General features: G+C 42.5%; 1 protein-coding gene and 1 pseudogene across 2 annotated transcripts; one reads left to right on the forward strand and one right to left on the reverse strand.

Annotated features, from left to right (window-relative positions):
• Positions 1-4,466: 4,466 nt before the first annotated feature.
• On the forward strand, positions 4,467-91,460 carry STK31 (serine/threonine kinase 31). 2 transcript variants are annotated; one of them, XM_062178932.1, is made up of 24 exons: positions 4,467-4,516; positions 6,422-6,468; positions 6,550-6,602; positions 11,455-11,553; positions 13,901-13,975; positions 15,810-15,968; positions 21,986-22,344; positions 24,282-24,456; positions 29,443-29,558; positions 31,957-32,116; positions 42,060-42,182; positions 43,584-43,763; positions 44,221-44,337; positions 46,250-46,369; positions 53,751-53,882; positions 55,846-55,947; positions 57,959-58,039; positions 64,338-64,463; positions 65,070-65,195; positions 65,375-65,461; positions 66,268-66,417; positions 71,777-71,899; positions 76,833-76,901; positions 91,233-91,460. In XM_062178932.1, the coding sequence occupies exons 1-24, from the start codon at positions 4,467-4,469 to the stop codon at positions 91,458-91,460; spliced, it is 3,057 nt and encodes a 1,018-aa protein (XP_062034916.1). The 2 variants fall into 2 exon arrangements, with proteins under 2 accessions (XP_062034916.1, XP_062034917.1); XM_062178933.1 differs by lacking the exon at positions 76,833-76,901.
• LOC133749943 (S-adenosylmethionine decarboxylase proenzyme 2-like) lies at positions 60,401-62,743 on the reverse strand (annotated as a pseudogene).
• Positions 91,461-144,179: the final 52,719 nt, after the last annotated feature.

Below are 144,179 nucleotides of genomic sequence, written 5' to 3' on the forward strand. Positions count from 1 at the left end.
GGTTGGCTGTAGGATTTTCCAGATTCTCTTTAACAGATTGAAGAAGCTACCTTCTGTCCCCAATCTGATGAGAATTTTCATGATAAACATGTGTTGAACTTTGGGCCAGCGCCGTGGCTCAATAGGCTAATCCTCCGCCTTGCGGCGCCAGCACACCGAGTTCTAGTCCCGGTCGGGGTGCTAGATTCTGTCCCGGCTTCCCCTCTTCCAGGCCAGCTCTCTGCTGTGGCCAGGGAGTGCAGTGGAGGATGGCCCATGTGCTTGGGCCCTGCACTCCATGGGAGACCAGGAGAAGCACCTGGCTCCTGCCTTCGGATCAGTGGCGGCCATTGGAGGGTGAACCAACGGCAAAAGGAAGACCTTTCTCTCTCTCTCTCTCTCTCTCTCTCTCTCTCTCTCTCTCTCACTGTCCACTCTGCCTGTCAAAAAACAAAAAACAAACAAAAAAAAAAACAAAACAAAAAAACAAAAAAACTTTGACAAATACTTATTTTATATCCATTGGTTATGGTCATGTGTTTGTTTTTTAGTTTGTTGTTAGGATGAATTATGTTGATTAACTTTCAACTGTTGAATCAACCTTGAATTCCAGGGATGAAACATACTTCATCATGATTGCCTAAGCTTTGTATATACACTTGTATTAAATTTGCTAAAATTGGTAAAAATTTTTGTATGTATGTTCAAGAGGCTATTGCTCTGAAATTTTCTTTCCCTGTAATGTCTGTGGTTTTGTTGTCAGAACAATGCCACATATAGTAAGTGGAAAGAATTCCCAACATCAATTTTCTGGAATCATCTGTAGAGAACTGATACTTTTTGGTAGCATTTTCAATGTAGCCACCTGCACCTGAAATTTTCTTTGTGGGAAATTTTTCACTACAAATTTAACTTCTTTAATAGGTAGAGGTCAATTAAATTATCTTTATTACTGACTAAGCTTGGCAGTTTATATTGTCAATTTTTTAAAAAGAATTATTTTATTTATTTGAAAGAGTTGAGAGAGAGGTAGAACCAGAGAGAGGGAGGTCTTCCATTCCACTGGTTCACTCCCCAAATGATTGCAATGTCTGAAGCCAGGAGCCAGGATGCTTCTTCCAGGTCTCCCATATGGGTTCAGGGGCCCAAGGACTTAGGCCATCTTCTATTGCTTTCCCAGGCCATAGCAGAGCTGGATCAGAAGAGGAGCAGCTGGGCTTTGAACCAACACCCATCTGGGATGCCAGCACTGCAGGCTGGGGCTTTAACCTACTGCGCCACAGCACTGGCTCCCGTTAAATTTTTTTTTTTAAGATTTTATTTATTTATTTGAGAGGTAGAGTTATAGATAGTGAGAGGGAGAGACAGAGAGAAAGGTCTTCCTTCTGCTGGTTTACTTCCCAGATGGCCGCTATGGCCGGAGCTACACCGATCCGAAGCCAGGAGCCAGGTGCTTCCTCCTGGTTTCCCATGCGGGTGCAGGGCCCAAGGACTTGGGCCATCCTCCACTGCACTCCCTGGCCACAGCAGAGAGCTGGCCTGGAAGAGGGGAAGCCGGGACAGAATCCAGTGCCCCGACCGGGACTAGAACCTGGTGTGCTGGCGCCGCAGGCAGAGGATTAACCTATTGCGCCACAGTGCCGGCCTATATATGTATTTTCTATTCATATGTCTTCTTAGGTGAAGTGTTCACACTTTTTCTCTCTTTTTTTTTTTAATTTAACAGGCAGAGTTAGACAGTGAGAGAGAGAGACAGAGAGAAAGGTCTTCCCTCCGCTGGTTCACCTCCCAAATGGCTGTTACAGCCAGCGTGCTGCACGAATCCAAAGCCAGGAGCCAAGTGCCTCCTCCTGGTCTCTCATGCAGGTGCAGGGCCCAAGGACTTGGGCCATCCTCCACTGCACTCCCGGGCCACAGCAGAGAGCTGGACAGGAAGAGGAGCAACCGGGACTAGAACCTGGCGCCCATATGGGATGCTGGTGCTGCAGGTGGAGGATTAACCAAGTGAGCCACAGCACCGGCATGTTGGGCATTGCCTAAAACCTCCATTACAATATGGCACCTGGGAGATGTTTGAGGGGCTTGTCTGTGGCTGCTGCGGTTAACTATGTAAGATCAGAACACCGGCAGGGATAGGTCCACTTTAGTTCCAGACCCGTAGACAGTGCATGATCCCTATACTTTCCTTAAGATGCCCCTGTGCGTGGTCCACCCACGCCTGCATGACCTTTTTGCTGATTGGCTCCCCTACTGCGCATGTCTTTCCTAAGCTTTATAAGCCTGTACACTTCCTCAATAAAGTAGTTCCTGCTTCGACAGAACTCACGGGTGCTTGCTGCGGTGTGCTCGACCTTACCTCTCCGGTGTGCTCGACCTTACCTCTCCCGTTCGCCTTATTGGGGAGTGCTTGTACTTTCCCCTGCTGGTCAGGGGCCAGCCTCAGGCTTAAGACCCCAACACCGGCCCCTACTTTTTCTCATTTTTTAACCAAATTGTTTCATTATTGCTTTGACAGTTCTTTATATACTATGGATAAAACTTCTGATTCACAGTTATTTTCTCCCAATGTATGGATGTATTTTTGTTCTCTTAAAGGAGTATTTCAAAGAGCAAAAGTTTAACAGTTTTGTCTAATGGATCATACTTCTGTGTTTTACCCAAATCTCTGGCTAGCACCATTCACAAAGGATGCCTTTTTTTTTTTTTCTAAAAGTTGTACTTGTTAAGCTTTACATTTAGACCTATAGTCCTTTCCATATTTATAAGATGCAAATACAGGGGCCCAAGCACTTGCGTCATCTTCCACTGCTTTCCCAGGCCATAACAGAGAGCTGGACCGGAAGAGAAGCAGCCAGGACTAGAAATGGGGCCATATGGGATGCCGGTGCTGCAGGTGGAGGATTAACCTACTGCACCACGGAATCCGCCCTGGGTCCTTTCTTAAACACACACAGTGCTCAAAGACTGTCATTCCACTACTGGGTATTAACCAAAGAGAAATTAAAACATATGTTCACACATAGACTTTCACATGATAGCAGCTTTTTGTGAAACAATCCCAAGCCAGAAACAATCAAAATGTCCATGACAAAGTGTGTCATATTCAGGCAATGGAATAGTATCCAGCAACAAAAAGCAACCAAGCATTGATGGATAGGAGCAAATGGATGAATCTCAAAATAATCATGCTATTGGAAAGGAGCCAGATTAAACACACATGTATGATTTCATAAATACCAAATTGTAGAAAATGCAAACAATGTATGATGACAAAAAGCAGAAAGTTAGGTGTAGGAAGCCAATACGATGAAGTGGCACGAGGAAACTTCTGGGTGTGATGGAAACGTTTGTCATCTTCGTTGTGGGAGTGATTTCCAGTGCACGTGTTTGCTCTTGAATTGTAACTTTTGTATCTTCAGTTTTTTTGTGTATGGTACTTATACTACAAAGACTTAGAGATTAACTGGAGATAATTTTCAATTGTTGGGAAGGTTTGCCACAAAATGTAGTATTTCCATCTAGCCGGACAGCTAAGCTACACTTTTTTCCTTCATGTCACGAAAAACAGCTGCAGTGCTAGAGAGACTTGATTTCTAAATCTGGGTTCAGAAATGTAGTTAACACTACTGATCTGAAAAACACATTTTCCAAAATTATTTTTTCCTTTCCATCTTGTAAAAAGAGTACTAATGTGCGAAATAAGCCAGCACCCGAAAGTCAAACACCATGTTTTTCCTGATCTGTAGGAAATAACAGAGTACCTAAAATGTCATGTATTGGAGTGAAACGGATATTTGGAGATTCAATGATTGTTTACAGCCCTCGTCTCTTCCGTTGAGGGAGAGTTTTTTTTTTTTCTTCTATTTTTTTTTCTTCTATTTGCTGAACTCTTGCTTAGTGTGGGGCTAACCTTAGATCATGAAGTAAACTGCAAGTAGATCTGTAACAATTAAGAATGCGACGGAGCGTGGCTGGACGGGAGGATGGGGTGGGAGATCTGTATATATGAAATACATGAAACTTGTATAACAAATTAAATCAAAAACAAACAAAGGAGTACTAACATCTCTTCTAACTTGGGGCTTCGAACATTTAAATCCGCCGGACTAGATTACGGAAAGACTGCGAAATCCCACGTCACCACCCGACGTAACTGACGCCCGCTGGACGGAGCAGGCCATTGGCTGGCAGGGACGGAAGCCCCGGGCGGGCTCGCGTACCCCTGGTGCGTGGCGTCAGCGCCCCGCAGTCGGTGCGGGTCGGCAGCGGCGGGCGGGAGACCTTGCTTGGCCCTGGGCGCTCCAGGCCCGAGCCCTGCGTAGCCACGTGACTCCGCCGCGGCTCCCGCCAACCCCGGATGATGGCGCAATACTGTGCGCGCAGGCGCAGTGCGGGGCCGCATGCGCGGTAAGCCCTTGCACGTGTGCGGCGGCTGCGGCAGGCCTAGGGCTTTGGCCGCGGTGGTGGGCGGAGGGCCGATATCCGGCATGTGGGGCCAGGGTCCCTTTTCTAGAGCGGCGGTGGCGGAGAGTGTGAGGTCAGTAGTAGCCCGTGCGGTGGGTACGGCGGTGGCCCCTGCGCGGGATGTGTTCGCGCCGCTCGTTGTGAGGCCGCAGACCTGGGCCCAGGCCCACATCCCGGCCTCCTGCCCGCCGCCGCCCCGGGGACGCGGTGCGCAGAGGCCATTCCGGCGTGCAGGCAACGCGGGCCCCCCGCGCTTCGCGGTGACGAGGAGTTGTTCACTCCGCTTCCGGCAGGCGCGGCGGGCTGGGACCCGCACCGCCCCTCGCACGGTCGAGGCGCCCAGGACCCGCGTTCCCGCCGCGCGGAGGTGCTGGTGCCGCTGGGTAGGACCTGGGGGTCGGGGAGGCGCCTCCGCGTCATCGCCCGTGGGGTCAGCCTTGGAAACCCAAACTTGATACTGTTCTAGGAACGGCTTCCTAGATTTCCGAAGTAGGGGGTGTGTGTGTATAATATGTACATGTGTTATATGGAGAAAGCCTTCCGGCCACATTTGATACCCTGAATTTGAAAACCACATTTTGAGTAATTTTAATCCTCGTTTTGAAGACTTCGGCTGCCTCTTGGCGTGTTTGGAAGCAAAGAAGGGGCTGGAGCTGTGGCGTAGTGGGTAGAGCCGCCTCCTGCAGCACCAGCGTCCCGTGCGGGCCTAGGTTTGACGCCCGGCCGCTCCAGCGCCTATTCGGCTCCCTGCTAACGCACCTGGGAAGGTAGTAGAAGATGGCCCACTGCTTGGGCCCCTGCGCCCAGGTGGGCGACCCGGAAGGAGCTCCTGGTTTGGGGCTCACTCAGCCCCGCCCCAGCTGTTTGCAGCCATTTGGGGAGTGAACCAGCAGATGGAAAATGTGCCTGTCTGTAACTATGCCTTGCAAATAAATAAATACATCTTAAGAAAAATTCACCCAAAAAAGTAACGAAACTCAGAGGGTTTAAGTTTAAAATGTTATAAAAGTTTTGAGAGGATTTGAGACCTGCATGGTTGTGTTCTTAGGTAACTTGTAAAACTGTGAAAGTCTACATTTTCCTCATTTATGAATGGAAAGGACAACTTCTAGTGTGCTAAGGATAAAATTATAAAGTAGTAGACTTTTTGGGAAATATTTTGAGTTAATAAAGCCTATTATATCAAAATTAGGAAAATTTGATTTGTCTTGCAGTCTTTAATTCCAGGTTACTTCAAAAGTAGTAATTACTGTGCCTTTTAAATACCAGTCTGAAGCATTTGTCGTAGCACATTGTTTCTCTATTTTATATTATGTGAATTCTAATCTTCTTTTGTGGGGGGTCATTTTTTAGACAGAAATGTCAAGATGTGCATGCAATATTTACTTTGAGGTAAATTTATAAGGGTTTGTTTGGCTAGAGAGGTAATTTGAGGGTTGAGATTATATAATGAGCTATGCATTCTGTTTTTTTTTTTTTTTAAACTTATTTATTTGAAAGGCAGAGTTACAGAGTGAGAGACCTTCCATCCACTGGTTCACTTCCCAAGTAGCTGCAATGGCAGGGCTGGGCCAGGCCAAAGCCAGGGGTCCAGAACTTCTTCCAGGTCTCTCATGTTGGTGCAGGGACCATCTGCTGCTGCTTTCCCAGGCACATTAGTAGGGAGCTGGATTGGAAGCAGAGCAGTGGGGACACGAACTGGTGCAGATATGGGTTGCTAGCATTGTAGGCAGAGGCTTAGCCTACTTTGCCACAACACTGGCCCTGAGATTATGTAATAGAATTATATACTCTAATACACTGAAAACAAAAAATTCTAATTATTGAAGAAAATATCTTTGAGATCATTTGTAATGTAGAGTTTGATTTTAATAACTTCGTTTACGACAAAACATAGTTGTGAAGATTTGAACATTATGTGGCTTAGTCTTTATTCATTGTTAATGGACGACTATAACCTGTTATTGAATTATTTTAGTTTTCCAGGAATTGTCCAAATGGATGAAGACACACATTACAATAAAGGTACTGACACTAAAAATTATTTTGGGGTGTAAGAGCTAGATGATATTGATTAATTTCTAATTCTTTGCATTCTGATTTTAGTTGAAGATGTGGTTGGAAGTCATGTGGAAGATGCGGTAACATTTTGGGCCCAGGTAAACAGCAGACTGATTTTTTCTCCTCTTTCCCCCTTGCCTGACCTACTTCCACCCCAACAAATAAAAAAATTATTCACTGCTTAATTTTTATTAGTTTATTTAGCACAGGGCATTATTAGAAGGCAGAGTTACAGATGGAAATTTATCTGCTACAAGTAGTATACTTACATAAAGTTGAAACAATATCAGCAAGATTGTGGAAACAGGATTATACTCAGTATCAACATTCTAGGCTACTTGAGTTTTATAATTCTGAGCTGTTGTATTTGTGAAGTGATAGCCCCATCTAGGGGTCTTTTCTAAAATTGTTGAATATTATTAGTGGTGAATTAAGCCTGTGAATGTAGAGTGTATTAAAATTATGTCTATGCAGAAACTGACGAAGAGCGGGGAGGAAGGAAGGGGGATGGGGAGAGCAGGAGAGTGAGGGAGGTGTGGTTGTTGTCTTGGAACTGTACCTACGGAATGCATAAAATCTGTTCTCTTTGTATTAAAGATATTTAAATAAAGATAAGTTTTACAGTCTCAGTCATATTTTGTAATGGCTTAAGTTTGAATTTGAGATACAATATTTTTCTCATCATAAAGTTAGGTATTTTCTCTTGGCAGGCGAAAGTCAGATAAGTTTACTTAGTCTTAAATACAAAGCAAGGAGGCTGGCACTGTGGCGCAGCAGGTTAAAGCCCTGGCCTGCAGGGTGCTGCATGGGTGCTGGTTCTAGTCCCAGCTGCTCCTCTTCTGATTCAGCTCTCTGCTGTGGCCTGGGAAAGCAATGAGGATGGCCCAAGTCCTTGGTCCCCTGCAACCATGTGGGAGACCCAGAAGAAGCTCTGGCTTTGGATCGGTGCAGCTCCGGCTGTTGCGGCCATCTGGGGAGTGAACCAGCGGATGGAAGATCTCTCCCTCTCTCTCTCTCTCTCTCTCTCTCTCTCTCTCTCCCCCTCTCCCTCTCCCTCTCCCTCTCCCTCTCCCTTTCTCTCTCTGCCTCTCTGTAACTCTGTCTTTCAAATAAATAAAATAAATCTTTTAAAAAAATACAAAGCAAAGCACTAGAGTGCTCGTGTTGATAATTTGCCTTCTAATGCAAACGATTACCCACTAGTTTTTGGTTTTGTGAGCTATATGTGACATGGGGAAGAAGGAAACTGTATTTTTCTGTGCTTCTTTTTTAAAAAGGTTTATTTGAAAGGCAGAATTAGAGAGAGAGGGACAAAGATCTTCCATCTGTTGATTCATTCCCAAAATGGCCTCATCTGTGGGCTGGGCCAGGATGAAGCCAGGAGCAGGAGCTTCATCTAGGTTTTCCATGTGGGTACAGGGTCTCAAGGACTTGGGTCATCTGCTGCTGCTTTCCCAGGTGCATAAGCAGGATTGGAAGTGGAGTGGCCAGGATGTGAACTGGTGTCCATATGTGATGCCGGCACTGCACGCAGCAGTTTGACTTGCTGTGTCGCAGAACTGTCCTCTATAATTTTTAAGAATTGATTAATTTATTTGAAAGGCAAAGTTTCATAGAGAGTGAGAGGGAAAGACAGAGATCTTCCATCCGTTGGTTCATTTCTCAGGTGGCCATAACAGCTGGAGCTGGGAGGATCTGAAGCCAGGGCCTTCTTTTGGGTCTCCCTTCTGGGTGTAGGGGCCCAAGGACTTGGGCCAGCTTCCTTTACTTTCCCAGGTGCATCAGCAGGGAGCTGGATGGGATGTGGAGCAGCTGGGACTCAGATGCCTATATGGGATGCCGGTGCTGCGGGCAGCAGCCTTATCTTTTGCTACACCATAGTGCCATCTCCTCCTTCGGTTCTTAAGTGTGGAAATTCCTTTTTGTTACGGTAGAGGTGAATTGGTAATGTGGAAATAGGAGTTTATGAGAAAAAAATTATAGAAGACTATGATTAACCAGGAATCATTAAATTCATATAGAAAACATATTGAAGGATGCTATTCATAGGAAACTGGTGACAAATATATGTGTCTGCTTATGGAGCATTCTCTAAAGGGTATGGTGCATGTTCTCGTTCTGTGCCCCTGGTGTGTGTACTGATAGCACCTGTGTTGGTCAGCAGTGCCCAAGATTAAATGATAAATTGTATGTTTAAGTTCATTATTTAATAACATCATTTGTTAGCTTAAATAAGATTTTTAGACCAGCGCCGTCTAGTAGAAAGTTGAGTCAGAAAAGTAATTAATAGGCCGGCGCCGTGACTTAGCAGGCTAATCCTCCACCTTGCGGTGCCGGCACACCGGGTTCTAGTCCCGGTTGGGGCGCCGGATTCTATCCCAGTTGCCCCTCTTCCAGGCCAGCTCTCTGCTATGGCCCAGGAAGGCAGTGGAGGATGGCCCAAGAGCTTGGGCCCTGCACCCGCATGGGAGACCAGGAGTAGCACCTGGCTCCTGGCTTCGGATCAGTGAGATGCACCATCCTCAGCGGCCATTGGAGGGTGAACCAATGGCAAAAAGGAAGACCTTCCTCTCTGTCTCTCTCTCTCACTGTCCACTCTGCCTGTCAAAAAAAAAAAAAAAAAGTAATTAATAAAAATGTTTATGAGGCCGTTGCCGTGGTGCAGCAGGTTAACGCCCTGGCCTGCAGCGCCGGCATCCCATATGGACACGGGTTCTAGTCTCAGCTGCTCCTCTTCTGACCCAGCTCTCTGCTATGGCCTGGGAAAGCAGTGGAAGATGGCCCAAGTCCTTGGGCCCCTGTACCCACATGGGAGTCCCGGAAGAAGCTCCTGTCTCCTGGCTTCAGATCGGCGCAGCTCCGGCTGTTGTGGGGAGTGAACCATTGGGTGGAAGACCTCTCTCTCTCTGCCTCTCCTCTCTCTGTGTAACCCTGACTTTCAAATAAATAAATAAATCTTTAAAACAATGTTTGGCAGCTCCATTGAAAAAATAAAAAGGAACATGAAATTAACTTTAGTATTTTTACTTAGTATATCCACTATTGTTTCAAAATATATTTCACAAGCTTTTGAAATCTAGTGTGTATTTTAGACTTAAAGCACATATCAAATCAGCCTAGTCCATGTCCAGTGAGTATTGACTGTTGTGTTGGTTAGTGTCAGGCTAGATTGATTTTGACTGATCTTATTTGTGAACCTGCTAATTGAATTTGAAGCTCTGATTTAAAACAAGAGTCAACAAGCTTTTTCTGCAAAGAATCAGATAGTGAATACCTTACGCTTGTGGGCCAGTCTCTTGCAGCTGCGGTAGTGCAGAAGCAGCCATAGGCGGTAAATGAATAGATGTAGCTGTGACTCAAGCAACTTCATCAAGACGGGTGTCTGTAAATTGCCAGTTTCTGACTTACCCATAAAGTAGAAGCCTGTGGGGAAATTTATGCACATTTCCACAAGTTAGGAAACATACCTTGAATGGATGAAAAGATAAAAAGTAAATACTAATGACATCCGAATGAATATAATAATTGTTTCAAGAAGTAAATTATAAAATGTGATTAGAGTGGGAGTGTGACGTTGGCAAGGAGAAGAGTTAACTACAGATTTAGAAAATAAAGTGGCGGGTCCAGATCAGGATCTGCTCACATGTATTCTCTGTTTTTCTATTATGATTTTCTGTTGAATAAACCATTTACGAGAGAACACTCCAGAATTACTGGCATGCCTACTTGGATGAGTGGCAACAGAAGGCATCTTAAATATTTGACCTCTACATGTTTTTTGGGAAAGGAAGAGCTTCTGTTTATTTTAGTCCATATGTGACAAAATATAATTATGTGGAATATTTTGATGTATTCTGAATGTAGAGAACTAATTCCAAGAGTTTTATTCACAAAGGCTGCTTCTGATGTTTCTTGGGATCTGTTTAAATTCAGTTTTTTTTTTTTTTTTAAGATTTACTTATTTATTTAAAAGGCAGAGTTACGGAGAGGGAGAGGCAGAGGCAGAGAGAGAAGTCTTCCATCTGATTCACTGCCCCAATGGCCGCAACAGCCAGAGCTGTGCCAGTGCAAAGCCAGGAGCTTCTGGGTCTGCCACGTGGGTGCAGGGGCCCAACTACTTGGCCCATCTTCTGTTGCTTTCCCAGGCGCATTAGCAGGGAGCTAGTTGGGAAGTGGAGCAGCCAGGACTTGAACCAGTGCTAGTATTGGCAGCTTTACCTGCTATACCACAGCTCTGGGCCCTACATTCAGTTTCTGTTTTTGTAAGGTGTCATTGATAGTCGTAATGATGTCCTTGGAACCACTATTTTTTTTTTTAAAGATTTATTTATTCAAAAGACAGAGAGGTAGAGACAGAGGTCTTCCATCCGCTAGTTCACTCCCCAATTGGCCTCAGTGGCCAGAGCTTCTCTGATATGAAGCCAGGAGCTAGGAGCTTCCTCTGGATCTTCCCATGAGGGTGCAGACCCAAGGACTTGGGCCATCTTGTACTGCTTTCCTAGGCCATAGTAGAGAGCTGGATTGGAAGTGGAGCAGCTGCGACTCGAACCAGTGCCTATATGGGATGCCTGCACTGCAGGCGGCAGCTCTACCCCTATGCCACTGTGCTGGACCCTGGGCATTTCTTTACTTATAGCACTGCCAGATGTCCAGAGTCCTTTCATTTCCATGTCCTAGCCCAGAAATCAACCAGTCTGCAGAGACCATCTCCATATGATTAAATATTTGGTACCTTTTTTGAATTCCAAATAATTTGAACTCTCGGCAAGTAAACTTTTTCTATAACCTAATCTCATTTCTTATAAATAAATCAGTGAATTCTGAAAAAATGTGAATATAAAAATTTGTCTTTCTTTCTAATACTCCATAATCTTTTTAGTAGCATTCTCATTTGTATGGCACTGTCAAATAATATTTTGTTGAATCCTGTGCTGTATCTGTTCTTCCTAGAGTATTGATCGAAATAAGGATATTGTGAAGATTGGTTTTTCACTGTCTGAAGCTTGTCCACATGCTAATTCAGTTTTTGGGAATCTTGACCCAAAGAAGGTGAGCCATATTTTTGGATATAATTCTGCCTTCCTTCCTGTAGGCTTTCCTGTGTCTGACATTTTACAGCTTTTGGAATTTTTGGTACATTTGAAAGGAAGGGACAGATTTTTAGAATTTGTATAAACTACAGTCATTACATTTATTCACTCAGAAATACTATGGACTGCATATTTTTCAATCTTAAAAAGGAAAATAATTTTGACAGACTACAATATGGATGAATCTTGAGGATAGTATGCTAAATAAAATAAGACAAATACTGCGTGATTCCACTTAGATTAGGTAATTAGAGAGTGGTCAGAATCATAGAAAATAGAATGGTTAGGATGTAGCTGTATTCCTGAATATAAGTTAACCCAGCCCTGCCTCAACTGCATTGCAGTAATGTGCCATTTCTTTTTTCTTCTTTTGAAGGAAGATTTACTTATTTGAAAGGCAGAGTGACAGAGAGGGAGAGACAGAGATCTGCATGCATTGGTTCATTCCCCAAATACCTATAACAGTAGAGTTGGGTCAGACCAAAGCTGGGATCCGGGAACTCCATCCATGTGGCAGAGGCCCAAGTACTTGAGCCATCATTTTCTGTCTTCTGAGGTACATTAACAGGGAGCTGGACCAGAAGCAGAGAAGATGGGGCTAGGACCATTTGATATGGCATGCTGGCATCTCTAGTTGTGGCTTAATCTGTTGTTGTAACACAACTCCCACCCTAATGTGCCATTTTTGTTAACTGCCTTTTGCCAAATCATGATTGGCACATTATTGAAAAAGTTTAATTAAAGATAATGTGACCTTTTATATTTGAAATTAGAATAGGACTGTTGACCAAATGCCATTTTTTCTACTAAACCTGTTTGCTTATTTAAAAATGATTTAACTGCACTGATGTGGTGTAGGCAAGTAAGTCACCACCTGGATCACCATCAACCCATAGGGTGCCGGATTATGTCCTGGCGGCTCCACTTCTGATCCAGTTCCCTGCTAATGACCTGGGAAAAGGAACCAAAGATGGCCTGAGTGTGTGGCCCCTTGCTACCCATGTGGGAGACCCAAATGAACTCTTGGCTCTTAGCTGTTGCAGCCATATGGGGAATGAACCAGTGGATGGAAGATCCTTCTCTGTGTGTCTGTCTCTCCCTCTGTAACTTTCAGATAAATAAATAAACAAATCTTTGAAAAAAATGAAGTAAGATGGTCAGAGAAGGTCCTGTGCCACTTGTGCTTTTTTCCTTCCCGTTGTCGAATGTTAGCTGAGGAAACAGGCTTACGTGCTAATTGGACACTCATATCTTTTGTAGCATTTGATTTGTTAGATACCCATTTGTGTGTCTGAATTAGCTGGTACTCTGAACCTTTTCCCTCCAAGATACTTTAACAGCATAGATATTCTGTAAATGTATTTATGTTGTTAGTGGGGCTGGACTCTACAAACCACAGGACATCTAAGATTTCCCTTCCCCGCCATCCCTCAAGGGAACAGTATTGTTCCAGTGTGATTCAAAGTAGTTACCAGCCTGGAGTGAGTTTTTATCCTCTGTCTCTCACACAGGAGACATTTGGCAATGTTTCGAGACCTTTTTGGTTGTCACAAACGGATTTGGTGCTGCTGGCATCCGGTGGGTGGGGGCCAGGGGAGATGCTGGGAGGTATCCTGCCATACACAACACAGAGGACAGGCAGCCCCCTCTGCTCGGTAGTCATCCAGTCCCAGCTGTCAGCACTGCTGAGGTTGAGAAAATGCTGAAAGGGTTAACATTTTCTCCTCACTTTTATTAAACATCATTAAACTAAAATATGAATTTTAAATAAATGAAAGTTCAGTATTAAGGACATTGTCTAATTTTATCTACTTAATAACACCAATATCTTTATAGAGAAGGTAAAATAGAAGCTTTTTTCTTGGTTGGTAGGTAACAGGGATTCTGCCATGGTTGAGAATTAGACTTAAGTGGCCTGTATGGGGATGTTTATGTTTGAGAACAATTGAACTAGTTGTCTTCCAGCATTAAAATTGTATGGTTTTAACTCTTGCATGCATGTTCATCTTTTAAAAAATATTCTGATTTTTAAAAATCCTCCCCTGCCCCCTTTTTGGAGATGCAGAATAGCATAATGCACTCTGAGGTCAGAAGTCTGAATCTTAGTTCTCCTGCTTGGACTTTGGGTACGTTAATGGTGAGAAGTACTTGCCTCAGAGGTTGTTGTGAGAATGAAACCAATTACTGTATATAAAGTGCTCTTGACTCATAGTGCTTAGCACATGCTAACTTTTATTCTTAGCTACTGTGCCTGCTTTGTTTCATTGAGATACCAGACTAACTTTGCTTTCTTTTTCTCTTTGTAGATTTATGGTGGATTATTTTCAGAAGATAAGTGTTGGTACAGATGCAAAGTACTGAAAGTCATCAGTGATGAAAAGGCAGGAAATAAGTGTTCCTTTTTTTTACTTTAAGTAATATTTATTCTAGTTGACTAGAATGACTTCCAAAATTTGATGCTTATTTAGCCCTTCATTACTTTTTCATATTAGTAATAAGATCTGGTTCAGTGAATTTATAATTTTATTTTTTAAAAAGATTTTATTTATTTGTTTGCAAGGTAGAGTTACAGAGAGACGGAGAAACTGAGAGAAAGATCTTCCATCTATTGTTTCACTCCCGAAATGGCCAAAATTGCTAGAGCTGAGCTGACCTGAAGCCAGGAGCCAGGGAATGCTTTGATTTCTCCTTCATGGGTGCAGTGGCCAAAGCACTTGGGCCATCTTCTGCTTTTCCAGGCCATAGAAAAGGAGCAGCTGGGACACGAACTGGTGCCCATACGGGATGCCGGCACCACAGACGGAGGCTTAGCCTACACTGCCATAATACCAGCCCCAAATTTATAATTCTATTTAAACATACTTTTTCTCAAGTGAACACCAGAAAGTTAATAGCTTGAAAACAGTTAAGATTCAGGAATATTCTTCAGAATTTTGTTAGGTAATCACCACAGATTATCTAATAATAAGTTATAGAACGTTTGGATTTTTTAAGTGACTATTTGTTGCTTCAGTTCTTAATAATTATGTTTGACTCTTGCTAATGAATAACTTTTTGATGAGTAGGAAAGGATATTTGATTAATACTGAAGTTGCGAATAGCTTTTACTTACTTGTGAGTATTAAAGATTGACTTGCTGCTTTCCCATGTCTGTGTTAACTGTGATGAGTTTCTTTGTGTTATGCTATTTTATTTTTTTTTATTAAACTTTTATTTAATGAATATAAATTTCCAAAGTACAGCTCATGGGTTACAATGGCTTCCCCCTCCCAAAACTTCCCTCCCACCCACAACCCTCCCCTTTCCCGCTATTTTATTTTTTACATGGAGAATTTGCGAGACATTTTCCAGGGAGATGGGACACTGAGTAGCTGTGGCATTTGTATCTTATAGGCTGTATAGAAGGGTTGCCCTAGTCTTTCTTTTAGTGCAATTTTTACATCTACTTTCTGCACTTGAAGTGTATTTTCTAATCTGTATGTTTCGTAAATATTTTTGGTGGAATAAGATGAAATAACATGATAGATGCTCTTATTAGTTTGTTTAAAAGTACCCATTATTTATTCTTGTCATAGATAATAGTTTGTGTTAGTGAAGTGAACCTTTCTTATTGTTAGACCTTTGCTCATAATTTGATAACAGGAGATCATATTTTACAATAGCTTTTCGATCAGCTTTAACTTTTTAAATTAAAGAGCAAAAATCAACTTTGTTAGAAATTATCTTTTTTTTTTTACTTTTTAAATGGATACAGAGCTGGAGGTAAAGGTCAGTTTTTCAGTTAGTTTCAGAGACTAGCTAGGGTAGATTTAATTTTATCACAGGAAATTTGATAACTTTGCCTTTTCAGATTTTGTTTGTAATTTGAACTTAAGAATGTTGATTGATTTTAACATTAGGAGAAATAGAGGAGGGCCATAAGTTTATAAATTCCTGTTTATTTAAGATACCAGTTGTTGGAGGCGGGGTGGGGGGGAGTGAAGATGAGAAGTGTTACTGTTGGAATTTAGTGCCAAATATATAAACCACTGTGACTTTATGGGTTTTCTGTATTGTGAGAATATTATAGATCTCTATTTCTGAATTCATTTTCTCAATTTGAGATAAAATACAGTCTTGACAGATAATCAACAGAAAGCAACAAATCGGTTTGGCTCTTGGTGGAGATATTTAATCTGGGTTCAGTATTACTGTTTGTCTCCTGTTTTTTTGCAGTGTCTGGTGAGGTACATTGATTATGGAAACACTGAAATACTGAATAGATCTGATATAGTTGAGATTCCTTCAGAGCTGCAGTTTTCTAGTGTTGCCAAAAAGTATAGACTTTGGGGACTACAGATTCCTTCTGGCCAAGAAGTTACCCAGTTTGATCAGGCAAGTCATAGAGTTTAAGTATTTTTGTTAGTATAAGTACAACTGCTTGAAACAAAATAAAAATGTTGTTAAATCTTACTTTGTTTAATATAAAAACTTGTATAAATGAGTGAAAAATGCAAATTATAAAACAATGCAAAAGTGGCTCTATGTTTGTGTTCATTTTTGCTAAGTAAATTTTCTTGTGTAAGAGTGATATATAATAAATGTAAATAGTTTCTTCTAAATTCAGAGTTCAAAGATATCAGCTCTTATTTATGGATGGCACTATACACAAACACTGCACTGGGATGGTTAGTTCAATGAAAAGGTTGTTGATTAGAGTTGAATTAATGTGCAAACTGGGTGGCATGTATGATGAATACAGTTAACCTGTTTTGGCTAAGATCAAGTGTGGAGAAAGTATATAAAAGTGATAAATATCACAAAATGGAAATTTGTGAGGCTGTAGTTTATCATAGTTTATCATTTTGGCACAGGTTCACACTGTTTGATGTAATCATTGGCAGTAATGGTCTGCTAATGTAGATTCTAGTTTACATTCTTTCCATTGAGTTTTGGGTTAGTAAATCTGATCATTATCAGATCAGGGGTAGTTTTATACGAGGCCTGTCTCCTTTTAAATCTTGTATGCAAAAGGTTCTTGTGGTGAGTGGTAGTGCTGGTGAGGGACATTTCATTGCAAATAATCAGACTTGTAAATGTTATTTAGCAGCTCAACTAACTTAGGTGAAAAATGGTTTAATCAGTGTTATGAGGAGGAGTGATTAAAATTTGGGAACTTTGTATTTGCCCCTTTTTTTGTTTATTTTGAGAATTTTACAGATATGTTGGCTGTTATTTTGTCTGCACTATAGTTATTTACAAGCGACATTTCTGTATGTAGAATCAGACTTTCACACATGAACAAAAATGTAGATACTGTTGTAATGTTATGCCCTAAGTTTTGGCTTGAAGTCTAAAGTTTATTATTATTATTATTATTGTTTTTAAAGATTTATTTATTTACTATAAAGTCAGAGTTACATGGAGAGGAGAGGCAGAGAGAGAGAGAAAGAGAGAGAGAGGTCTTCCATCTGATAATTCACTCCCCAATTGGCCGCAATGGCTGGAGCTGCGCTGATCCGAAGCCAGAAGCCAGGAGCTTCTTCTGGGTCTCCCACATGGGTGCAGGGGCCCAAGGACTTGGGCCATCTTCTACTGCTTTCCTAGACCGTAGCAGAGAGCTGGATTGGAAGTGGAGCAGCCGGGGCTCGAACCGGCACCCATATGGGATGCTGGCGCTTCAGACCAGGGTGTTAATCCTCTGCGGCACAGCACTGGCCCCTAAAGTATATTATTTCCTTCTTTGATATAAAGGTATTGACCAAGATAGTGGCTTAATTTGGATTTCCTGGATGCCTAGAACTGTACAGTTTTAAATTGATCTGCTCCTACGTTATTTACAGATGAGAAATTCTTCTGGTCTAGAAGTATTAAATGGTATATTTCGAGTCATATAGCTAAAGGGCAGAGCCAGGGCTAAAACTCAAGTCCATTGCTATTTTCATAATGAGATGATGTACATATTCATGTTTATGGAAACAAACACAAATTAAAGACATGTTTAGAAGTTAAGTTTTACTCTGTTTTGGCCTGGGAAAGCAGTGGAGAATGGCCCAGCTCCAGCAATTGTGGCCATTTGGGGAGTTAACCAGTGGAAGGAAGACCTTTCTCTTTGTCTCTCCCTCTCACTGTCTGAAACTCTACCTTTCCAATAAATAAATATAAACTTTAAAAAGAAAAATTAAAAAAGTTAAGTTTTGCAACTGAACTAGTAAACATCAGGTAAGAATGTTTTCAAATACTTCATGGCTTCTTTCTAGGTGGCACTGTATACAAACATTGTATTTAGATGCTTAAAAAGATCTTTGATTAGAGTTGAGCCAATTGGCAAACTGAATGTTTTCTAGAAAAAGAAAAAAAAGTTATTCTTGAATATCTCTGATTAGAATGGCATGTTTAGTCATTAATTCTCAGTCTAAGGCTCAGATGTGATCTCTATGACGTCTGTCCCCTTGCAGTTTCAGCCACTCACTGTAAAAGTTGTTAACTTTTCCTTTCCCCACAAGATAGGGAGTTCAGTGGAGTTAAGTATTTTATCTGTTTTTTTTTTTTTTTTTCTCCTATACCCGGTCTCCCTGCTTATTAGGAGTTAGATGAGCATCCATCGTGTCTAGCATTGGAGTACAGTCAGGATTCAGTCAAAGCAAACCGTTAGCACACTTTTTAGCTTTGACATTCATGTTACAGCGCAGTTGAAATTGATATTCAGGATGATCAGTTTAAATTACTGGGGATCAGATGAAGGTTAAAGTGTTCCTAAATTCCATTCTTTAAAAATTATTTGTAGAATCAGAGAATGAGAGAGGTTAGAATTTAGACTTAACAGTTTAGTGGCCTTTTAGTCTATTTTCTAGGCTTTGAATAAAGCTTACCAGTTTGGGAACAGGATGAAATGTATCTTGGAGGGGTGACAGTAATTTTTTAATGAACATTGAAAGCTTTCATGTTCTAAATCAATGAGCAGATTTATTTAAAAGGTAAATTTTATGTTTTAAATTTTATTTTGTAACTTCTAAATTTCTAAGTTATGTTTAAAAGTACATGTATATGTATCTCCAGCTCAAGGTATTCAATGGAAAATATATTTCTTATGATAAAAGTTAAAATTTTGACATTTATAAAAGAATACATGGCATATATGTTAATGGTAAAGTGTAGTATTAAAATACCCATGTGTCATCTATCTTTTCATCAATTTTGTTAGAAATGAGAACTAAGTTTTTATAGAAAGCTTTTATTTAATAAATTAAAATTTCATTAGTACAACTTTTGGATTATAGCAGTTCTTCCCCCATACCCACCCTCCCACCTCCAAACCATCCTACCTCCTACTCCCTCTCTCATCCCATTCTTCATTAAAATTCATTTTTAATTATCTTTATATACAGAAGATCAACTCTATACTAAGTAAAGATTACAACAGGAGAACTCATTTATTTATTTATTTGAAAGATAGAGTTACACAGAGGCAGAAAGACAGAGAGGTCTTCCATCTGCTGGTTTGCTTCCCAGATGGCTGCAATGGCCAGAGCTGGGCTGATCTAAAGCCAGGTGCCAGGAGCTTCTTCCGGCCTCCTATGTGGGTGCAGAGGCTCAAAGACTTGGGCTATCTTCTACTGCTTTCCCAGGCCATAGCAGAGAGCTGGATCAGAAGTGGAGCAGCCAGGACTCGAACCGGTGCCCATGTGGCATACTGGCACTGCAGGTGGCGGCTTTACCTGCTACGCCACAGCGCTGACCCCGAGAACTCATTTTGAGTTTTCTGTTCTGTATTTATGGTTATATTATTTGGGGGAGAATCTGGTTGAAAACTTTGTGCTAATTGTTTTTAGTTACCATAACCAAAAGAAATTTGACTTCAAAGAGAAACCTAAAGCTTAGACTTCTTCATTTACAATTCCTTTAAATAAATAGAGAGTAAGTGAGCCAACTCAAGCTGTCTCATACCCTCGTTCACTTCCCAAATGCCCTTGTCAGTCAGGAGTAGGCTAGGCCAAAGCCATAACATGGGAACTCAATTGAGTTTCTCATGTGTGGTGGAAGGGACACAAATTCTTGAGCCATCATCTACTGTTCCTTTGGGTACCCATTAACAGGAAACTGGAATTGGGAGTGGAATAGGGAATTGAACCCAAGCCCTCCAATATGGGATGTGGATGCCTGAGTAGCATTTCAACCACTTGGCCAAACTCCGACGCTCATTTCTGTAAAGAACAGTGAAACTTTATAACATTTAACTTGAGATAATTGGAATTTTTGTAGAAAGTAGATTTTTTCTATTTGTTGCTTGAAAACAGTTTCTTGAAATACTAATTCCATAAGGCAAACAGTTGTGCGTGAATTTTATCTTAGATAGACCTTCAACAATAATGGTTGAAACCAAGGATTTTATGTGGAAGAAGTTAAGCAGAAAAGTACATCTGCCTGTTGTCTTCATGTGACAAGTGCAGTGGGTCACAGTCTGAGTTTGTTGGCTTTGTCTGCTTGATCCAGTTTGGTTGGTGATACATTCTGAAACACATTTAGTGTTGGTGTTCTGGTGAATTCAAGCCTCTTGATATAATGTGTATTTCTAAGTTTTATTTTCAAAATTTATGAAGGTCATGTTTTGTGAACCTGAAATACATTGTTATTTTGGCTAGTAGATTAAAAAAACTATTTTTTCTGATTTCTTTGTTTTTAGTAGTGATGTCCAGTGATCTTTGAGGATATATGAGGGGGTTTCATAACGCCCATGGAAATTGGAGTTAAAAGATAATGCTTGGGGGTGGGGACATTTGTCTTAGTGGTTCTGAGAGTAGATAAGGCAGCTATGTCGCACATCAGAGTACTTGGGTTACACACTTAGCTCTGGCTCCTGACTCCAGCTTCCTGCTCAGGACCCTGGGAGACAGCAGTAATTGATCAAGTAACTGGGTTCCTGCTACCTACGTGGGCAGCTTGGATTGTGTTCCCAACTCCGAACTTTGACCTGCCTGATCTTGGCCATTGTGAACATTTGGGAAGTGAGCTAGTTGGTGGGAGCTCTCTCTCTCTGACTCTCAAATAAATGAATTAATAATAAAAACAAGATAATGAGAGTTTTCCATGAACTTTTTAGAGCCCCCATAGAATTTGAATCTCCTCCTGTACCCCACCGGATGTATCCTTCTAGGCCCAGTGGTTCTTTTTTTTTTTTTTTAAATTCTTTTAAGATTTTTTAAAAAATTTACTTGAAAGGTAAAGTTACAGAGAGAGGAGAAGAGGCAGAGAGAGAGAGAGAGAGAGATTGATCGATCAATCAATCGATCGATCTTCCATCCACTAGTCTGCTCCCACAATGGCTGCAACGGCCGGGGCTAGGCCAGGCTGAAGCCAGGAGCCTGGAGCTCCTGTGCAGGGCCCAAGCACTTGGACTGCCTGCTGCTTTCCCGGGCCGTTAGCAGGGAGCTGGATCTGAAGCGGAGCAGCTGGGACTCGAACCAGCGCTGACATGGGATGCTGGCCTCACAGACAGAGGCTTAACCCACTCACGACTCCACAATGCTATAGGCCCAGTGGTTCTTAACCTACTGTTAGATTGTATCATAATAAAATAATTTTCTTTGCAATTCTGTGAATCTTATGCATTTAAAAACATTAATTTGAGATGGCATCCAAAACATCAGGTTGGTGAAAGGGCCATAGCGCAAAAATGTTAAGAACTATGTAGCTGTCATTTCTACCCTCTGTACTGCCATATAATAATGAATGAATAGAAATAGTATCATTTGGTTTCTTGGATCTTGAAAGTTTTTCAAACTTTTTCCTTTTTTTAAGAATGTGGCCACCTTATAGTTTCTAGTTTTTAGTTGGGTCCTTACACTCTTGTTTTTCTGATTATTAGTGGTATGATTTGCTTTATTTGCAAAATTTTTTTCATATTTATCAATTGGTTATATAGGTAAAAATAGAGTTACTTTTTCTGAGAGATATGATCCATGGGTTTAATCAAGGAAACGTGGATCAGTAAATCTGAACAGTACCTATCCATTTTGTGTTTTAAGTTTATGTTTTATATATTCTGAAAAAGTAGTTTCCTTTATATTACAGAGTGAAAATCAGGACAGGAACTTTGAGAGATTTAGGAAGTAAAGAGTAATTAGAGTGTATCAAGGTAATTTTAGGAATTACAGCTTATGGAGGAATAGACGTGTTCTTACTCAAATTGAGTCTCAAGATATCTTCTATTTTTTTAGGTACTCAATTCAAAAGTTAGCCAGCACCTCATTTAGTAAGCACATTTGCATGTAGCCAACAAGAAGGTAAGATCAGTGATGCAAGGATGTTAGAATGAAGAGATAAGATGCTTGGGAAAAATGGGTAGAAACAAAATAAACAAAGAGAAGCATGTTGTTGTCCCTGGCTTATGTCTTCTTTCCTATCTTTCTTAGGGAAGAACCTTTTTGGGGAGCTTGATTTTTGAAAAAGAAATTAAAATGAGGATCAAAGCAACCTCTCAGGATGGAACGGTCATTGCTCAGGCTGAGTATGGCAGCGTGGATATAGGGGAAGAGGTGGCTAAGAAGGGATTTGCAGAAAAATGCAAACTCACCTCCAGCACTAACATCTGTGAAGAAAAAAAGTCAGATCCTGCTCAGCTTGCACTAAGGAACCTCAAAAGCCCCATTCCGTTATGGGGGCATAGATCAAACCAGTCAAACTTCAGCAGGCCAAAGCCACGCTTAAGTGGGAGGCTGACAGTTGACTTGAAGAATGAAAGTGATGCGGGAAACCACGTGACATTTCCAAAGTAAGACTGTGGTTTTCAGTTTTAGGTAATGTTAATTCATAGTTGGGATCTTTTTAAAGGTAGAACAGAAGTTAAGGCGTGTGCTTTGTCAGTGATTTTGAGAGAAGGTTCAGATTATTTTTTTTTCAAACATATAGACCTCTTCTTTAGCAGGAATATTTTTGTTAAAAGCCATTTTAAAAGAAAAAACATCATTCCTGAATTGTTTGAAGTTCACATTAATATTTTTATGCTCTTTTGAATACATTTATAAAAAATCTAGCCCTTAATCTAAATTATTCTGGCAATACCAGAATTTTAAATAAGATCTGAACATTTTCTTGTGGTTTTTGGATATTTTAACAAATTTCAGGGAATCGTCTTTTAACAAAAGGGAGGCTTTTTGCTTTTCTTATAAAAACTTGATCTTGATAGAATTTTATGATTTCAAGGGTGGCCCACTTCTTAGATAATTACAAAACTTATTTACTTATTATTTATTTTAAAGACAGAGATCTCCTATCCACTAGTTCACTCCTCAAATGCTTGTAACAGTCAGGCATGGGCCAGGCTGAAGCCAGGATCGAGGAACTCCATTTAGGTCTCATGAGGGTAGAAGGTACCCAAGTACTTGCACACCTCCCAGAGTGTGCATTAGTAGGAAGCTGGAATGGAGAATGAAGCTGGGACTTGAACCCCTGTACTCTGACAAGAGATGTGGATGTCCCAACTGACAGTTGAGCTGCTGTGCCAGGCTCCTACCCCTCGGTAATTTTGAATTATCAACTTAAAGAGGAAGCCAGATTTGGTATTTGTATGTACCAAAACATTCTTCTGTTTTACGATCCCAACCATGGTGCCGTGTCTTGGGTGATATAACTGTTTGATGGAATCTTATCAGCATGTTAGGAATTAAACTGTGAAAGAGAGCAGGGGATCATGGGAAGGGGGACTTGGAAGGAACTGATACAAAAAGCTTTTTAATTTTGTTCTCTGGAGTGGGATAGTGCTGTGAGGAAGTTGGAATATATATTTTTTGAGAGTTGTAGGAGTTTTTTTTTTTTTTTTTTTTTGACAGGCAGAGTGGACAGTGAGAGAGAGAGACAGAGAGAAAGGTCTTCCTTTGCCGTTGGTTTACCCTCCAATGGCCGCTGCAGCCAGCGCGCTGTGGCCGGTGCACCACGCTGATCCGATGGCAGGAGCCAGGTGCTTCTCCTGGTCTCCCACGGGGTGCAGGGCCCAAGCACTTGGACCATCCTCCACTGCACTCCCGGGCCATAGCAGAGAGCTGGCCTGGAAGAGGGGCAACCGGGACAGAATCCGGCGCCCCGACTGGGACTAGAACCCGCTAGGTGGAGGATTAGTCTATTGAGCCATGGCGCTGGCCCAGGAGTTGTTTTTGAAGTATGACTTCACTTACGCAATCTAGTTTGTGTGAAACTTTTAAAATGTTCAGCTAGGCTAAGATTTTAGTTTTTAAACTAATTTTAAATATATATTATGTGGCCGGCGCCGTGGCTCAACAGGCTAATCCTCTGCCTTGTGGCGCCGGCACACCGGGTTCTAGTCCCGGTCGGGGCGCTGGATTCTGTCCCGGTTGCCCCTCATCCAGGCCAGCTCTCTGCTGTGGCCCGGGAGTGCAGTGGACGATGGCCCAAGAGCTTGGGTCCTGCACCCCATGGGAGACCTGGAGGAGGCACCTGGTTCCCAGCTTCGGATCAGCGCGGTGCGCTGGCCTCAGCGCGCCAGCCGCGGCGGCCTTTGGAGGGTGAACCAACGGCAGAGGAAGACCTTTCTCTTTGTCTCTCTCTCTCACACTGTCCACTCTGCCTGTCAAAAATAAATAAATAAATAAATAAATAAATATATTATGTGATAATTTAGTTTAGGCTTGTTATCTCTATTTGCTTTGTACAGCTTGCTTTTTAAAATAAATGAATTTGTTTTATTATTAATAGGGAAAGTTTGCCTGTTGGTGACTTTAAGTTAGGGTCTAATGTCAGCCTGGCAAAAATTAAACAGGATCAGAAACTGATTGAAGAAAATGAAAAGCTTAAGACAGAGAAGGAGGTTCTTCTTGAAAGTTACAAGGCGTTAGAATCTAAAGTAGAGCAGACTGCCCAGGAGCTGCAGGTACGTTCAGTGCCTTCAGGTAAGGAGTGTCTGGTTGGGAACCCTGCATACTGCATGTGCTTCTTCCCCAACCCCACTGTTCTCCCATCTCTCTCCTCTGCGCCTCTCTTCCTCCTTTCCTTCTCTCCCTGCCTCTCTCCTTCTATACTTCTGCTCTCTCTTTATCTCTTTCTTGCTGTCATTTTTTTTCTTTCTTTTTCCTTCCTCTTCTCTCCTCCTTTCTTTATGGTTATTATAGGTGGAATTTTTCCTGCACTTCAGACTGTCCTTGAATTTCATTGGGTGTTTGAAAGTTTAATAATTTCTCATTTATATTTCATGTTCTTCTAAAAACTTTTAAATATGGAAATTTTAAGTTTCCAAAAGGAGATAAATAATTAATCCTCGTGTATTTATCACTCAGTTTTCATAATTGTTAAACATTTAAACATATGGACAAATCCTGTTTTCTATTAAATTTTAAATCACATAGAAACTATACATATGTTTATGGGATACCATGTGATTTTTTTTATATACATTGTGTAATGTTCAGTCAGGGTAAATATCTCCTCAAACATTTAGCATTTCTTTGTGGTGAAAATATCCCAAACTCCACCTTGTAGTTTTTAAAATAGGGAAATATACATTAACATTATCTATAGTCATCATGTTGTGTAATAGTACCCTAGAACATCTTACTCCTATCTAGCTATAACTTAGTGCCTGTTAATCAACCTTTCCCCATCCCTCTCTCTCCCCTTGCCTTTCTAGCCTCTGGTAGCCTTCATTATGCTTTTAACTACTGTGAGATCACCATTCTTTATTTCTTTTTCTCTTTCTTTTTTTTCCCCCTCCCCTCCCCTGCTTCTCCCTGCCCCTTCTCCTCCCTTCCTTTCCTCTCTCCTTCCCCTTCCTTCCCTTTTTTTTTCTTAGATTCCACACGAGTAGTGAGATATTTGTGTTTCTGTGCTTGCTTATTTCACTTAACACAGCAACCTCCAGTCCTATCCATATTGTTGTAAATGACAAGATTGTGTTTTTAAATGGCTGAGTGGTAGTCCCTTGTGTATGTTCAGCACCTTTCTTTATCCACTCAAAGGTGGATGGATGGTTGGGTTGTTTCCTTTTCTTAACTGTAGTGAAGAGTGCTGCAGTCAACATGAAAGTACAAATATCTCTTCCACGAGATTCCATTCCTTTGGCTGTATATCCAGGAGTGAATCGTATGGTAGTTCCAGTTTCAGCTTTGAAGAGCTCCACACTGCTTTCCACAACTGTACCAGCTTACATTCCCACCAACAGTACACAAGCTTACACTGCTCTTCACCCCTTACCAGCGTTTGTTAGGTTTTGTCTTTTTGATGTCTTGTTCTAAAAAAAATTATTTGAAAAGCAGATCGACAGAGAGGGAGTGAGGGATTTTTCCATCTGCTGCTTCACTATACAAATGGCCATAACTATTGGGCCTGGGTTAGGCCAAAGTCAGGAACCTAGAACTCCATCCTATCTCCATGTGGGCACTGTGGTAGTTTTTGCTGCTTTCCAGGTGCATTATCAGGGAGCTGGATTGGAAGCAGGAGCAGCTGGGACTCCATGCTGCCGTCCTACATGGGTAGTAGGAATCCAAGCACTTGGGCCATCTTCTGCTGCATTCTCAGGCGGGTTAGCAGGAAACTGGATTCAAGTGGAGTATGCAGGACTTGAACCAGTGCTCAAATGGGTTGCTGCATTGCAGGCAGTGGCTTAACCCACTGCTCCACAACACTGGCTCAATGAAGGACCCTTATGGGGGAGAGGGACAAGAAACTAGGCCTGGGCAAATATCGGGCTTCTTAAGAGGTTAGATGTTCCCCAGAGTCCAGCGGGCAGGACGTTCTCTGGGAAGGAAAAGTCAATCCCCTTCAGAGAACCTCTAGGCATGCCCAGAGCAGAGCTGCCACTCCCCTTCGGAGAGTCTCTAGGCACTCTCCCTCAGCACTCTCCCTCAGCACTCTCCCTCAGCACGTTCCCTCAGCACTCTCCCTCAGCATTCTCCGGTATGCTAATTGTCCCTCTGAACTGACCAATCCTACGCATGCGCATTAGGAATATGCTAATTCGTTGCCTATATAACCTGTGTGAAACTGCCGCTCAGGGCTCCTCACTGCTTGAGGTGGGGGCCCGTTTGCGCAAACGTTCAATAAAAACCTCGTGCTTTTTGCATCAACTGGTCTGGAGTCTGGATCTTTGGGCGTCCTCTCGAGCAAGTGGGCATCTCTGCAACTGAGAGGTCCAACATCCTGTTCCTTGGTATCAGAGAGCATATTCTGTGATTTTAGTCCTTTTAAGGTTATTGTGGTTTGTTTTATTATCCTATGTGTATTCGGTCTTTGGAAACGATTCATACATTCTTAGAAATTTTGTGTGTTCTACAGTTTTTGGCAGAGGTATTTTATAAATGTTAATTAGATCTACTTGGTTAATATTTTTTGGGTCTTTTATATCCTGATTTTCTGTCTCCTTGTTTCATCATTTACTGAGAGAAAAGTGTTATAATCATCAGATATTACTGTGACTTTGTTTCTCCCTTATGTTTTATTAGTTTTTATTTTATAACTTTAAAGCCCTGCTGTTAGGAATATACATACATATAATTGTATCTTTGTGATAAATTGATCTATTTATCTTTATGATGTCCCTCTTTGACACTTGGAAATAGTCCATGTCCTAAACTCTATGTTTTTGGTATTAATATAGCTTTATTTTCATGGTGTATCTTCTCTATCCTTTAACTTTGATTTCCTTCTTTGGGTCTCATAAGTGTTTTTTGTAAGCAGCATTTAGTTGAATGTAGGCTCTTTCATTCTAGATGGAAAATCTTAATTTTTTTTATTGGGGATGCTTAGCTCATTTTCTCTTTTTTTTTTTTGTTTTTTTAAGATTGATTTATTTATTTGAAAGTCAAAGTTATAAAGAGAGGGGAGGCAGAAAGAGAGAGAGAGAGGTCTTCCACCTGCTTGTTCATTTCCCAGTTGGCCACAATGGCCAGAGCCACGTCGATCTAAGCCGGGAGCTTTTTCTGGGTTTCCCACATGGGTGCAGGGCCCAAAGACTTGGGCCATCTTCTACTGCTTTCCCAGGCCATAGCAGAGAGCTGGATCAGAAGAGGAGCAGCTGGGACTTGAACTGGTGCCCATATCGGATGCTGACACTGCAGGCCGCGGCTTTACCTGCTGCGTCACAGTGCTGGCCCCTTAGCTCATTTTCATTTAACGTAATTATTGATGTGCTTGGGTTTAAATCTGCCATCTTTTCTCTTTGTTTTAAGAACCATATTCATTATTCATTATGAGATTTCTGTTCTGTTTGTTTTTGCAAGTGGAGTATGAATTCAAGACAGTTGAGAATCAATATGAGTTCACAGTTCTGTTAGATTTAAATAGTTCTGTCCCTCAGTATTTTATAGTTCTCATCCATATATAATTCATTAGCAATTTTATTAAACCTTGTTTTCATGGAGTCTTAACACAGTTTAAACACAGTTTTCAAGGATTCAAAAACTTTTCATTTTCCTCCTGTTTCTTAGATTTTTTTGGGACTATTACAGCAAGCACAGTAAATATATACAGATTTAGGAATGAATATAGCTGATTTTTCATGGTCATCCTACTCAGCAAGTGGGAGCCAAAGGGTGTAAGCATAGCCTAATATTAATGAACATTCAGTGTATTCTTGTCCTGTCTCTCTGTTTCTCTCTAGCATTGGAGAAAACAGGACTGGAGAGCATATTGTTGAAATATTAAGTTCTGCGTAATTGTTGTTTGGAGCATAATTAGCATAAAATTTCCATGTCTTTATATTACTGCTCCATACATTTTTTTTTTTTTTTGGACAGGCAAAGTGGATAGTGAAAGAGAGAGACAGAGAGAAAGGTCTTCCTTTGCCGTTGGTTCACCCTCCAATGGCTGCTGCGGCCAGTGCATCACGCTGATCCGAAGCCAGGAGCCAGGTGCTACTCCTGGTCTCCCATGCGGGTGCAGGGCCCAAGCACTTGGGCCATCCTCCACTGTACTCCCAGGGCCATAGCAGAGAGCTGGCCTGGAAGAGGGGCAGCCGGGACAGACTCCGGCGCCCCAACCGGGACTAGAACCCGGTGTGCCAGTGCCGCAAGGCGGAGGATTAGCCTGTTAAGCCATGGTGCCAGCCTGCTCCATACATTATTTAAGATAATCATAGAGACATGTAATTTAGGTACTACTCAAAATCTGGGAGTTAACTTTGCCTTAGGTGAGGAAATGATTTTGACTTCTTTGTATTGCAAAATGACAAAAGACTTCTTCATGTAACAAATTGTCATTGATAATCATTAGGAGTCTTTCATTTTTATGGAGACCTTTTATGTACTTAAAAAATCTAAGTCTTAGGAGCCAGCGCCGTGGCTCAACAGGCTAATCCTCTACCTTGTGGCGCCGGCACACCGGGTTCTAGCCCCGGTCGGGGCGCCGGATTCTGTCCCGGTTGCCCCTCTTCCAGGCCAGCTCTCTGCTGTGGCCCGGGAGTGCAGTGGAGGATGGCCCAAGTGCTTGGGCCCTGCACCCCATGGGAGACCAGGATAGGCACCTGGCTCCTGCCATTAGATCAGCGCGGTGCGCCAGCTGCGGCGGCCATTGGAGGGTGAACCAACAGCAAAGGAAGACCTTTCTCTCTCTCTCTCTCTCACTGTCCACTCTGCTTGTCAAAAAAAAAAAAAAAATCTAAGTCTTAAGACATAGTTTGTGAAATTTTGTTTCTTTGTGACTCCTTAATACCATGAGATGTAAGAGTCTATAATTTGCATGAATGTAGAGAACTGGGAATGGATTCTTTTTTATATCTCAATTAGTAGGGAAGCCAGTTTTTGTTACCTGTGGCCTAACATTTTTTAACCTTTAAAATTTTAATTATAATGAAAAGATCATTTGAATAGTAGCAGAAAAACAGTTTCCTCTTTAGATCTCACTGGGATGTGCTTGTTCTTCGTTTCAGCAAGAGAAAGCAAATACCATGGATTTGACAAAACATTTAGAGAGTACTTTAAAGACTCGTATAGGTACCAGAATGAAAAATCTGGCAGCAAAGGTGGAAATACTGAAAGAAATTAGGTAGGTAAAAGTATATTTTTGAGAAGGATACTTTAAAATAATTGTTAATTGGCTGGTGTTTTCTTTATATTGCGTGCCCACCCTTTTTACTTTGAGAAAAATTTATCTAAGTGAGAGAGAAGAGAGGAGTGGAGGAGAGGAGAGGGGAGGAGACATCTCCCTTGTGCTGGTTCACTTCTCAAATGCTGTGACAGCTGGGGCTGGGCAACTCAAGTATCCAACATGTGTGGCAGAGACCCAAGTACTTGAGCTGTCATTGCTGTCTCCTAGTCTGTATAGGTAGAACTACCCTGTACCCCATGGGAGACCAGGAGAAGCACCTGGCTCCTGCCTTTGGATCAGCGTGGTGCGCCAGCCGCACCGCGCTGGCCACAGCGGCCATTGGAGGATGAACCAATGGCAAAAAGGAAGACCTTTCTCTCTGTCTCTCTCACTGTCCACTCTGCCTGTCAAAATAAAAAAAAAAAAAGAAATTTATATTCTGTAGTCTAAATCCTTCAGTTGGCAAGTGGTTTATAAGCCTTTTAAGAGTTTGAGTAACTTGGTCCTGGTAGAGACTAAATCAAAAACCAAGTGACTGTTCTGGCAAAACTGTGAGCCAGACTTCATATCAAAGTGACCGAACATTAATCTACATTTGGGGAAAGAGTGTGCTATTAAAATGGTGTCAGTCTACTTAGAAGCTACAAAAAACTCATTTGGGTGGTGAATCTTATAAGTTCAGCTAATTGGCCTTTCTGATTACTTTTTTAAGAAGATTTTGAGAGGTAGAGTTACAGATAGGGAGAGGGAGAGACAGAGAGAAAGGTCTTCTATCTGCTGGTTCATTCCCCATATGTCGCAACTGCTGGAGCTGGGCCAGTCGGAAGCCAGGAGCCAGGGGCTTCTTCCTGGTCTCCCACGAGAGTTCAGAGGCCCAAATGCTTAAGCTATCTTCCACTGCTTTCCCAGGCCTTTAGCAGGGAGCTGGATCAGAACAGGAGCAGCCAGAACATAAACGGTGCCCACACCCATCCCTCTGATTACTTATTTTTTTTCTTTACTTTTCTTTTTTTTTTTTTGACAGGCAGAGTGGACAGTGAGAGAGAGACAGAGAGAAAGGTCTTCCTTTTGCTGTTGGTTCACCCTCCAATGGCTGCCGCGGCTGGCGCTCTGCGGCCGGTGCACCGCGCTGATCCGATGGCAGGAGCCAGGTGCTTCTCCTGGTCTCCCATGGGGTGCAGGGCCCAAGGACTTGGGCCATCCTCCACTGCACTCCCTGGCCACAGCAGAGAGCTGGCCTGGAAGAGGGGCAACCGGGATAGAATCCAGCACCCCAACCGGGACTAGAACCTGGTGTGCCGGCGCTGCTAGGTGGAGGATTAGCCTATTGAGCCGCGGCGCTGGCCACTCTGATTACTTTTTTTAAAATTTATTTTTAAACTCAGAAAATGCTGATTGTTAGGGTATAAATACTATGTGGCTATAATCTTGATTAGCAAGATTGGCTGTGTATACATTTAAAAAAGAATTTGAGACCAAGAGAGTGCTCTCCCTTTTGCTGGTTTTCTCCCCAGATGCCTGTAAAGACTGAGTCTGGGCTGGGATTGGGGTCTCCCAAGTGGCTGGCAACAATCCAGTTATTGAGCCATCACTCCTACCTTCTAGGGTCTGCATTGGCAGGAAACTGGAGGCAGGAGCCAGAGCCAGGAATTGAATCCAGGAACTCTGATAAAGAACGCTAGCCTCTCAACTGCTAGGCGAGACACCCACTCCTATGTCTAAAATTTTTGATACAGTATTTATACATCTAATTGTAGACTAGAAAGTGAAGGTTTATTTGGTATTTTAAGTTCTGCAGACTTTTGAAGTTGTCTTTTTATATAAAATATATTTTTTAAAATTATTTTTCCACAAATTATTTATTTATTTACTTGAAAGAGTTACAGAGAGAGAGACAGGGAGAGTCACAGAGAGAGATCTTCCAACCGCTGGTTCATTCCACTGATGACCATAATGGCCAGGGCTGAACCAGGCCAAAGCCAGCAGGCCCAGCCAACGCCAGGAGCCCATAGCATCTTCTAGGTCTCCCATGTGGGTGGCAGGGCCCTAAGCTTTTGGGCCATCTTCCACTGCTTTTCTCAAGCCATTAGCAAGGAGCTTCATTGGGATTGGAGCAGCTGGAACTCAAACTGCCAGTGGCTTTACCTGTTACACCACAATGCCAGCCCTGCCACAAATATTTTTTAATTAAATGTTTTTGTATTAAAGTTATATATTATTTATTTTAAGTTTTAAAAAGTACTTCTTCACAGCCAGTGCTGTAAATAGTAACTTTAGACCATTACTGTTTAAGTTGTTCTTACACCAACCTTCTAATTTCTTGATCTTTTTCTTTTTGCTGTTTGTTTTTTTATAGGCGTGTCAACATTAATGTTCGTTTTGGAGATGACCTTTCAGAAGCTATGCAGGTGTTGGATGAGGGGTGCTTTACTACCCTACCTTCTATGAATGAATTAGAGATCCTTTGGGCAGAATACAATCTAGCTCAGGAGAAGATTCAAACCTGTGGTAATGTGGTGAGTTGAGAATTTTGGTTTTTATTTATTGAACATAAACAAGTACTGTCTTTTGAGAAAGCAGAGGGACTGCAGGGGTTGTAATACTTTATTTTCCTAAAATCTTTAACTTTTATTGTATCTTTGTATTATTAATTTGATTATTTTATTGTCTTTTAAGAAAGATAGGATAGGGGCCGGTATTGTGGCATAGTGGCCAAAGCTGCTGCCTGCATTGCTGGCATTCCATATGGCCACTAGTTTGAGTCCTTGCTGCTCCACTTCTGATGGAAGCAGTGGAAGATGGCCTGAGTCCTTGGGCCCCTGCACCCACATAGGAGATCTGGATGGAGCTCCTGGCTCTCTGCTTCAGCCTGGCCCAGCCCTGGCTGTTGTTGCTATTTGGGAAGTGAACCAACAAATCAAAAATCTCTTTTTCACTCTATCTCTCCCTCTCTTTGTAACTGTGCTATTCAAATAAATAAAAATAAATCTGTAAAGAAAAAAAAATAGGGTAGATACATGGTAATTGTGGATACAGCGCTAACAAAATCTTTTCCCATTTTGTATGAGAATATCATCTTTGATGAACTCCTTCTCTGTATTCCTTGATAATATGATAAAATGACATTTCAACCACATTACCAGGCAACATTGTTTATGGGAAATATAATTTCTGGCGGCGCCGTGGCTCACTAGGTTAGTCCTCTGCCTTGTGGCGCCGGCACACCGGGTTCTAGTCCCGGTCAGGGCACCAGATTCTGTCCTGGTTGCCCCTCTTCCAGGCCAGCTCTCTGCTGTGGCCCAGGAGTGCAGTGGAGGATGGCCCAAGTCCTTGGGCCCTGTACCCCATGGGAGACCAGGAGAAGTACCTGGCTTCGGATCAGCGCGGTGCGCCGGCTGCAGCGCGCCAGCCGCGGCGGCCATTGGAGGGTGAACCAACGGCAAAGGAAGACCTTTCTCTCTGTCTCTCTCTCTCACTGTCCACTCTGCCTGTCAAAATATATATATATATATATATATATACATATATATATATAAATAATTTCTGACTGGTGAATTGCATCCCCACTGGAAGAAACCATAAACTGCAAACACTTGGTAAAGAATCTTGAGGGGCCCTGGAAACTGTACTGGGGAGTTTTAAGAGCTAATGGCTCTTTTTAAGATTTATTTCTTTATTTGAAAGTCAGGGTTACACAGAGAGAGGAGAGGCAGAGAGGGAGAGAGAGATGTCTTTCATCCACTGGTTTGCTCCCCAATTGGCTGCAATGACCGGGGCTGCACCCATCCAAAGCCAGGAGCCAGGAGCTTCTTCCAGGTCTCCCACGCGGGTGCAGGGGCCCAAGGACTTTGGCCATCTTCTACTGCTTTCCCAGGCCATAGCAGAGAGCTGGATTGGAAGTGGAGCTGCTGGGTCTTGAACTGGCGCTCATATGGGATGCTGGCACTTCAGGTCAGGGTGTTAACCTGCTGCGCCACAGAGCCAGCCCCAAGAGCTAATGGCTTTTGAGGGGCATGAAGCCACCTTGACTAGTAATGTGGGTCTTGTCATGTAGTCTGAATGATGTGTTTTATGCTGCACTTTTGAACCCTGCCTTACTGTTAGACACTGTCTTGGCCACCTGGTATTGAATGGGAATTGATTATATGTGTGGGGTAATGTAAGAAAAATGAAAAATTTCATATTAGTTCTTTGTTAGCCTAAGAACCGGTATATTGCCTGTTGCAGTTTTCCTTATTGAATTATGTTAAGCTGACCGGAACTCCTTGTGAAGGTATTTCCACCCCCCTCCCCCTTATAGCTTCCCATTGCACCTATGAGGTCTGTACTTGAGGTTAGGCCTGCCTCGTCTTAAGTATTGGTAGTTTCTGCTTCTTGGTTTTTATCCTAGGAGTCTTAATCCTCCTTCATAGGTACATGGGCCAGTTGGCAACGTAGCTGGCTCTGAAGTAGAAGTATGAGCAGGATAGTCAGATCGGGACTGTCAGGAATGCTTAGTTTGGAGAAGGGTTAGATTTGGATTACTTTACATATAGATCCTAATGGGTCACTTCTTATGGAAAAAAAATGTAAGTTTTGAATACCTATGAAGCATAGGTAATATATAGGTAACTTAAAATGTTTTCCTACACTTACGTTTAGTATGACCATTTTTGCTCCCATTTTATAAGTAAGGAAGCAGGCTCACAAGGGTTAAAGAAATTTTCAGGATTATACTCATGTGTTCTAAATGTTAATAGGAAATTTGAACCCAGGCATGTCTGACTTAAGAAAAGTACTTAAGAAGAGCGGCAAGATGGCGGAATAGGCAGGGAGCACACTATTAGTCCGGCGGAGAGACAGTTTAATATAAGTGGAGATACTGCAGGGTCAAGGAAGAGTAGGGGATGAAACAGCAGAGGAAACTCTTCTGGAACTAGTGATTCACAGTGGACCTGCGTGGAGAGCGTGGGAGCCCAAGTTCGGGACACCAGCGGCAGACTCAACACACCAGCGCTGGAACGCGAGGTGAGCCAAACCTCAATAGCCCGAGACACCAGCGGGCAAGCGGAAAGAGGAGGCTAGAGGGAACGAGGCTTGAAACTCCGTGGGGAAAAATTCACCAGGCTAACTAGAAGAGAGAGAGGAAAAAAATAAAAAAAGTGACCGATACGGACACAAGTTTCTCTCTCTCCGCTCACCTCTCAAAGGCGAGCAAGACAGAGCAGGCGCCATTTTGGACATACGTCATAAGCAGGGTGACCTCAGGTCTGCACCGGCCCTGAGCCTAGCAGAAACACCTGACTCTGGGGGGAGGGGTGAAATAACAGGAGATTAGCATCTAACTTGGCAACCCAGTGGGAGACTGCAGGAGAATTGGAGCCCACACTGAGGGCAGCACAGATTCCCTGTGTGGTCCTTGGGAAAGAGCTTCCAATCTCTGGCTCCTGTGGGTATATCATTTGCCTGCTAACTACCTCCAATTACGTTCAGCTGGGCGGAATTACTTCCCTTTTGAATCAAAAAAAGAAAGAGAGATTTACCACACCTAACCTGGGAGTGTCATCTTTGACACACCCTCAACCCTGAGGAACCAAACACAGCTCTCAGTCCACACTCATCTCAAGCCTCTAAGGCTCCACTGAAAGCAGACAGTCCACTTAATATAGAGCCATAGTGTAACAAGAAAAAAAACCACAGTGAAGAAACCAAATATCTCCAACATGCCAAACAACAAACGCAAAAACCGAGGTAACAAGAACAAGGAAGACACTATGACGCCCCCAAATGAAAAAGACACCCCAATTCAAGATTATGAAGATGATGAGATCGAAGAAATGCAAGAAGCGGATCTCAAAAAATTGATAAGAACATTAAGAAGTTCTCAAAAACAAATTCTTGAACTACAGAAATCCTTAATGGACAAGATAGAAAATCTCTCTCATAAAAATGAAATATTAAGGAGGAATCAAAATGAAATGAAACAACTAGTGGAACAAGAAACTGTGATAGTGATGAGAAATCATAATGAAATGAAGAATTCAATAGATCAAATGACAAACACATTAGAGAGCCTTAAAAACAGAATGGGCGAAGCAGAAGAGAGAATATCAGACTTAGAAGACAGAGAACAGGAAAGGAAACAGGCAAACCTAAGAAAAGAAGAAGAAATTAGAAATCTAAAAAATATTGTCCGGAATCTACAGGATACTATTAAAAAACCCAACATTCGGGTTCTAGGAGTTCCTGAAGGCATGGAGAGGGAGAAAGGATTAGAAGGCATTTTCAGTGAGATACTAGCAGAAAATTTCCCAGGTTTGGAGAAGGACAGAGGCATCTTAGTACAGGAAGCTTATAGAACCCCTAATAAACATGACCAAAAGAGATCCTCACCACGACATGTTGTAATCAAACTCACCACAGTGAAACATAAAGAAAAGATCCTAAAAGGTGCAAGAGAGAAACGTCAGATCACTCTTAGAGGATCTCCAATTAGACTCACAGCAGACTTCTCATCAGAAACCCTACAAGCTAGAAGGGAATGGCGAGACATAGCCCAGGTACTAAGAGAGAAAAACTGCCAGCCCAGAATACTATATCCTGCAAAGCTCTCATTTGTGAATGAAGGTGAAATTAAGACTTTTCATAGCAAACAGAAACTGAAAGAATTTGATGCCACTCATCCTGCCCTGCAAAAGATGCTTAAAGATGTCTTACACACAGAAACACAGAAACATGGTCACCAATATGAAAGAAGGTAAAGGAAGGAAACCTCACAGCAAAAGATCACAGGAAGCTCAATTTCTCTTTGACATAGAATTAAACTCTGATGCTCTGTTAAAGCAATGTGTTAAAGTAATCTATTATGTTCTCTTGATTTCTGTTAAATTCTAATTGTTCAAAAACAGCTGAATTTTTATTAAGAGCTATGGGTTATTTAAATATGTGCTTATTTTCAAAGATTTGAATAATCACCTTGTAACAATGATCAAATTTGGTCTATGTTATGTCATGATTTTCAGGAATCTTATTTCAACCAGATATTTTGGATTTTGAGCCCTCTTGGCATTCTTGACAGGCATTCAAAAAATCAAAGTTTCAAACAATCTGGTCTCTAAAATTTCCAGTAAATCCTGGACTTTGGTTTTTCCAGTTTAGGCCCAACTGAAAAAATCGAAGGACCTATGTCTCTCATCTTATAGAGACACCAACTAATCAGTCTATTTGGATTATATTAGAAGGACTGTCAAGATGTGATGTGGTACCAGACTTTAAGTTTCTATAATGGAAAATGCTATTAATACAAATGTTTGAGAATTAAAAAGTCTAATGATCTTGTGTTACTAGACATGATAGTTATCTTAATGAGAAAGCCCCAGAGGCCTAAAGGGTTAAATACTTGTAAAATCCTACAGGTGCTTTCAAAAATACTGTGAAGTAAGCAAGTGCCTCTTGTTGGTTGATGAGTTTATAATTTTAAACATGGCGACTTAAATTCTTTTGTCATCCATAGTTATATATGATGTGCTGCTCATAAAACTAAAGCGTTGTTGGTTCTGTGTTTAGCTGTCCTCCTATAGGTTCCTATGGACGTTTTCCAGCCACTTTTATTGTATTCAGTACTTTGGGATGGCTCTGTAAACAGATGAAGCCAATAATGTATTAACAGTACCAACTGAGAGAAAGTATGGTTAACTGAGGTTACTAAAAACAAAAAGCAATTCAAATAATTGGCAATCTACAAAAAGAGTTAAAGATTTTAAAAGCTATTATTAAAATTGCTATATTGGTCTAGTATGTTATGTTATATGTGTGTACATATTATATGTCCACATGGGGAAATTTTATTAAGAGTTTTATTTTAAATGGCTTATAGATAAGATTGTCCATAAATTTAAGCTGCTAAAATCAATCAAAGATACATTTTAATTTGTGTGACCTGAATCTGTGTATCATATGTTTTAAACGTGTGGGTAGAAAGAAACGAAAAACATTTTAGATGGTTGTGCTTAAGTTTACTGGCTAAACAAACTACGCCATGTTAGATATTTAAGAGGTGTTTTCAAATACATGATTCTTAAAATTTATAGAAGGCATTGGACCTTCTGGTAAATGTTTTCTTAAGTTGTTATCTAATGGTTGAAACTGTTTGCTAAGTATTCATGTAATATTGCTATTGTCAGCAAGCGATCTAGGACTTGCTCCCTCATTTCTCTATTCTAAGCCCAACTTGTTCTTTCATTTCTCTATTCTCTTCAAGGTAGGAAACTAATTCTATTATAAAGGAATCTGTAGGACGCACAATTTAATCTTTAGACCTTATAAAAGAGATGGCTAACATTTTTCTGTAATAGCATAGCCAAAATAAGAACTTAAATAATAATCTCATAGCTAGATTCACTTCGCCATCAGCGAAGTATACAGTAAGTAGAAAAAACCTCCCTTTCAGACCAAAGGGAAAGAAAGTTTTAAAGTGAGAATATAATTTTCCTCATGGACATTGTCTACCTTAGAAAAACTACTACAGAACATGCCTGTGACTATAGACTTGTAGTTCAGGCCACCGAAGATTAAAGATGGGATACGGGCACTCCCTTGACTTGCATCCTCTGGTCTGCTTTAAGACAAACCAGGAGGAAAAGAAAGCTAGGCATCAGAAGCAATGGGTGGCAGGCCTACTAATGGCTGATCTGTACAGTGATCTGCCCTCAAGGAGACCCAACAGGCCAGTCCACTGCAGTGGCTTTCAATGTGGTAAGCCTGGGCTTCAGCAGAAGTCAGCTTGTGAAGAGCCCTGGCAGCTCTGCCAAGAGTTGGATCACTGGAAATGGACCTGCCCTGGAGTCGAAGGATGCCCAGGTCAGAGCCACAGATCTTATTGGCTCTAAGCTGAAAAGCCCTTCACTCAGCCCAACTTCCAAAGTGACCACTGCAGCTAAGGGGTTGGCCAAGTAGGGTCAGCAACATTGCAGGCAGAACTGTAAATTTCTTGTTAGAGATGCCCCCTGCCTTCACCTGGCCAGCTCTCCTCCCAGGCCAGCCAAGTAATGAAAGTCAACAGAGTGCCTTCCCCTAGGAGGTTCACACCTCCCTTAGGATATACCCCATGTGAAGAGATAGATAGGTCTGGGCCTCTGAATTTACAAGGCCTAAAGCCTACCAGATTATTATCAAGCCCCTTCTATCAGGTTCTATTTGCCTCTCAATCAGAAAAATTACTTGTAGCTTAGACAGCACCTTTCTTAGCTCCTCTAATAATGACTCGGTCCTTTGTTCTAGGCCCTGTCTAGCGCACTTGGGCCTCATTCCTTTGTAATCATAACCTCTACTCTACCACCAATGGCTCTACTCCCAACCTGTGTGTACTGATGGTCCTCTTCCCCACTTAATGCTGTATAATTGTTCAGACCTGCTTAATGCCACTCTTAGGATCATTGGTTACTATCCTCACTCTGTCTTTTATGACCTTGTCTAAATATGATCAGAGTCGGCAAACTTGAAAGGCTTCCATAGCCTTGGCAACTCATGACGACAGCCTAGGGTGGTTACTGGCGCCATAAACTAGAGTGTCAATTTGTTGGGTCAACAACAGGAGCCACTGTGCACTTGCTCCTCATGTGGGATCTCTGTCCTTAATGTGCTGTACATTTTGATTTAATGCTATAACTAGTACTCAAACAGTATGTTTTACTTTGTGTTTCTACGTAGGTGCAAACTGTTGAAATCTTTATACTAAATTGATCTTCTGTATATAAAGAGAATTGAAAATGAATCTTGATGCAAATGGAAGGGGAGAGGGAGCGGGAGTGGGGAGGGTTGTGGGTGGGAGGGAAGTTATGGGAGGGGGAAGCCATTGTAATCCATAAGCTGTACACTGGAAATTTATATTCATTAAATAAAAGTTAAAAAAAAAAGAAAAGTACTTAAAAGAAAATATATGAAAAAAAAAAATATATGGCCAGCACCATGGCTCAATAGGCTAATCCTCAGCCTGCGGCACCAGCAAACCAGGTTCTAGTCCCGGTCGGGGCACCGGATTCTGTCTCGGTTGCTCCTCTTCCAGTCCAGCTCTCTGCTGTGGCCCGGGAGTGCAGTGGAGGATGGCCCAAGTCCTTGGGCCCTACACCTGCATGGGAGACCAGGAGAAGCACCTGGCTCCTGCCATCGGATCAGCATGGTGTGCCGGCTGCACCGTGCTGGCCACAGCGGCCATTGGGGGGTGAACCAACGGCAAAGGAAGACCTTTCTCTCTGTTTCTTTCTCTCACTTTCCACTTTGTCAAAAAAAAAAAAAAATATATATATATATATTCTTTTTCCTTTAGACAATTCAGATTGTCAATATTAAAACATTTCTTCATGTATTTTTATATAATAAGATGAATAGCTGAAAAAGAACTGCTTTTTTTTTTTTTTATTTTGTTTTTGTAGTTTGAGCAAATTTGAGTTCAGAGCAGAGGGGCAAGGATTAATGTATGTAACTTTAGGACTTGGTATTCTAGTAGTAAAAATGTAATTTTTAAAAAGATTTATTTACTTGAAAGTCAGAGTTACACAGAGAGAGAAGAAGAAGCAGAGAGATAGAGGGAGGAAGGGAGGGAGAGAGAGAGGTCTTCCGTCTGCTGGTTCCTCCCCAGTTGGCTGCAATGGCTGGAGCTGTCGTGATCTGAAGCCAGGAGCCAGGAGCTTCTTCTGGGTCTCCCACATAGGTGCAGGGTCCCAAGGAGTTGGGCTGTCTTGTACTGCTTTCCCAGGCTCTAGCAGAGAGAGAGCTGGATTGGAAGAGGAGCTGCCAGGACTCAAACTGGAGCCCATGTGAGATCCTAGCACTGCAAGCAAGGGCTTTAACCTGCTACGCCACAGTGCTGGCCCAACTATGATGTTTTTAAAAAGCAAATATTGGCCGGCACCGTGGCTTAACAGGCTAATCCTCCGCCTTGCGGCGCCGGCACACCGGGTTCTAGTCCCGGTTGGGGCGCCGGATTCTATCCCGGTTGCCCCTCTTCCAGGCCAGCTCTCTGCTATGGCCTGGGAAGGCAGTGGAGGATGGCCCAAGTCCTTGGGCCCTGCACCCGTATGGGAGACCGGGAGAAGCTCCTGGCTCCTGGCTTCGGATCAGCACGATGCGCCGGCCGCAGCGGCCATTGGAGGGTGAACCAACTGCAAAGGAAGACCTTACTCTCTGTCTCTCTCTCACTATCCACTCTGCCTGTCAAAAAAATAAAAATAAAAATAAAAAGCAAATATTTGTTTCTACCACTACTGATGTTTCAGGACTTAAAGTTCATTTGGTGAATTGAGGGATGGATTATTGGATAAACACCAGGTCATAATTGTCACTCAGATGTAGTTGCCATTTTATTTCTTTTAATTACTTTGGGTCTCAAAATTATTACTTAATGCAGTTTGCATAGTTCTTAATATGATGGCCATTTTTCTTTTATTGGATGAAAGAAGTGGTATTTATTTCTGTTTCTTTTCCTGTTTTTTGTTACAAAATAGTCTAATTGAGCTATATAAGAAAGACTATACTAAAATTTAAGCTTTTAAGTATATGGGCCAGGTATATTATAGGTAATGGAGATAAGAATTTTTCTTTTCTTTTTTTTTTTTGACAGGCAGAGTGGACAGTGAGAGAGAGACAGAGAGAAAGGTCTTCCTTTTTGCCGTTGGTTCATCCTCCAATGGCCGCCGCGGTAGGCGCGCTGCGGCCGGTGCACCACGCTGATCCGATGGCAGGAGCCAGGTGCTTCTCCTGGTCTCCCATGGGGTGCAGGGCCCAAGGACTTGGGCCATCCTCCACTGCACTCCCAGGCCACAGCAGAGAGCTGGCCTGGAAGAGGGGCAACCGGGACAGGATCGGTGCCCCGACCGGGACTAGAACCCGGTGTGCCGGCGCCGCAAGGCGGAAGATTAGCCCATTGAGCCGCGGCACCGGCGGAGATAAGAATTTTTCTAAGACCTGATCCTTTCTCTCTTTCTCGATTATGGGATGGGTAGCAGTTTCAGTACAGTCTGGTAAGTACTGTACTAGAGACAATGCACAGGACTTTTGGGTATCTTTCATACATGTATTTTTACATATTCCTTTTGGGTGAATTGTTGGTTTCAGACTAGTAGAGTTTAACTGACTCTTGAAAGATGAGTAGGTAAAGGAGTTGAGGATGGTATGCGAACAGTAGGAGGCAGAATATAATTAATAATAGGATCTTGTCTGATTTTCTCAAAGGAAAATGGAAATTCCACTTTTGTAGGATAAGGGGAAAATGTAGAATAGCAGGACAGGATTGTTGAATTTTAGTTATTTTAATTAATGGAAGGTTTTTTTTTGTCATTTTAGATCTAAGGAGAGCAATGTTTGTCTTGAATGCTACTGTTTTTGGAGAATGTAATGTTAAATTTTAGAGCTCACTTTCTTTGTATAGTTGAATGTGTAAATAATATCTCTGTAGTAATGGTTGTTGTTTTATTCTTCCTCCAGACTGAAAGCAATATTTTGATTGCCGAAAGAAATGAAGTGCAACAGAAGCTATACATGGCAGTAGAAGTTTTTATTCTGGAAGTAGATGAGTTACCTCTTAATAAACGTTTAAAAACCTTGAAGGTTGGAATTACACTTAAAATAATTAAGTATATTTTAAATTATAAGTGTATCATCTGAGAGGTGAAATTGTATTAACCTTGAGACTTCAGATAGTACTGATAGCTGCAAATTTTTTTTCCTTTGCTGAATTCTGGTTTTTGATGGAATTAAATGTTCATTCTGGTATATTTAATATTTATAGATCTGTTTTACAAAGAAGTCAGAATGGCCAGACTCTCCCGGCTTGCTAGAGCAGCATTCATTTAGGAAACTCAGGGAGATAGGACCCGTAGTAGGCACGTGGGCTCCCTGTTGTCCATTGCATTCTGGCAGAAAACCTAGGAGGGCCGTGAATCAGAGTTAGGGAGAAGAGACCCTGATCCTTGAGCTAGAGGGCTTTGAGGCACATGGTCAGTGTGCTTTCAGCCCTGTCACTGTCAGCAGTGAGTCGAGTTTGGGATGAATGAACATGGTAGTGGCAGGTCACTGCACTTAGTGACATAACACTGTTATTTCTTTATTTGGATCTTTTTTGTTTTTGTGGTCCTATAATATTGTTTAGAAATTTTCTCTAAAAATAGACAATTTATCTTAACTCTAAGCTATTTGTACTTTTGGCTGCTTTTATTTTCTGTTGTCTTATTTTTCATTTCCTCATTATTATCATATATTAGTGTCTGGCAATTCTGCTGATTTAATTATCATTTGTCTCTTGATACTCTTTGAGCTTTCTCTGTGGTCATGTAATTTGAAAACAATCCTTTTTTTCTCTTTTTAATCATTCTGTCTTAAATGTATTTGAGTTTTTAATGATTTTGTCAGTATCTCTGGTGCTAGGACAGTGGCTGCTATCTACCTTATTTGTATTTCTGGGAATCTGCTTGCTAGAAATTTGGAGATGAGAATATTCAGGGACATCTGGACCCTGTTTCTCTCTATATCCTCATGAAGATGTGGTGTTGATCATGCTGTGTATGATTCAGGAACCACTGGAGCCCTGGTTTGAAATAATTCTTAAGTAGAATTATACAGCTTAATTTCTTCCAAAATGGTGAAGTAAGCCTTACATATGAAAGTGTGATAGTATACTAAGAATTTACCTTTCTACAAAGCAACTTCTACTTTACGCTGTAAAGATTTATTTCTTCCTATGAATTGTTTGTAAAATAGGTTGAGAGTCTGCAACCAAGGTTATCTTTAAGGCTGCTTTATTTTTAAAGTTTGATACAGGTTAGGTACCCTAATCTGAAAATTTGAAATCTCAAATACTCTGGAGTCACTATCTAGATAGCCTTGTGATGTGTCCTTGTTAAATGATTCTAAGTTTTACTCTGATTTCCTGTTCTTTGGATTCTAACACTGGACTTGAATCCTAATGAGCAGTTAATAAGCTTTAATAAACATAAGAGTATCTCTCTGTAGGATTTGTCAGCCTCTTTAGAAGCAGTGTATGGACCAGCCAAAGAAGGAACACACTCTGAGGATATCCTTAGAAAATTTTATGACTGGAAGTGTGATAAACGAGAGGAGTTCACCAAAATTAGAAGTGAGACAGAGGCTTCTCTGCAGCGTCTCGTAGCGTGGTTCCAGAGCAGCTTAAAGGTAGAGAGAGCGCTTGCTCGGTGCTGTTGGTAGCACAAAGAAGGGAATAGACACACAAGCATCTGCCTTCTTGGTCCCTGAGTGACGCTGTCTGCCTGTCCCCTGTCAGAGTCCCTCCTTAAACCTGAGGCTTCAGGTCTCTGTGAGTTTTCACACCACTGCTTTCAGTGCTCTAAAAAACCATTGTCTTGGTTTTGGTCCTGTTTTTTTTCCTGGATTGTTCCTTCACCTGTCTGTACTGTTGCTTTTTCTCAGATCAGCTATGTGTCAGTGCCTTTTCCCTTCTGGTACGTGAGTGTTGCCACAGCGGGTGCTTTAGCTTTTGTCTGTATTCTTGTTTCCCTATATGTTGTCCTGGGGATAACTTAATGCTCTGCTTCAGGTGTAAGGGTACGGTGGCTACTAATTGAATTAATATAAATAAGATATTTTGTGTTTTTATTTTTTGCAAAAAAAGGTTTTTGATCTCTCTGTGGAAGAACCAGCAAGCTCTGATGATACAGTTGGTAATATTGATGAGGTCCTAGAGAAGACCGAGTCCTGTCTCTGCAAAGAGCTGGAGGTGTCTCTGATTGTGAGTAATGACCTTGTCTTTGCTTCCTTAATGAAGCAGGTTTCACTGGCTGCTCTTAGCTTTCCTGTGACAGTTTCTTGAGAGAGTAACGCTACCAAGTTCTAATCCAAATAGAGTGCAATTTTATTATTCTGTAGAGTTGCACTTCACTTTGATAGGATATTTTACATAAAAAACCTAATTTTTAATTCTAGGAATGCTAAGGGGGGACAGGAAAAAAGAAAACTCCCATCTGCTGATTGACTGCAGATTCCCACTAGAGCTGGGAACTCAGTTGAGATCTCATCTGTGGATGGCAGAGACCCAGTTATTTGAGTCATCACCTGCTACCTCTCAGGGTCTACAGTTAGCAGAAAGCTGGAGTGAGGAAGTGCCCATGCACTCCAGTATGAGATGTGGATGTCTTAACCAGCATTTTGCTTAACCAAATGCCTATGCCAAAGAAAACTCCTTTTAATGTGAAGGATCGGCTTTCTATATCATTTAATTCTTGAGTCCATCATACCCAATGACTATTAGAAATGACTCCTGGTGCCGGTGCTGTGGCGTAGTGGGTAAAGCCATAGCCTGCAATGTCGGCATCCCATACGGGCACCTGTTTGAGTCCTGGCTGTTCCACTTCTGATCCAGCTCCCTGCTAATGTGCCTGGGAGAACAGTAAAGGATGGCCCAAGGTCTTGGGTGCCTGCATCCATCGTGGACACCCAAGTGAAGCTCCTAGCTCCTGGCTTCAGCCTGGTGCAGCCCTACCTGTTGCAGCCATTTGTGGAGTGAACCAACTGGTGGAAGATCTCTGTCTGTCTCTTTTCTTTTCTTCTCTTTTCTCTCTCTCTCTTTAACTCTGCCTTCAAATAAATAAAATCTTTTTTTTCCTCAAAGAAATTACTCCTTAGAGCTTGTGAAAACTTGAAAGTTAAGAGAGCTCTGGAAGTAGACACACAGGATTGCCCAGTATCCCTTTTTCTCTCTTGCTTTTAAAAAGTATTTATTTAATTTATTTGGAAGGTAAATACACACATGCAAAACAGATACACACATATTCACAGAATGAAAGAGAGAGAAGGAATGAAGGAGAAATATCTCCTGCTTTCTGATTCACTCCCGAGATGCTTTACAATAGCTGGGGCTGGGCCAGGCCCAACTGAAGCCAGGAACTCAATTTGGGTCACTTATGTGGGTAGCAGGAATCTAACTACTTGAACCATCAGTGCTGCCTCCCAGGGTGTGTGCAGTTACAGGATGATAGAATTGGGAATAGTGTCTAGATTTGAAGCCAGTCACTTTGATATGAGATGCAGGGATCACAAGCGGTGTCTAAACTGCTGTGCCAAACATCTATATTGCTGTATCAAATTAAAAATTTGTGTAGCTCCTGTAAAGAGTATTTTCAAATTTTAACATTGCTCACTAGGACTCCTTCCAGGTTATTTAGGCTGCTTTCTAAAGTCTCAGTGGTTGTACTTTTCATTTTACTTCTTTTTTTAGTTTTTGCAGATTAGTTCATAGTGTGTGACAGTATATAGTGCTGTATTTCCTTATTATTTAATCCTGATTTATGTTTTTGTCAGTCTTGATTTTAGAAATGGTTAATAGATGATTTAAAAAAATAATGGTTGACATTCTATATGTTGTATAATTGTTGTATAATTGTGGTAATATCCCTGATTTCCTTTAGCGCTCTTCTCCAGGAAGCTTCAGGAGTAATTTGTAGTGTAATAGGGGCAAAATTTTCTATATGGACATGTCTGATATCAGACTCTCTAATGTCTAGAAAATATTTTTGTATAAAAATATTTTGAAATGGCTATAGAAATTTATCAAAGGTACCATTTTGAAGTTTATCAATTTTAATTGAAGGTTTAACTATTTTGACTTCCCTTATGCATAATTTCATGTGTGTGGTTTTATTTAGGAGCAAGGTGATACAGACAAGGAGATCATTTTAGATACATACGGTCAGGTGCTACAGAAGATCCGTTCAGAGGAAAGGCTCATTGCCTCAGTACAAGCCAAGTACAAGGACAGTGTTGAGGTTGGGTTACACTTTCTCTAATTGGTTTTATATATTTCTTTGAATTTTTTAACACTTAAATTTTTTCACAAGCAGTTTAATATTCAGTGTGTTGGTAAATTGCTTATTGTTAACAGAATGGTCATTGTTAGATGGCATAGAATGGAATTCACTATAAAGTGGACATTGTGATTTTTGTTGATAAAATATACTTAATTTTTTTTCTTAACCTTTTGGTTTTCTTATGTCTTTGACAGCATTTGACATTTTCTTCTAACTATAAAAGTGTATTATGGAAAACTTACTATATACAGAAAGCTAAGAAGAAATAAAAATATGACTTAAAACCCCTACTCTGAGAGTTTCAGAGTATTTTCTATTTGGAGGTGATATAATATACAAGAGCTCATAAGGAAGTTTGTGGAAAATGTGTATTACTAAAAAAACTATGTACAGATTTCAAATTTTTTCCCACCAAAGTAAACTTGTCTCTTAATTCTTTCTTAAAGTACTCTTGTGTGTATGTGTATCTGTCTATCTATGATGCATTGCTTTGTCTTGTAGGCTATTTTGAAAATATTTTCTTTATTTTAAAAAGCTTTTTTTTTATTGGAGTTAGCTCCTGTTTATTTATTTATTATTTTATTATTTTTCCAAAGAAACCTTTTATTTAATGAGTACAAATTTCATAAATACAACTTTAGAAATATAGTGATTCTTTACACCACACCCACCCTTCCATCCTCACTCCCACCCCATCTCCTCTTCCCTCTCCCTTCCCAGTCCCATTCTCCATTAAGATTCATTTTTAATTAACTTTATACACAGAAGACCAATGCTATACTAAGTAAAGATTTCAACAATTTTGCACCCCCCCAAACCTGTTTGAGAACAAGTTTTACAGTTAATTCTCATAATACAACTCACTGAGGATAGAAGTCCTGCATGGGAAGTAAGTATACAGTGACTTCTGTTGATAATTTAACAGTTAACATTCTTACATATGACATCAGTGATCACTCGAGATTTTTGACATGAGCTGCCAAGGCTATGGAAGCCTTTTAAATCCACAGTCTCCATCAGTATTTAGACAAGGCCATAAGCAAAGTGGAAGTTCTCTTCTTCCTCACAGAAAAATACATTCTTCTTTGATGGCCACTTCTTTCCACTGGGGTCTCTCTCACAGAGATCCTTCATATAGAACATTTTTTTTTTTGCCACAGTGTCTTGGCTTTCCTTGCCTGAAATATTCTCATGGGCTTTTCAGTCAGACCAGAATGCCTTACAGGATGATTCTGAAGTCAGAGTACTATTTAAAGCCATTGTCATTCTATGAGTTCTGCTGTGTGGACTACTTCCCTATTGGAACATTCTCTTCTTCTTCTTTTTAATATTTTATTTATTTATTTGAGAGGTAGAGTTACAGACAGTGAGAGGAAGAGACAGAAAGAAAGGCCTTCCTTCTGTTGATTCACTCCCCAAATGGCTGCGATGGCCGGAGCTGTGCTGATCCAAAGCCAGGAGCCAGGAGCTTCTTCCGGGTCTCCCACGTGGGTGCAGGGGCCCAAAAACTTGGGCCATCTTCTACTGCTTTCCCAGGCTGTAGCAGAGAGCTGGATTGGAAGAAGAGCAGCCAGGACTAGAACCAGTGCCCATATAGATGCTGGCACCACAGGTTGAGGATTAACCTGCGCCATGGCACCAGCTCCCATTCTCTTCTTTTTGATTCTACCTATTATTATTACCAGACACTTAACCTTATTTATATGATCCCTTTAACACTTAATCCTATCTTTATGATTACTTTAACACTTAATATGGTCACTTTAACACTTAAGATGGCATTTTTACACCCAGCCTAATGAGATTTGGCATCCCATGACAAGTTTTTAAACTGTATCCCCCTTAGAAGTAAGTCCATAGGAATGTATGAGAACTATACTGCTTTACGGTTACAAACTTCCTCCTCACTTTCTTATTCCCACTCTTATTTTTTTAATGAGATCAATCCTCAATGGGCTTTATACACATAGGATTAACGTTATGTTAAGTAAAGAGTTCAACAAATATTATAAAGAAGAAAGAAAAAAAAAAGCCTGTTTCCTGACAGTCAAGACAATGGCTGTTTAAGTTATTGCTTCTCAAAGTGTCAATTTGACTTCTACAGATCTCCTTTTAGGTGCTCTATTAGTTATCACAGATTGGGGAGAACATATGATATTTGTCCCTTTGGGACTGGCTTATTTCACTAAGTATGATGTTTTCCAGATTCATCTATTTTGTTGCAAATGGCCATATTTCATTTTTTTAACTGCTGTGTAGTATTCCATAGAGTACCTATCCCATAATTTCTTTATCCAGTCTTCCATTGATGAAAATTTAGGTTGATTGCATGTCTTAGCTAATGTGAATTGATGTACATTAAACATGGGGATGTAGATGACTCTTTTATTTGCTGAGTTCATTTCCCTTGGGTAAATTCCCAGGAGTAGGATGGCTGGGTTCTATGGAAGGTCTATATTCAGTTTTCTGAGGTATCTCCAAACTGTCTTCCATAGTGGCTTTTCCAATTTGCATTCCCATCAACAGTGGATTTGGGTACCTTTTCCCCTACATCCTTGCCAGCATTCGTTGCTTGTTGATTTCTGTATGAAAGCTATTCTAGGGGGCCGGCGCTGTGGTGCATCAGGTTAACACCCTGGCCTGAAATGCCAGCATCCCATATGGGCACCGGTTCTAGTCCCAGCTGCTCCTCTTCCGATCCAGCTCTCTGCTGTGGCCTGGGAAGGCAGTGGGGGATGGCCCAAGTCCTTGGGCCCCTGCACCCACGTGGGAGACTTGGAGGAAGCTCCTGGATCCTGGCTTTGGATCGGCACAGCTCATGCTGTTGCGGCCATCTGGGGAGTGAACCAGCAGATGGAAGACCTCTCTCTGCCTCTCCTCTCTCTGTGTAACTCTGACTTTCAAATAAATAAATAAATCTTAAAAAAAAAAAAAAAGAAAGCTATTCTAACTGGGGTGAGGTGAAACCTCCTTGTGGTTTTGATTTGCATGTCCCTGATGGCTAGTGAACCTGAAAAATTTTTCATGTGTCTTTTGGCCATTTGGATTTCCTCTTTTGAAAAATGCCTGTTTAAGTCCTTTGCCCATTTCTTCACTTCAGAATTGTTTGGTTTGTTTTTGTGGAGTTTCTTGATCTCTTTGTATATTCTGGTTATTAATCCATTATCAGTTGCATAGTTTGCAAATAATTTCTCCCACTCTATTAATTGCCTCTTCACTTTCCTGAGTGTTTCTTTTGCAGTACAGAAGTGTCTCAAATTGATGTAATCAATTTAATTTTAGGTTTGAGTGCCTGTGCCTCTGGGGTCTTTTCCAAGATCTCTTTGCCTATGCCAATATCTTGCAGGGTTTCCTCAATGTTCTCTAATAGTTTGATGGTATCAGGTCATAGATTTATGTCTTTAATATATTTTGAATGGATTTTTGTGTAAGGTGTAAGGTCCTGCTTCATATTTCTGCATGTGGAAGAGACTGACTGTCCTTGCTCCAGGGATTTATTTTAGCTCCTTGGTCAAATATAAGTTGGTTGTAGATGTTTGGATTGATTTCTGGCATTTCTATTCTGTTCCATTGGTCTGTCCATTTGTTTTTGTACCGGTACCAGGCTGTTTTGATTATAACTGCCCTGTGGTATGTCTTGAAATCTGGTATTGTGATACCTCCGGCTTTGTTTTTGTTGTATAAGATTGCTTTAGCTATTCGAGGTCTTCTGTGTTTCCATATGAATTTCAGCATCATTTTTTTTTAGATATGAGAAGAATGTCTTTGATATTTTGATTAGTATCACACTGAATCTGTAAATTGCTTTTGGAAGAATGGACATTTTGATGACACTGATTCTTCCAATCCATGAACATGGAAGATTTTTCTATTTTTTTTTTATCTTCTTCTATTTCTTTAATGTTTTGTAATTCTCATCATAGAGATCTTTGATCCTTGGTTAAATTTATTCCAAGGTATTATAGCTCTTGTGAATGTGATTGACATTAGAAGTTATTTCTTAGCTATGGCATTGTCTTTGTATACAAAGGCTGCTGATTTTTGTGTATTGATCTATATCCTGTTACTTTACCAGACTCTTCTATGAGTTTCAATAATCTTTTGGTGGAGTCTTTTGGATCCCCTATATATAGAATCATGTCATCTGCAAATAGGGATAGTTTGACTTCCTCTTTACCAATTTGTATCCCTTTGATTTCTTTTTCTTCCCTAATGGCTGTGGCTAAGACTTCCAGGACTATATTGAATAGCAGAGAGAGAGAGAGAGAGAGAGCGAGAGCAAGTGAACGAGCAAGCACGAGAGAACTGAGCCTATCCAGAGCCTGGAGCCTCTTCTGGGTCTTCCACGTGGGTGCAAGGGCCCAAGAACTTGGGCCATCTTCCACCACTTTCCTAGGCCACAGCAGAGAGCTGCATCGGAAGTGGAGCATCCAGGCCTCAAACCGACGCCCATATGGGATGCCAGTGCTGCAGGCTAGGGTTTTAAACCACTGTACCACAGCACTGGCTCCTTCCTTTGTACTTTTACTGGGAGATTTCCTTCCTTTACCTTCTTTCCTAGTGATGACCATGTTTCTGTGTTTCTGTGTGCAGCACATCCTTAAGCATCTTCTGCAGGGCTGATGGGTGGTGACAAATTCTTTCAATTTCTGTTTGTCATGGAAGGTCTTTATTTCACCTTCATTCACAAGCGAGAGCTTTGCAGGGTATAGTATTCTGGATTGACAGTTCTTTTCTCTTAAGACTTGGAATATATCTTGCCATTCTCTCCTAGCCTTTAGGGATTCTGATGAGAAGTCTTTTGTGAGTCTAATTGGAGATCCTCTGAAGTAATCTGGCATTTCTTTTGTGGACATTTTAGAATCTTTTCTTTATATTTTACCGTGAAGAGTTTAATTACAATGTGTTATGGTGAAGATCTTTTCTGGTCATGTCTATTCGGAGTTCTATGTGCTTCCTGTACTTGGATATCTTTCTTTCTCCAATTAGGGGTTTTTCTGTTATTATTTCACCTAAAAGGCCTCCTAATCCTTTCTCTCTTCCCACGTCTTCAGGAACTCCTAGAGCCCATATGTTGGGTCATTTGATAGTATCCTGTAGATTACCAACAGTGTTTTGTAGTTTTCTTTTCTTCTTGTGTTTGGGCTGACTATATAATTTCCTGTTCTTTATTTTCTAAGTTAGATATGCTTTCTTTTGCTTCACCGATTCTGTTGTTAAGGCTTTCTGCTGCATTTTTTATTTGTTTTATTAAATTCTTCATTTCTAACACTCCATTTTGATATCTCTTTAAGATCTCAATTTCATGGAAGAAATTTTCTTTCATGTTATATATGGATTTTTTATTAGTTTGTGGATTTGCTTCTGATTACTTCTAAGTAATTCTATGATCAATTTTTTGAGTTCCATTTCTGTCATTTCTTCAGTCTCATCATCTTCACAATCTAGTATTGAAGTGTTGTGTTCTTTTGGGGGCATCATGTTGTCTGTCTTATTCTTATTTCTTGAATTGCTGTGTTTGTTTTTTGGCATTTGTGGAGATACTCCTTGGTTTCTTCTTTGCTTTTTTGCTGTGGTAGCTTTTATCTTTGGATTATGTCTGAGTGGATTAGTGAAGTGTCTGCTTTCAGGGAACACCTGGTAGGTGTGGCCAAGGAGCTCTGTTCAGTGTTCCAGGGTGAAGGGCATGTCTGTGGTGACACACCCAAGTTTGCTGTGGTAAATCTCTTTTTTTTTTTTTAAATCAGAGGGGAGGTTTGTTCTTTTCTGTTGGTGTAGACTCAGCTGAGCTCCTCTCCTCAAATGAGACCAGTGCCTGGGTGCTAGCCCCAGTGGGTATATTATTCATCTGCTCTGCCCCAAGGACCACGCAAAGGATCTATGCAGTCCTTAGTGTAAGTTCAGATTCCCCAGCAATGTCCCTCGCCAGGTAACCGGGGAGCCCTGATCATGTGGAGCCTCCCACAGTGACTGCCCAGTGTCCCAGCCACACCCTGAATCCTCCCATGCAGCCTCAGTGTTTTCACAGTCCTGCCACACAAGCCTCCCACAGTCACCAGCACCCAGCCCATCTGTTCTCCCTACCAGACTCAGGAGTCTCTGCTTGGCTGGCAGCTGGGTGCAGACATGAGCTGGCCAAGTCCAAAATAGCACCTGCCTCTCTATCAACTTGTTACAGGACGCTGTTGCAGGGTGATAGGGGGGAGAGAAAACTGCTGTCCCCTACCCCCCGCTTTGTTTTTTCTCATCTAGTTTGGCAGGGCTCCAAGCTAGATTCCCTCTAGGTTCTTCCTGCAGCTTTTTTTTTTGCCAGTGGCTTGGGCTGCTGCAGTCTGGTCTCTCCTGATTCTCCAGTGCTGGTGCGTAAGCTCTTGGGTGCTGGGATCCTGAGTTGTGTGTGTACTTACACTCCTCATAGGTACACTATGTCCCTCCAATTTGTGTGGTTTCCTCTGCTCTTTTCTCTGTAACTCTTACCTGAATCTGCGCTCTTTCCACTTTTTAAAAACTATCTTCTAAAGATAATTGAAAATGAATCTTTATGAAGAATGGGATGGGAAAGGGAGTGGGAGATGAGATGGTTGCGGGTAGGAGGGAGGTTATGGGGGGAGAAATGCCGCTATAATCCGAAAGTTGTACTTTGGAGATTTAAATTTATTAAATAAAAGTTAAAAAAAAAACACCCCATCTTCTCCTAGACTAGAGCAGCAAGCTCCCTCCCTAACCTGTCATTTTGAGTAATCTGAAAATATTTTCTTCATTTAATGGTGTATTATGAACATTTCCCCATATGATTAATGATTCTATATGGTAATTTTGAGTGACTGAATCATCATCCCTGCATAGATATACAACAGAATTATCTAACCTTTCATCTGTGTTGGACATTAACTTTAATTCCAATTTTTTCATACCATAAATAGCATTGTACATCATCTGTATACATAATTTTTGCATATAATTGCTAAGATTCCTAAAATTGTAATTATGGACTTAAAAGGAACATATTGTCAAACCTCTTTTGGGAAAGAAGATTTCAGTTTATATCCTCATTAAAGATTCCTGTTAGCTTTGATATTGACAGTATGTTTCTCAGCTTGAAATATTACTTTTGCCTTTGCTACTTTGAGTCCTGGAACAGATATTCTTCTAAATAAAAGAGTGAATAATTAGGAAATTGGTAGAATTGTCTTGTTGAAAATCACAAAATTTCTTAGTGTTTCAATCTGAATTTAGAATACTAGTTTAATCTTTATAGACAAAAATTAAGCAGTCAGTAAGTGACCAGTACATATTGTGTATTGTGTTTGAAAAGATGGTAATTCTCTCTCTCACTTAGTTTAAAAAGCAGGTTATTGAATGTCTAAATAAGAGTCCCAGTGTGGATCACTTGTTGTCAATTAAGAAGACATTGAAAGGCCTGAAAGCTCGACTGAGGTGGAAATTGGTTGAAAAGAGTAATTTGGAAGAGGTAAGGAAACAGTTGTTTCTTACTGAATTCTGCATGAAACTTACATTATTTGGGCTCTGTTTTGAGAAAGTAATATTTAAATATACTCTTTAAGGTAAGAGAACCATTGCAGTCATATTTTGCTTTATATACATTTTTGTCTTCATATGTAAATAAAATTGAGATTATATTAATAAGATAAACATTTTTCCATGTCATTAAATGTTCTTTAAAACCATTTTACCTGGCTACTTTTTTTTTATTTTAAAGATTTATTTATTTATTTGGAAGGCAGCATTACAGAGAGGCAGAGGCAGAGAAAGAGAGAGAGAGGGAGAGAGAGGGAGGTCTCTATCTGTTGGTTCTTCTATCTGCTGGTTCACTCCCCAAACAGCTACAATGGCTGGAGCTGATTCAGTCAGGAGCCAGGAGCTTCTTCCTGGTCTGTCACATGGGTGCAGGGGCCCATGGACTTGGGCCATCTTCTGCTGCTTTCCTAGGCACATTAGCATGGAGCTGAATTGGAAGTAGAGCAGCTACAACTCGAACTGGTGCCCATATGGGATGCTGGCATGGTTTTACTCTCTATGACACAGTGCCGGCCCCAACTATTTTGATATTTGGGAACATAAATATTTTAGAATAATTTTAAAAACTCTTCTGGTTTGGGCATTTTAATGTCTTTGAAGATATAAAACTACTACATTCTCCAGAGGTAGGGTTTGTTAAAGTATTTTTAAGATGCTGGTATATTTTGTTAAATCTCTTTTGATGGCTGAATGTATTTCTTTCAAGTATTTTTAAGTTGTTTTCCTATGATAATAGAGCTGGAGGGGATAGGGTGCGCTAATCTGGGCTAACTTCCTTCCTTAAGCGTGGAATTTTGTGTATCTACTGGGAATCTGTGGTGTTCGTTTGTAGATTTGATTTATGGGAAGAAGGAATCTATATTATGTCTTAACCCACATTGATCTCTCTTCTTCTGAGTACTTCATTAGGACTGGAGTTCTGATTATCTTAGAACAAGAATCATACTCAAGAGGTTTCTAGTTTATCCTATTTTTTAAAAAATATTTTTTTTCAAAGAGTAACAGAGAAGGAGAAGCAGAGAAAAAGATAAAGAGAGATTGAGAGATTGAGAGATCTTCATTGTCATCTGCTGGTTTTCTCCCCAAATGGCTGCAACAGTCAGGACTAGGCCAGGCTGAAGCCAGAAGCCAGAAGCCAGGAGCTTCATCAAAGTCTCCAACATATTTGTAGGGGCCCAAGGACTTGGGCCATCTTCCACTGCTTTCCCAGGTGCTTTAGCAGGGAGCTGGATCAGAAGTGGAGCAGCTGGGACTCTAACTAGTACCCATATGGGATGCCAGCAGTACAGGCAGTGGCTTTACCTGCTATACCATAGTGCTGGTCCCTCCTATTCTTTAGTGCAATTTTTCAAATTTTGAGGAATATACATCCAACTTTTAAGGCATATATACCTTTTAAGGGGGCTTCTTTATTAAAATGCTATTGGAGTTTTATCGAATTTGTGAATCTACATAATCTGGAAGGTTATTTCACACATTGGACTCATCCTGTTTGTTTTGTTTCTTTTGTTTTTTCACCAAATATTATATTAAAAATTCTAGAGAATTTAGTTGTATTCTGGTTATTTTCCTTAGCATTTTACTCAGTGTTTGCAGTTAACCATCTCTATCTTAGAGAAAATCTATAGCAAATCAAAGGATAATAAAAATCTATGTAGTTGATTTTAGGTCTTTATTTTCCACAATTTTTTTTTGTAGGTTTGGAAAAGCCAGTGTTAGCATTGTTTTAAATTAATTCAGCAAGGGTTCTGTGGGTCTGTTGTGTGCTAGGTATTGAAGGAAATGTAGAGATCACACAGTGATGTATTGTAGGTGTTGCATTGCTGCTTATAAGAAAACTTGTTTTTATTCTATTTTAATAAGCCTGTCAAATCACTTTTTCCTCCTGATTAAAGTCTGATGACCATGATGGATCTGAAATTGAGAAAATAAAACGAGAAGTAATTCAATTGCGCAACAGTGTTTTTCAGGAAATTTATCATGAGAGGGAAGAGTATGTAAGTATTTGATTTTTTGAAGTTTTAAATTAGGTTTTACCATAGAAATTGATGTCAAATATTCATTTTATGAAATTTTTTTTGACTATTTGCAAGGCTAGAGGTGTTACATTGGCTAATGTTTGTTTAAAATTAAAAATTTCTGATAAGAAAATAATTCATGACCATTGTACCAATGTGGAAATTACAGAAAGTTAAAAAGAAGAAAAACATCGTGTAGCTTTCCCATGAGGTGGTAACAGTGATAATCACTGTTGACTCTTGATTTCTTTATAACCTTTTGTTCTGCTTGTTTTTAGAATAGACATTAGAGCACTCTTTGCTATACTGCTCTTTCCATTTAATATAAAGGCTGAAGATGTTACCCTAATAGAACATTTACATGAATAGCGCCTTTGTATAATGTTGCTGTGAAAACATTAATGGAATAGAATAGTTCAGTTGAAGACTGTAACAAAATAAAAATATGTGGCTTTTGAGGGATAAGTTACATCTTTAAGTTTCCATTCTATTGCTGATTTTTGTGACCCTGAATCAGTTGTCATGTGTCATCTCTTTAATTGGAAATAAAATTATATTTTATGTCCAAAGGATGTAATGGGGAAGTAGTTAGCCAAGAAACAGTGCTTTGAAAATGAAAAAATATTATGAAAATAATAGGCATTTTAAGTGTTATAGATTGTCTAGCAAACTCATCTGACTGTAATACCTTATGAACCTTTAGGTAAAATTTGACAGGTATCTAGAAGTTTCCTTAATAAATGTGATAGATTATTTATCTTTTGTAAGTCTCCTCATTTTTCACATTTGCTTTAAAATGACTTATGTGGAGGTATATATTATTTTTTTATCTCAAAGTTTTTGTTCCTAAAATTAAGCAGCCATTATTTAGAAGTGGTTTTGCATTCTTAATTTTGATAAATGATGACAATGTTGTGATCAAAATTGATGTATTACCACAATTTTTCACTTCAGTTTGGAAGTGAATATGGACTTTGACCTTAGCAAGATTTGTCCTTATTTGTGTAAACAAAGCTTGAAATTGGTAAGTTGTTCTTCAGTTTGTATGATGGTAATTTAGATCTAAGGTTACTCTTGCGTTTCACTGATATTTCTGGAATTAAAAGCCAAAATGTATGAGAGTACTTAAAAAAAATTCATGGAAGGGGCTGATGTTGTGGTACTGCAGATTAAGCAGCCCTCTGTGACACTGGAATCTGTGTTGGAGTGCCAGTTCGAGTCCCTGCTGCTCTGCTTCTGATCCAGCTTCCTACTAATGTGCCTGGGAAAGCAGTGGATGATGGCCCAAGTACTTGTGTCCCTACTATCCACAAGGGAGACTCATAGTTCCTGACTTCTGGCTTCAGCCTGGCCTGGAGGTGGCTATGGAGACTATTTTCAGGGTGAACCAATGGATGGGAGGTGTCTGCCACTCTGTGTCTCCTTTTTTCTCTCTGTCACTTTGCCTTTTGAATAAATAAATTAGTGAAAAGTGGAATTAAAAGATAAATTTATTTTGGTGCAAAAATATTTTGAAATATATGTGTATATATATATATGCATAGTTTTTTCATAGTGTTCATTTTCCATCAACTTAAAAGTAGTTATTTGGGAAGCAGAGAGAGAGGAGGGAGACAGAGAGATCTCCCATTATTGGTTCATACCCGAAATGCCCAAAATAATCAGGGTAGGTCCAGAGCTGAAGTCAGGATCCAACCCAATCCATACTTGTCGTGTGGGTGGCAGAACCCTATCAAATACGCCCACACTGCTGCCTCCCAGGGCCTTCATTGACAGGAAGATCAGCAGCCAGTGTTAGATATGGAACTCAGATACTTCACTGTGGGACACGGCCATCTTAACAATTAGGCTTATTGCCTGGCCCTTTCCTTGAAGTTTTTGAAGATTCCTTGTATTTTGTTAGATATGTAGTAAGGAGGATGCTGTTAGGTTTTCCTGCAGGGCAACATGTAACAATTGAATATATATTGAATGTGTTTCTTAACTTTAGGAGAAACTGAATAGCTTGGCACAAAAATGGTTTCCTGAACTGCCTCTGCTTCATCCTGAAATAGGATTACTTAAGTACATGGTAAGCATTGTGTCCTTTGGTAATTACTACTCTGTGGAGAGTGTTAAGAAGTGATAATGTTAATTATGTTAATTTTACAGTATCCTTTCTATAAAATTGTTCTCAAAGAATGTTTTTGAGTATTATGAGGACCTTTCTCAAGACTATCTTTTAAAGTTGCATAGTATATCTGTTTTTGAAATTTTTATGTTAATCAGCAATTATTTTGGTATTTTTCTCTTTTTCCACATCATTTAATAGATTGCATGACACGTACTTGAATTATAGGTATTATTTGAATGATTGTAATACAAAGTTTCAACTGCTGTTTATTAGGATAAAAACAGGATACTACTGGCCATGAAGAATTTAAGTGCAAGGTGTCTTCTAAGTTAAAGCTGGCACTGAAATCACTCTGGAAAAATTGGTTAAAGTGGAAAAGTTGAGGTGGAGATGGTGTTCCAGGCAGACGGCGTTTAAAGGCTGGGAGATCAGCATGTTAGGCAGGGTTGAGCTGCAAAGGCAAATTGGCTCTGGAGGAGAATCTGTTAGTCCTGGGTTTGTGTTGCTTGCTGCAGATGAGCAACTTGATGAATTGCAGTTGTCCCTCAGTAGTTATCTAGGGGAGGACTGGTTCCAGGATCCCCTGGAAATACCAGCACCTGCCATGCTCAAGCCCTTACATAAAATGCATGAATGCATGTAGTCTATTCATATCTTTCCTTTTTTAAAAAATATTTATTTATTTTTTTAAAAATAGAGTTATAGAGAGGTAGAGGCAGAGCCAGAGAGAGAGAGGTCTTCCGTCCAGTCGTTCACTCCCCAAATGGCTGCAACAGTTGGAACTGCACTAATCCGAAGCCAGGAGCTAAGAGCTTCTTCTGGGTCTCCCACGTGGGTGCAGGGGCCAAAGCATTTAGGCCATCTTCCACGGCTTTCTCAGGCCACAGCAGAGAGCTGGATCAGAAATAGAGGGGCCAGGACCCCAACTGGCACCCATATGGGATGCTGGCACTGCAGGCAGTGGCTTTACCTGCCATGCCACAATGATGGCCCCTCCACTTTCTTTAAATCATCTCTAGATTACTTAAATTGCTCCCTACAATGAAAATGCTTGTTACGATGTAAGTAATTGTTATTCAGTATTGTTTAGGGAATGATAACAAGGAAAAAAGTCTATGCTTGTTCAGTAAGATAGAATAAAAATATTTTTGATTTGCAGTTTGTTGAAACTACAGTTGCAGAACCCACAAATAAAGACTGAATTTCCTAAGATTGTCACTAAGCCCATGAGAATAGCTTACAGTAAGGAGTGTTCATGTAAACATATGGAGTTATCCTCATAAATATGTAGCACTAAGGTTTCTACAGTTAAATAATGACTTTAAAGTCTTTCTAGACTTGTCTTTAAGATGATGTGAATTTTTCCTTGCAATTATTTAACTCTAGCTTAAAGACTCATGTCATATGGGTAAGTGAATATGTACAGCCATATAGGACTTGAAAATTAAATTTTAGAAATATGCTAATGGATTTTATTATAGAAGATTATAAAAGATTTGAGTCATGGCTTATGGAAGCCTTTAACGGTTTTAAGATATTTAGCTGTGATAGGCTTAAGAATCCTTTGTAGGTTGATTATATATTGTGTATTACTTAAATATACTAACACTTTAAAGAACTGGAAGACATCCTGCAGCCTTTCTTAATAAAACTACTCTGCAGTAAAACTTACCTTGATTTAAAATGTAAAAAAGTTGACTATCAGATATTATTAGTGTGTGAAATTACTCGTTTTAAGAATGACAGAAGTATCTAGCAGAATTAGAATATTTGAAAACCATTTCACTTTTTTTTTCAACTCATGAAGAAAAACTTTAATTGCTGCTGCAAAACTCTTTGAAGTAGAAGTTGGTTGCAATAGCATCAGTAGAGAATATACTCTGGAAAGTGGAGGTAACTGGTTGTAAGATCCTGTAGCCAGGTAATGGGATAGTTCAGATGGTAAAGGCAGGCCAACACCTAATGAGGGAAGCTTTGTTTGAGGGGGAGTTTTGGACGGTATTTGCAGAAATATTACACTGCACATAAATCAAGTTGTTTTCACGAGTATTGTAAAATTTCGTGTAGTAAGTTTTTTTCTGCATGCACTTAAGTTTCATAGCAGGAGTGACATAGAATACCTAAACATAGAAGAGAATGCTCATGCAAGCTATCTAACTCCTTAATACAGTAATCATACAACTCAAAATGATTCCACTGTCATTACACCTTGAGCTTTGTGCAGCCACAAGCTGGTGGTTATGAAAAGCAAGGCTCCTGTTTCAGCATCTAGAAAGTAGCAACCTCCTTCTGTGTGTGTTCTCTTTTTGCATTGTTTCTTCATTTCTCATCACTCTGCTGTTGCTGGAACTGCTTAGCGAAACTAGTAAAAAACAAAATTGTGATCATGGAACACAGCACTCTGGCCATAAAGATGTTTAAAACTGTCATTCTTCTTGGGTGAGGAAAGCACTGGGTGACATTTAGAACTCTGGTTAACAAACAAGGTGTCACACACTTCCCTGGCTTGATGACTTTCACAGCTCTCCCAATCAGGTCATCGTAGCAGGTCTGACTTAAGTTTGTTTCAAAGCTAACATAAGAACATTCTGGTTCTGGAGAATTGTGAATTGTCTATAAGTTCCATCTGATTTTATTCCATTCATCGAATACTGACAAGGATTGAGCAGTGTGGCATCAATGACAGAACAGGTATCCAGTCATGAATTCCACTCTCACCAGTGATGTCCTCTGGGAGTAACACCGTCTTTCATGGTCCATGACTGCTGGGTCAGGCTCACTCATCAGAGTCACCAGGGTTTGATCCTGCTGGCTGATTACTAGACTCTCTGGGAAATCTAGAAGATATAATTGCCAACATCAGAGTTCTTATGTCCCATGCAGTATACAGCTCCATTTGGGAATAATGCACAAAACCACTCTGTTTCTTCCTGGAAATTCTGAGGTGGGTTCATTGGTGAGAGGCCTCATGAAATTCTTAAGAGACTAAAGGAAGCTTTAAACTGAGTCAAACCCTCTGTCATCCCTAGCAAGTTTCAGTAAGGGAACTGGTGCTTTCAGCAAGAGGGTGGCACTTGTCTTCAAACTGAAACTATTCTTGGAGACAGACATGCTACTTTGACTGAATGTGTAAGCTTCCTGCTTGTCAGTTTTTGTTACCCTGAGGATAAAACATTGCATGTCCTTCAAAATTATGTCCCACTCAGATCTTGGGGTAGTGTGAAGATCCCCAGATCCTTGGTTGTAGCCAGGAAAAGCAAACTTTTAACAGCTTCTCTGTCCCTTTGAAAAAATGTGCAGCTGGAGCTGGTAATGTGGCATAGTGAGTAAAGCCGCGCCTGCAGTGCCGGCATCCCATATGGGTGCCGGTTTGAGACTTGGCTACTCCCCTTCTGATCCAGATCTCTGCTATGGCCTGGGAAAGCATTAGAAGATGTTCCAAGGCCTTGGGCCCCTGCACCCTCATGGGAGACCTGAAAGAAGCTCCTGGCTTCAGATTGGCGCAGCTCCGGCCGTTGTGGCCATCTGGGGAGTGAACCAGCAGATGGAAGGAACCCCCCCCCCCCCACCTCTCGTTCTCTCTCTCTCTGTGTTACTGTGACTTTCTTTTTATTTATTTTTTTTATTTTTGACAGGCAGAGTGGACAGTGAGAGAGAGAGACAGAGAGAAAGGTCTTCCTTTGCCGTTGGTTCACCCTCCAATGGCCGCCGTGCTGCGGCCGGCGCACCGCGCTGATCCGAAGCCAGGAGCCAGGTGCTTCTCCTGGTCTCCCATGGGGTGCAGGGCCCAAGCACTTGGGCCATCCTCCACTGCACTCCCGGGCCACAGCAGAGAGCTGGCCTGGAAGAGGGGCAACCGGGACAGAATCCGGAGCCCCAACCGGGACTAGAACCCGGTGTGCCAGCGCCGCAAGGCGGAGGATTAGCCTGTTGAGCCACGGCGCCGGCCTTACTGTGACTTTCAAGTAAAATAAATAAATCTCTAAAAAAGAAGAAAAAGAAGAAATGTGCAGCTTCCATCAATGTGAGACTTGCAAAAACCTATCAACCACAGTAAATCAACTAAATTAAATCTCTTCACCTACTGCCCCTGCTACTGCTGTGGATTGTTCCAGCTCTGTTACTGAAGTCAGATTCCTGTGTGTGTGTGTGTGTGTGTGTTTCTGAAAATTAAATGTGATTGTGTAAGAAAAAGTAGCAAATATAGTTCAGTCTTTTGTGCCCGCTGCTTACCCGTTAGAGTCGAGCAAACATTATCTAATGGCCCATTTTCACTTCTGCAGACATTTTCTTTCTTTCTTTTTTTTTTTTTTTAAAGATTTTATTTATTTGAGAGGTAGAGTCACAGACAGTGAGAGGGAGGGACAGAGAGAATCATTTTCAGTCCGTTGGTTCACTCCCCAAACGGCTGCAATGGCCGGAGGCATGCCAATCCGCAGCCAGGAGCCAGGTGCCTGCCACTCCGCACCCCCCCCCCCCCGGTCTCCCACACAGGGACAGGGGCCCAAGGACATGGGCCATCCTCTACTGCTCTCCCAGGCCACGCAGAGAGCTGGACTGGAAGAGGAGCATTTGGGACCAGAACCGGCGCCCATACGGGATGCCAGCACCGCAGGCGGAGGATTTACCTACCGCACCATGGCGCTGGCTCTCTGCAGACATTTTCAAGCTGAGGCAGAAGTGTTAGAATTATTTCATAGTAGGCTGGCGCTGCGGCTCAATAAGCTAATCCTCTGCCTGCGGTGCCGGCACCCCGGGTTCTAGTCCCGGTCGGGGCTCCGGATTCTGTCCCAGTTGCCCCTCTTCCAGTCCAGCTCTCTGCTGTAGCCCGGGAGTGCAGTGGAGGATGGCCCAAGTGCTTGGGCCCTGCACCCGCATGGGAGACCAGGAGAAGCACCTGGCTCCTGGCTTCGGATCAGCGCGGTGCGCTGGCTGCAGTGGCCATTGAGGGGTGAACCAACAGCAAAGGAAGACCTTTCTCTCTGTCTCTCTCTCTCACTGTCCACTCTGCCTGTCCCAAAAAAAAAAAAAATGTTTCATAGTAAACATAATTTTAAATTTTTCATTCTCATTTTACAACTACTTTTTTATTTGTCATCATTTTACTATATTTAGGAAACATGAAGTATTTTTACAGTTTTAAAAATTATTTAAAACTTTGATTAATATTTGAACACTTTTATGGAGTGCAGTGCACTATTTCAGTACATATACACAGCATGAACCATTCAAACTAGGCTACCAGTTTTTCCATTTTCTTTTTTTTTTTCCTTGGCTTTGGAACCTACCAGCTCTTCTCCTTCAGTTATTGTTCTTTCTTAAAGATTTATTCATTTATTTATTTATTTGAAAGGCAGAGTGATGGGGAAGAGGGGGAAGGGAGGGGAGGGGAGGGGAGGAGAGGAGAGGAGAGGAGGAGAGATGAGATGGTCTATCATCTGCTGGTTGACTCCCCAAATGGCCATAACAGCCAGCTCGGCCAGGCTGAAGCCAGGGGCTCAGAACTCATCCTGGCCTCCCATGGGGTGGCAAGAACCCAAGTGTTTGGACCATCATCTGCTGCTTTCCCAGGCACATTAGGAAGAAGCTGGATCAGAAGTGGAACAGTTGGGACTTAAACTGGCATTCTGATATGGAATGCTGGCATAGCAATTGGTGGCTTAACCTGGTGCACCATGCCAGCCCCTTCTCCAATTCTTTACACAAAATACAATGCATTATTGTGAATTATAGTCACCCCACTGTGCTGTGGAACCGGTAGAACTTGTTAGTTCTATCTGACATGTTTGGTACCTATTATCTGACCTCCCTCTGTGCCCCTGCTGCCAGCCTTCCCAGCCTATAGTAATTCTCTAAGTTCAGATCAACTATTTTTTAATCTTCCACGTATGAGGGAGAACATACAGTATTTGTCTTTCTGTGTCTGGCTTATTTTACTTAACATAATGACCAAAGGGAGCTTTCTCAAACTTTAGGGTTGCTTGGAAGCACACCTGGTTATGCTCAGTCATCTCTTGAGTGTGTTCTAGAACTGTAGCTGCCATTAAAGGTATGGTGATTATACTTTGAGCAGGAGGAGTTCAAGAACCAGGAACTGGAAAAAAATAGAAAATGTCAAACATGTTAGTATTTACTGGTTTCTTTAGGAAGGTTGATGATGGCTAGTCCATCTGATAGCATGTAATGCACTGTGCTGATAATTTAGAGGTACCACAATGGTTTGTATTACTCAAGTATAATAAAAACTTGTGCCTAGAACTCTGGAGGTCTTCTTACTATGAGCTTGGAACGTGATCTTCTTGATGCTGAACCAATGAAGGAACTTAGCAGCAAGCGTCCTTTGGTGTGCTCTGAGATTAATGGGCAGGTGATTCTTTTAAAGGTAAGTCTGAGTTCCTCTGATTGTGGGAGATGCAGAGGTACAGTGGGAGTTGGGGTGTGGCTTCTTAGGAAAGAAGAAAAACTCAGTAGTCTGCTAAAGTATGTGAGTTGACTGGTGTAAAGCTCGTGCTTCCAGTCTGCTTGCCAGGACTAATTTTGACTTTAAAGTTTCCCTCATTTCACTAGATGGTATTTGTCTTTAATGGGGTATGCTCACTTTCCTTTGGACAAACTTACTGCATTCTATCCAGTAGCCTTTAAAAATGCTGGCTTTTGTTGGATTTCTCTTTGAAATTTCAGCTGTGTTGCCAACACAGACTTACACTACTCCTTGTCATTGATCTGAAACTGTTAATCTTGATTGTAGGATAAATACTTAGGCCCTAGTTGCTACCCATTCTACAAGGTATTGTAAGCTACATGTAGAAATTTTATTTTTCCTTTTCAAGTTACAGCATTCAAAGCCAATAGAAAAAGTACTTATAAACTTTTTAAAAATAAAATTAAATGTAATTTAACTTACATAAAATCATTTCTTACATTTAACCTGGAAAGGTGAATAATTAGGAATTTTTAACTTTACGATTACCTCTTATTTTGGTAAAAGGGCTATTCTGTGGATGTTGACACAGAAGCCAGGGTGATTCGGAGAGCAGCCACCTACCACAGAGCCTGGAGAGATGCTAAAGAGGAGTCCGGGCTGCTGCCCCTGAAATTCTTGTTCTTGTGTAAGGTAAAGTTCTTATCTCTTTATCTCTTTACATCTCTTGAAGGAAACATTTTTAAAAAATTTTAGAGCAGTGATTGATTCTTTTTGGTATAAACAAAAAGTACTATATATGGAATCAATGTATCCTAAAAACATGTTGAATAATCTTTGCCTTTGAGTCACATTCTCTGTTTGCATCTTAGTCAGATCCTATGGCGTATCTGGTGGTTCCATACTATCCTCGGACAAACCTGAGTGCTGTTCAGGCTAGCATGCCTTTAACTTCAGATGTAAGTAAAACACTGTTTTCACACATGTGGTCAGTGAGAAAATAACTCCTCATGCACACTGCATGCTCTACTGCAGCAATTTGACTCGTGTTATTCTATTTGTCACATCAGTCCTGTGATATTAGTTATCCTGTTATGCAAATGAGAAAAAATGAGGCTTAAAGGGGTTGACTTGCAGGGGGTCCCTTGGCCAGAGGCAGAATAAACACTTGAAATTAGATCTTTCTGATTGTAGAACCCAAGCTCACAACAGTTGAGCTGTGCTATATGCACATTGCCTAAAACAGCACTAGCTATTAAATGAGGGCTTTTCCAAAAGGTTCATGGAAAATGTGCATTATCTTTCATTTTGATTTTTCCACTAACTTTTTGAAGTATTCTTTGTAAGTGCTTAAGTGGCCATTTTAATTCTTACCACTGTAGATTTAGAATTAATTAATAACAATAAAGGAAGAATGATTCTTCCTCCCTAGTAACATGATTTCAGTCTCTTCTTTCCTGGCTGCTTCACATGGTTTTTTTATAATCTGTCTCCTGAGAGATTGAAGAATATATATACGTTTATCTAAATGAATGCATATATGTACATGTGTGAATTATGTGCACAAACACACATCACCAGTTGTATAATCAAGGCTTCACCTGGCCTTAAATTATCTCTCTATGCTGTATTATTACTAAGGGTTTGTTTGGAGCAATCTGCCGAATAGCTGTTCCAAATCTGGAACAGTTTTGAAGTTAAAGAGGTTCATGTATTAAAATGATTTACCCATTTCCCGATTTCTTGTGTGTGCACTTCTTTGCAGGAAGCATTAAAGGTCATGAAAGGCGTTGCCCAGGGCCTCCACACATTGCACAAGGCTGACATAATTCATGGATCACTTCATCAGAACAATGTGTTTGCTCTAAACCGTGAGCAAGGAATTGTTGGAGATTTTGACTTCACCAAATCTGTGGTAAAATATCATGGTTTTACAAATAGGTTTTAGACTTCATTTAATTTTACTAGGCAATAGTTCAGTGATTACATGTAATATGATAATTTATTATAATTTCTTTTAGCATCGATACCTTCAGTTAAGGAGTATCTTATAGTGTCAATAGCTTTCTGCTGTCAGGTAGGTGCTGGAACAAGAGTTTCCAAGTTTAAGTTTTATATATTCTGACCCAAGTCTTAGGAGCACCTGCCGTTACACTCACTGGCATTGGTAGCATTCACTGTTGCTTGTTTTTTCATCAGGAAACATTCTGTCAGTACGAAATACGCAAAGAAACTTGGTCATCTCCCTTCCTTTCTCCTGCTGGTGTCATCCTTTTTCCCCAGTGATTAAACTTAAATATAAGTTGCTGTTTTTTGGTCAAGAATACACACTTTTAGAAACCTGGGAACTATAGATTTTTCCATTTAGTTCAAGTCTTGGCTGAACTTCGATGACTGTTATTTGGTGCCATATTACCTCCAAATAGGAAATTTACCTAGGTAGCAAAAATCAGACAATTAAAGAGCATATTGTGCCGGCGCCGTGGCTTAACAGGCTAATCCTCCGCCTTGAGGCGCTGGGTTCTAGTCCTGGTTGGGGCGCCGGATTCTATCCTGGTTGCCCCTCTTCCAGGCCAGCTCTCTGCTATGGCCCGGGAAGGCAGTGGAGGATGGCCCAAGTGCTTGGGCCCTGCACCCGCATGGGAGACCAGGAGAAGCACCTGGCTCCTGGCTTCGGATCAGCGTGATGCGCCGGATGCAGTGGCCATTGGAGGGTGAACCAGTGGCAAAAAGGAAGACCTTTCTCTCTGTCTCTCTCTCTCACTATCCACTCTGCCTGTCAAAAAAATAAATAAATAAATAAATAAATAAAACAGCATATTGTGAAATTTTATTTTTGGTAGAATGGTTAACCTCAAAACATACATGATCACATGGAGCAATTTCATATTTATTTGACAAATAGGAATTTATATATATATAGTGTATAATATGTTTTGGGATATATATATATATATATAATTATGGAATGGATAATCCTTTAAAAGTAACAACTTTATTGAGATTTATTCACATAAAGTGTACAACTCAGTAGCATATTTACAAAGTGTTGCATTGGTCACCACTGTCTAGTTCCAGAACTTTTTTATCATTCCCATAAAGCAGCTCCATAATGATTAGTAGCCACTCCCCTATTCTCCCTCTCCCCAGGCCTTGGAAATCATTGATACATTTTCTGTTTCTATGAACTTGTGTGTTCTGGATATCTCATATAAATGGAATCATACAATATATAGCCTTTCATGAATGGCTCATTTTACTTAGCATAGTGTTTTTGAAGTTTATCCATGTTATAGCATGGATCAGAACACCATTTATTTTTATGGCTAAATTGCATTTAATTGTATGGCTGTACCACAGTTTGTTTATGCATTCATCAGTTGATGAATATTTGGGTTGTTTACATTTTTGTTATTATCAGTTTTGTTGCTATGAATGTTAGTGTACAGTTTTTTGCAGAAGAGTTTTCATTGCTGTTTAAGTGAAATTACTGGGTCATGTGGTAACTATATTTTACTTTTGAGGAAAATAAATGTTTTCCAAAGTGGTTATATCATTTTTGAAAAATATTTTTTAAAGATTAATTGATTTATTTGAAAGTCAGAGAGAGACAAGGAGAGGCAGAGAGAGAGAGAGAGAGGTCTTCCATCTGCTGGTTCACTCCCCAGTTGGCTGCAACAGCTAGAGCTGTGCTGATCCAAAGCCAGGATCCAGGAGATTCTTCCGGGTCTCCCATGTTGGTGTTGAGGCCCAAGGACTCAGGCCATCATCTACTGCTTTCCCTGACCTTAGCAGAGAGCTGGATTGGAAGTGGAGCAGCTGGGTCTTGAACTAGCGCCCATATGGGATGCCGGCACTGCAGGCAGCAGCCCAGCCTGCTACGCCACAGCGTCGACACCTAGAAAAATATTTTTACTTATTCATTTGAAAGTAAAGGGACAGAGAGAAAAGAGGAAGAAGAGAGAGCAAGAGAGAGAGAGAGAGAGAGAGAGAGAGAGAGAGAGATCTGTTCCATCCATTGGTTCACTCCCTAAAAGCCTGTAACAGCTGGGGTTAGGCTGGGCCAGGAGCTGGGAACTTAATCTAGGTCTCCCATGTGGGTGGCGAGGACCCAGATACTTGAGCCATCCATCACTTGCTGCCTTCCAGCATGTGCATTTGCTGTAAATTGGAATCAGGAGTGGAGCTGGAATTCAAACTCAGGCACTCCAGCTTGGGGTGCAGGTGATGTCTTAATTGCTGTGCCAAATGCCTGTCCCCAATTGCACTGAATTACATTTCCACCAGCAATGTATAAGGATTCCAGTCTCTCCACATCCTTGCTGGTGTTTGTTATCTATGCTGTTCTTAGTATGCTCATCTGTCAGTGCTTTTATGCTTTGGCCATCTGCAATCATAGAGTGATGCTACTGTTGTATGTGTAGTCTGGATGATTTTCATATAGTAACTCAAAAAAGAAAGTAAAAATATTCAATTGACAAAAAAACTGGATTGTGCAGGATTTATAGACTGACTTTCTGAAATATTTATCACATTAGTTCACTTGAGAATTAAGATAACACCATAAGAAAAATAAATTGAATTTTAAGTTCTCGACTTCTAAGGTTCTCAGTTTTCCTGTTGAGCATCCCATTTGCACAGTTGTAGATACGACTACTCCAGGAATTACTCATCCTCTTTATTTATTTATTTGAAAGAGTTACACAGAGAAGGAGAGGCAGTGAGAGAGAGGTCTTCCATCTGCTGGTTCACTCCCTAATTGGCCACAAGTGCTGGAGGTGCACCGATCTGAAATCAGGAGCCAGGAGCTTCTTCCGGGTCTCCCACATGGGTGCAGGGGCCCAAAGGACTTGGGTCATCCTCCTCTGCTTTCCAAGGCCATAGCATAGAGCTGGATTGGAAATGGAGCAGCTGGGACTTGAACCGGCACCCATATGGGATGCTGGCACTGCAGGCAGCAGCTTTTCCTGCTACGCCACAGCACCCATTCTTCTTTTATACTCATTTGTCAACTGTTATTATTTCCCAAGACATTGTTTTAATCTTCAATTAAAATGATTTACCTTGAAATAGTGATTAAACTTAGTTTTTGCTACAGTTTTCATACTACTTTCGGCCTGAAATATTAATTAGGGAGAAAAATTTGAAAAGTAGTCTGTAGTCAAGATGCTTGCTTTTTGGGTATTAGAGTGCATATGAATCACCTGGGGAGCTTGTTAAATGCAAATTATTACTCAACATTTTTGGGCTAAAGATTCTGCATTTCTAACAAGCTCCTAGTTAATGCTGTGGCTACAGGCTTTGGGACCACACTTTGAGAAGCAAAGATAAAGACAGTAGGTAGAGAAGAGCCAGTCAGCACTTAGTGCTATGTGCTGGGCTTTGTGCTAGATGCCTTTATCTTTTTTTTTTTTTTTTAACAGGCCGAGTGGATAGTAAGAGAGAGAGAAAGGTCTTCCTTTTTGCCGTTGGTTCACCCTCCAATGGCCACTGCGTCCGGCGCATCACGCTGATCCGAAGCCAGGAGCCAGGTGCTTCTCCTGGTCTCCCATGTGGGTGCAGGGCCCAAGCACTTGGGCCATCCTCCACTGCCTTCCCGGGCCATAGCAGAAGAGCTGGCCTGGAAGAGGGGCAACCGGGATAGAATCCGGCACCCCAACCGGCACTAGAACCCGGTGTGCCGGCGCCTCAAGGCAGAGGATTAGCCTCTTAAGCCATGGCGCCAGCCTTTATCTTTTTTTTTTTCCCCCAAAGATCATTATCCAGACCACAGCTCCTAGAGGGTTTCTTCCTCCCTCCTTCCCTCTCTCCCTTTCTCTCTTTCCCTTTCTCTCTCTCTCTCTTTCTTTCTTTCTTTCTTTCTTTCTTTCTTTCTTTCTTTCTTTCTTTCTTTCTTTCTTTCTTTCTTTCTTTCTTTTTCTCCCTCTTTCTCTCTCTCTCTGCTTGCTTCCTTCCTTCCTTCCCACCCTCCCTCCTCCCCTCCCTCCCGCCCTCCCTCCTCCCCTCTTCCCCTCTTCCCCTCCTCCCCACTTCCCCTCCTCCCCTCCTTTCCTCTTGCCCTCCTTCCTTCCCCTTTTTTTCCCTCTCTTTCTTTTTTGTTCTTTTATCTGAAAGGCAGAGTTACAGAGAGGAGAGAGATCTTCCATCTGCTGGTTCAGTCCCCAAATGGCCTCAATGGGTGGCGCCAGGAACTTTTTCCAGGTCTCCCATGTGGGTGGTAGGGGCCCAAGCACATCCTCTGCTGCTTTCCCACGAGCATTAGCAGGGATCTGGATCAGAAGTAGAACAGCCAGGACTTGAATGGGCGCACATATGGGATGTGGGCATTGCAGACAGCGGCTTAACCCGCTGCACCAGTGCTGGCCCCAATACCTTTATCTTTATAGTAGCTCTGTAAGGTAGATATTATTTCCATTTTCTAAATTAGCTAATTTAGACCTAAAGAGGTTAGAGCACAAGATCACACAGAAGTGAGTGAGAGAGTAGGAAGTACAATCAGTGTTTGCCTGCTGTTGTTCCTCGTCATCCTGTGTCATGTTAGAAATGGAAAATTTAGAAAATGGCCAGTAAGGAAGAAAATGCTTTTTGGAATTTTAGTTTTTTTTAAAAAAAACATTATTTAGAATATTCAGAATTAGAGAATATAATTGTTCTTATAAAATTTCTTCTAAAAAATACAAAATGTTTGGTCCAGCACCGTGGCGCAGTGGGTTAATCTTCTGCCTGTGGTACCGGCATCCCATATGGGCGCTGGTTCTAGTCCCAGCTGCTCATCTTCCAATCCAGCTCTCTGCTGAGGTCTGGGAAAGCAGTAGAAGATGGCCCAAATCCTTGGGCCTCTGCATCCAAATGGGAGACTGGAAAGAAGCACCTGGCTCCTGGCTTCAGATAGGCACAGCTCTGGCCATTGTGGCCAACTGGGGAGTGAACCAATGGACAGAAGACTTTTCTTTCTTTCTCTCCCTCGCACTGTTTGTAACTCTACCTCTCTTATATATAAATAAAATATTTAAAAAATACTAAATGTTTAATGCAAGAATCAATGGTAACTGGTTTTGAATCATCTGAATCTAATCTGAATGTAATAAAAGTGTCACTGTTAGCTTTGTTAAGTGTGATTTTTAAGGGCATTTTATAATAGCAGAAGTTAGATAATATTTGAGAACAAGAAAATGAAGAATTTCAAAATTTTTCTGCTAATTGCAGAATATTTCGTGGAAAGCAACCTCAACTGTGTTGCCTGTAAAAATATTTAAACTATTTTGTTTTTGTAGAGTCAGCGTGCCTCAGTGAACATGATGGTTGGTGACTTGAGTTTGATGTCACCTGAACTGAAAATGGGAAAACCTCCTTCTGCAAGTTCAGATTTGTATGCTTATGGCTGCCTTTTATTGTGGGTATGTTATTTGTTACTGAAGTAGGTCAGTGACATATATATATTTATATATATAAGGTATATATAAGATATTTATATATTTTATTATATGTGTATTTCAGTATATAAAGTGAAATTTTAAAAAATTTACAAAACTATCAAAAGTATGGATGTTTTGATAAATTTAACAAAAGGTGTGCAGGACCTGTACACTAAAAACTACAAAACATTGTGACTCTACAGGGGAAGGAACTCTGTGAAATGTGGCTCTGCCTTACTGAAGGGAATGATGATAATGTCTGGTTGGAAGAGCACAGGGAAGGCTCATTGTTCCCCAATGCCCACATGTTAATTCACAAGTTAGTCTTCAGGAGAATTTGTAGACACTACATTGATGGATATTTTAGTTGTATATTTTAATGACTTTAAGGAAAAATGAAGTAGTTCATAAAGCAAGTGTTTTTTTTATTATTTTCTCTCAAAATACATTTAAAGTTAACATGTGAATTGATTTATGAAAGCTACAGAGTATATGACTATGGCAGCAATCATGAAATTGTAAGTAAATGTCAGTGTTTCCCAAATGGGAAAGCAATTTTACATGGTATTATGCTTTCAGTCTGGGTGTCCTTGTGTTAATTGCTAGTATTACAGGAATTGCAATTGGCTTTTGTGATTTATTTTGTGTCCTGTAACTTTGCTGAACTCATTAGTTCTAGGTGCACTTGGTAGATTCTTTGAGACTGTCTTTGCAGACAGTTGTGTTATTTGCTGTTTTAGTTTAAATGTGGTTTGAGTATATGTCCCCAAAGTTTCATGTGCTTGGAAGCTTGGTCCCTAGCATTGAGATGGTGTAGAACTTTTAAGAGGTCGGACTTAGTGGAAGGTGATCAGGAGTGTGAAGGTACTACTCTTGGAAAGATTTTAATGTAGTTCTCACTGAACCTTGCTTAATTCTTGTTAGGGCAAGTGATTATAAAAAGAGTGAGCCCGAATCTCTCTTGTTCCTGTTTCCTCATGTGATCTCCCCATCTTGCACACCCTTCCACAGTGATGGAAGCTGCTCTGTTCTCATGCAGCCAGAAGATCCTCACCAGAGCTGAGCAGATGCCAGAGTCCTGCTCTTATTATTTCTAGAACTGTTAGTTCCATAAACCTCTTGTTTATAGAGTACCCAGCCTCCAGTATTTTGTTATAGCAACACAAAATGGACTGAGACATGTGAAAATAGAGATAATTTTTATCTGCTTCTAATTTGTTGCCTCTAGTTTTTCTTTTACATATATGACTATACTGTTTAGAACTCCCAATACTATGCTTTTATTTATTTATTTATTTATTTTTTGTTTTTTCTATGTTGAATAAGATCATTGAGAATGGACATCTTTACCTTGTTCCTTATTTTATGGGTGAAACCAGTGAGGCCTTCATAATTAAGTATGATATTAGCTGTAGGTTTTTTTGATAGATGCCCTTTTTTTTGAATACTTCAAATTTTTACTTATTTAACTATTTTTGAAAAATGGAGAGTGGAAGGGTGGGAAATAGAAATAGATATATCTTCTATCTGCTGGTCCATTCCTCAAATACTCACAACATCCAGGGCTGGATTAAGCTGAAGCCAAGAGCCCAGAACTCAGTATGGGTCTCCTGCATGAGTGATGGGAACCCAACCACTTGAGTCATCATCTGCTGCCTTCCAGGCTGTTTATTAACAGGAAGCTGGAATTGGAAGTGGAGCTGGGACTTGAACCAGGTACTCTGATATGGAATGCAGTTGTCCCAAATGTTGTCTTAACCACTGTACTAAATGCTCGCTGCCACTGATGCTCTTTACCTCACAGCAGATGAACTTTACCTCTTTCCTGTTGCTCTGAATATTTCTTTTCATGAATGGGTATTGAATTTTGTTGAGTGCTTTTTCTTCATTGATTACTATGTTAATTTTCTTTCCATTATGCTGTTAATGTAGTAGATTACATTGGTTTATATTCCAAGATTGAACTAACCTTGCATTACCAGAATACACTCCATTTGGTCATGATATATGTTTCCTTTTATAAGTTGCCAAATTTTGTTTGCTTAATTTTGTTGAAGAGTTTTGTATCTGTATTCATAAGGGATATTAGTTGGTAGTTTTACTTTAGTTTTTATCTGGATTTGGTACTAGGTTACTATTAAGTTCATAAAATGAAACAAGAAGTGTTTTTTTTTCCCCAAAAGAAATCATGTAGAATTGGTGTTAATTCTGTTTTAAACATTTGTTAGTATTTGCCAATGAAATTACCTTGGCCTTGGCATTTTGTTTTTAGAAATGTTTAAGTTGCAAATTTGATTCCCTTAGTGGTCATAGAGTTATTCAGAAGATTATTTCAGATTGGGTGAGTTGTGGCAGTTTATTTTTCAAGGAAGAGACCAGTTTTGTCTGTGTTGCCAACTTTCTATGTGTAGAGTTGTTCTTAGTCTTGCCTTATTATCTTTTGACCTTTGAGGTTTGTTGTTATATCCTATTTCATTCCTGGTATTGGTAATTTGCCTTTCTTTTTTCCTTTGCCAATCTTGCTAGAGTTTTGTCAGTTTTGCAAAGAACCAGCTCTTTGCTTCTTTGTTGTTTTTCTGTTTTCAATTTTGTTGATTTTTGCTCTTACTGTTTCCCTATATATATATGTATATATATACACATTTAAATATATATATATATGTATATATATGTATTTATGTATATATACATTTAAATATATATGTATATATTTAAACAGATTTTATTTATTTGGGAGGCAGAGCGACAGAGGGAGAGACAGAGAGAAAGGTCTTCCATCTGCTGGTTCACTCCCAAGATGGCCGCAATGGCTGGAGCTGGGCTGGTCCAAAGCCAAGAGCTAGGATCTTCTTCTGGGTCTCCATGTGAGTGCAAGGGGCCCAAGCACTTGGGCCATCTTCTACTGCCTTCCCAGGCCTTAAACGAGCGCTATATCAGAAGAGGAGCAGCTAGGACTTGAACTGGCACCCATTTGGTGTTCTAGCGCCACAGGTAGAGGCTTAGCCCACTATACCACAGCGCCGGCCCCCCCAGATATACTTCTTTACCTACCTCCTCCATATTTTGATGTTATTTTTAAAAGATTTATTTATTTGAAAAACTAGAGTTACACAGAGAAGGAGAGACAGAGAGAGAGGTCTTCCATCTGCTGGTTCACTCCCCAAATGGCCACACAATATGAATCTGTTGAGCCAATCTGAAGGCAGGAGCCAGGAGCTTCTTCCTGTTCTCCCACATGGGTTGTTCAGGGGCCCAAGAACAAGTATCATCCTCTGCTACTTTCCCAGGAGCATTAGCAGGGAGCTGGATTGGAAATGGAGCAGCTGGGACTCGAACTGACGCCCCTATGGGATTCTGGCACTGCAGGCCAGGGCTTTAACCCACTACACCATAGCGCCAGCCCCAATGCTTTGTATTTTAATCCTGTTCTACAAATGTTTAATTCCTTTGAGACTTCTCCTTGGCCCATAGATTATTTAGAACTGTGATGTTTAATTTTCAGGTTTAGAGATTTTCTTGTTGTATATGAGAATCCTTCAAAAAGTTGTAGAAAATGGAATTAGAAGATAAGTTTATTTTGGTGCAGTAAAGTTTGGATATCTGTGCGTAGGATAGATCTTTTCAAAGTCCATGGAGGGGCCACTGCTGTGGTGCAGCAGGTTAAATCCCTGGCCTGAATTGCCGGCATCCCATATGGGCACTGATTCTAGTCCTGACTGCTCCTCTTCCGATCCAGCACTCTGCAATGGCCTGGGAAAGTAGTAGAGGATGGCCCAAGTCCTTGGGTGCCTGCACCCATGTGGAAGACCCGGAATAAACTCCTGGCTCCTGGCTTTGGATCAACACAACTCTGGCTGTTGGTGGCCATCTGGGGAGTTTACCAGCAGTTGAAAGACCTCTCTGTCTCTACCACTCTCTGTAACTCTTTCAAATAAATAAAAATAAATTTTTTTAAAAAGTCCATGGAAAGTGTGTATTAGGAAAAAAACTATGAATGGGGGCCAGTGTTGTGGTATAGCTGGTAAAGCTGCCACCTGCAGTGCTGGTTCATGTCTTGGTTGCTCCACATGTATTCCAGCTCCCTGTTAATGTGCCTGAGAAAGCAGCAGAGGGTGGCCCAAGTGCCTGGGCCCCTGCGCTTATGTGAGAGACCTGGAGGAGGCTCCTGGCTCCCGGCTTCTCAGACCTGATCATTGCAGCCATTTGGGGAGTAAACCAGTGGATGGAAGATCTATCTCCTCTCTCTTTAACTGTCTTTTAAATAAATAAATAAATAAATAAATCTAAAAAAAAAAAAGAACCTATGAATGGCTTTCTAATTTGTTTTACACGAAATAAATTTATTTTCATTTTACTTAAGAGGCAGAGAGACAGAAGAGAGACCTTCCATCTACTGGTTCACTCACCAAATGCTCACAACAGCTGGAGCTGGGCAAGGTTGAAGCCAGGGTCCTGGAACTCCATCCAGGTCTCCTACATGGTTGGCAGGGACTCAAGTACTTGAGTTCATTTACTGCCTTCCAAGGTGCCCATTGGCAGGAATCTGGAATCAAGAGCAGAGCCAAGACTCCAGCACAGGCACTCCAATACGGGATGTGGGTCTCTTAACCAGTGGCTTAACTGCTATGCTAACTTCATTCACCAGGACTACTCAGTTCTAAACACAACTTTTTTTTTTATTAATTGAAAAAATATTAAAGTGTTTTTAGTGTGCACATCAACTCTGGTTGAAACTTTAAGAACCCTAGAATCCATTTGATCACTCTTGAAATTGGTTTTACTGTACAAAGAACTCACCTGATTTCTTTACGTGTGCTCTTCTGTAGTCAACAGAATCTGAAGAGGTCTGGATTTGACTTTTTTATAGAATCAGTAGTTTGATACTTTGGAAATTTATTCTTATTTTGTTTTACAGCTTTCTGTTCAAAACCAGGAATTTGAAACAAATGAAGATGGAATCCCAAAAGTGGATCAGTTTCATTTGGTATGTAAATTTTTTGTTATATATTGGTTTGAAGCATGCACAGTTATGCAAACTTAAGTATTTGGAAACATCTTTCAATTTTTGTAAGAATGCAAAAATAGCACTTATGATAAACAAGGTTTGGAAAAATTCAATGCCCTGGCCGGTGCCGTGGCTCAACAGGCTAATCCTCCGCCTTACGGCGCCGGCATACCTGGTTCTAGTCCCGGTTGGGGCGCCGGATTCTATCCCAGTTGCCCCTCTTTCAGGCCAGCTCTCTGCTATGGCCCGGGAAGGCAGTGGAGGATGGCCCAAGTCATGGAAGACCCGCATGGGAGACCAGGAGAAGCACCTGGCTCCTGGCTTCAGATCAGCGAGATGCGCCGGCCGCAGCAGCCATTGGAGGGTGAACCAACGGCAGAAAGGAAGACCTTTCTCTCTGTCTCTCTCTCTCTCATTATCCACTCTGCCTGTCACAAAAAAAAAAAAAAAAAAAAAAAAAGAAAGAAAAGAAAAGAAAAATTCAATGCCCTGCTTAGCACCATTGCCAGAATTTAACATTGTTGGGTTGTGTTTTTGTCACACTGGTGATATAAATAATTAATAATTAAGGATAAATATTGTATACTGTGTATTCCAAGACTATGTTAAAGTTAATGTTTTATTGCAATTTAGCTTTTTACAGTACTTAAATACTTTTTAAAAAAAGATTTATTTTAGGCCGGCGCCGCGGCTCACTAGGCTAATCCTCTGCCTTGCGGCGCCGGCACACTGGGTTCTAGTCCCGGTCGGGGCACCGATCCTGTCCCAGTTGCCCCTCTTCCAGGCCAGCTCTCTGCTGTGGCCAGGGAGTGCAGTGGAGGATGGTCCAAGTCCTTGGGCCCTGCACCCGCATGGGAGACCAAGAGAAGTACCTGGCTCCTGCCATCGGATCAGCGCGGTGTGCCGGCTGCAGTGTGCCTACCGCGGCGGCCATTGGAGGGTGAACCAATGGCAAAAGGAAGACCTTTCTCTCTGTCTCTATCTCACTGTCCACTCTGCCTGTAAAAAAAAAAAAAAAAAAAAAAGAGATTTATTTTTATTTATTTGAAAGGCAGAGTTACAGAGAGACAGACAGACAGACAGACAGTGGTCTTCCATCTGCTGGTTCACTCCCCAAATAGTCACAATAGCTGGGCTGAGACAGCTGAAGCCAGGAGCTGGGAGCTTCATCCTTGTTTCCCATGTAGGTGCAGATCCCAAGCACTTGGGCCATTCTCTGTTGCTTTCCCAGGCAAATTAGCAGTGAGCTGGATTGGAAGTTGAGCAGCTGCAATTCAAACTGGTGCCCATATGGGAAGCTGGCATTGCAGATGGCAGCTTAACCTACTGTGTCTCAGCACTGGCTCCTTAAATTTTTTTTTTTTTTGGTGATCTATCTATGCCATTGTGTTTGCTTTGTTATTCATGTATGTGTTCAGCCAGGATTCTTTGAACATGTAGAGTATACTGGGAATTGAACCAGGTGCTGGAATGGCAAGAATTGCTTCATTGAAAATGAAATTAATAATTTAGAAATGTGAACAAGTAAACAACAGAGACATATAAGTATAGTATAAGAAAGTACTTTGGGATAAGCTTTTTAGTTCCCCAGAGAAAGTGGGAATCCAGTAAACTAAGAGGTTAAATATGATGGCGAGTCTAAATTTTATGGTCAGTCTGTAGAAGTCCTCATGCCATTTTGATAGTTTGGACTACAGTGAAGGAATATAATTTTGCTTAGTCATAGTCCCTTATTTGACCACAAATATTCTGTCTTATAGTGCCTACTAATATATCATGAAATTTTTAACAACACCTTTAGAAACGACTTTGCCACTCTTCTTTGATAGCAGTAAAAAGTATTTACAGCTTTTGGGAGATTATGAAAGTGTGTGTTGTGTTGTGCTTCCTTAGCTATTTATGTGGAATGGGGTGGCAAAGAAGATTGATAAAGATTTATGCTTTCAAAAAAATCTGTGATGAAAATTTCTTGTTATTTGTCAATGACCGACAGTGAACATCTGAAGCCCCTGGCCTTTCAGGTCAGAAGACAAATTACTTTCTACTAAGTTATTCTGAAATTTCACAACTGAAAAGACACCTGTTATCTTAGAGTTTTGTGAGCCAGGAGTCTGGGGCACGCTTATTTGGCTCCTCAGTTTCAGAGTTGCTCACGGGCTGCCTACCAGTGTTGGCTGGCAGTTGTCGTCTTAGAGCGCAGCTGTGGACTGAGAGGCCTCCAAGCACACATATTTGTCCCTGGAGTTCAGTTTGTTTCAGTTGGGGGGCAGGGGGGCCTGAGGTCCTGTGTTCTTTTGGGTTGTTGGCCAGAGGTAGATTCGGTCCTTTGCCATATTTCCATCATGGAGCTTGTTTCATCAGAGTGTATGAGCAGAGAAGGCAGTAGAGTCTATTAGCTTGTTGTACCTGAGCGAGTGCCAACAAAGGAGCTCCACACATTGGTAAAATTGGATGGTCCTTTATTGCTGGTGGTGGAGAGTGGGCTCATGCCCTAAAGAACTCTTGACACTGAAGCCCAAAGCAACAGGGTTTATAAAGGTAAAAACCACAAAAAATCAAGGGGGGGGGGGAATTCATGGTTGCTAGGAACAGGGGGGAATACGTGGTTACCAGGGTCAAGCTGACCTAAAACCTATGCAAAACTAGTATCAATTATAATCTTGACAATACCAGTTACAATCTTAACAATTCCAATTATAATCTTGACATTAATCCAGGTATTGGTTTTAATCATATGTAGGACATAGACAAATACATTTTTATCATTAACCCAGGTGTAGCCTACCCACTTCTAAGCTTGAGCGATCATGGTAGGGGGTTTCTGTGCTCTGCCAAGTGTGATGTAGTGGACTGCTATTGTTCAACTGTTTTAGATCATAGTTTCAGACCAGAGTCTCACGGTGGGGGGTGGGGGTGGGTGCTTTCCCAGAATGGAGTCTCAAGTGCTCCAAAATGGAGTCCCTACTGTCAAGGTGATCTTCAAGCTAAACAGAAGTCAGAGTTCATCACCAGCTCCCAGATGTGGCATCCCATCACTCTGCTTCATGAGTGTGCTTCGGAAAGTTTGTGGAAAGTGGAATGAGAAGATGTTTATTTTGGTGCACATAATAATGAAATCCATGCATAGCTTTTTCATAATATGTGTTTCTGTGAACTTTTGGAAGACCCCATGTTTTATCTTTGTTAGAAGCAATTTTGTAGGCCCAGCCTACCTTCACAGATAAGGGATTATAGAAGGGCTTGAGGAACAGGAGGTGGGGATCATTGTGGGGACACTGTTAGAAGTCTGCCTGCTGCAAAGTGTGGCCTGCCCACCAGATGCTGGGCTCCCTGCTAGTTGTATGTATAATGAAGATGAGTAAATACATGGTCCCTGTTGACTATGGGCTTGTGTAGTATTTGCGTCTATGATCTGAGGCAGCTATCAGTGCTGGGCATGGGATTGTCTTTCCTTACATATTGTGCCTGCACACAAGGCACCACACTGAAGTCTCGACTTTGGAGATGGCACTCCACAGATGGAGAAGAATTCCATGAATTCATGGAATCAGGAAGTTTAAAGAGTTATTAGAGAATAATTAATTTGTCAGAAAAATTCCTCCAAAAATATCAACAGATGACATTCAGCTTCTGCTTAAGTATTTGTAAGTTGAGGGTAACCCATGTCACTGTTATTGAATTCATGTTTATTTTAAGGTTAATTCCTACAAAAAGATAACATGTAGATGATACAAAATTCTCAAGTTACAAAAGGAAGCATCTAAGTAATCTATGTGCACTGTCTCCCTTTTCCCAAATCCTCTCCATAGAAACACCAGCACTCTTGCTCATTTCTTGTGTGTCTTTCCAGGAATATCTATGTATGAATTTGTTATTTAAAAATAGATTATTATTTTAATATGTTTTTAAAAAATACATGGCATTTATTTGTGGTCTGTAAACCCAGTGAGGGCAGGGGCTATATACTGGGCCTCATTTTATCCCCTCTGTCTATAGCAAGGGTAGGCATAGTAAAGGGCTTATTAAGTATTTGTTGAATGAAGGAGCCTAGCTTCCTTATATTTTCATAGTGAACGTTCTTAATTTCTTGGGCCTTTTTTTTCTCCCATTTCCTTCATGTTTTTAATTCTTCTGGAATTCATTTTTACATGTGACCTGAAGTAAGGATATAATTTTATCTTTGTGTGGACTGTTAGTTAATCCAGCAGCATTTATTCAGCAGTCTCATTCTCTGCTGATTAATAATACCTTCTGTCCGATGCCAAATTTCCATGCACTCAGGAATCTGCTAGGGGCTCTTTCTGTGTCACAGACTTGTTTTCTAACCCATTGCCATGTTGCACTGCTGTAAATACTGTGCCTTTGTTGAAGGCTTTGGCTTTCCTTCTGGACCTTTTTCTTCAATGCTGTCTTGGCTGTTACTGGTATTTTATTGTCCCTCATGAATTTTGGCACCGACTTGTTAAGTTCTTTGAAAAACATTTTTCAGACTTGGGATTATGTTGAATTTATAGGTTAATCTGAAGGATAATTGCTATCTTAATGATAACATTATCTTTGTAGTAAGGGAAATAGTATTTCTCCACTTATCTAGGACTTGTTTTACATATTGCTGTATCACATTGACTCTAGTTATTATTATCTGTAATAACTTAACATGTTTGAAATTGAAATGTATGCTATAGGCCAGCGCTACGGCTCAATAGGCTAATCCTCCACCTGCGGTGCCGGCACCCCGGGTTCTAGTCCCGGTCGGGGTGCTGGATTCTGTCCCGGTTGCTCCTCTTCCAGGCCAGCTCTCTGCTGTGGCCAGGGAGTGCAGTGGAGGATGGCCCAAGTGCTTGGGCCCTGCACCTGCATGGGAGTCCAGGAGAAGCACCTGGCTCCTGGCTTCGGGTCAGCGCGGTGCGCCGGCTGCTGCGGCCATTGAGGGGTGAACCAATGGAAAAGGAAGACCTTTCTGTCTGTCTCTCTCACTGTCCACTCTGCCTGTCAAAAAAAAAAAAAAAAAAGAAAGAAATGTATGCTGTAAAGATTTTTTATCATGATTCATAATTTAATGGTATTTTCTTTAATTTTCATGTTAATATGTTATTAATACAAAGAGAACAGATTCAGTGTGGTTCCTAGACACAATTCTAAAATACACAGATGTTTTCCTTCCAGTTTGGCAGTGTTTTAATTTCCTTGTAATTTTAAGGTGTTTTAAATTCAATGAAATGATTTTCAGTAAAGTTTTATAATCAGTTTTGAACAATTTTATTGAGAAATAATCTATCTTTATAATTTATCAATTTAAATTGTCCAAATCAGTAGTTTTTAGTGTAGTCATACATATATGCAGCCATCACCAATTTTAGGACATTCTCATCACCTACAAAAGGAACCTGGAAACTCTTCTGCTATCACCTCCCTTGTGTCCACCCCCCTATTCTAACCCTAAGCAATTACTAATCTGTTTTATGTGCCTATAGATTTACCTATCTGTTCTGCAGATTTATATGAATGGAATAATATAGTATGTCAGCTTTGATGACTTCTTTCACTTAGCATAATTTTTCAAGGTTTGTGCAGATTATATCAGCACTTTTTAAAACTTATTTTTTTTTTTTGACAGAGTGGATAGTGAGAGAGAGAGACAGAGAGAAAGGTCTTCCTTTTGCTGTTGGTTCACCCTAGGCTAATCCTAATTCTATGGAGTACATGTCCCATAATTTCTTTATCCAGTCTACTGTTGATGGGCATTTGGGTTGGTTCCAGGTCTTAGCTATTGTGAATTGAGCTGCAATAAACATTAATGTGCAGATGGCTTTTTTGTACTCTATAGAATACTATACAGCAGTAAAAAAACAATGAAACCCGGTCATTTGCAACAAGATGGAGGAATCTGGAAAACATCATGCTGAGTGAATTAAGCCAGTCCCAAAGAGACAAATATCATTTGTTTTCCCTGATCGGTGACAACTAACTGAGCACCAAAGGGGAAACCTGTTGAAGTGAAATGGACACTATAAGAAACATTGACCTGATTAGCTCTTGTCCTGACTGTTGATGTACAATGTAATACTTTATCCTTTTTAGTGTTTTTGTTGTTGTTCTAGTACTAGTGGTTGAACTCTGTAATTAACACACAATTATTTTTAGGTGTTTAAATTTTAACTGAAAAGTGATCCCTGTTAAATATAAGAGTGGGAAAAAGAGAGGGAGGAGATGTACAATTTGGGACATGCTCAATCGGACTTGCCCCAAATGGTGGAGTTAGAAATGTGCCAGGGGATTCCAATACAATCCCATCAAGGTGGCATGTACCAATGCCATCTCACTCGTCCAAGTGATCAATTTCAGTTCACAATTGATCACTCTGATAGGTCTAAGAGTCAAAGGGATCACACAAACAAGACAAGTGTCTGCTAATACTAACTGATAGAATCAAAAAGGGAAAAAACGGTCCAACATGGGAAGCGGGATACACAGCAGATTCATAGAATGGCAGATGTCCTAAACAGCACTCTGGCCTCAGAATCAGCCCTTAAGGCATTCGGATCTGGCTGAAGAGCCCATGAGAGTATTGTAGGCATGGAAAGCCAAGACACTCTGGAAAAAAAAAAAAAAAAAAAAAAAAGAAGACCTAACTGAAAGATCTCTGTGAGTGAGATCCCAGTGGAAAGAACGGGGCTATCAGAGAAGGAGGTACCTTTCTCTGAAGGGAGGAGAGAACTTCCACTTTTACTATGACCCTATCAGAATAAGATCAAAGTCGGCGAACCCTAAAGGCTTCCATAGCCTTGGCAACTCATGACTAGAGCCTAGGGAGATTACTGACGCCATACACAAGAGTGTCAAATTGTTAAGTCAACAACAGGAGTCACTGTGTACTTATGTCTCATGTGGAATCTGTCCTTAATGTGTTGTCCAATGTGAAGTGATGCTATAGCTAGTACTAAAACAGTATTTTTACACTATGTGTTTCTGCGTGGGTGCAAACTGATGAAATCTTTACTTAGTATATACTGCATCGATCTTCTATATATAAAGATAATTGAAAATGAAAAAAAAAACCTGGTGTTAAATTGGAAATGGCATAGAAAATTAATTAATTTTTAAAAAATATATCATGTAGGATCTCTGTCTTTAATGTGCTGTACACTCTTATTTAATGCTATAACTAGTACTCCAACAGTATTTTTTCACTTTGTGTTGCTATGTGGGGGCAAACTGTTGAAATCTTTACTTAATATATACTAAACTGATCCTCTGTATATAAAGAGAATTGAAAATGAATCTTGATGTGAATGGAGGGGGAGAGGGAGCGGGAAAGGGGAGGGTTGCAGGTGGGAGGGAAGTTATGGGGAGGGGGGAAGCCATTGTAACCCATAAGCTGTACTTTGGAAATTTATATTCATTAAATAAAAGTTAAAAAAAAAAAAAAGAAAAAAAAACTATAGTAGAGTAACATTCTTAACCACTGATTTGACAAAGTATAAAACAAGTTTTACAAAACTATATTTGCAGCAGTACTGATACACACAGACGTGTTTTTTGTTTGTTTGTTTTTTTTTTTGGTTGTTTCTTAAATTTTAGCTTCCACATACAAGAGAGCATGTGCAGTATTTGTCTTTCTCTGTCTGGCGTATTTTATTCAACATGATGTCCTCTAGTTATGTCCAATTTACTGCAAATGGTAGAATTTCTTTTTTATAGCTGTAAAGTATTCCATTGTATATGTATACCACATTATCTTTATCCATTCACCTGATCATGAACACCTTGGTTGGTTCCGGTTGGTTCCCAGTTTTGGCTGTTGTGAACAGTGCAGCTATAAATATGGTAGTGCAGGTATCTTTTTGATAGTGTTGGAGTCTTTTCCCGATATACCCAGTAGTGGTATTACTAAATCATATGACAAATCTGTTTCTAATGTTTTAAGATATTTCCACATTGTTTTCCACGGTGGCTGAACTAATTTACATTCTCACCAACAGTGTATAACTGGTCCCCTTTCTCCACATCCTCTCCAGGATCCTCTGTATGTTTTGGAATTTAGGCATTCTAATAGAGGTGAGGTGATATCTCATTGTAGTGTTCATTTACATTTACTTGATAGCTAGTGATGTTTAGTGTTTTTTCACATATTTGTTGGCCGTTTGTATTCTTTTTTTTTTAGGTTTATTTGGGTGTTTGAAAGGCAAAGTTGCAGAGATAGGTAAGGAGAGACAGAGATCATTCATCTGATGGGCTGAGGCCAGACCAAGGCTAGGAGCCAGGAGCTTCCTCAAGGTCTCCCACGTGGATGCAGGGACACAAAAGGACTTGAGCCATCCTCTGCTGCCTTACCAAGTGTATTAGCAGGGAGCTGGATCAGAAGTGGAGTAGTCAGGACTAGAACCGGAGCCTGTATGGGATGCTGGTGCTGCAGGCCATGGCTTTAACATGCTGTGCCACAGTGCCAGCCCCTGTATTTCTTCTTTTGAGAACTATCAGCGAAAGATTCTGAGTTTGAGATAATCCCGTTTGTTTAGTTTTGTTTTTTTTTTTTTTAATTTCTTTCTTTTTTTTTTTTTTTTGACAGGCAGAGTGGATAGTGAGAGAGAGAGAGAGAGAGAGAAAGGTCTTTCTTTTTGCCGTTGGTTCACCCTCCAATGGCTGCTGCGGCTGGTGCATCGCGCTGATCTGAAGCCAGGAGCCAGGTGCTTCTCCTGGTCTCCCATGCAGGTGCAGGGCCCAAGCACTTGGGCCATCCTCCACTGCCTTCCCGGGCCTCAGCAGAGAGCTGGCCTGGAAGAGGGGCAACCGGGATAGAATCCGGTGCCCCAACTGGGACTAGAACCCGGTATGCCAGCGCCGCAAGGCGGAGGATTAGCCTGTTAAGCCACGGCGCCAGCCATCCCTAGATTTTCTTCCAGCAACTTCATAGTCCCCGGTTTTAAATTTTTGTCTTTGATCCATCTTGAGTTGATTTTTATGTGTGGTGAGAGATATAGATCTAATGTCATTCTTCTACACACACACACACACACATACATGGAATAGATCTCTCTCTCTATATATATGTTCTCATCATGTCATATGTATATATATATATATATATATATATATATGGCATATATATATATGGTGGTGTCATGTGTTTTCATATTTACTTTTAGTGCAGGATGCCCTTCAGAATTTCTTTTAAGCTTGGTCTGGTGGTTGTGAATCCTCTCAGTTTTGCTATATATATATATATATATATATATATATATATATATATATATTCCATTTTGCCAGCACTGTGTGTTGAAGCGATTATCCTTACTCTGCTGTATGGTCTGAGAACATTTGTCAAAAATCAGTTAGCTTTATGTATGTGGATTAATTTCCGGGCTGTCTGTTCTGTTCCACTGCTCTGTGTATTAGTTTTTTATGCCACTGCCATGATGTTTTAATTACCATGGCTTTGTAATATGCCAACCTAAGTCTTTTGGTTGTAGAACTTATTTACTTTCAAGGTTAGTATTGATAGACAGGGACTAAGACCTGTCATTTTGTTGGTTGGGTAATGGTTCTGCCTGCTCTGTTAGTGAATTTGGTGGTGTGATGTGTTTTCATATTTACTTTAGTGCAGGATGCCCTTCAGAATTTCTTTTAAGCTTGGTCCGGTGGTTGTGAATTCTCTCAGTTTTTGCTTATCTGGAAAATACTTTATTTCTCCTTCAGTTTTAAAGGATAGCTTTGCTGGTTGGAAGTTTTTCTTTTAATACCTTGACTATATCATCCCATTTTCTTCTGGTCTGTAGGGTTTCTGCTGAGAAGTCTGATGTTAATCTAATTGGTTTTCCTTCATATGTAATTTAGCGCTTTTCTCTGTCTTTAGGATTCTCTCCTTTAGACAGCATCTTATGGTGTTAGCCCCCAGAAGCTAAGGTGAATGTGAGCATAGCTCTGGGGCTAATGCCCAGAACCCTCCACAGTTGTAGGATGCAGGGGATCTGTCCTTTGCACCACGTATTGCCCTGACTCTGACTCTGACGCTGCTAGGAGTGGAACAGTGAGGCACTGCCGGGCTTGGCAGCCGAGTATTGCGCTCTGTGGGAGTTGGGGAGGAGAAGGAAGAAATGAGGCTTCCCTGCTCCAAGTCCAGCAGTTGCTCAGACCCCAGTCAGCTCCCTAGGCTCAAGTAAGTCAATGGATGACTTTTTTAGCTCAGACTTCCCTCTGAGCTAAAACTGCAAGTGGCGGGGCATGCAGCAGTTTCTTCCTACCTTGATATGGTAAGATGGTGGCTGGCAGCTGCTGTATCCACCTTCTCTCCTTGTGTCCGTGGAGTCTTGGTTGTGTTTTCACTTATTTGCCAGAAATTTCTGTCAGACTCCGGAAATGTCCATCTAGCGTGCCTGTACCCTGTTCAGCCACTTTGGATCCTCCATGTACAGTATCAGTACTTTTTTAAAAAAAAATTTCTCAACAATACTGTGTTGAACAGATATACTACATTTTATTTATTGTTTGTTGATGGACATTTGAGTTGTTTCTACCTTTTGCCTATTTTGAATAATGCAGCTCTAAGCATTTGCATACAAGTTTTTGTCTGGACATATGTTTTCATATCCGTGGGAGTGGAATGACTGGATTATGTGGTAACTCTGCATTTAGTTGTTTCAAGAACTACCGGGCTGTTTTCCAAAGGAGTGACACCATTTTAAATTTCCAACAGCAGTGTGTCAGGGTGCCAGTTTCTCCTCAACCTAGCCAACACTTGCTGTCTGACTTCATGATTCTAGCTGTCTTGTGAGTGTGAAATAGTACCTCAGTATGTTTTGATTTGCATATCCCTAGTAACCCATCCTTTTATGTGTTGAGCATCCTTTTATGTGTTTATTAGGCATCTGTTTATCTTCCTTGGAAAATTCCCATACAGAGTTTTTGCCTATTTATTTATTTATTCAGGTATTCTGGTGTTTATTTATTTTTATTTATTTTTTGACAGGCAGAATTAGAGAGAGACAGAGAGAAAAGTCTTCCTTCCGTTGGCTCAACCCCCAAATGGCCGCTACTGCCGGCGCACTGTGCCAATCCAAGCCAGGAGCCAGGTGCTTCTTCCTGGTCTCCCATGTGGGTACAGGGCCCAAGGACCTGGACCATCCTCCACTGCACTCCTGGGCCACAGCAGAGAGCTGGACTGGAAGAGGAGCGACCGGGACAGAATCCGGCTCCCCAACCAGGACTAGAACCCAGGGTACCGGCACTGTAGGCGGATGATTAGCCAAGTGAGCCGCGGCGTCGGCCCTGGTGTTTATTTTTATAAATATGTTTATAGTTATCTAATTTTGGAGCAATATTTATTCCACTGTTTTTCCAGGCTGTTAGCAGGGAGCGAGATCAGAAGTAGGGCAGTAAGGACTCCCTATGAGGTGGTGGCTTTTACTTGCTACAACACAACATCGGCCCCTCAAATATATGTATTATTAAGTAGCTGTTGTTTTCTTTTTCTTTTTCTTTTTTTTAACAGGCAGAGTGGATAGTGAGAGAGACAGAGAGAAAGGTCTTCCTTTTGCCATTGGTTCACCCTCCAATGGCCGCTGTGGCCAGCGCATCTCGCTGATCCAAAACCAGGAGCCAGGTGCTTCTGGTCTCCCATGCGGGTGCAGGGCCCAAAGACTTGGGCTATCCTCCACTGCCTTCCCGGGCCACAGCAGAGAGCTGGCCTGGAAGAGGGGCAACAGGGATAGAGTCCGGCGCCCCAACCAGGACTAGAACCCAGTGTGCCAGCGCTGCAAGGCGGAGGATTAGCCTGTTAAGCCACGGCGCCCGCCAGTAGCTGTTGTTTTCAAATCAAGACCTCAACAAGATCCACATGTACTGAGTTAATTCTATATTTCATAAATCTCTTTTGATTTATAAATTTTCCCCACACCTTTTTCCTTTTCTTTATGCCATGTATTGGGTGAATTATTTCATTTCCTACTTTTGGAGTTGGCTAATTTCATCCTTCTAGTTTTGTATATTTGCCTTTCCCCCAATTAAAAGCACTGGTAGGCTGGTGCCTTGGCTTACTTGGCTAATCCTCTGCCTGTGGCACCGGCACCCCAGGTTCTGAAAGTCCTGCTTGGGGTGCTGGATTCTGTCCGGTTGCTTCTCTTCCAGTCCAGCTCTCTGCTGTGGCCCAGGAAGGCAGTGGAGGATGGCCCAAGTGCTTGAGCTCTGCACCGCAAGGGAGACCAGGAGGAGGCACCTGGCTCCTGGCTTCAGATCAGCGCAGCGTGCCTGCCATGGCGGCCATTTGGGGGGTGAACCAACGGAAGGAAGACCTTTCTCTCTGTCTCTCTCTCACTGTCTAACTCTGCCTGTAAAAACAAAACAAAACAAAACAAAACAAAAAGCACTGGTAGATAGGGAAGCTTTATGAAACTCAGATATAATGAGAATATTTTATTGATGGGACACATTGTATTGTATTAAGTTTAGGTTATTATTTGGTGTCTGGTTGTCACAGTAAGATTGATCAGGGGAAGTTAATGTAGAAAGTTTCATTTGTGCAGGGGTGTATCTTTAGTTTTTGTATTCATTTCATTAAAATAGTGTATAATATCCTTTAATAGTTGGTGGGGCTAGTTTCTTCATTTCTGTGTTTTTATCAGAATTTTTGTGGTTCTTGAAATATTTAAAATTTTTCTAGTTTCAAGGTAAAAAATGTATTTATTGGAATCCCATAAGCTTTTTTTTTTTTTGACAGGCAGAGTTAGACAGTGAGAGAGAAAGAGAGAAAGGTCTTCCTTCCATTGGTTAACCCCCCCAAAAGGCTGCTATGGCTGGCATGCTGTGCCGATCTGAAGCCAGGAGCCAGGTGCTTACTCCTGGTCTCCCATGCGGGTGCAGGGCCCAACCACTTTGGCCATCCTCCACTGCCTTTCTGGGCCATAGCAGAGAGCTGGACTGGAAGAGGAGCAACTGGGACAGAACCGGCGCCCCAACCGGGACTAGAATCTGGGGTACCGGCGCCGCAGGCGGAGGATTAGCCTAGTGAGCCACAGCGCCGGTGCTCTATAAGCTTTACAAATTAGGGAAAATGAAAATATTTATGATGAGAGTCCTTATTGTCCAATTTGTGATTGGACTTTTGTTTGTTCCAAATTTACTTTTTTGGTTTTGAAAGAGCATACTTTTTTTTTTTAATCATTTAAATTTTATAATTTTTAGTTTATTTGTTTTACTTAAATTTATTTTAGTTTATTTATTTCATTTTACTTTATTTATTATAGAAGAGACAGAGCAATCTCCCTGTCTGCTGGTTTGCTTCCCAAATGCCCTCAATGACTAAGGCTCAGTGCTAGGAACTCAATCCAGGCCTCCCATGTAGGTGGCAGGAACTCAATCACTTGAGCCATCACTGCCACCTCCAAGGGTCTGTAATAGCAGGAAACTGGAGTCAGGAGTCAGAGCCTGGTATTGAACCTAGTATGCCAGTGTGGGCCACAGATGCTTTGTCCGGCTCCTTAACTGCTAGTTTAAGTGCCACCTCCCTCCCCTTTGGTTTTTATCTATTGAAGATTCTCTTTAAATAAACTTAAAAACATATTCTGTAGAGTGCAGTGTGGATATTGGCGTTCATTAATTTATCAAATATTTACTGTTCTAATTTCTGGGGATGAAGTGATAAATGAAGATTTTTAACTTTAAGGGTCTTAGGGTCCAGTGAAAACTAGCAACAGACAGATGATTATTATATTCAGTGTGATGAGTACCCTGACTGGAGTAATGATGTGGGCAAATACAAGACATGACAAATTGTCTCGGGAGGCAGAAGTAAGGGAACAGCAGCCGATTAGGGCTGTTTACTGGAAGGGCGTTGCATAACAAATGCGGGCTCCTTTGTGATGATGATAATGGTAGTGGTGGTAGGAGGGTTTCCAGGAGGTGATCACGTCAACACTGGGGCCAGAACAGTTGACTTGGTGAAACAGTTTACCCTTGTGGAAGAAGCATTCCAGTGTGGAATTTTCACAATGTCCAGTTCTGTAAAGGAGGGAAAAGGAGAAGTCATCAGATGTCCTTTGCTGGAATTTCACTTGTTTCGGAAAGATTTTGTTCATGATTCCCTTTTTCCTTTTACATTTTCCCCCAGTAACTCAATAGAGAGTCTCCTTTTACAATAGAATAGAATCTTTAAAAATCTAGAAAATCTTTAAAGATCTAGAAAAGTTTGATTTTACCTCTTGTATCAGTGACAGAGTTTTAGAATTGAATCCTCCTTCCTCACAGGTTTGTCCTTTTGTTCATTTTGTGTGTGTGTGTGATTTTAGTTGTGTTTTATAACAAATATTTTTCTTGCAGGATGATAATGTCAAGTCCCTCCTCCGTAGCTTGATTTATTGTAGAAGTTCAATGACTGCTGAGCACGTTTTGAATGCTGAATGTTTCTTGCTACCTAAGGAGAAATCCATTTCAAATGCAGAAAAAGATGCTGAATATACCCAATATAAAAAGGAGGAAGAATTAAAAGTGGAGAACTTGGACAAATATAAGGAAAAGACAAGAAATGGTGAAGCCAATTTTGATTGATAAATTAGTGTTCTGTTAGTTTCATTAAAAAGCTTTTAGTTTGGTTATTAAAATATCTGGAAATGTTCTTTACGTAGTTACATTGGATCTTTGCTATTCAGGTTGTGAAAAATAAGATTGTTTGGCTATGCAAAGTTTTTTTATGTTTTGAAATTTTGTCAAGCTTGGGGTTATTAAAGAATTTTCTGTATGTAATTTTTGAAACTGAATAATTAGCCTATGATACTTACAGTAAGAAAGATTATTAGGTTGCTGGAAAAAGTCTTATGTGGATATTCAGTATGTTGGTTGGCTGATGATAAAGGTTGATAACTTTTATTCAACAAATGATAGTTGACATCTACTTTGTGTCCAGTTCTGGAAATAAAAGGATAAATAAAGTGTGGTCCTTACACTTATGGAGCCCATTATCTGTTGATAAATTCAGACATACAAACAGATCTTCGTAAATCTACACAGGCTCTCCAATGGCAGCTCCGGGCTTGTGGGCTCATAAAGAGGGTGCTCCCTCGGTGGAGGAGTGGTGTCAGGGAGAGCTTTCTGGAAGAAATGACACCTTAATTAAATCTTGAAGGATGAATAGTGAAAGTGAAGACGGGGGCAGGGGTATCCTAATTAGCAGAGAAAGCATAATAAGAGCACTGAAAGCAGAAACTGTTGTTTTTGGTAGTATAAAATACAAGGCACTGAATAGCCAGGTAGGTAGCTGAGTGCTTTATTTGAAATCATAAAACAATCATACCTAACAGTTTTATAAAAAATGCAGAATCATTGAATTATAAGCAGCCATAGCCTCTTGAATTCCATCTTCACCTGCCATCGGGATAGGAAACTAGTGAGAAGGCAGTTACAGTGAAGGAGTTGAGAAATGATGAAAGAAGACCCAGGGAAGTGTGAGTGGAGCTGAATGCGGGACACATTTGTGAAACAGTTAAGAGGCAGAATCATCTGGACTTTATGACTGAGGTGTACGCAGACTGCAGCCTTACTGCTTTTATGTCTCCAGTTGCCTATTCAGCGTCCAGGTGTCCTTTCTTTCTAATAGTAGAGCTTCTGCATTATTTGCAATGGCAGTGTACTCAGCTGGACTGCATTTAGCATTTCCTCGAGCAGTTGAGGCCTTGATCTTCTGGCAGATAAGACTGAAAAGATAAGCTGGGCGATGTCCCCTTTGCTTTTATTCCTTCCCTACTGTCTGGAAGCCCACAGGATGGCTAGAATTTGACCTGGAGGATGCAAGCCCTGAACTAGGGTGATGGAGTAGCAAGTTTGAAGGAGCTGTTGTGTCTGAAGTACAGCCTCTGGGTTGGCCTCCAGATTTCATGTTGTTTGAGGGAACAGCCACTACATCGGTGTGTGGTTCCTGTACCAGTACTTTCAGCATCCCCTGGGAATCTTCCAGAAACACAGATTCTTGGCACTGCCACTAAATCAGAATCTTTGGGTGGTGGAGCCTGACATTCTGTTTTAACAAGTTCTCAAAGGCATCTGGTAGATACTGAAGGGAACCAACAACACAAAATGATGCCTTTGCTACCCTTTGACTTTTGTTTTGTAATAGAGCTTAATTTTAGGTAATTTAGTAGTAAAGACACAGAAGTTAAATTGAAAGCAAACTTGGATGATTAAAGGAAAGAAGACCAGAACACTTTATTTGCACTCACTATTTAAAATACAGAATTCAATCAGCATTTCTGCATTTCCTCAGTGTGCTCTGTTGAACACTAGTCCCTTGGGATGCTCAACACACACATGAATACTGTTGTGACCTGTTTGCAGAATAATAAATGGTAGCCTGGAGATTGATCACATGTGGTTGATGGTGAAGATTCTAAAAATTTCTGTCTAGTTTTATGTAGCCCATTGTTTGCCAAAACAGTTACTTCACTTCTCCCCCACAATACCTACAAACTTTGTCCTGTGAATCTAAGTGAAGATCAGATTTTTTGGAATTCAAAGCAGATGGCATTTATTTCCTGTTTTAAAGTTGCAGATATTAATGAGTGGTTAGCAGAGACAAATCCTAAGTATCTGTCTAATGACATAAATGCCTCTGGAAGTTCAAGAGTACTTCAAAAAGATTCATAGACAAATAGAATTAAAAAATAAGTTTATTGTGGTACAAAAAAATTTAAAATCCATGCAGTTTTTTCATGATACACATTTTCTGTGAACTGCAGCCCTGCATATTTAAGGAAGGACATTAGAAAGGCCAGCATGTGCCTTCTGCCCTGTGCACCGGCTACAGATGAAGTGTCACTTAATGAGCTTTAATAACACAAATGGCAGTCCCCAAAGGAGGAGGTAAGGAAGGTAAGGATGAGGAGGTTGAGGACTAGATGTTTTACTCATCTAGGAGAAGCACAAGAGAATTCTGCTTGGAACTGAAAGAAGGGCTTTGCAGGCCAAGAAAATTAAGGTGGGTTTGGGAAGTGGCAGAACATTAGCAGTAGTGTAGGACAGTTATGAAGGAGTCGAGAAATAAGCTTTGAAAAGTATTTTAGAGACAGATCATAGGAGGTCTTGAGTTGCCCTGTAAGAGATGGGACCCTGTTACATATTTTTGAGCAGCTGAATCACATAGCCCTGTTTGCTTTAAAATAAGTAGCCAACTAGAGGGAATGATACAGGCAGGGGAGGATTGGGGCAATGAAAAAGTCAAGACTGGTACATCTTGCTAAAGTAGCTGAGGCAGTGAAAAGGTCCTCCTTTTCAGTCCACACAGCACACTCATAGGATGGCAATCACTCTAAACAGCACTCTGACCTCAGAATCAGTCCTTAAGGCATCCTGGTCTGGCTGAAAAGCCCATGAGAGCATTTCAGGCATGGAAAGCCAAGACACTGTGGCAAAAAAATGTCCTATATGAAGGATCTCTGTGAATGAGACCCCAGTGGAAAGAAATGGTCATCAAAGAAGGATGTACTTTTTTCTTAAGGGAGGAGAGAACTTACACTTTGCTTATGGCCTTGTCTAAACACTGATGGAGACTGTGGATTCAAAAGGCTTCCATAGTCTAGACAGCTCATGTCAAGAGCCTTGGGTAATCACTGATGTCATACATAAGAGTGTTAATTGTTAAATTAACAACAAGGGCCACCATGCACTAACTTCCCATGCAGGACCTCTGTCCTCAAAGAGTTGTATTATAATTAAGTCTAAGTGCTCAAAATACATGTATCATTCTTGGGTGCTTCTTTAAAGTTAATTAAGTTTCTAAAAAAAAAAAAAAGACGTTAACTTCAAGATGCAGTGACTTTGAACAGCCCTTGTCTTGACTGTTGAGGAACAATTTTTTGTTTTTCTGTGCAAATTTTTTTTAACTCTTTACTTAGTATAGAGTTGGTCTTCTGTATATAAAGTTAACTGATAATGGATCTTAGTGGAGAATGGGATTGGGAATGGGAGAGAGAGGAGGAGGAGGGGTGGGAGAGTGGGTGAGAGGGCGGTTTTGGTGGGAAGAATCACTATATTCCTACAGTTGTACTTATGAAATCTGTATTCCTTAAATAAAAGGTTTCTTTGTGGGGAAAAATAAATAAAAAAAAAATCCTGCTTTATAGGCGAGTTTTGAAAAGGAGAGGACTAGGAATAGAAACCTCAGAAGAGAAGCATGCAAAGGCTTTGGCCAGTGAGCATGTTAGTGTCAGCTGTGGCGAAATCGCTCTCCAGCACCCTTCTGACTTCAGTAAATGACATGTTTTATCGCTTCTTAGTTGCTGGCGTGACCACATCTTTTGCCGTGAGAAGTATGTGCACAGCAGTTTGGATGAAGGACTTCTGAAAAATCCAATACTGTATTAAAGCAACAAAAATTTTGGCCAAACTCATTAAAATCAACTTTTTCAGAATTCTGGAAATAAACCAAAGGCTTGTAACAATCTGAGGGACATTTATTCAAGAAGCAGAGCTAGGTAATGATAGGGAGAGCAAGCTTTGAATTAATTGACCCTGTTCCCAAGGCCCTGTCCTAGCTCTCCAGCGTCCTTGGAATCACAGTGTGGTGTATGTCAAAATAGACCACACACACTGCTGTCAATCATATGGTAGCAAAGCCCAGGAAAAAGATACCCCACTGACAGGAAGGAAGAGAAGCTGCAGGACCGCCATTCAGTTGGGAGGCTTAGTGCTGCTCAGGTCCCCCCATCTTTCTGAAGGGTGAATCAGTAAGGTCATAAAGGAAGCCTTAGTCAATTTTAAAGGATTTACATAATAAAAACCATGTTCTCCAGCCACAGTGGGAGGGAATTAGAAATCCGTGAGAAGGAAAATTAGAAATTCACAATTACATGGAAATTGAGCTACCGATTCTTAAATAACCCAAAATGGTAGGAATGACAAGGCAAAAATAATTTGTGATGAATGAAAATGAGAACGTGAAACTACAGCAGTGTCTTTCAAGTGAGATGAAAATAAACATTAAAAAAAACTGAGCCAACTAAACCTACATGAGCAGAAAGAAGAAAAAAAGGTAAGCCAGGAAATAACAGAAAAACAATTCTCTGAAAGAATACAGAAAAGTCAGTGAAACCAAAAGTTGGTTCTTTGAAAATATCAACAAAATTTGGAAAATTTTCACTAGACCAAGAAAAAGACTACAGTTATTAAAATGAGGAGTGAAAGAGGCTTTAAAACAGACCTTACAGACCCTGAACTCACGGCCAGGGGCCAGGGGGACTACTGTGAACAGTTGCATGATGATAAGTTAGGTGACCTAGACAAAGTGGGAAAATCCCTAAAAAGATGCAAACCTATGAAACCACACAAGAATAAAATCTGAGTAGAACTTTAAAAAAATTTTTTAAAAGATTTTATTTATCTGAAAGGCAGAGTTACAGAGAGGCAGAGAGAGAGGGAGAGGTCTTCCATCTGTTGGTTCATTCCCCCAAACAGCCGAAACTGCTGGAGCTGGGCTGATCTGAAGCCAGTAGCCAGGAGCTGCTTCCAGATCTCCCATGTGGGTGCAGGGGCCCAAGGACTTGGGTCATCTTCCACTGCTTTCCCAGGCCATAGCAGAGAGCTGGATTGGAAATGGAGCAGCCAGGACTCGAAGTTGTGACCATATGGGACGCTGGCACTGCAGGCAGTGGCCTTACCCGCTACACCACAGCACCAGCCTCTGCATAGACCTTTAATAAAATAGAGCAAGTAATTGGAAAATTCCCATGAGTAAAAATGCAGGCCAAGAAGACTCATGGTGAATTCTACCCACCATTTAAAGAAGAGTTGATACCATTGCTTCACAAGCTCTTCCCAATTAGAAGAGGAATACTTCCCAACTTACTCTCTCAGACACTATTACTCCAACATCAAACCCAAACAATGACCTTACCCAACAAGTACAGGCCAGCATCTCCTATAAATATAGGTACCAAAGTCCTAGGAATACTAGCAAACAATCTGACAAAAAAGGATCCAAGTCCCGACTGCTCCACTTCCAGTCCAGCTCCTTGCTAACTGGGAAAGCATGCTAACTGGGAGACCAGGATTGAGTTCCAGGCTCCTGGATTCAGCCTGGTGTGGCCCTGACTTGTGACCATTTGGGAAGTGAACCAATGAATAGAAGATCTCTTTCTGTCTCTGTTTTTTGTCACTCTGCTTGTCAAATAGATAAATATTAATCTTTAAGTAATATTTAAAAAGTATATAGCTGAAGAAGTGGACTTTATCTCAGGAACGCAAGGCTGGTTTAATATTGAAAACCAATTCAGTAATAACTCTGTATTAATAAAGGCATCAACTCAACAGATGCAGAAAAACATTTAAAAAAATCCAGCACTTTGTCATGATAAAAACACTCAACCATTGGAAATAGTGAGGAACCTGGAGCTAACATGCTGTCCTTAATGTTACAAGCTGTTCTCCCTAAGAGCAGGAACAAGATGAGGATGTCTACTCCCACCATTTCTTCCTCTCTCCCTTCCTCCCTGCGAGTCTTCTTTCCTTCCTGATTTGTTTTTTTGAAATGCAAAATCAGAGGGAAAAAAGGTCTTCCTTCCACTGGTTCATTCCCCAGATGGCCACAATGGCTGGGGCCAGGCCAGAGGCAGGAGCCAGGAGCTTCTTCCAGGTCTCCCACATTGGTGGCAGGAGCCCAAGCGCTTGGGCCATCCTCTGCTGCTGTCCCAGGCACATTACCAGGGAGCTGGATCTGAAGTGGAGCAGGGACTAGAAGTGGTGCTCACATGGGGTGCCAGTGTCGCAGGCAGCAGCTTAACTGCTGAGCCACACCTCCCACCCTGAATTGTATTTGTGTCCTAGAAATAGTCTAAAAATGAAATTAAAATAATTTCATTTGCAATAGCATCCAAAAATTCTTAGGAGTATAGCAAAAGAATTGTAAGGCTTATGCATTAAAACTGCAAAACATTGAAGCAAGTTAATTGAGAGAAATGTTTGTGGATTGGAAGACAGCATTATTAGGATGTCAGTTCTCCCCCAAAACTTACTGCAGGCAAAGGTGGTTGAGCCAGTGTAATATTGGCATAAGGATAGACACATAGATCCATCAAATAGGATTGAGAATTTCTGTTTTAATTTCTATTTATATATTTGTAAATACACCCTTCCACATATGGTCAGTTGATGTTTGACAAGGCTACCAGTACGGCTTATTAAGGAGAAAGTCCAATCAACAAGTGGTGCTGGGACAACTGGATACCCAGATGCAAAAGAATGAGTTGGGGAGCCTGTAGTTCATGATTATGTGTTATATGCCATTTAAAGAAGAGAGGAGTTTGTAGGCTTCAAACGAAGCGGAATGGAAACGCTAACTGGTCTGATCAGTTTATGCTGTATACATTGTTGAACTATTGCATGGTTCCCTTCAGAAGTGTTAATCAAACGTAGGAAAAGAAGAATGACACTGGGCCCTGTCTCACACCATATGCAGATATTAATACAAAGTGGTTCCTAGACCTGAATGTACAGCTAACTCTGTGAGACTCTTAGAAGGATGCACAGGCAGGCCGGCGCCGCGGCTCAATAGGCTAATCCTCCGCCTGCGGCGCTGGCACACCGGGTTCTAGTCCCGGTTAGGGCTCCGGATTCTGTCCCGGTTGCCCCTCTTCCAGGCCAGCTCTCTGCTATGGCCCCGGAAGGCAGTGGAGGATGGCCCAAGTGCTTGGGCTCTGCACTGGCTCCTGTCCACTCGGATCAGTGAGTTGCGCCAGCCGCAGCGGCCATTGGAGGGTGAACCAACGGCAAAAGGAAGACCTTTCTATCTGTCTCTCTCTCTCACCCCATGGGAGACCAGGTAAGCACCTGGCTCCTGCCTTCGGATCGGCGCAGCGCACCGGCCGCGGCAGCCATTGGAGGGTGAACCAACGGCAAAAGGAAGACCTTTCTCTCTGTCTCTCTCTCTCACTGTCCACTCACTCTGCCTGTCCAAAAAAAAAAAAGAAGGATGCACAGGCATGAGTCTGTGACCTTGGGATGGGCGAGGAGGTTCAGAACGGCTTCCTGTAAGTTTGCAAATGGCCACCAGGTGTCGCTCTGCATCCATAGCATCCTGCGACAAGCAGTGGCACAGGAAAGTTTTCGGTAAAGGGAATTTCTAATGAAATCAGACTCGATTCATTTGGCTGAGGAAGGGTACAACACATTTACCCTTTGTTAAGATCTAACATGATTAAACACATCTTGTTACAGAATCTAAACCTGTTTTCTTGGAGGATTTCAAGGATATGATTAATGATTATATAGTTTCTTTCTTGTTCAAAAAGTCTATCCACTGCCACAATTCCTCTGACATGGATTTCTTTTAAAAAAATTATTTATTTATTTTAAAGGTAGATGTGTGTGTGTGTGTGTGTGTGTGAGAGAAAGAGAGAGAGAGAGAGAGAGAGAGAGATGGAAAGGACGCCCATCCACTGGTTCACTTCCCAAATGTAGCCAGGGCTGGGTGGGGCTGAACCAGGAACTCAATCTGGTTTTCCAATTACCTGAGCCATCACCTGCTGCCTCCCAGGGTGCACATTAGCTGGAAGCTGCTGTTAGGGGTGGAGCCAGGACTCAAACCCAAGCATTACAATGTGGGCTGTGGGCATCTTAACGGCTTCAGCAAATGCCTGTCTCTGGAATGTGACTTTCTTACTCCACAGCTTTCATTACACAGCGAATGTGTCTACGTTAGCAGCTGTTTGAAATTGTCCTAGGAAATTTAAGGAAAATTTAAATGTAGTCCTGGTTGTGCAGATACTTAGATTTTTTTTTTTTTTTTTTTTGGTGCATTGAAAACTTACCACAACTACAATTTTTCTTTACTGTCATTATTTTGATTAATGCCTATATCTCTTTAACCATAAATTCTGTAAGGTTTGAAATTGTGCCTAGCACAGCACCAGAAATTCAACAAATATTTGTTACAAAATGAAAAGAATGATTTGAAACTTTGACTGCAGGCTATTTTGTAACAACAACAAATCTATCCCTTAGGTATCTGCTTTCTTCCATGTTTTGTTTTCTTTTAATTGTAATAGAATCAAGGTTGAATAGCCTCCATAGACTGGAAAACAGCCACCAGCTGAAACTTTTGTTTTAATTGTAAAGGAATATAGCTTTTTTTTTTTTTTTGACAGGCAGAGTGGACAGTGAGAGAGACAGAGAGAAAGGTCTTCCTTTGCCGTTGGTTCTCCCTCCAATGGCTGCCGCGGCCGGTGCGCTGCGCCGATCCGAAGGCAGGAGCCAGGTGCTTACCTGGTCTCCCATGGGGTGCAGGGCCCAAGCACTTGGGCCATCCTCCACTGCACTCCTGGGCCATAGCAGAGAGCTGGCCTGGAAGAGGAGCAACCGGGACAGAATCCGGCGCCCCAACCGGGACTAGAACCCGGTGTGCCAGCGCCTCAAGGCGGAGGATTAGCCTGTTGAGCCACGGCGCCGGCCCGGAATATAGCTTTCTTTAAAGAAAAGTTGAGCCACGCAACACTGAAAACCATTTTAACCAGAAACACTTCTCTTTGTCTTTTCTCCTAAAGAGAAGGGGAAGGCTGTCTTCAGTTGCCAATTTGTTTCCACCTATCAGAAAATAAAATCATGGTAGCACACATCCCATGGTGGAGCCAAGTAAATTAAACTGTCTACAGGAAGAGCCACAAGGAAGGATTTTTCCAATTTCAAGTCTTTTTTTTAAAGGGAAAATATTTGATAAGCTGTATATGTCACCTATTCATATTAATTTTCGTAAAATGAAGCTGTTTAAAGAGTATAGGGGAAATTACAGCGTAAATTAAGAAGGTGTCTCCCAAAGAATTGAGTGTCATGTGTCTGAACATCTGATAGGAGCAAGGAGAGATTCATCAGGGAAGACAGGAACCGATACCAGGGCACTGTTTTCAGACACACTCATACTTTACAGAAAGGGGCAATTCCAGAGAGGTAAGGCCACACACTTAGCTCACGAAGCTAATTACTGACATATTTCTCTTTTGTCATTGTATCCCATTTTTATAAATAGTCTTCAGATGGTGCTTCCTGACACGGGAGAGCCATCCCAAGGCTGTGACTGTGAAGGTCTCCTCCATCCTTTATTTCCTGGGAGGGTCACCGCCACCACACCTCCCAGGGGGTGCATTCGCAGGGAGCTAGAGTCCGGAGCCAGAGTGTCCTCTCTCCTCTCTTTCTCCTCTCACCCCGTGACTGCTTACTTTGGAGAAAAGAGTTACCACTGGAAGAAGTTGCCGGTTATAACAGATATTCTGGGAACACAACACATTTCTTAACGCTCATACAGAGGTATAGACTTATTGCCATCGCGTTTCATAACTGCTCAGAATATTATGCAGATGAATGCTTTGACATTTATTTGCTTTTCCTTGAACGTCATGTTTCATTTTTATCTGATATCAGCTCCATTTATGGCAATCCAGTGGTAACTGCAAATTACGATCGCTCTGACAACCTGCGTATGGAGCATGTGAGCACAATTTTGATCCTGATCATTGGGCTTGCCTGAGTCACGGCTTGCATCATCTTCTGCAGTCCCATTTATGATTCAGAAAATTTTATTTCCACGACATCCTTTTCATCCCCCACACGAGCCTCTGGGATTGCAGACAAATACATGATGACACTTTGTTTTAGTGGGAAGACTCAGATAATTTCTTATGGGCTGCTGTAAAAGTGTCCAGCAGCCTTTTTCTTTTAAAGCAAAGGGTAAACTTTATTCTCCACTCAATGATCACTCCCACCCAACCCTCATTTCATAGTGGGTTTAAAGTGCTTGGAAGTTCTAGAAAGTCTTCAGTATGGTTGCTGATTAGTAACTAATGAACTTAATAAAATAGTTTCATTGTCTTTTTGCAAGTTGGGGATGCATGTGGTTTGTTATTGAGAGAAAGTAGCACATTCAGAGTGAAAATCTGAGCCAAAGTAGCCGTAGATAACTTAAATGTCATGGAGCAAACCCTCAGACCTATACAGCGTATTGATTTTAAAAGGTGCTTTGGTTGGTTTGGGTGGGGGGGGGGGGCAACCCTATGGTGTAGAAAGTTAAGCCTCCTCCTGTAGCACCAGCTTCCCATATGGGTGCCCGTTCGAGGCCCGGCTGCTTCACTTCCAATCCAGCTCCTTCCTAATGTGCCTGGGAAAGCAGTAGAAGATGGCCCAAGTCCCTGGACCCCTGCACCCACGTGGGAGACCCAGAAGAAGCTCCTGGCTCCTGGCTTTGGATCAGCAGAGCTCTGGTCATTTGGTGAGTGAACCAGTGGAATGGAAGACCTCTATCTCTGTAACTCTGCCTCTCAAATAAATAAATGAATCTTAAAAAAAAAAAAAAAGGAAAAAAAAAAGTGCTTTCTGGCTGCCGACTCCAGCTTCCTGCCAATGCAAACCCTGAGGGACAGTGGTGATGGTTCAGGGAAAAAGTTTCTACCAACATGTGGGAGACCTCGATGGAGTTCCTGGCTCCTGCCCAGCCCTGCCATTGTGGGCATTTGGGGAGTGAACCAGTATTTGGGAATTCTCCATCTGTTTCTGTCTCTCAAGTAAAATAAATTAATTTTAAAAAGTACTTCGGCCATCAGTGTGATCTATTGCTGTCAGTTCTCACCTCCTTTGTGTTGACAGTTTATGAAATCTTATTTATAGACATTGCATTGACAAGCTGTGCAGCATGAACTGCCACAGGCCCCAAGGTGTGAGGGCGGCTGGGCGGTTCACCTCTTCTCACAGGGCAGGGAGGATGGGGGTGACAGCAGTGCCACATGCCTCATCACTGAGGCTGTGCATGGCACAGTGACGGGGACAGATCCTGAGGACACGAGGAGGCTCGAGTCTTGGTCCTAAAGAGTCTTCGGTATAATGGTGAAAACATAAAAACAAACAAGAATTGCTCTCCCAGTGCCAGGAACGGCGATGCGAAGCCAGCTCCCAGACGTGCCCAGGGCACTCCGTCTTGCCGAGGAGTCCCAGATAACGGCAGCTCTTCTGGCTCGGCGATGTTCACCGACCCTGTGTTCTCGGGGCGGTGAACATGTAGGTGATCTCCCTTATTGTCTCTGAGGGCCAGGGAAGGGTAGCACCTGTTCAGGAAATGAAGCCATACATGATTTGACTACTGTAGTAGAGAAGCTTGCTATCTTCACGTGTAAAGACCATTTTTCTTAAATGACTGGCTGAAAGCTTCACTCCACATGTAAAGAAATATATGTCAATGTGTGGGCATGTTCAACTTTTTATCAAAATACGTTATTGCAGGAGTTATGGGTCCTTTATCAGAACTTGTACGTGAAGGTAATTTTTCAGGCCAAAGCCATTGCTAGGGATAGTTTATGGACAGCTAATAATAACCATTGTTATTAACCATTTTTATTTATGTTTTAAAGACCTATTTTTATTTATTTGAAAGGAAGAGGGAGAGAGACCGTATCCACTATCTGCTGCATCACTCCTCAAATGACAACGATATTCAGCCCTTGGCCAGGCTGAAGCCAAGAGCCAGGAGCTCCATCCCGGTCTCCCACGTGGGTGACAGGGACCCAAGCACTTGGGCCATCCTCTGCTGCTTTCCCAGGCCATTAGCAGGGAGCTGGGACCGGAGCCAGTGCTCCAGTACGGGATGCTGGTGTGGCACAGGGCTGGCCTGAATGAGTGACTGTAATGTGGGATATAGAATTGCCCGTCCCAGCCTGATCCAGAGATTAAAGTCCCTAATTAACTCTCCCAGCGGCTTCAGGGGAGGGTGGTGAGGGTCCAGAGAGGGTCCTGTCTCACCCTTTTGAAGGGGAGAAGTTTGGCAGATTACTGGAGGCATTTACAACACGGAGGTTATGAGGTTATTTATTTATTTTGTTCAATATGAAACGTTCTGGGGAATAGCGACTATGTATCACAGGTTTTTTTTTTTTTTTTTTTTTTTTTTTTTTTTTTTTTAAGGCAGATGTAGAGGAGGAGAGGCCTTCCATCCGCTGGTTCACTCCCCAGATGGCCACAGTGGTCAGGGATTGGCCAGCCCGGGGCCAGCAGCCAGGAACTTCCGGTCTTCCGGGTGCGTGCAGGGGCCCAGGCACGTGGCTGTGCTCCGCTGCTTTCCCGGGTCATAAGCGGGGAGCTGGATCCGAGGCACCGCAGCGGGGACTGGGCCGGGCGCCCATGTGGGATGCCGGCGCTGCAGGCGGAGGCCTAGCCCACCAGGCCGCGGCGCCGACCCCAGCTGCTGGGACGGCACACGGGTCTGCACCCTTCCCTCAGCGGCTCTCAGCAGTCACGTGTTCCAGCAGTCACGACACTTGGCCACTGCGACGCTGAACACACGTCTTTTCTCCCTCACTTACGGCAAGCGTGCCTTCTGCGGCCACCGCCAACACGCAGGGCTGTGACCGCAGGTCTCGCGCGCAGCAGCTCACGTGGGACGGCTGTGGCGCACTAAGGGGCGTGGCCTGGCCCGACATCCCTTGCGCGAGGAGGGAGGTGCATGGCGGGCTCTGATGGAGGAGCTGGCTGGCGGAAGAGTAGAACTAAGAGGAAATGAAATGTCATATTCAAGTTGCCTAAAAACAATCATTTGTTACTTGGTATTTTCCCTTCTGTTTGTTTCACCATGCACGGTGGGTTTTTTTTAATTTTTTTATTTTTAGGTTTCTTTATTTTATTTTTAAAAATTTATTTATTTTTTATTTTTTATTTTTTTTTGACAGGCGGAGTGGACAGTGAGAGAGAGAGAGAGAAAGGTCTTCCTTTTTGCCGTTGGTTCACTCTCCAGTGGCTGCCGCGGTAGGCGCGCTACGGCCGGCGCACTGCGCTGATCCGATGGCAGGAGCCAGGTATTTCTCCTGGTCTCCCATGGGGTGCAGGGCCCAAGGACTTGGGCCATCCTCCACTGCCTTCCCTGGCCACAGCAGAGAGCTGGCCTGGAAGAGGAGCAACCGGGACAGGATCGGTGCCCTGACCAGGACTAGAACCCGGTGTGCCGGCGCCGCTAGGCGGAGGATTAGCCTAGTGAGCCGCGGCGCTGGCCTAAAATTTATTTTTTAAAAATTGCTGTAACAGTGTACATATAGTTTTTTTTTTTTCTGGTTAAAATTATACCGTAGCTATTTTTTTTTAAAAAAAGATTTTGTTTATTTGAGAGGTAGAGTTACAGAAAGAGGGAGAGACACAGAGAAAGGTCTTCCATCAGCTGGTTCACTCCCCAAAAGGCCAAAATGGCCAGAGCTGTGCCGATCTGAAGCCAGGAGCCAGGAGCTTCTTCTGGGTCTCCCACGCAGGTGCAGGGGCCCAAGGACTTGGGCCATCTTCTACTGCTTTCCCAGGCCATAGCAAAGAGCTGGATCGGAAAAGGAGCAGCCAGGCCTCAAACCAGCCGGGCCTCAAACCACCCCCTATATTAGCGATGCTGGTGCTGTAGACCAAGGCTTAGCCTATGACACAACAGCACTGGCCCCTCCCATAGCTATTTTGTAACGTAATAAAGCCTGCATAAATCTTTTTTAAATTAAGGATTTATTTTTATTTACTTGAAGGGCAGAGTTACAGAGAGAGAGAGATCCTCCATCTGCTGGTCACTCCCTAAATGCTTGCAGGGACTGGGCCAGGCTGAAGCCAGGATCCAAGAGCTTCTTCCTTGCCTTCACTTGAGTGCAGGGGCCCAAGGACTTGAACCATCTGCTGCTGCTTTTCCAGACACATTAGCAGGGAGCTGGATCGGAAGTGGAGCCGCCGGGACTAGAACCGGCGCCCATATGGGATGCCAGCATTGCAAGTGGTTGCTTAACCTGTTGCGCCGCAACAGGGACCCCTGCATAAATTTTATGCATATATTTATATTTAAATTTTTATTTTTAAAATTTATTTGTCAGAGAGAGGAAAACGAAGAGAGAGAGAGTGTCCACAATAGCTGGGGCTAGCTCAAGCAGAACACAAGCCAGGAACTCAACCCAGGCCTCCCATATGGGTGGCAGGCATCCAAGTTTTGGGCCATAGCCACTGCCTCCAAAGGGTGAGCGTTAGCGGGAAGCTGGAATCAAGAGCAGAGCCAGGGCAAACCTAGGGCTTGGATGTGATACTCCAAGTGCCAGGCCAAATGTGTGTCCCTGCATAAATTTTTTTAACAAATGGCTGTGAAAGTGTTCTATTAAGTGAATATGTGATAGACTTCTTAACTTCATGAATGTTGTTTGCTTAGCAGGGTTGGTTTTGCTGGGTGGACCAAGGAGAGGACGGAACAGAAATCTGGATTCAAAACTGGTGAGTTAATGAAGAAAATTCTCCCAATTATCAGAATTTAGAAGCAACTGAAATATGAAGGTCTGAGTCAAGGTTTGCAAAAACTATAGTGCCACCTCCTGCCTCAAGGCAGATCTTAGTAGATTATAACATTCTTTTCCTTGAGCATGGGTATTTGCCATCACAGACCAGGAACTTAAGATAGTCAATTTAGGCTGGCGCTGTGGCTTAACAGGCTAATCCTCCGCTTTGCGGCGCCGGCACACCAGGTTCTAGTCCCGGTTGGGGCACCGGATTCTATCCCAGTTGCCCCTCTTCCAGGCCAACTCTCTGCTGTGGCCCGGGAAGGCAGTGGAGGATGGCCCAAGTGCTTGGGTCCTGCACCCTATGGGAGACCAGGAGAACCACCTGGCTCCTGGCTTCGGATCAGCGTGATGCACCGGCCATGGCGGCCATTGGAATGTGAACCAACGGCAAAGGAAGACCTTTCTCTCTCTCTCTGTCTCTCTCTCACTAACTTCTCTGCCTGTCAAAAAAAAAAAAAAAAAAAAGAAAAGAAAAGATAGTCAATTTAGGGGGTCTGAAATTAGAAGTTGCAACAGTCAGATTGAATTGTTAAAGGAATTTTATTGCTTTTTTATTTTATTGTTTTATTGAACTATTAAAAATGGATCTGAAACTCAGTAGCAGAGAGCAGCACACAGAATCAGTAATCAGAATGGAAGAATGTGAACTGTGGCAAAGGTGATTTGCCTACTGACCCTTTTATCTGATAAGTGTGTTTTTTCTAAGTGTATTCAAGAAGTCTCTGAATTATGGTACATGAAAAGAAAATGGTAAAATTATGTTAGGATGGTAATTTTAATGGTAATTTTTTTCTTATGCTTCTAAATTTGCTGCAGTAGGGTTATATTTATCATTATAATTAAAAAAATTTTAAAAGTATTCAAGCAGTGGAAATAATCAAATTATTACAAGGAGTTCTAAGGCAGTGCTTTCATAGTAGGTGGTATTTTAGATGTTTGTATCTGAATCAGCACTAGATTTGAGGCCACTATGGACGTTACTTTTTCTATCTGGGCTCCCACATCCTTCCTTGTAAAACTGAGGTAGAATGGGATCCACCTTTTAGACTATTAAAGGGATTATGATAATGCACTTGAAAGTGCTTGCTAATATACTCTGTAAATATGACCTATTATGGAAATCTTAGGTTCATAAAACAATAGCAAGTTCTTTTAAGTTCTGAAAGTATTAAATGTTAAAAGAAATATGATAATCAGGGAAGATGGCCTTCTACTAAAAGTTGCATCTTTCTTAAAAAAAGTATCTGGAAGCATAAGATATAAAAAATGTAAAATATTTGAAATAACACAATAAATGGGACAAGTAATAAAAAGGATTCAGCTGAAAATTAATGAATAATTTATAAGACAAATTATATTTCAGTACAAAGAATATTTCCAGGGATAAACAATAACATCCCACAGTGATCAGGGACTTTATTCACCCAAAAGGAATAATTCAAAATGTGTATGCACCTAATAACAGAACTCAAAAAAAAAAAAAAGGGTCAAAGATCAAACTGAAGAGGGAAATAGGCAAATAGACAGATTTACTGTTATAGTTGGAAGTTTCAGTTCTTTTCCCTCAGTAATAGAAAAATCAGAAATGCAAGAATAAAGAAGACTTGAACATTATTAACTGACTTAACCTAATTGACATTTATAGCCAACTTGACCCAACAACTGTAGAATATATTGTTCAAGGACACAAGAACATTCTCTAGGGTAAACCATAAAACAAATCCCAGTAAATTTAGAAAAATTAAAATCACAGTCATACAAAATATGCTTTCTGGCTAAGATTAATTAGAATTAGAATTTAAAAAATATAAAAGATATATTTGTAAAAAAAAGATATATAGCTATCTCCCAATATTGAGAAGTAACACCCTTCCTTCCTTCCTTCCTTCCTTCCTTCCTTCCTTCCTTCCTTCCTTTTATTTTTGACAGGCAGAGTGGACAGTGAGAGAGAGAGAGACAGAGAGAAAGGTCTTGCTTTTCCGTTGGTTCACCCTCCAATGGCCGCCGCGGCCGGTGCACTGCGGCCAGTGCACCACGCTGATCCGAAGGCAGGAGCCAGGTGCTTATGGTCTCCCATGGGGTGCAGGGCCCAAGCACTTGGGCCATCCTCCACTGCATTCCTGGGCCACAGCAGAGAGCTGGCCTGGAAGAGGGGCAACCGGGACAGAATCCGGTGCCCCGTCTGGGACTAGAACCCGGTGTGCCGGCGCTGCTAGGTGGAGGATTAGCCTATTGAGCCACGGCACCGGCCGAGAAATAACACACTTTCAAATAACCTACAAATAAAAGAAAAAAAATCACAAAGGAAATTTACAAGCATTTTTAAATGAGTGGAAATGAAAATATAGCATCAAATTTTCAGAAAGCTAAAGCAGTGCACACAGGAAAATTTATGGCATCAATTGCTTCTAATAAAAAGAGAAGGAAGTCACTTAAGTTTCTATTTTAAGAAACCAGGAAAAATGAGCAAATTACCCCCAAAGGAAGTAGAAGGAAGGATATTAAAAGGACTGGAAATCAGTGAAGATCAGTGCAATTCATAAATATTTAGCTAGGCTAATGAAGAGGAAGAGAAGTCAGAAATGACCAATAATAGAAATGAAAATGGAAGATTCATTACAAATCCTACTAAAGTTAAAGGATGTATAAGATTATATTATGAACAACTTTACTCCAGGAAATCTAAATCCCATTGCCTAAATGAAAATGGATTTGAAATGCACAAATTCCTTGATAGACACCAAAAGTCTCTCAGGAAATAATAAAAAATGGGTATAGCTTTCTTTCTATTCAAATTGAACTCATAATTCAAAACATTTCCTTTCAGCCCAAATGTCTTCAGAGGAGAATTCTAACAAATGGTTAATGTAGAAACAATAGCAATACGACACAAAAATCTTAGAAAATGCAAGAGAAGTCTATTCTTCCCAACTCATTTTATGAGCCCAGAATTACCTTAGTGCCAAAATCATCAAAAACCATTACGAGAAAAAAAATATATCAAACCCCTTCATGAGTATAGGTTCAATAGTCTTTAACAAGGTATTAGTGAATCAAAATCAGAAATATATGAAAAGGGTAATACATCATTACATGGAGAGTATCACAAGGACTCAAGGTAGATATGACATTCACAAATCTATCAATAAAATCACCATTTAAGCAATCTGAAAGGGAAAACCACATGATCATCTTAGTAAATGGAAAAGTCACGAACCTTGGACATATTCATATCCGTTCATTACATTTAGCAACACTCAGAATTTCTTCAATCAGATCAAGGGTGCTTATGAATAACATCCTTTCTTACAGTAAAGAAACAAATACTTTGCCTCTAAATTGGGAGCAAATCATGGCATAAAAGGGATGTCTACTCTCTTTACTTCTCTTTTACATTACCCTGGAGGTTCTAGACTGCAATAAGACAAGAAAAAGAAATACATGGTATAAATACTGGAAAAGCAGAAGTAAAACAGTCGTAATTGGAGACAGCATGATTGTATAGAAAATATGATAAAATCTGTAACAAAAGCTACTTGAATTAACTAGTGAGTTTATTATAGTTTCAGGACCCAAAGTCAACATGTAAAAATCAATGGTATTCCTGTATAGGGAATTAAAATTAAACAAGTAATACTACCTATAATAGCCTCCAAAATTTATAATACTTAGAACAAGTTTAACAGAATTTATGTAGAACTAGTACTTTGTGGTGGATTGAGAAGGCCATGCCAAGATGGCCACTGGCAAGCGAACGTCAGTTACTCAGGAGTGGCTTCAAAACCTACCTGGCAACGGAGCCTGTCTAGCAACATGCAGTGATTGGTTAGGGCATAAACCACCCTTTGACTGGATTGGCTGCCTCGGCTATATAAGCTGCTGTACCAGTGAGTCTGCGGGCTGCTCGCCTCTGGCCTGCTTTCACCCAGCTCCCGGAGTCTGTGTGGTGACTCCGCGCCTCTTGCCCCCACCGCGCTCCTCCTCTCAGAACAAATCCACCTCAACATCTGGTGCCAGCATGACTGGGAGAAAGCATGTTGGACCTGGCGAGGTCCCCCCTGGATTTCAGCAAGAAGGCCCCTCGGTGGTTTTTTTTTTTTTTTTTTTTTTTTTTTTTACAGGCAGAGTGGACAGTGAGAGAGAGAGAGACAGAGAGAAAGGTCTTCCTTTGCCATTGGTTCACCCTCCAATGGCCGCTGCTGCTGGCACACCACGCTGATCTGAAGGCACGAGCCAGGTGCTTCTCCTGGTCTCCCATGCGGGTGCAGGGCCCAAGCACTTGGGCCATCCTCCACTGCCTTCCCGGGCCACAGCAGAGAGCTGGCCTGTTCTGGCAACCAGAACAGAATCCGGCGCCCCAACTGGGACTAGAACCCGGTGTGCTGGTGCCGCTAGGCGGAGGATTAGCCTAGTGAGCTGCGGCGCCGGCCTCCCTCGGTGTTTTGTGTGCTGTTCGGTTCTGTGAGGTGAGCACAGAACCTCCTCCTATGCCCCTTTCCTTGTCCTTGTCCTCAGTCTAAGTGACCCCAGCTTAGGCACACACTGCCCTGAAGCGTATGCCGCTTCTCGGCTCCTCCTTTTACTTTTGGTTCTCCCGGCGAATTCACATAAAGGACCGATCATCCCAGAATTCGGAACCAAGTCATCTTCCCTCACTGAGAGAGGTGACGCTCTGGAGACACCGTGTGGGCATACGGCCTTGACCTACAAATCAAGGAAGTCCCTCACTAAGCACAGGACATACGTACGATCTGATACACCATTGTCTGTTCCTCTAACATAGGGAACCCCCTGCATAATGCCATCAGCCACTGAGGAGCTAGGAATTTGCATTGTTATGGCAGCAGTGCTGTGCGTGTCTTTCCTTTGACTAGAGTTGGCGTGGCGTGCTGATCTTAAGCATTCAGACATGAAAGAGATACCCCCCTCTCAGAAACCCACACAGATTACCAAACATAGTGAATCTGTGAGTGATAAGAGCCTGTCACTCCAGGCCACTGCCTCACAGGCAACAGTTGATGACTTAGGGAGGGAGAGCTCCGACAGTGAAAAGGACATGACAGCAGACAACGCAGTAATGGCTAGTCAGCCACCCCCCAAATACCCATGGGATGAACTTAGATGACCTCGAGGCAATAACACATGTGAGGTCATCGCATCCGCACCCAGTGAGGATCCCCATGTTTGTGGCAGTCCCTGGGCACCCCAGGCTCTCAGGGCACCCTTAGACACCACCCCACCCGCAAGTTTGCTGTTAATGTCGAAGTGGACACAAAATTTAGGCCCTGGATTCCAATGCACATAAAAAGGCTTCTGCTAACCAAGGGCCTAGGTTATGTTTGTGTCTTTCCAGAGAATGTGGGACAGCCCATTTGGGTACCAGCCAGAAACACCAGGCCTGCAGGTGACAGTCAACCAGAACCAGCTGAACAAAACAGAGTTCGCCTTGTTAGTGGACGCACCTGCTACCAATTGTCAAGCTGTTGCCTTATCATCCTGCCCTGAGGAACTGCCCATAGCCACATCCACTACTGCTTTATACCCCACTTAACTCTGGTCAGCCACTTGAATGGCCCACAGCCTGTGTGCAGTCATGCCATTCCTGATTACCATCGTTTCTCATTCCTACTCCTATCTGAACAAGCACTTCTGTGGTCTCCCATGACGAGTAAGATCCCCTGGTGGACAACCTAAGACAGGCACAGCTGCATGAGGAGACCACATGGAAACGGGGCCAACAAGGGTATGGCCAAGGATCATGCCTCCTGTTGCTCAAAAATAAGCAAGAAGGTGGAAATGTGGTGGAATGAGAAGGCCATGCCAGCTGGCACTGCGGCTTAATAGGCTAATCTTCTGCCTGTGGTGCCAGCACGCTGGGTTCTGTCCCGGTTGCCCCTCTTCCAGGCCAGCTCTCTGCTATGGCCCAGGAGTGCAGTGGAGGATGGCCCAAGTGCTTGGGCCCTGCACCCCATGGGAGGCCAGGAGAAGCACCTGGCTCCTGCCTTCGGATCAGCGCAATGTGCCGGTGCAGTGCACCGACCGCGGTGGCCATTGGAGGGTGAACCAATGGCAAAGGAAGACCTTTCTCTCTGTCTCTCTCTTACTGTCCACTCTGCCTGTCCAAAAAAAAAAAAAAAAAAAAAAAAAGAAGGCCATGCCAAGATGGCCACTGGCAAGCAAGCAAACGTCAGTTACTCAGGAATGGCTTCAAAATCCACCTGGCAAAGGAGCTTGTCTGGCAACAGGCAATGATTGGTTAGGGCATAAACCACCCCTTGACTGGATTGGCTGCCTTGGCTATATAAGCTGCCGTACCAACTGAAATAAAGGAGTCTGCAGGCTGCTCACCTCTGGCCTGCTTTCGCCCAACTCCCAGTATCTGTGTGGTGACTCCATGCCTCTTGCCCCCACCACGCTCCTCCTCTCAGAACAAATCCATAGCAACAGTACTTAGGAACTTCACGTTGATTAGTGAATTTTCTAAAAAAAGATTTTAATAATGTAGAGATGTGCCCTGGTAGTGGATGTCAATTATTGGGGCTGTTGCTATTGCATTGCAGTAAAACTACTGTCTGTGGTGCCAGCATCCCATATGACACTGGTTCAAGTCCTGGCTGCTCCACTTCTGATCCCGCTCCTTGCTAATGTGCTTGGGAAAGTATTGGAGCATGGCTCAAATGCTTGGGCTCCTGCACCCTCGTGAGAGACCTGGAAGAAGCTCCTGACTTCTGGCTTTGGATTGGCCCAGCTCCAGCCATTGTAGCCATTTGGGGAGTGAACCAGAGGATGGAAGATCTTCCCCTACCCCCCAATTTGTCTCTCCCTCTGACGCTCTGTAACTCTGCCTTTCAAATAAATAATAAATAAGATGAAATGTCAGTTATTCCCAAACTGATTTTATTTCTATTTATAATTACAAAAAAGCAGTTTTTGCAGGAATTGACAAGCTAAGTCTAAAATTTGCATAGAGAATCAAAGGATCAAGAATAGGCAAAATAATTTGAAAGAGAAGATCAATGTTAGAGAAGGTAAGTGATTTGCAGACTTACTGTAAATCTATAGTAATCAGGAGAGTACATTGTTAACATCAGGATGCATGTGAAAACTAGCAGAACAGAATAGAGTCTAGAAAAAGATTCACACATTTTGGTCATTTGTCTTTGTATTTTGGTCATAGAAGTTGCTTTGTAATGTTATTAGGAAGGACAGTCTTTTCAAAAAGTGGTACTGGAATAATTTTGTATCATTTGAGGAAAAAATTAACCTTAGCTATTATTTTTTGCTACACACCAAAATTAAAAGGAATGATAGACTTAAGTTCAAAGTGAAAACTATAAAACTTCTGGTGTGCAGCATAGAAAATCTTTGCTTTTGTGACCTTGAGATTTCTTAGATAGTGTGAATCATTAAAAAGTTGATAAAATGAACCTCATCACATTAAATATCTCCTGTTCTTCAAAAGATACTGTTAAAGAAATGAAAAGACCAACTGCAGACTAACAGAAAATATTCACAATCCACCTGCTTGGCAAATGAGCTGTATCCAATATATACAAAGAACATTTACAAGTCATTATGTATACAATATATACAAAGAACATTTACAAGTCAAGATTTTATAAAAGGTGCAAAATATTTTAAAAATATTTGGGCTGGGGGCCAGTGCCGTGGCTTAACAGGCTAATCCTCCACCTTGCGGTGCTGGCACACCAGGTTGTAGTCCCGGTTGGGGCACCGGATTCTGTCCCGGTTGCCCCTCTTCCAGGCAGAGAGCTATGGCCTGGAAGTGCAGTGGAGGATGGCCCAAGTGCTTGGACTCTGCACCTGCATGGGAGACCAGGAAAAGTGCCTGGCTCCTGGCTTCGGATCAGCGCGGTGCGCCGGCCGCGGCGGCCATTGGAGGGTGAACCAATGGCAAAAAGGAAGACCTTTTTCTCTGTCTCTCTCTCACTATCCACTCTGCCTGTCAAAAAAAAAAAAAAAAAAAAAAAAAAAAAAAAAAAAAAAAACCAAAAACAAAAAAACAAAAAACAACAACTTGGGCTGGGGAGAGTAGTGAGGAATGGGAAAGGTGGTTCATGGGTACTAAGTTACAGTTCTGGAGGAGTAAGGAGTTCTAGGGTTCTGTTGCAGAGTAGGGTGACTGTAGATAAAGTACTGTATGTTCCTCTAAAAAAACTACAAGACAAGATTTTTACCATATGCTTTTAGTTTTCACAGTAAATATTAAATGTTTAAGGAGATAGATATGTTTGCCCTGATTAGACAACACACAATATATACCTGTATAGAAATATCACATGATACCCCATAAATATATACAATTTTTTTGTGTCAGTTAAAAAGTAAAATACAAGTATATGGGTAAAAAGATACTTAATAAATGAGACTAGACCAGTGGGAATTACCCACATGATAAATCCTCATATAACTGATCATCTGGGAAAAGTAAAGTAAAATCATAGCGAAACACCATTTTATATCATTTAGAAAGAATGCTAATTGAATTCAAAAGACTAACAATACCATTCATTGCCAAGGAGGCAGAGCTTCTGACCACTTTGAAAAACAGAGTGTTAGTTTCTTATAAGCTATATATAACCATGAACTCAATTTACAAATGAAGAAATAAAACTCAGAAAAGTCATCTCTTATGGGCACATAACTATGAATTGATTGGCTGTTTTAATGTTTTAAGACCAGATGTGTTCAACTGAAAGGAGCTTAGTCACCCAGCTATGGAGAAAGTGCTGCCTGGTCAGTGGGCTTGGAAGACAGCTGGCCTCACAGAGAGCATGCCACGCCCTGTGCACGTCTGGTGAGCTTTCCTCCATAACTTCTCTATTCTCCACTGCATCAGGCTGCCTCCTCCCATCTTTGTGGTCTGTGCATTCAAAATACACCCATTAGGATTGGTAAGTCATCTCCCCACTGTGGGCCCAGCATTGATCCTGATGCTGAGGATGTAAGACAGAACATGGATTGCGGAGGGGAATGTGATGGACTAGAGGTGAGAAGAGAGCACTCCCTGCTTGCTTTCCCTCTTCTCATCTCAGTGGTAATGCAAAAGAAACAACTGACTTTGCACTTACATCCCTAATGAAGAAATAATCTTATCTGTTGGAATTGCAGAATGGGCATCTATCCTGTAGGAAATAGCCATTGGACTTTCTGAGACCATGTTTCTTTTCTAAGAGTCTGCTAGACTTAAAAATAAGCTTAGGAGACCTAAGATTATTTCATAGTTGTGTTTTGATGGTGATAACTTTGCTAACATTGAGTAAGAAAGGCAATTCATAATGCCAAGCTCCATCTTACAAGAAGGTTATTTTCTTACTCAACCTGAAGACTTTTTTTTTTTTAAAAAGACTCTCTCTCTCTCTCTCTCTCTCTCTATCTCTATCTATATCTCTATCTCTTTTTCTTTCTTTCTATATCTATCTCTTCTAAGGTATTGAGACTCTAGGAAAACTGACCAATTGACTAGAATATCCATTGTGGAAGATATTCTAGTCAACTAGCATTTACATATCATTGTTCATATTATTAAAGGTAATACAATAGCAGGATGAATATTTTATTTCCCAATTCTTTGTGAATTACTTTGCTTGTGAGATTTCAGCTGCCTGAAAAAGTTACACCAAAAATATAAAGAATATATAAAGAAAAAATAGTTGTATGTATAGAAGGAAAGTTTTACTATTTCTTTACAATATTTTCCTCCAATATTTAATTATGAGAAGTCTTAGTCATACAGTAAGCTGATTTGCAGTAAATATCAATGTACCCAACTCTAAATTCTGACTGACATGTTATATACTTGCTTTACTATAGTTGCTTTATCTACCCATCTCCCTAATCAATTTTTAAAATTCACTTTTTTTTAAGATTTATTTTTATTTACTTGAAAGTCAGAATTACACACAGAGAGAAGGAGAGGCAGAGAGAGAGAGAGAGAGAGATTGAGAGAGAGAGAGAGAGGAGAGAGGTCTTCCATCCGCTGGTTCACTCTCCGTATGGTTGCAATGGCCAGAGCTGTGCCAATCCAAAGCTGGGAGCTGGGAGTCAGGAGCTTCTTCCAGGCCTCCCACATGGGTGCAGGTGCCCAAGGACTCGGGCCATCTTCTACTGCTTTCCTAGTCTATAGCAGAGAGCTGGATGGGAAGTAGAGCAGCTGGGACTTGAATCGGTGCCCATATGGGATGCCGGCATTGCAGGCGATGGCTTTACCCACTACACCACAGTGCTGGTCCCCACTTCAAAAAATTATTTCAGAGATAAAGTGTGTGTGAGAGAGATCTATCATCTGCTATTTCACTCCCCAAATGCCCATAATGCCTGGGACTGTGCCAGGCCAAAGCTGTGAGCTGGGAACTCAGAACAGGTTTCCCATGTGGGTAGCAAGGACCCAATTGCTTGAACCATTTTTGCTGCCTCCCAGGATCTGCATTCTCATGAAACTGGAATCAGGTGTGCAGTTGGGACTTGAACCCAGGTACTACAATATGGGACACAAGTGTCTTAATTGCTAATCTTAACGTCTACTCCCATTTTGTTTTTCAATGCATTTAGAACTAAGTTGCTTAAAAATATTATCATTTCCTGGGATGGACTAGATAGCTTGTTCTTTGATGTGCTCAGTATCTTCTCTTTAATTCTTCAAGTCCATACTCATCCACCCCTTGCTCTGTGCCTTAGAAGCTGACTACATCAACAAACTTCCTTAACCTGTGGCCTCTGGTTGGGGTCAGTCTACTGAGAACACTGGTAGAAAATGAAAGGAAGGTGGGGCCGGAGCTGTGGCGTAGCAGGTAAAGCCACTGCCTGCAGTGCTAGCATCCCATATGGGCGCCAATTCGAGTCCTGGCTGCTCTTCTTCTGATCCAGCTCTCTGCTATGGCCTGGAAAAGCAGTGGAAGATGGCTCAAGTCCTAGGGCCTCTGCACCTTGTGGGAGACCCAGAGGAAGCTCCTGGCTCCTGGCTTTGGATTGGCGCAGCTGCGGCTGTTGTGGCCAATTGGATAATGAACCAGAAAATGGAAGACCTCTCTCTCTCTCTCTCTCTCTCTTTCTCTCTCTCTCTCTCTCTCTCTGCCTCTCCTCCTTTTCTGTGTAACTCTGACTTTCAAATAAATAAATAAATAAGTCTTTAAAAGAAAATGACGGGAAGGAAGCAGAGTAAGCACGGGTTATTTATCTCCCAGTCTTTCTCCCTGCATGGCTGCTGGTGCCTGGCTGTGTCCCACAACCAAAAGCTTTGGATGGCTAATAGTTGATTAGCTTACCTGCTTACGCCTTTATAAAAAATTCCTTTATTAAATTCTCTTCAAATTATCCTTACTTTAATATATTGTGTATTTTTTTCCAGGACACTGACTAATGCAATTATGATAGGATTAAATTGACTTCAGAGGATTCAGAGTTTATTTTGGGGTGGGTTATCCAGGATGTCTCTAAGAGTAGGTGGAATTTTCATGGGTTTCAGGGGATACAAGGTGCAGGGTAGATAGACAGGAGTGGGACATGTCCATGAAGGGTGGAATGCCAGGAGCAGGAGTGCAGTGTGGAGGGACAGAGGGTACCAGGTGCGTATGGGGTTAGGTTAGACTACTTTGACTATAATACAAGGTTTGTGAAGGGCAGTTATGGGCTGGAATCAGATCATACACAACCTGAACACCAGGCTAGAGTCCATGCTGTAGACTGTAGTTTTTGAGATCTAATTTTATTTTATTTTTTATTTTTTGACAGGCAGAGTTAGACAGTGAGAGAGAGAGAGAGAGAGAGAGACAGAGAGTTATAGACAATGAAAGAGAGAGACAGAGAGAAAGGTCTTCCTTCTGCTGGTTCATTCCCCAATGGCTGCTGTAGCTGGCACACCACACTGATCTGAAGCCAGGAGCCAGGTGCTTCCTCCTGGTCTCCCATGCGGGTGCAGGGCCCAAGCACTTGAGCCATCCTCCACTGCCCTCCCGGGCCACAGCAGAGAGCTGGACTGGAAGAGGGGCAACCGGGACTAGAACCCGGCACCCATATGGGATACCAGCGCCACAGGCAGAGGATTAATCAAGTGAGCCACGGCGCTGGCCTAATTTTATTTTATTTAAAAAATTTTATTTATTTGCTTGAGAGGCAAAAGAGAGCAAGAGAGAGAGAGATGGAAAGCACTTCCATCTGCTGGTTTACCTCAAATGCCAGCAATGGCTAGGGCTGGGCTCCGTAGAAGCCCAGAAATGGAAAATTCAATCCAGGTCTTCCATGTGGGTCCCAACTAGTTGAGCCATCACTGTTGCTAATACACATTAGCAGGAAGCTGGAGTCAGGAGCTGGAGCTGGGACTCGAACCCAGGCACTGCAGTATAGGATATGGTTCTAGAAAGTGCTTTTTCATCCTAAACCTGGCCTTGAGTAGAGAGTGTAGTGGGGACTTTGTAGAGTTAAGAAAAGGAGTCAAGAGACACCAGTGCAGTTGGAGGTGATTAGGATGTAAATCGTTGTGGTATCATGTGAATTAAAAGGGGACACATTTCAATGGACAGATGAGAGGTTGCAGTGCCTGGCTCAGTAAAGTAACTGAGGAGAGAGAGGAGTCAAAGATTCGCTTTGGAGAACAGCGATACCATGTAGGGAAACAATATGATGATGGGGGGTGGGTAGTGATTTTGAGGGGAACATAGCCTTACCTTTAGGCAGACTGAACATGCGATGGTAGGATGTCTGAGTGGAAAGAACTGGCAGAGAGAAAAAAGGCTGAGCTTGAGTGTGGGTAGGGATGCAAGTGCTGAAGGCTTGGTCCTGCGAATTATCTGCTTAGAAAAGGGAGGTGGAGAGACAACCACCATTTATTGTTCCAGATTCACTGAAATCTAATTTACTCTGTGAAGTAGGTTGTGTTGCCTCCATGTATAGATGAGGAAGCAGGGAGTTCAGAGAGGGTAAGTAAACTTGCTTATGTGCAGATGAGCAGACCTGAGGCTTAAGCTGAGTTCTAAAAGCCCCAGCACCAAAGATCTTTCTAAACTACTATCCTAGAGGTAGGATACAAGCTATGAGAGTAGGGAAGAATCTCCAAGAGGAAATTTAAGGCCAGAGGACCAGCAGACTGGGAACCTTGGAGGGCTGGTCAGGACTCCATTGGCTGCCCGAGACAGAAACGAAATTGAAGCACTTTGGACAGTTAAGTGGAACTTATTGGCTTCTTGAACACTACAAGGAGGGCAAGGAGTCACAGATAGGTCGCAGGGGAGGATGATGGGAAAAATCTGTGGGTTTAATGATTACTATGATAGTTCTTTGAGAATCTGATAGACTATTACTGGAGGAAAAGGATATATATCAAACGCTTAAAACTTCGGGTACATGAAGGGTTTTATAGTCTACAACTTAATTCTGGGATGTGGCATAATTTCTATTGCACTGAAGAAATAGAAGTGAGATTCATGGAATTAATGGTCAACTTTATGTCAATTGGTTAGGCCATTGGACCCAGTTATAGGGTCAAAATATTCTGGATGTTTCTGTGAAGCATTTTTTAGATGAGATAAACATTTAGATCAGTAGGCTTCAAGTAAAGCAGATCACCCTCCTTCTTATGAGCGAACCTTGTCTAATCAGCTGAAGGCCTTCAGAGAAAAAGTTGAGCTGCCCCAGAAGAAGGGAGTCTGCCAAATGCTTCAGGCTTGATCTTCAGCATCAGCTCTCCCCCAAGTCCCCAGCCTGCCTTCCTGTCTGCAGACTGTGGCCTCGCCAGCCTCACAGTCCTATGAGCTAATTCCTTAAGATCTCTCTCCCCGTTTCTTTCTCTCTCTGTCCACATAGATATGTTCCTATTGGGTCTTGAAGAACTGTGCTTAATATGGGGAGTATATGGAGAGAAACAAGGATAGCATTTGTCAATGTTGACATTTTGAGTTTAAGAGAGAAAGGAAAGAGAAAAACAGACCTATGAAGGGAGAAATGCTATTTTTGTAGATATGCTAAGGAAGTGGTGGACTGTATAGGAAGTGGTGCGGAATGGATTATGGCTGGTGCATCCTGGTTCTGTACTGATTGGAAGTGGAAATGCAGGTTCTAATGAGAAGCTGAGACATCTCCATATTAAAGGGTCTTGTCAACAGGGGGTGTGTGATCAACAAAAATGTCTCTACAGGATAGAAAGGCCGGGTGGTGGTAGGGAGTGGACCATTGCCTAGGGAAGGATTATGGTGATGGGTTGTATTAGTCAAGGTCCAGGTTCAAAATAGCAATTATTTGAACTGGGCAGACGTTCATCCTCTCAGGTAGCAGTCTAGACATAGATTCTAGTTTAGAGCCACAGTGGCAGCTTCACAGTGTAGCAACCCAAGCTCCTCTCTTGCTGTTCCATCTTCCCTAGGTTGTGCCGTCATCTGCATGTTAAAAATGGCTCCTTAGCCCCGTGTCCGCATTTGAGGGAGAGGAAAAGATGACAACGAAAGGGGAAAGGGCATATCCTTTTCTTTAGGAGAGTGTGTCAGGAGTTGTACACATACCCTCTGGTCGCACGGCCGTACTGAGCTACAAGGGAGACTGAGATTTTCTTCCTTGCCTGGCTGACCACGTGTCCACATGAACTAATAGAATTCATAGTCTATTAATAATGAAGTGTAGAAGTCCTGTGGCATAAGTAACAGTATTTTCCGGGGGCGGGGGGGGGGTAAGCAATCGCGACAGTCACTTGAAGAGAATGAAATACAACAGTGGATTCCATGTCAAGAGAGCAGACGTTAGCCAGCGCCGCGGCTCACTTGGCTAATCCTCCGCCTGAGGTGCCGGCATTCCGAGTTCTAGTCCTGGTTGGGGCGCCAGATTCTGTCCCAGTTGCTCCTCTTCCAGTCCAGCTCTCTGCTGTGGCCTGGGAAGGCAGTGGAGGATGGCCCAGGTGCTTGGGCCCTGCACCCGCATGGGAGACCAGGAGGAAGCACCTGGCTCCTGGCTTTGGATCGGTGCAGTGCGCAGGCCGTGGCAGCCATCTTGGGGGTGAACCAACGGAAGGAAGACCTTTCTCTCTGTCTCTCTCACTGTCTAACTCTGCCTGTCCAAAAAAATAAATAAATAAATAAATAAATAAATAAAAATAAAAAAGAAAGCAGACGTGTGTGTCATTTACATGGTTACACAATGGTGCCAGGAGTGAGCATGAGACCAAGTCGCTCTCTCACCCTCTTACACAAGTTAGATAACATGGAGCCTCTGTAGTAACGGTGGTGGGGAATAGCAGTATCTTCAGGGACTGCCAAGGATAAGCAGGGAAGATACTAGGTGAGCAGTTACATGCAAGTACCAAAGAACATGACCATCCTTCCCTGCTCCCCAAATTTTCAGAAGGCATTTAAAAAATTATAGTCACAATTAAAATAATGGCCACAAGAACATTAAATAAATTATGTAAACCAAATCACAAAGTATGACAAACTTTAACACACCTTCTTAAAATCAACCTTCAAAAATGATATCCCCACTTATCTCCAAAATGGCTACAGTTAAAAAGATGGACAATGACAGATGTTGGCAAAGATGTGGATAAAGGATAACCTTCATACACTTCTGTGAGAAAGTGAAATGGTGCCACCACCTTGGAAAATGGCCTGGCAGTACCTTCAAAGATTAAATATACAATTCCGTGGGGGTTGCTGGCATCCCATATGGGCACTGGTTCTAGTCCCATCTGCTCCACTTCTGATCCAGCTCTCTGCTATGGCCTGGGAAAGCAGTAGAAAATGGCCCAAGTCCTTGGGCCCCTGCACCTGTCTGGGAAGACCCAGAAGAAGCTCCTGGCTCCTGGCTTTGGATGGGCCCAGCTCTAGCTGTTGCAATCATTTGGGGAGTGAACCAGCGGATGAAAGACCTTTCTCTCTGTCTCTCGTTCTCACTGTCCGTAACTCTACCTCTCAAATAAATAAATAAAATATCTTAAAAAAATTCCCATTTGACCCAGGCTAGGTATATACCCAAAATAAATAATGCACACCCATGTGAAAACTGTATGTGAGTGTTCACATCCACATTATTCATAGTAGACAAAAAGTAGAACAACTCAGATGTCCATCAGTTGACAAATGTGTGTGGTACACCAGTATAATGGAATGAAGTTTAGTTGTAAAAAGAAGTGAAGTGCTGAAACATGTTGCAGCATCTGTTAACCTTGAAAGCCCTATGTTAAGTGAATGAAGCAGTTACAAAAGACCATATATTGTATGATTCCATTCACTTGAAATACCCAGAATAGGGGAGTTCTTAGAGACAAAAAGTGGACTAGGGATTGCTAGTGGCTTGGGGGTCAGGAGTAATTGAAGAAACTGCTAATGTAAGTAGGGTGTCTTTTTGAGGTGATGAGAATGTTCTGAAATTGTGATGATGGCTGTACAATTTGTGAATAAGCTTAAAAACATTTAATTGTACACTTTAATGGATGAACTTTATGGCATATAAATTATATATCAGTAATACAGTTAATAACAACTCATGTGTCAACTATTTGCAAATATTTTCATTATGATACAAAGTAAAGGCAAAGAAGGAACCATAAGCATTGAGAATAATTGGTCATGTTGAACTAGGCTACCCTGGCCTGTTATGGCTATTTGAGACCACACAGTATAGCATATGGATTTTAACCTTGACTCCCATTCCTGTGATTACAGTGTGAAGATGCAAGTAGCTTACAGGAAAAGGGGTGTGTTAAAAAATAGTTTAAAAAAGTAAAGTCATGATTCTCCAGCAGAAGTGAAAATGAACTTTTTTTTTTTAATTTAATTTATCCAGTGAAGGAACTTGGCAGATTTTGAAACTGGTTCAAAGAGAATTCCAAGAACATAAATATTTGCGAATAGCTTCAAAATAACTCAAAGATAATGAACATGGCTAGAGATATATGACCAGACAGATTGTGCTGTACATAGACAGTGCCCAGCAACAAAGGCTAGAGTCAGAAGGCCTCGAAAGGTATCCTGTGGACATCAGTTATCAGTTGTCTATTGAAGCATACATTTTTTTAAAAAATCATTTATTTATTTATTTGAAAGGAAGATTTACAGAGAGGCAAAGGCAGAGAGAGAGAGAGAGAGAGAGGGAGAGAGAGAGAGAGAGAGAGAGAGAGAGAGATCTTCCATTTGCTGGTTCACTCTCCAGATGGCCTCAACAGCCAAAGCTGTGCTGATCTGAAGCCAGGAGCTTCTTCCGGGTCTCCCACGTGGGTACAGGGCCCAAGGACTTGGGCCACCTTGTACTGCTTTCCCAGGCCATAGCAGCGAGCTGGATTGGAAGTGAAGCAGCTGGGTCTCGAACCAGTGCCTACTTGGGATGCCGGCACTACAGGTAATGGCTTTACCCGCTAAGCCACACTGCTGGCCCCAGCATACATTTACTTATTTATTTTCTCTCTGATAAAGGTTTGCCTGCAATAGTCCATGATATGGAAGGTGGATTAGGGTAGAGCTGGAATGAGAAGGGGTGACAACAGAGAGGATGTGCCCAGAGCTGTTGACCTGACAGGAGTGTTGGAGGAGCCAAGGAGAAAAGGAGATCCGTCATGGCAGAAGGCAGCCCCTGGAGTAGCGGAAGGCCACAGAAAAGGGAAGTGTCACATAAGTGGGGGAGAAGAGGGTTTGGGTGGAAGACTCTGACAGAGGGCCCGCTCGGGGACAGTGTTGCCGAGGCACAGAGACTGGGTCTTGGCTTTAAGAGGCAAACCCGTGTTGTGGCTCAGGAGGTGCTTTAAAAACAATGGCTGATTTTCTTTAGGAGACGCATTTACCTAATAACTAGTTTGCCAACATCAATTTACCAAATGATTAATTTGTCAGATGATCAAGTCACCAATTTGTTTCAGTTTGGCTCTAACATTGGGAAATTGCTCACTCAGGGGATTGATTTTCAGTGAATCGGTCTCCTTCCAGATTCTGATCCTTCAGGCAAACCAGTTTGCCAAAGTTCAGTTGCCTTTTGTAAGTCACACGCTGTGTTCATTCATTCATTCTGCATTCATTCACCAGCAGTTGTATAAGCACCTACTGTGTGTCTGGCACCATTCTAGGAGAGAAATTTCTGCCCACAGATTTAAGGAAGCCAATGTTTTCATCCATTGAATAATTGACAAAGATGTATTTTTCCATAAAAAAGAGCATCCCACCTAGTGTTGAAAATTATAAGGACCTTAAATGGAGAATAACAAGATAGGAAATGGATAGTAAAATGGACAGTGATAAGACGTGGGGACATGGCTAAAACACCACCAATAATTGTGCAGTCTTTTATCTGCTTTGTGCTAGGTTGGCTATTTATTTGAGAGGTGGAGAGACAGAGAGCTCGCTCTCATCTGCTGATTCACTCCCCAAATGCCTGCAATAGCCAGTACCAGCTGGGAGCTGGGGATGCAACCCTGGTCTCCTATGTGGGTGGCAGGAACTCTAGTACCACTGTTTCTTAGGTACTGCATTAGCATAGCTGGAGCCAGGAAATGAACCCAGGTACTCTGGTATGAGGCCTGGGCCTGGGCATCTTAACCACTAGGCCCAATGTCTGCTGGTAGGAGGATCTGTAAGTGGTAGCAGTGAACCCAGGGAATGAGTAAAAGTTGCTGTGTGGGTTTCTTAATGCAAGTTACCCATTTCCCCACAAAAATGAGTTTAGGGATTAGTTTCCTGGGTCAATTTACAGTGGTTTAATCCATGACATAGCAGAGTGCCTGGAAGGGAGACTGTGTATCATAGTGTAAAATGTAAGGACTTCGGAATGGTTTAGGCTTGGCTCTGAGTAGTTGGGTAAGCCTGGGCAAGTTACTTAAATTGTCTAAATCTCGTCTGCAACATGAGAATGAAACTGTCCACACCAATGTTACTGGGGATTAAATGAGAAAATATACCATGAAAGTCCTTCTCAAGGTATTCCCTATTTCAAAGTGGACAAAACACTTTTGTTTCGTTGCGTCCTCCCTTCTTAAAAAGTGCAGTAGGCAGAGTTTGGTGGCTGTGGGGCCTCAGCCACTTGTGCTGTAGTAGGGCAAGTGGCATCCTCAGGAGAATTTTGCTGACAGGAGGTCATTTTGTCTGCATTAAATGGTCTTAGCATTATTTTATGTTTTATGGTTTCAATGATTCCCCTTCCTCATAGAGCATCATGCTGGCTATTACTTGTATCTGGTCTTAGCTTTATAAGGTACTACACATAATCTTTGGGAGAAGAACCGGGAGAATGTTATGCATGGTTTATGTGCCTATAAACCAATCATAGACAATCTCTCAGGGTTTAAGGACTCTACCAAGTATTCAAGGACTCACAGGCTTACCCACACATCACAGCCAGGAGACCTGAAGTGTGCCATCTCTGCCTCCTTCAACAGACACATGATGGGGATGTTGCTTGTGTGTAGCCACGGCCTTCCTTGCCTGTCCCCAACACATCTGTGGCATTTTCACCTGGTTTTGAAGTCAAGGATGGACATTATGAATCTCATCATGTTTCTTAAGTGCAAAACAGACTGGAGTCATGAGAGACACACAATTAGCACAGAGATGCAGGCAGGGAAGAAAAATCATGGAGTGGCCAGGAAATGAGCACATGATGAAGGGATTGATTGGCAATAAGATTTTTTTTTTTTAAGATTTATTTATTTATTTGAAAGGCAGAGTTACAGAGAGGCAGAGACAGAAAAAGTGAGAGGTCTTCTTTCCGCTGGTTCACATCCCAGAAGGCTGCAATGGTCTGAGCTGCACCGATCCAAAGCCAGGAGCCAGGAGCTTCTTCCAGGTCTCCCACATGGGTGCAAGGGTCCAAGGACTTGAACCATCTTCTGCTGCTTTCCCAGGCACATTAGCAGGGAGCTGGATCCAAAGTGCAGCAGCTGGGATTTGAACCAGTGCCCATATGGGATGCCGGCACTGCAGACGGTGGCTTTACCTGCTAAACCACAGTGCACATGTGAATTAAAAAAAATTTTTAGCAGTGATATTATAGTACATATTTATGGGATGCTCTGTGATATTTCAGTACATGTATATGTTGTGTAATGTCCAATTAAGGTAAATATATATATGTCTTCAAACATTTCTGTATGTTGAGAACATCCAGGATTCTATCTTCTAGTTTATTTTTTTATATAGAGAAATATACAGTACATCAGCGTTATCAATAGTCATCTCACTGTGCAGTGAAACCCCAGAACTTCTTACTCGTATTTAGCTGTAGCTCAGGACCTGTTGGGCAAGCTCTTCCTAACTTTCCTTTCCCCCTTCCTTCCCCAGCCCTTGGTAGCCACCATATTTTTAACTTCTATGAGATCACCTTTTTTTTTTGGGGGGGGGGGAGTTTTCTGTATTTGAATAAGATCACTAGTCTCTCTGTACTCGGCTTATCTCACTTGATGACCTCCAGTTCTATCTGTGCAAAGGCCCTGGTTCCATCCTTCTCGTAGATGAACACCACTCTATGTGTAAATGCACCACATTTGCCCTATTCATTCCTCAGCTGACGGACACTTACGGTTGTTTCCCTTCCTGGATATGGTGAATAGTGCTGCAGTCAGCATGGGAGTGCAGATTTTCCTTTGACAGATGGATTTCATTTTCCTGAGATGTGTACCCAGAAGTGGGACTGCTGGATCCTATGGCAGCTCTAGTTTTATGTTTTTGAGGAACGTTCATATTTTCCATAACGGCTGTATTCATGTACATGTAGGATTCATTTTGAAGGCCCAAGAGCAAATTCTGTGACATGTAAACCCCATGCTTGTGCAATGGATCAAAGTCAGTAAGTGCTACATGAATGCATTGATTCATGCATGGGCTATTTATGGAAGCTTTGTTTGTAACAGAAAAGCTTTCAAATAACCTAATTGTCCAACAAAACGGGACCAGGTAAAGACTATGATATGAAATGGAAAACTATAGACATCTGCAAAAATGGGAACATTTGTGTATTGTCATTGACCTTCATGTTAATTTGCTAAGTTAAACATAATCAAGATACTGAAAAGCATTCATAGTCTATTACCATTTATGTGAGAAAAAGAATAAAAATGCATTGTATTCCATTCTATTCTTATTTTGGAGTAAGAACTAGGTAGTACTGGTGGCCACTGGGGAGGACAGCTCTGAGGACAGCTTTTCCCTGTATGGTCTGGATCTTTAGGAGTTTCAGCTTCACAACTGTTCAGATCGTAAATAATCTTCATGGGCTGGAAAAATGGAGAAACCTGAGCTGGGACCAGAGGCCAGTATCCATGCTAGATGCATATTAGTCTAATATTAAATTGAGAAGATTGAAATTTTATTGAGGAGTGTAGTCTTATAAGGTCAGTGTTCTGCTGTGACTCCCCTGCCCCAACCCAAGGATGCTTGCCCAGATTTTGAGCCTGTTTGGATCTACTGTCAGTCAAGGGGGCACTGAGATGGAGCCTTCGAGTTCTGCAGGGACCAAGGCTGCATCCACTGCATTGGCAGAGATTATTACAAAAACATAGGCAAAACTTGTTGGAGCACATTTTCTAATTTTTGATAAAGCACATAGTCAGTAAGACACAGAAGCAATTCACTTCCTAATTTTTATTTTGTTAACTTAAAACTGTGCTGAGACAAAAAGTGATCAAGGAGAAGCAATTCTCTGATGCGCTCATTTTCTTATAAATTCTTTCAAAGAATATTAAGCATCTACAACATCTCAAGCACTTTTTAAAGCATCAGGATTGTAACAGTGAAGAAGACAAGGTCCCATTCCCAGGGCACTTACATCCTAGTGTGGGAGAGAGGCAGTATGTGTGTAGACAAATAAAAAATAGTCTCAGAGACTTGAAGATACCGTGGGGAAACAGAATAGGGAAGGGGATAAGGAATGTCTTGGGGAAAGGAGGGGCGGCTTAGTGGTAGGAAAATAGCCATAGATGCCATAGATATCCTCTTTGGAGGGGAGAAGAGGACTGACTGATGACAGTGATATGCACATGGCAGTCTGGGGAACTAGGATTTTAAGGTAAGGAGCACAGGTGGATGGGCTTTGAGGTAGGACATGCTTGGTGCATTCAAGGAGTAGCTAAGGGATGATGTAGCTGAAGAGGAGTGACTGAGTCCTGGATGGAGGAGGGCGGGTTGTAGCAATGCTGCTCAACTTCTATGTGCATGTTAGACAATTGGGCTCTCACTAAGATGCAGAATCTGATTCCTTGGATCTGGACTGGGGCCCGAGATGATGTCCTTCTCACAAGATTCCTGCAATGCCTTCCTGGTCCTTGCCATACCTTGAGTAACAGGTGTCAGATGACATGATGCCCCTGGTCATGACAGGGAACTTCAGTCTTTGCTTAGTGTGATAGGAAGATGTTGGAAGGTTTTAAATAGAGGAGTAGCATTGTCTCTTGTTTCAGAAGATTGCTCTGGCTGTTCTGTGGAGAACAAGCTATTGATTTCAAAGGCAGTAATAGGCACTGAGTAATTCAGATGCGAGACAAAGTGGTTTGAACTGGAATTGTGATGGAAGTGGTGTTAGAAATGCATATATCTTTAAAATTAAAGAAGATAGGCTGGCGCCGTGGCTCAATAGGCTAATCCTCCGCCTGTGGCGCCGGCTCCCTGGGTTCTAGTCCCAATCAGGGCGCCGGATTCTGTCCTGGTTGCTCCTCTTCCAGTCCAGCTCTCTGCTGTGGCCCGGGAAGGCAATGGAGGATGGCCCAAGTGCTTGGGCCCTGCACCCGCATGGGAGACCAGGAGAAGCACCTGGCTCCTGGCTTCGGATTGGCATAGCGCGCCGGCCGCAGTGGCCATTGTAGGGTGAACCAACGGCAAAAAGGAAGACCTTTCTCTCTGTCTCTCTCTCTGTCCACTCTGCCTGTCAAAAATAAATAAATAAATAAAATTAAAGAAGATATATGATAGGCAGAGACAGAGTTCCCATCTCCTGTTTCCTCCCCACATTCATGCAACAACCCAAGGTGGGCTAGGCTGGAGCCAGGAGCTTAGTCTAAATCTTAGTCTGCCATGTGGGTGTCAGGGTTTCCATACTTGAGCCATCACCTGCTGCCTCCCATGGTCTGCATTAGCAGGAAGCTGGAGTCAGGAGCTGGAGCCAGGAATTGAACCTGGATACTCTGATAGGGGACAAGGGCATCCTAACTGCTAGACCATACGCCCATTCCTATGTTAGATTATATTTCAAAGGTAATGTTGATATAGCCTACTGATGGTTAACAGTGGAGGAAAAAGAAAGGAATCAAAGGTGACTCCTGGGTTTTAGTCTGAGTAACAACCAGCTGGGGGCGTGGAGGTATCATGTCTAAGACAGCAAGCCTGGGGAGGAGGGCAGGCATTTTCCATTCATTGGAAAATACTAAGGAGTACACAGTGAAAGCCCTCTTGCTCACTGTGGTGTCCATTGAGGAGGGGCAGCCCCCCAGAGCAATGATGAGGTTTCTAGGAGCGGATAGGGTTTGTCTTGAGAGGTGATGAACTATCCAGGTTGGATGGGCAGGCTATGAATTGGAGAGAATGCATTTCTGGGGGGAGAGAGCATCTCAGGATATGTTGTAGTTGACTAGGGTATGTGTTGTGGAGGGTGGTCAGAGACAGCTCTGGCAAAGCCAACTGAGACTCCATGATGAGCCTGTTGTGGGAAATATTCTCACCTGTCCGCTCATAGGCTGGACTTGGACTTGAGATCCAGCAAAAACGAGACTTTCTTAATGGTCTTGCAAGAGCTGGTGTCTTGGAGAACACCCAGAGCAGTTACGGCAAGCTATTTATTCCCTAGCACGCAGGTCCCTCCCCCGATTCCTCACTGGCTGAGTACTACAGGGTCTTCCCTGAGCTGCCTAAGTTTTATTATCCCCATCTGTTTTAGTTTTGCTACGTTAACCACCCCTGATGTTCTGTTTGCTCACCTCCCTGTTTGCTTCGGGACTTTCCAGGTACATGTACTTTGTGGTTGTAACCTAGCTGTTATGCTGGTCAGCTTTCCATACAGCTGCAAGCTGTTACGCTGGCTAGTTGTTGGTGATTTTCTACTCACAGCTGAACACCTTACTGTGAAAATGAACCAAATGTCATTACTCCTCACATCATGATCTTAGGTTTGGATTTTATGCACCTATTTGATACCCGTTCTGATTCCCTAAATTCCATTGAAAACCCCAGTGAAGTGTTCCAGGGAGAGTAAGGATCAGTTTGTCTTTTAGAAAGATCAGGCTGCTGGCAGAATAGATTGGACCAAGAACAGTGGGCGGATGAAGGGAGAAATGATGAGGTTAGCAAGAGAGATCACTTTTGGACTTTCTGATGTCTGTTCCTATGAGGACAGTAATCCTGTTGGATCAGGGCCCCACCCTATAACCTTATTCGACCTTATTTATCTCAGTGGGGGTAAGCATTTGGTGCAGTGGTTAAGTTGCTGCTTGGGTGGCTGCATTTCATTATCAGAGTACCTGGTTCAAATCTCAGCTCCTCAGCTTCCAATCCAGCTTCTTGCTAATGTGCACCTGGGAGACAGCAGACGATGGTTCAAGTGGTTGGATCCCTGCACCCATTTGAGAAACCCAGATTGAGTTCTCAAACTTTTCGCCTGGCCAGCCATGGCTATTGTGGACATTTGAGGAGTGAACCAGCAGATGGGAGATAGATACCTCTCTCTCTCTCTCTCTTTCTCTCTCTCTCTCTCTCTCTCTCTTTACCTCTGCCTTTCAAATAAAATGAAAATAAATAAAAAATATCATCTCCAAAAGGCCCTATCTCCAAGTTCAATCCCGTTGGAGGATGGAGCTTCCAAGAGTGTGAATTTTGGGCAGACATGCTCCAGTCTGTGGTGTAAGTGTCCCTTATCCCTCAGGCCTGTAATGGCCTCTGTGCTCCCCAGTGAGTGTAGGAACCCCAGGAGTTTAGGAACGCATCAGCATCTGAGAGTCTATCACTTACCCACTGAATGACCTGTGTTAGTTCTGTCTCCTGTAAACAGAGAGAAGGTTGCCTTTTCACAGGGCTGCATGAATTAATGGGACAGTGTCTGTGGAGGCTTCTGGCCCAGGTCTGCAGGCAGAGGGGGCTCAGGAATGAGCACAGTTGTTGGTGTGCACTTTGAGAGCCGATCTGTAATTTTGTCTTGGATTTCACAGTTCCTGTTTACAATGGTAGAGTCACCGTCTACCAGCACAAAGGAAGGCATGGTAAAACTCAGTGCAAACGAGAAGAAATCTGGGGTTGGTATTTGGTGGAGAGGTTAAGATGCCACTTGGAACGCCTGCATACTGGTGTTGGTATTTGGTGGAGGGGTTAAGATGCCACTTGGAACACCTGCACACTGGGTTGGAGAGTCTGGCTTTGTGCCTGAGTTCTGCTCTGGCTTACGGCTTCCTGATAATGCCCACCCTTGGGGGCAACGGGCACTGGAGCTTCTGGTTGTGTTTGGCCTGATCTAGCTCTGTTTGTTGTGGGCATCTGGGGAGTAAACCAGAATATGGAACAGCTCTGTCTGTCTGACTTTCTCTCTTTGGTTTTCAAATAAATACAAATTAATAATAGGCCGGTGCCGTGGCTTAACAGGCTAATCCTCTGCCTTGCGGCGTCGGCACACCGGGTTCTAGTCCCGGTTGGGGCGCCGGATTCTATCCCGGTTGCCCCTCTTCCAGGCCAACTCTCTGCTGTGGCCCGGGAAGGCAGTGGAGGATGGCCCAAGTCCTTGGGCCCTGCACCCCATGGGAGACCAGGAGAAGCACCTGGCTCGTGCCTTCAGATCAGCGTGGTGGGCCAGCCGCAGCGCGCTGGCTGCGGCGGCCATTGGAGGGTGAACCAACGGCAAAAGGAAGACCTTTCTCTCTGTCTCTCTCTCTCACTATCCACTCTGCCTGTCAAAAAAAAAAAAAAAAAAAAAAAAAAAAGAAAAAGAAAAAGAAAAAATAATAAACCTGCTTTCCTATGTGATTTCTCAGCATGCATTGCTTTATCTGGGGGTTGGGCTGTCTCAATGCACATATGTGTGATTTATGTAAACTTTGTTGTTCAAATTTCTGATTGTTAGTTCATTATTTTGTGGTCACTGTTCTTCCTGGCTTAGGTCTCCATCTAAAATTCGTGAGCTGTTTTAAGTAAACATTGGAGAAATAATACAGCAAATTTCACTGCTAATAGAAAACAGCAGGGGGAAAGAGATCAATCCTTTTAATTTTTATTAACAATCTACTTCTATTAAAATCTCCACTTGCGATTAGGGCTATCTGGGAGAAACACAGGGAGGAAACCTGAAGATGCTATATAGTACACCATGAGCATGCTGTATAGTAGGTCCTCAGCGAGACTTTTTTTTTCCTTTGAGGAGTCCTGACTGCAGTCACATATTGTCAGAACTCACACTGGAAACTACAGTTCATGTCAAGCAGTACTGGATTTGCCTCCATCTTTTTTAAATGTTGAGGAGGTATAGTGTTCAGGTGTTGAGTTTTTTCTTTGTTACACTGGGTTTGAATAGAATTTGTCTCCAACTGCCAAGGAGTGCCTCCTACCTAAGTGGAATCAGGTGTTATTTTTCCAGTTGCAGATGCCCTCCGCCCTAGCTTCCATTTGGTTGCTTTGTCTTTCTGCCTATCAGGAGTGTGCACAGCGCCTCCAGGAGGACTCGGGGTGCTTTAAGCAGAGACCTGGCAACACAGGTTGGGAAGAGTGCAGGGGAGAGGGAGGGCCTTTGCCTCCCTGATGGACTGGGCCTCTCTGAGTGCTTACGGGATTCTGTCCGCCCTGTACCAGAGCTTGGTGGGAAAGGTGACTATAGAAACCCTCAAGTCGATGACCCGGCAGGAGGACCCGAGCGTGGTGGAACTGGAGGGGCCCGAGGATTGTTCTGTCCGGCTCCTTCCCTTCCAGGAGCTAGGAGCTGAAGCCCCTGGACCAGAGCCCACCACTGGCTGCTGCAGCTGCTGCCGGGGTTTTCTGTGAAGCAGGATTTCTGCGCCCTGGGAGCCTTTCGTTTCTGATTTATTATAAACACACTAATCATGGGCTGGCGCCGTGGCTTAACAGGCTAATCCTCCGCCTTGCGGTGCTGGCACACCGGGTTCTAGTCCCGGTTGTGAGAAAATGGTGGTATAAGGCCGGCGCCATGGCTCAATAGGCTAATCCTCCATCTGTGGTGCCGGCACACTGGGTTCTAGTCCCCGGTCGGGGTGCCGGGTTCTGTCCTGGTTGCTCCTCTTCCTGTCCAGCTCTCTGCTGTGGCCCGGGAGTGCAGTGGAGGATGGCCCAAGTGCTTGGGCCCTGCACCCGCATGGGAGACCAGGAGAAGCACCTGGCTCCTGGCTTCGGATCAGCGTGATGCGCCGGCCGCAGCAGCCATTGGAGGGTAAACCAACGGCAAAAAGGAAGACCTTTCTCTCTGTCTTTCTCCCTCTCTCACTATCCACTCTGCCTGTCAAAAAACAAAACAAAACAAAACAAACAAACAAACAAAAAACCACTAATCATTAACATCAAACAAACAAAAGTCAACTTCTCTGGAAACTCCTACTTTACCTTCTATTGGGCAATGAAAGATTGTAGCTATTAGGGACTGAATGTTTGAGTTCCCCAAATTCATAGATTGAAGCCCTAACTCCTATTGTGATGGTAGTGGGCAGATACATATAACTATGAAGTTTAATGAGGCCATGAGGGTGGGGCCCCCCTGCGGTTATAAAAGGGGAGAGACCAGGGCTATCTTTCTCTCCCATGTAAGGGCACAGGGAGAAAGCGGCTGTCCTCAAACCAGGAGGGAATCCTCAATGGGGAACCAAGCCATCTGGAACTCTGGTTTTAGATTTCTCAGCCTCTAGAACTGTGAGAAATAAACTATTGTTTAAGCCACTCAGCCTATGGAATACTGCTGGGTCAGCCTGAGCAGACTAAGGCAGTAGCCAATCAACCAGAGGTATATTAGGAATAAACATAATAATTTTAAAAGTAAAAAATATAGCTACACAAGACATAATTTTAAAATAAAAAATATAGCTACACCAGATATAACTTCTCAAAAGTGTTGAAATTGCCGTTGCCGCAGCTCACTAGGCTAATCCCCGCCTGCAGCGCCGGCATCCTGGGTTCCAGTCCTGGATGGGGTGCCAGATTCTGTCCTGGTTGCTCCTCTTCCAGGCCAGCTCTCTGCTGTGGCCCAAGAAGGCAGTGGAGGATGGCCCAAGTGCTTGGGCCCCTGCACCTGCATGGGAGACCAGAAGAAGCACCTGGCTCCTGGCTTTGGATCAGCGCGGTGCGCCGGCTGTAGCGGCCACTTGAAGGGTGAACCAACGGAAGGAAGACCTTTCTCTCTGTCTCTGTCTCTGTCTCTGTCTCTGTCTCTCTCTCTCTCTCTATATATATATATATACACACACACACACATATATAAAGTATTGAAATCAGCCAATCATTCATTTACTCAAAAGTTTGGTTTCAACACCTGTCTGCTGAGCCTTGATTGAAGCACAGTTGTCCTAAGTGCAGTGTCTAATGGCAGGCGTGTCTGTCATCTCATGTGACTCGGGGGGGGGGGGGCGGGGCTCATGGCTCTTTTGCTCAGTATTTTACCCACATTGTCTAGTGGGGACAGAGGTCGTCCAGTGAGGATTTGAAAGAGTGCAAGGGAAAGGTGGATCACACAGCTCCACATGGGAGGTGAGTTTTACTGGTTTCCGTCGCTCAGACATGTATAGAAACAAACACAGAGGGACCAGCACTGTGGTACTGCTGCTTGTGGTGCTGGAGTCCCATACTGGAGTGCGGGTTCAGGTCCCAGATACTCTGATTCCCAGCTAATTCTAGCTCCTGGGAAGGCAGTAAAAGGTGTTCCAAGTGCTTTGAGCCCCAGCCCCCCATGTGGGAGACCTGGTAGGAGTTCCTGGCTTCAGCCTGGGCTAGCCCTGGCCACTGTGGCCATGTGGGGGAGTGAACCAGCAGATGACAGTCAGTAAGTTCCTACAGGTTACTATCTGCCAGGTTTCCAAACTTAAAATTCAGGCTTTAATGAGCTCAGTGGAAACACCAGAGATATTATTCATAAGTTTTTCTGAACTAATCAGAAATCTATCTGGGATGAGCTCCATGTGGTATGTTTGACAGAACACTAAACAGAGGGGAGGAAGTTTGGAGAGTCATAGTAGAAGGAGGGAGGGATAGAGAGAGGGAGAGCGAGCAGGTGAGAGTGCTAGAACTTTCCATGAGTGACCACGGGAGACGGCAGTGATGAGTGAGAGCAGATGCACAAGGCCTAAGAGTTTCAAGCATGAAGTTACACAAAGTGGATGTTGCATGTAAGGCTACTTTCAGCTTTATCTCGTGGACCTCTGAGCACCAGGGCTGATCAGCTGGGAGGACCTGGGCTGGACCTGGGGTTCTCTGGGTTGCAGTAGAAATTCTGAGGGTGTGTCCTTGTTCTTTATTCTCCTCGACCTCCACACAGCCACCCAGCACGGCTGAGAACATTGCTTGCCTCACTCAAGTACCTACTTCAAATGCCCTGTATTTGTGGAATTTTGGCACATTTGACCATCTTGTATTCTAGACATCATCAGTACGTAGAGATGCAGACCCCAGGATAGGCCAGTTTGTGTTAATTCAGGCACAGCCTTAAAATCACAGCACCTTGGCATCATGTCCTGCTTGGGTTGGGACACAGCTGGCCCTGCCTGTGTCCTTGTTGGGGGAAATGCTGCATGTGCACAGAGCTTTCTTTGTGCTGTCATCCTCCAGTAGTGCAGCCCCTGTGAGAAGCAGGGACAGCAGCCAGGTAGACACACACAGAAAGCAAGAAGACAACTGACTGTGCCCGGAGGAGCAGCCATTACTACAGGGGAGTTGCTAGTCGCAGGCCATGTGCGGGGCCCTGGGGCTGAGTGACGGCACATGGTAGTCCCTGTAAGTGCCAGGTCGGGGGTGAACCTGACAGCTTGGGCTCCTTGTCCCAGGGCCATGGCTTGGAGAAGGCTGCATTTCACCGTGCATCTGAGACGCGTTCCTAGGAAAATGAACATGTTCCTATGCAGTTGCTCCACGGGGGAGGGCAGAGGGCCTCCCTCCTTTCAGTGCCCCCGCACCGCATCGGTGGCTTATCTCCTCTCTGCACTCACCGGATCAGGAGATCCAGCCTCTCCAGGGAGGAGAACAGTGGTTGTGTTGTGAGGTCAGAGGTGCAGGCATTAATCCACTGGAGACTCTGCCTCTGCTTTGACAGCAGAGCTTATATGTAATCATATAACCTATATTATATGCATTGCTGTATGCACATATACGTGCATATTGTATATACATATATGGGGGAACTCCAACAAGTTTGTGAGAAAATGGTGGTATAAGGCCGGCGCCATGGCTCAATAGGCTAATCCTCCATCTGTGGTGCCAGCACACCGGGTTCTAGTCCCCGGTCGGGGTGCCGGATTCTGTCCTGGTTGCTCCTCTTCCTGTCCAGCTCTCTGCTGTGGCCCGGGAGGGCAGTGGAGGATGGCCCAAGTGCTTGGGCCCTGCACCCGCATGGGAAACCAGGAGAAGCTCCTGGCTTCGGATCAGCACAGTGCGCCAGCTGCAGCGGCCACAGTAGGATGAACCAACGGAAAAAGGAAGACCTTTCTCTCTGTCTCTCTCTCTCTCACTGTCCACTCTGCCTGTCAAAAGAAAACAAATGCATAAAATGCATGCATAGTGTTGTCATGCTGCACATTTGCACATCTGTGCGCTTTCTGAAGATCTCTCCGTAGATACAGATCTCTCTCTTTCTCTCCCTGGAATGCTGCTGCTCCTTTCCCAACAGAGATTCTGTCTCACTGCTGACTCTTCTTCGCGTTTACAAAGATGTGCGGCTGAGGTTTTCTTTCCTGGCGAGTCTTTATCAGTGGAGGGACTATGAGAGACAGACGGAGAGAGAGGCTAGTCCTGCTGTACATTTCATTTCTGATAATCTTATCTGCATACAGCCCCTGGCGTTCACTGCTTCCTAGGAGCATAAATTGGTCTATTTGCTGACTTTTGCTTTTTTTGCTTTCAATAAAACCCGTTTCTTCTGTGATAACCAGCTCCTAGTGGCGAGAAGACCACATCTACCTGCCCTTTGATGTGGTGGTGACAGAAGAAAGGACTGGTGTGGTTTGTTTGGGTTCCTGATTTGTTTTCCTCTTCAACTTCTAATAGTTCTGTGAACCACATGCGTTTAATTTTAATAACCCATGTTGGCTTTGAAAGGATCTCACAGAAACAGAGTAGACTCAAAGGGGAGTTGGCAATGTCAGATGTCCAGGCTCTGGTTGATGGGGCTTCTGCATGGGATGGGGTCCAGCCCTGTGGGATCTGGCAGGAGGACCCTAGGGGTAGTTCTGACATACCCTGGCTAGTGCTCTTTGACAAGGTGACAGTGGGAGGGCTGCCTTCCTCGGCCCCAGGGCACACGATAGAAGGCAGGGGTCTGTGCAGAGGAGGGCCTTCCATGGGTGTCCCTGGCTGGTTGTCTTGGCACGCATTCCAGTCCTGAGGCAATGTCAGTCTCACCCTGGGCCCTGTGGAGTGGGCCATGGGGCCAAGTTGTCAGCTTCTGGATTGCATCCAAGCTTGGAGGGGCTGACAGCACCCCAGACACAAGGGAGCGAACGCTGTCTCCACATTGGAAGGCAGGGCAGAATCCACAGCTGGCAGTCTGAGTAGGATGGACAAGGTAGGGGAGGGGAAAGGAAAGAGGGGCAGGTGGATAGGTCAGGTGCTAGCGCTGGGCAGCACAGGGGATGAGTTCACAAGAACCTGTGGTCTAACTTAGGAACAGACAGGGGAGTAGACGGGGTGCAGAGCTGGAAGCATAGAGTGAAGATGGGCAGAGGGAAACGCTGACTCCTTTGGTTTGCCCGGCGTATGTGTGTATGTGCTTTGCAGTGTTGCACCAAAGCCCGCAGGCAAGTGTGATCATTATTGAAAATTTTAAAAATAGATGTTTCAGGATACAGAAAAGCTAGCCCACTTGATTTGGTCACCACACATTGAGTATATATATGTACTGTATTGCCATTCTATACCCCATAAGTACTTACAATTATGATAATTAAAAAACTGTAATTATAAGATATGTGAAAACAACACACTAATGGGAAAAACCTCCCCCTCTTGAGCATGACTCTGCACCCTGACTCTGGGCTTGCCCGTCTGACCTGTCCCAGCTCTGGGCGGAGTCAGATATCTCCATGGTTTTCTCCATGGTTTTAAAGCACTATTTTCTGGACACTGTTTGTGAGTCTTTTTTTTTACAGGCAGAGTAGACAGTGAGAGAGAGAGAGAGAGAGAGAGAGAGAGAGAGAGAGAGAAAGGTCTTCCTTCCGTTGGTTCACCCCCAAAGTGGCTGCCACAGCCAGCACACCGCGCTGATCCGAAGCCAGGAGCCAGGTGCTTCTCCTGGTCTCCCATGCGGGTGCAGGGCCCAAGCACTTGGGCCATCCTCCACTGCACTCCCGGGCCACAGCAGAGAGCTGGCCTGGAAGAGGGGCAACCAGGACAGAATCCGGCGCCCCGACTGGGACTAGAACCCGGTGTGCCGGTGCCGCAGGCGGAGGATTAGTCTATTGAGCCGTGGCGCTGGCCTTTTTATTAATTAATTAATTAGTTAAAGAGGCAGGGGGACTGAGAAAGAAAGAGAGAGTTCCCGTCTGCTGGCTCACTCCTCAGATGCCTGCAGTGACTCAAGATGGGTCAAAACCAGGTGCCAAGAACTCAGCCCAGGCCTCCTCCATGGGTGGCAGGAACCCAGTTACTTGAGCTATCATCTGCTGTCTCCCAGAATCCGCATTGAAGGGAAGCTGGAGCCAGGAGCTGGGGCCAGGTGTTGAACCAGGCACTCCAAACATGGGGGATGCAGGCATCTCAGACGCTCAGCAAGTGTCAGCTCCTGTATCCAGGCTTTTTAAAATTCAAAGGACATCGAAGTGGAGTTGTGTAACCCTTTCCTCTGGCTTTCTTGTTTTCTTCCTTCTCCTACCCCAGCTCTTCCCTTCCCGCCATCTCCTGACTTGGGTTTCTATTTTATCTTCTCGTGCACAGCACTGCTTCTTCCAGGAGAAATAAATACTTACACACTATTTCCACTTCATAAATAATATATCTCAAACAAAAGCAATTAAGAACTTGTTATTACTTATTTGAGGAGTAAGAAGGGAGGTAGGAGAGGAGAAAGGGAGGGAGAGAGAGAGAGAGAGGTAGAGATAGGCAGGTAGGTAGGTCTCCCGTTCTCTAGTTCACTTACCACAAGCCAGGAGTCAGGAACTCCATCTGAGTCTCCCACACGGGTCAGGTCTTGACTACTGGAGTCATTCTTTTCTTTTCTTTTTTAAGATTTATTTATTTATTTGAAAGTCAGAATTACACAAAGAAAGGACAGGCAGGGAGAGAGAGGTCTTCCATCTGATGGTTCACTCCCCACATGGCTGCAATGGCTGGGGCTGCGCTGATCCGAAGCCAGGAGCCAGGAGCTTGTTCTAGGTCTCCCATGTAGGTGCAGGGGCCCAAGCACTTGGGCCATCTTCTACTGCTTTCCCAGGCCATAGCACAGAGCTGGATGGGAAGTGTAGCAGCCAGGTCTCGAACTGGTACCCATATGGGATGCTGGCACCTCAGGCCAGGGCATTAACCTGCTGTGCCACAGCGCCGGCCCCGTGGAGTCATTATTTTCTGTCTCCCGGGGTGCTCATCAGCAGGAAGCTGGAACTGGGAGCAGAGCTTAGACTCAAACACAGGCACTCCAACATGAGATGCAGGTGTCTCAACTGTTGGCCTGACTGCTAGGCCAAATGCCCATTCCCCAAACAAAGTTTTTTGAGATGTGTACAAGTAGAAAGAAAAAAAAAAATCCATGAGCCCATCATCAAAAAATAACTCTGGGGGCTGGCACTGTGGCGCAGCGGGTTAATGCCCTGGCCGGAAGCGCTGGCATCCCATATGGGCACCAGTTCTAGTCCCGGCTGCTACACTTCTGATCTACCTTTCCACTGTTGCCTGGGAAAGCAGTAAAAGATGGCCCAAGTCCTTGGGCCCCTGCACCCATATGGGAGATCTGGAAGAAGCTCCTGGCTCCTGGCTTTGGATTGGCATAGCTCCGGCCATTGTGGCCAACTGGGGAGTGAACCAGTGGATGGAAGACCTCTTTCTCTCTCTCTCTGCCTGTCCTTTTCTCTCTGTGTAACTCTGACTCTCAAGTAAAAAATAAATAAATCTTTTAAAAAAAATAACCTTGATCTTCCAGAATCTTTGCTGGCTGGACTAAATGTTGGTATTTCCCTCGTAGAGATGGACGTGTGAAGTACCTGCAGGCAAGGCTGGCTTCAGAACCAGGGGAGACAGTGGGTGCAGTGGACAGAGGGTGGATGTGGCTTGAAGCCCAGCACAGCCATGTTCTGGCCATAACTTTGGGCAAGTTGCTTACCCTCTTTGGGCCTTAGCGAATCAAGAAGGAGTATTAAAATGTTTCTTGGGAGTGTTAAATGTTAGAGGAAAGGCTAAGCAAAGTCAGCTTTTCACAGGGCAGATGTTCCAAAACATGTTTGGTGCAATGATAATATAATTTAGGAAAATCAGGAAAGTATCTCTGGGCTATGGGTGAAGTGCAATCAGGTGGGGCACTGCAGGCCGGAGCAAGAGAGGGGGCAAGGGAGGAGGCAGCTGGGCTGAGGCGCGTGCAGAGCGCACGTGGACTTGACATAGCAGGTCTTCGCTGCTGCCAACACTCTGACCACGGAGCCCTGCACGCTGCCTCCTCTGAGAAACCTTCCCTCGCCATCCTTCCCTGGACGAGCGGGGACTCCCCCTCCCTCTCGGCTTCCTCAGCACTTTGCAGCTTCGTTAATGAATTTATCATGTGATAAAGTCATTTACAAATTGATATCTGGATTCCTCATGTGCCTGTGAATTTGTCCAAGGTAGGGATAATATCACTCATCTTCGTGTTTTTTTTTTTTCTTTCAAAAATCCACTATTCTAATTTTAACTTTAAATTTTTTTTGGCTAAGAAGTTTTCTTGGCCGGCTCACTAGGCTAATCCTCCGCCTGCGGCACCAGCACCCCAGGTTCTAGTCCCGGTTGGGGCGCTGGATTCTGTCCCGGTTGCTCCTCTTCCAGGCAAGCTCTCTGCTGTGGCCAGGGAGTGCAGTGGAGGATGGCCCAAGTGCTGGGGCCCTGCACCCCATGGGAGACCAGGAGAAGCACCTGGCTCCTGCCTTCAGATCAGCGTGGTGCACCGGCTGCAATGCGCCGGCCGCGGTGGCCATTGGAGGGTGAACCAATGGAAAAGGAAGACCTTACTCTCTCTCTCTCTCTCTCTCTCACTGTCCACTCTGCCTGTCTAAAAAAAAAAAAAAAGTTTTCTTCTGGGGGCCAGCATTGTAGCATAGTGGGCAAAGGTGCCACCTGAAATGCCAGCATCCCATAGGGGCTGCAGTTTGTGTCCCAGCTGCTCCACTTTCAATCTAGTTCCCTGCTAATGGCCTGGAAAAAAAACAATGAAAGATAGCCCAGTGCTTGGTCTCCTGCCACCCATGTGGAAGATCTAGAAGAAGCTCCTGGCTCCCGGCAGTCCTGGCCATTGTGACTATGTAGGGAGTGAACCAACTGATAGATCTCTCTCTTTGTCTCTCTCTCTTTCTTTGTAACTCTGACTTTCAAACAAATATACAAATTTTTTTACAAATGGGGTTTTCTTCTATATCCTGTAAAAGCTTCTTTACATAGCACATACAATGACATTACCATAACTGTACAGATAGCTAAGGGAAAAGTGAATACTGTGTCCTCTAAAGATGATGTTTCACACAGGATTAAAACCTGTTGAACTACAGTTGTTTTTAATCATTTCCTTTTTTTCCTTCTTAGCACAGCAGGAAGAAGTGGGCCAGCTGTAAGTTTTAGGTGTCCCAGTGTAGGAAAGTTGTGTTATGGGAGCAGAGCTTGCCTGTGGGAGACCCTTTCTCTCTGCTCCAGCCCTCACCTTTGGTACCATCAGGATGTACAAGATGATAGAAACAAAACAGCTTTGGTTAGAACCTGTGGAAGGCATCATTGACTGGGAGTCCCTTTGACTCCCTTTATTGTTTTTATGAGCAGGATGAAATGCATCACCCAAACTTCTCTCTCTAAGAGAAGTGAATTATACAGTGCAGGGCATAGCTTCCAGTGTGTAGAGCATGCATGTGAATTACAATTCTAAGTCCTAGTTCTGGCCTCAGTACCTTGTCATACCAATCTGTAAGAGTTGCTTGTGTCCATTGGAAGAAAGTGCTGTGTCTTATTAGGGATAAAATATAGAGTTGCCTAACTCACATATACATCTGAGACTCTAGTCAGATATAGATGGGGGTCTCAAAAAAGCCAACTATATATATATATATATATATATATATATATATATTTTGACAGGCAGAGTGGACAGTGAGAGAGAGACAGAGAGAAAGGTCTTCCTTTTGCCGTTGGTTCACCCTCCAATGGCCGCCGCGGTAGGCGCACTGCGGCCGGCGCACTGCGCTGATCTGATGGCAGGAGCCAGGTGTTTATCCTGGTCTCCCATGGGGTGCAGGGCCCAAGCACTTGGGCCATCCTCCACTGCACTCCCTGGCCACAGCAGAGAGCTGGCCTGGAAGAGGGGCAACTGGGACAGGATCGGTGCCCCGACCGGGACTAGAACCCAGTGTGCCGGCACCGCAAGGTGGAGGATTAGCCTAGTGAGCCACGGCGCCGGCCAGAAAGAGCCAACTATGACAGCACAATTCACCCCAGCTAGAGTGGACACAGAGTTGCCTGATTTGTATGTAGAGCAAAACTACAGCTAAATCCAGTACCTTAGGGTTGCCTTATTTATAGCCACACAAGGTTTACCATCACATGGCTGAGGTAACAGAAACAATATAAAGCAGTCTAGGACAACCTATCAGTGCCCATTCATTATACTGTCTCAGACTCCCATAGCTCCATGTTTGCTTCTGCTGCAGGGTACATGGGTCCCCTTCCCCTGCCTGAGCCTGGAGGAACTTGAACTCCCAGAGAAAGGTTTCAGGCACTGCTCCAATGAGTGCCCTGCTACTGGATCCAATCTCTGATAGGCCCAGGCTGCTGCCGGTGGAAGTGTGTCACCTATGGGGTGACTGCATGATCACAGATCCTACCCAGAGGTTGCTACTGTGCACTTCTACTCCTACCCCAAAGAAATGTGGTATATTAATAGGACAGCTTAGTTGAGATAAGTTAGGTAATTTCATATTGGATAATCTTTTGTTGTGTTCAATAAATATTTGATAAATACAAATGATGTGACAAAGCTACATCTGTTAGGTTTTTACATCACTGCATCAAAGCCAGTGGAGTGAGGGAGGTTTAGGTTGTGGACCCCTTAGCTCTGCCACAGGGTTTCTCAGGTCTCATTCTGATTTTTCTTCTAAATCTGAAAGACGTAGATGAAGTCTAACCTGTTGCTTTCAAGTAGTTCCCTCCTTCTTCCTTTCTTCCCATTGTTCTTCTCCCTTTCCTTTCAAAAATATTTAAGTGTCTCCTATTCGTTCAGAAGGCATTTCTATTGAGCACTCACCTGTGAGTGGGCTGCAGGTGTATAGAAAACAGCATGGCCCCAGTTCATGACCTCAAAATCCTGGGGAGTATATGGAGCTGATAGAGACACACTCAGATCAGTGAGTCACATATTTTGATGGAGGCAAAGATCGGGATTCCCAGCACAGAGGAGGAAGGAAGTGCGTGAGGATTCTTTGAGGAAGACGGCATTTGATCTTATGGTTGACGGCCAGAGAGGACTCACCTCGGTGGGGGAGCCAGGGTTTCAGGCTGGAGGTGGGAACGGAAGAACAATGTGTGGAGAGAAGTTGGAGCTGGGACAGCAGGCGTGGAAGGAGAGCTCTAGGCACATGGATATGGATCTGCCTGAGCAGAGCACGCATCAGAGGGAGAAATAAGCTTTGAGATAGAGGGAGGGTCCTGTCGGGCCTACAAGGGAAGTTACCAGTCTG

The sequence above is a fragment of the Lepus europaeus genome, chromosome 20, assembly GCF_033115175.1.
Source record: "Lepus europaeus isolate LE1 chromosome 20, mLepTim1.pri, whole genome shotgun sequence".
In the NCBI taxonomy this organism is placed as follows: domain Eukaryota; kingdom Metazoa; phylum Chordata; class Mammalia; order Lagomorpha; family Leporidae; genus Lepus; species Lepus europaeus.

Coding starts and splice junctions, on each gene's coding strand:
- STK31 (XM_062178932.1), top strand. CDS start 4,467: ATGTGGGGCCAGGGTCCCTTTTCTAGAGCGGCGGTGGCGGAGAGTGTG. Junction 4,517..6,421: donor GCGGTGGCGGAGAGTGTGAG/GTCAGTAGTAGC, acceptor GAATTATTTTAG/TTTTCCAGGAATTGTCCAAA. Junction 22,345..24,281: donor AACCACGTGACATTTCCAAA/GTAAGACTGTGG, acceptor TATTATTAATAG/GGAAAGTTTGCCTGTTGGTG.